Source organism: Podarcis gaigeae, assembly GCF_964106915.1.
Source record: "Podarcis gaigeae genome assembly, chromosome: 15".
NCBI classification, from domain to species: domain Eukaryota; kingdom Metazoa; phylum Chordata; class Lepidosauria; order Squamata; family Lacertidae; genus Podarcis; species Podarcis gaigeae.
In genome coordinates, this window is record NC_139692.1 from 23,505,096 (window position 1) to 23,627,667 (window position 122,572).

The 122,572-nt window shown below is 44.0% G+C and overlaps 2 long non-coding RNA genes across 3 annotated transcripts; both read right to left on the reverse strand.

Annotated features, from left to right (window-relative positions):
- Positions 1 to 48,675: 48,675 nt before the first annotated feature.
- LOC310832412 lies at positions 48,676 to 70,640 on the reverse strand. 2 transcript variants are annotated; one of them, XR_014558276.1, is made up of 5 exons: positions 70,559 to 70,640; positions 67,889 to 68,014; positions 67,231 to 67,328; positions 56,354 to 56,531; positions 48,676 to 49,046 (listed from the first exon to the last, which is right to left on the reverse strand). It is a non-coding gene; the product is annotated as an uncharacterized lncRNA (long non-coding RNA). The 2 variants fall into 2 exon arrangements; XR_014558277.1 differs by lacking the exons at positions 48,676 to 49,046; positions 56,354 to 56,531 and adding an exon at positions 61,138 to 62,388.
- Positions 70,641 to 89,986: 19,346 nt separating this feature from the next.
- Positions 89,987 to 117,718, reverse strand: LOC310832416. The gene is made up of 6 exons (XR_014558281.1): positions 117,425 to 117,718; positions 111,256 to 111,414; positions 109,009 to 109,163; positions 103,279 to 103,361; positions 96,209 to 96,244; positions 89,987 to 90,315 (listed from the first exon to the last, which is right to left on the reverse strand). It is a non-coding gene; the product is annotated as an uncharacterized lncRNA (long non-coding RNA).
- Between the last annotated feature and the right edge of the window lie 4,854 nt (positions 117,719 to 122,572).

The window sequence follows — 122,572 nt, forward strand, 5'->3', positions numbered from 1 at the left end:
ACCCTCCAGAACAAATTTCCAGTATATGCAGAGAGCTGCAGGGAGAAGGGAAAGGGTAGTGCCATTTGACAAGTGAATAGTCTCTCTGCAAGCGGAACGCCAAAATGTTGTATTTGTAATAATGTTGTAATTGGCTGTATATAAAAGAAACAAATAATAATACATAAAAATGACACAGATAAAATGTTAGTCAGGTAATCCAAAACCACCAGTTAAATCCAATGACAAACATGGGCATGATCTAAAAGGTACTCATGATATAAGCACAACCGTATTTCAAATGGCCCTGCTAGTTGAGGAAGGAGACCAAAAAGAATATGTTGGGACTATCTAATATCCTCAAAACAGAAATGCTTCCTTGGAGGGACCCAAATCCCCTTTGCACATGACTCAAATAATGGTTTGGTGAGGTCTTCAAGGAAAAGCCACAATGTTCAGCCTGCAACATAATCTTCAGGGTTACCATTTTGGACCATGACTGAGAAAGTCCTAGCATGGTGCAACTCAGAAGGCTTCGAACTCATCATACGTTGGGCACCATCACTTGACAAGGTAGCACAGTTTTCATTGCTTGATGACTGCAGTTGCCACTGTGTGGTGATGGGGTGAGGTGAGGTGGGAGAACAGGGAGAGAAAAGAGTGCCCAAATCTCCTTCAAGAAAACGTCCTTGAGGCAACTGCCTGTGAGTGGAACATTCATACTTGAGGGCTAAAATTTCAGCCCACTAAATAATCGTGTAGACACACACACACACACACACACACACACACTTTTCCAGCATTGTAAGGAGCTCCAGCTTAGGTCAATGAGAGCTGGTGGCATTCAATTATCTAATGCTTTTAAAAAAGATGAAAACCCTTCACTTTTGCAATAAATGGGAATGCAACATTTAAAAAATGCAGAGTGGTCCGAATAATGTTTTTAAAGAGAGAGAGAGAAAGAGAGAAGAAGAAAGGGAAAGAGTGTGTTATTAGTGCTGTCAATTTAGCCCTGAATGTTATGGCATGCGTGTCACTAAAAGAGACAGAAGCTATTATTGAAATGAGATTAGAATCATTTTGAAACATCAACAGCAGCATTACAGTTGCTAACATTTCCATCTAAAATAGGTGACATTGATGCTATACAATCAACAATGCCACTGGGGATAGGATATAGAAGAGAAAGCCTGGATTGTTTTAGCATACATTGATTTGCCCTCGGTAGAGACGGATAGGATGCTGAACCAGTTAAGCTTTTTTCCCTGTGTATCTCTCTCTCACACACAATTTTAATATCACTGTTATGTTAGTTGTGTGTGTGTGTGACTAACATAACAGAGATGTGAATGTTTATTCAGATTTGAAGCTTCAAACATTGTATGTTATATGTTTATATCCATCTTTCTGCATCACCATCTTTCATCATTAAGAAGTATATTCAAGAAACCTGGGTGAGAGCTAATTGAATAAACCAGCCTTCCCTTAGTGGTGATGTGAGGGACCCATCTTGGTTAACTGAAGAGGTCTAACTCTGGCCTTATCTTAGGCTGGAGACTTATGAGAGTTGAAGGTAAAATGAAAAAAGCACCATTGCATTTATTTAGCAACATTTACAGGCCACCCCATAACATAGGTGCTCTCGGCAGCTTGCAATAAGTTGGGAAACTATGTGAGGACAAAAAAGCCAGAACATCAAAATCAGCACAAATGAAACCTAAAACAAAGCAAAAACACAACACACTATAACCTGTGGTTGCCTGTGTGTACAACCCTCAGCTCACTATAATTTCTCAATGTACAGGTCTCTGAAACACTTCAAAAACTGCTTAACTTAGAGGTGAACATAGGAAGCCACTTTACATTAAGTGAGACTATTGATGCCTCCAATGTGATATAGTTTTGGGCAGGAGTCTTTCCCAGCCCTACCCAGAGGTGTCAGTGACTGAACACAAAGCATGTGCTGGGCCATTGAGTCAAGGCCTCTCCATGAGATTGGTGCAAAAACACATACACATATCGAGAAAGAAAATGATCTCTCGTGAAACCTTCAACAAACTTCAAACCATTGCAGACCATCTAGGTTGGTGGAAAGCTCCCATGGCAGAGACTGTAAGCTATTTTTAGACCAGGCTGCTCTGGTCTTTGGAGAACAGTGAGACCAGGCAGTTGCCCTGCAAGGGTGGGGAAAAGAATCTCCTGCTCCACCAGCATTTCCCCTATGCTGCTGCCAGTGTCTCCTGAGAGAGATGATGGCAAGGGGCAGCAGGGGTTCCATCTAACTTGCTGAGAAGATCTTGCCCTCTGTGCCAGACTCCCTCACCAAAGGTGGGAGCTGGCAATGTGATCCAGTTCCTGGGTGTTTAAAATATTCAATTCACCCTGTTGACAGCACTAGAAAGGTCAGTTCTAACTGTTTGTGGTTGTGTTTCTTTTATGCTACACTGGGTTCCAGTGTCCATTCATTCCCCACCCCAGGTGCAAAGGAACAGGGAGGTTTCGGCAGCAAAACTAGACAGTTAATATATTTACTCTCACTGAGGGGTTTAAGCTTGATGGTTACGCAGGAGAAGCACAATAGTTAGGGGTTTTTTTATGGAGAACTTTGATGACTATGTTCAACTTCTGCTGTCAGAGGTGGTATGCTTTTGAATGCCAGTTGCCGGAAAATGCAGGAAGGGAGAGTGACGTTGCTCTCACAGCGGAATTTTCAGAAATTGGTTAAAATGTATGGTTGTATGAGAGAGAGCTCATATCAAAAGTGTTGGTTTTTTGGTGAATTTCCTAAAAAAAAAAAAAAAAAAGCTGGAAAACGTTTTTGAAAAGCTCAACAACTTTGCCAAAAGAACCTCAACAACTTTGGTGTCCAGATTTTCACTTTTTGAAATATGGCAACCCTAGTAAAGGCATGCAGTAAAGTAGGGTTTTTTTTTGGGGGGGGGGTGTTGCCTCCTCCAATACAGCTCCTTGCCAAGGGCGCAAGGACCCTAGGTACACTTCTGACTGTGAAAACAGGTTGCTGGATTAAATGGACCACTGGCCTGATCCAGCAGCCAACCTCTCCTTATGCTCTTCATTTTTTGAATTGGATTGTGGTGTGGTACCATTTCACTGCAATGTTGAATTTATAGCTGTGATGCGTTCGTTGAATTGCTGAATTACATTTATTTGAGTCGGCAACATGTTTTGTAATAGTTTCCAAATGTGATGCTGTATTGGGATATTTATTTGATGTTGCTGTTCAGCTGCTTTGGGGCATGACCAACTCTTGGGCGTAAATACATCAATGGCATGAAAATGTTGTTGTTGTTATTTCCCTCTGTGGTTCTCAAATGTATCTCTGTGAGATGTGAAAGGGGCCTTCCTTAGCACCCTCAATATATTAAACTCCAAGGGAATATGTGGAGATTGGGGGAGGATAATGTGAACAGGGGCTACTAGACAGGATGGCTCTGCTCTGCCTCCACTGTCAGAGACAGCTATGCTTCTCAATACCAGTTTCTTGAAACCACAGGAGGGGAGTGTGCTCTTGCATTCAGGTCCTCATAGCCTCTAGGTGGCTGCTGTGAGAACAAGTGGCTAGACTAAATGGGCCATTGGTCTGATCCAGCAGGCTTGCCTTACATTCTTACATGACAATACAGTGGTACCTCAGTTTTTGAACGTTTCAGTTGACGAACATTTCGGTTTTTGAACGCCGTAAACCCAGAAGTAAATGCTTCTGTTTTTGAATGCTTCTTAGAAGTCGAACATGCCACGCAGCTTCCATACTGAGTTTTCCATATTGAGGCTTCCATATGAGCTTTCGTTTTTCAAGCATTTCGGAACTCGAACAGTCTTCTGGAACGGATTACGTTCAAAAACTGAGGTACCACTGTATATAACCGAAGCAAACTTGTACCACAGATGTAAGTCCAGAAATCTCCTTGCAAAAGAGGAGCAGGAGATTTCTCTTGGCTTTGGATCATGGCCTGTGTGTGTGTTTCAGATGGCTTGAAATGGCAAGATGCACACCCATTATTACTGCCATAACAATACCAACTGTAGTAGTTCATAACTGAAAGGTCAACAAACCAATTTTAAAAGGTCATTTTCTTTACCAGCTGTGTTTTCTGCTTTCCCAACCAGCTTAGAAAGAATCACTCCTTGTCAACATCCAACTCACTGTAACTATTAAGTGCTTGGACCAGCAATCAAACTAACTACTTTGAATTATATTGCCAGTCAAGAGTCTCCTTTGTTTTGGTTAGGATTGAGAATTACAGCAACGGTGGTGAACATATTGCTCTCTCCCTGAATGCTCTCCAGTGGTGAGTAGCAGATGTAGATCTATGAAATGTATAGATTTAATAAATCTGTAGCCTGAGTACAGTCAGAAGGAGAGTGATACCTGCAGTTTGCTTCTGATTCTTGCAGAAAAATAAAAGAGACGTTTGCTTTCTAAAAAGCTTCCCTACAAAAGCTCCTCTTTGGTGCTACCTGAAATCTGGCAGACTTAGTCGATTCTGGAGAGGTTCCTTAGCCTACAAATTTTATTCCCTTATGTGGAAAGGTTTAGAATCTTCTAAGTCAGTGGGAGGCAAACAGGGCTTTTGTTTTAACATATGAGATTCAGCTCCTAATAACTGATCGAACCAGAACAATACAGAGCACATACAAAACCACCCAGGTTGCTTCCAAGTACTAGAGACAGAATTACAAGGTGAGTCCCGTGGTTGCTGCATACCCCTGTATTGAATTAACTTGAGACAGGGACTTTTCAACTGTGGCACCAAGACTTTGGAACTTCCTCCTTTACCCTATCTTTTTGAGGTTTTTCAGTGCTGATTTCAGACAACATTTATCCCAGAGGCTCTCAAATTTAAGTCACTTCCTGGCTGTCTCCTATTTCACAACAGTGCTATGTTGTCTGCCTGCATGTGCTTTCCAGTTCATTGTTACAATTTAAGATATTTATTCATTTCATGTATTGTTTAATCTCATTTGCCACGTGGAGGGAGCATAGGTCCAAAAGATGGGATACAGATATTTGAAGTTAATTTGTTGGTTTTAAAAGCCCCTTTGGAAGCCAGAAATGGAGTTTCCACTCTCTGAGAAAGTGTGCCTCTGTAGAAAGGATGTTGGTGTCGCACAGGCTTATTCACTATCACTTTTATAGCCTGCACATACTTCTCCAGAGTCACTTAGTTGGCAATTTTTATAAACAGAACTCTGAACTAGAAGGACCCGAGTTTGATCCAGCAAGCTTTGTCTTATGTAAGCTTTGTTTTCTGATCTTCAAAAAGCACTGGTATTTTTTTCCAGCTGTAAAGATCGACAAGCTAGGGTTACCCACAGAGGAGGGAAAGCTGTTCAAGACATATTCATCTAGCCAGTCACTATGCATTAATTAAGGAATTATTATTATTATTATTTTAAAAAATATTGTCATTGAAAGTAGCAAAATTTATCATCCTCAACATCTGGAAAATAAGCAGGATTCAGCTAATATGGCCATAATAAATTTAGTTTCAGCTGAGCAGAATTGCAATAGTCCAGCCTGGACTAGATAAAGAAGTAGCTTATCATGGAGGACACCAGTGCAGAGACCAGGAGACTTGTGTTATAAATTTTGTTCAGTCCTAACTGGCCAGCATAGAGAGCTCGTTGTGTATGATGCTGTTTCTCATTTGACCTTATAGTGATGGATTCTGTGAGGTGTGTCCAACTATGTAGAGTCAAACCACTGGAATTAATAGACCTAGGGTGGAGAGATGTCTACCTTTGGAGAAGGAGACCCGATCTTGCATATCACCTCTATGAGACTGCAGAAAGGTGCACATATGATACGTCACTGATATCAGAGCTCCAGTAGTGGAGAAAAAGATTCATTCCAGGGGTGTATTGGGAGTGTCCTGGGAGAAACTGCCTTCCTATTACTTCCATATGCCCCCTAGAACAGGGAACCAACTACCCTAGTATTGGAGTTAGTATAAGTTACTTCCCAGCCATTGGAAATCTATTGGAAGGAGGGTTTTTCCCAAAACACATAAAGAAAATGTGCTCCTGCCTTCTGCCCTGCTGGTTTGACTACAACACGGCAAAGCAAAGTGGGGCCATAAACCTTCAGTGTCCCTGCCACCCTTACCTTTGGATCTCAATTGACTTTGATTAATTCTGGATCTGATGCTATATGCCTTTACTGGAAGCTCTCTTCTTGTTGCTAGATTCCATTTTCCAAAACAGAGATTTTTTTAAGTGAACACAAAAATGAAGGACCGATGGGAAGCTGCCAGTATGTTGCAGGGCTACTCCACTCTAGCATCAAATAGTCATGCATACATTGACATCAGTATCTTTCACCTTCTATTTCAGATTTTTGTCAGATTTGCAGATGTCGTCTTGAATGAAACTAAAAGCCCAATTGTGCCTGGAGGAACACTGGGACTTGCTTCACTTTTGCTCAGCTGTTTGGAATCCTCTTCTTCCCCCCTCCCCCATCTTGCTTGAAAACTAATTGAAAACACATGGCAAAGTTCGTCAAATCTCTAACTCGTTCTGAAGATTTGCCAAGGTGAGATGGAATTACTCATGCCCAGCCTCCAGATCTGGTCATATTCACTGACACTTCAGATCTACATCCATTAGAATGAGAACCAAGGGACACTGAAGCCATTCGCCTGCCTTTCCTTTTTTAAGTCAGAGCCAAGCGTCAATGGGCTACTTCTTCCAAAGTCCTCCCCGCGAGCCTGTTTCCTCTGAAGCTCATTTCTTGGCTTGCAAATATTATTTCCCCTCCTCCTCCCTGGAGCAAATACTTTCACTTACACTGCCTGTCTTTATTTTGGCCAAAGATGTAAACATACGAAGCTGGACCATTGGGTCATCAGGCTCAGTGATGGGGCAGTGCTTCTCAAAGACAGGAGTGGGGAACTCTTTACACCCCAAAGGCCACAGTCCCATCTGGCCAACCTTTCAGAGAGGGGGGCACATTACAGTTCTTGGGCAGGACCACAGACAAAAGTGGGTGGAGCAGGGGAGGTCATATTTATCTTTGTACAGTAGGGCAGCTTCTATGCATACCCCTTTCTGTCCTCCAAGCAAAAGGCAAGCAAAAGTTATTATCAGAGTACATGGAGAGTGCAATGTAGAGCCAGAGAAGGAACATGGCCTGAGTAGAGGGGGCACACCATAGGGAGAGTTGCAAGGGCCAGATAGAGAGGCTTGGAGGACTGGCCCTTGACTTGAGGTTCCCTCACACCCAGTGCTAGGATCTCAGGTGGTGTTCTCCACCATTGACCTAGAAAATCCACAAAAAGTGAAACTCGTCTCTTTTGGGGGTGAATTTGGTAATGTTAAAATGTTTTATATAATGAAGTCATCACATTAGTTCAGGGACTTCTGCCTGCTCAGTGGGACCTTCCCCTCCTTCTTCCAACATGCCCCCCATTCTGCTCCAGGGCCTTTGGGGGGGAAACCTCTGAACAGATTGTAGGAGTAGTGGTGGATCTTGGGGTCTCAAATTTCAGTAATGCCCTGTGTGACACCAAAATTTGGCACCCCCACCTCTCGCCTTCCATTCTACATAATAGTTGTGGAGTCCCCTAAATCCACCTCTGGGAGCGTTTAAAGGTGGCATGGGAAAGGAGGGAGAGGAAGCCCCTTTCTTTGTGTTAAAAGGGCAGCTTCTTTGTCTGCAGCCCAATGTTTTTTTGTGGTTTTTCTTTTTGGGAGGGACCACTTTCCACACTTGTACTTGGAAGTGTAAATTGGCCTCTGTGGAGCTCCCCAGACACTCATGGGGTATAAATGATGTCACAGGCACGATCAAATAGTGTCCCTCCTCCTCACGTAACCATATTCCCAGTAGCACCATCAAGCATAATGATCTGTGAAGTTGGGAAAAAGAATAGCAGTCCAATAAAACACCATTTGAACAATAGGAAAATGCAGCATCACTGCAAGAGAACCATATCTGGACAGCTCATTTGTTGGGCTATGCTTTGATAACCCAGAATGACTGTTATTTTCCACACGCTGTTGTGTTCTAGAAGAGGAATAGGGAACCCGTGACTCTCCAGATATTATTAGACTCCAGCTTCTGTCAGACAACGTCTGCATGGCCAATGGTCAAGTGATGATGGGAGTTGTAGTCCAACAATGTCTGGAAGGCTACAGGCTCTCCAACCTCGTTCTAAATGTTCATGTCATAGCCAAAACAAATTGCTAGAAAAATTTGCCCCAAAAGTTCCTCTTCAAGGACAACACTTAAGGAACTGCAATGATTTTGGTAAGTCTAATGGATATTTATTGCAAGTGTGGGCCACATCTTTCTAATTTTCCACTGTTTTATCTAAAGCAAAATTTTAAGGCAAATTTTGGAGCTTGCTGCTCTGAACTCTGAAGGTGTCAACCAAATGAGTGGAATTTCTCAAAGTGGTTTCACACAGTCCTAATTCATAATGTTGATAGCTATAGAACCTAACACACACTTGTGATATTCTAAATGTCAGTGTTCTTTTTGTGATATGACTCCCCAAACCATATATTAATTTTGCTGCTGTAGCTCAGCTGAGCTACATTGGTTTAAGTGGATGGTGGTTCATGAATTTACATTTCTTGGTCATGAGTTCCATTGTCTGGTTGTTGTTGTTGTTGTTTTGTCATAGTAGTCATAGTAATTATCAGTCCATTGCCTGTTTTGGCCTATTGCGGCTGTTAAAAAAATATCCCTGGGTACCACTATTGTAAAGACCTTATTTTATAAATAATCTCTTGCATTTCATTCTGAAACAGTTTCATATGGCTCCAGTTTTTATTTATTTATTCCTTTTAGGGTGTGTAACAGTAGATGGAGCATTAAACCACCACGGAAAATGACAAAGAGACTTATTGCCAAGCTTTGCATTTTCCTAACAAAAGCAATTTGTGGCCCTCCTCCCCGATATAAATGGTGTGGGGAGAGGGGCTTTCCCCCCTCCCTTCTTTCCTTAAAATCAATCAGATGCTATTATTCAGCCTAAGCCCAAACTTATTGTCTACTTCTTCCTTCGGAGACTGATTTTATGCCAGGTAGAAAATTAAGTTTCCTTTACTTTTATTCCCCACACAATTCCCTGGCATCTCAGCATCATTTGTTCAGTGTGGGAAACCCACTTCCTGTCTCAATAAACAAGTGTATGGCAAGTCTTTCTCTGGACGCATAATGGGGTCTCTCACTCTCTCTCCCCCCTCTCTCTTTTTTTTATTTAATACAAAAAATCATTCCACACTTAACACATCAATGAATCCACTTAAGCTCTACTGCATCTGAATTAAAAGGAGGAATTGTGTGATCAAAGAGTGTGAAAGAACCACACATGGAGTTCCTTAGACGCTCTACTTTTGTTACATTTGATACATAACAAACCCGATAAATATATGCTTATCCCGCGAGCCGGTTTTTCATTATCTCTGATGCTTCTGTTTAAGAGCATTTCCTGAACTGGGTCTCTTCTCCAGTGCTTTACATTCTAAAATTAGCAATTTTTTATTTTTTATTTTTGTAAAAGCAAATAATTTTACAAGATAAAAATATATGTGTGCATGTGGATGTGAAACTCAAGACACGTCAATAGATAACAGCATACCCAAGGAGGAAACAAATAATTTGTCTGATTGGGTTTTCCAGGAGGCTTTTCAACTAGGAAAGGACATTGTCCTGCTGAATGTCTTACATATACATAAGTATCCTGGGATGGGGGAAGAAGAAAAAGAACTGAAACATTTTTTTTTCTTGTGAAACTTGCAATAATTAGGTGCAATCTTAGGCCTATTCACAGATGTGAACAGTTGGACAAAACTTTGAATAGTTGAAACCTCTGCCATTGATGCATTGGTTTAACTCTTGTACAACTGCCGGTACTGCTCTGCAATTATGTTTGGACAACGGAGATGGAATTCTGAATTTAATAAATTACTGGAAATACATTGCATTGGTTGGTGATGAAGGCACTCCTATGCATACTTGAAGGCCAGTTATTAACATGTTTACTTGAAGCATGCCCCCATGATTGAAGTAGGGCTTACTACCATGTGGTTAACTTTCTGAGACTTGAGGCTTCGAGGCCCTTTACAAAGATGTACACATGATCCCAGGTTCATACAGACCCTCCAAGTGTCCCTATTTTCCAGGGACAGTCCCAGATTTACAGAAGCTGCCCCAGTTTCTAATTTGATCCCGGAATGTCCCATTTCCCCTTAGGACATCCCTATTTTCATCAGAGAAATGTTGGAGGGTGTAGTAGGATGTCCCTAATTTCATTGGATAAATGTTTGGATAAGTGTTTGGAGTTATGAGACCTCTGAACCAAGGAGATAAGTAACTATACAACCTTTAGAAGACATCTGAAGGCAGCCCTGTATAGGGAAGATTTTTTAATGTTTCATGTTTTATTATGTTTTAATATATGTTGGAAGCCACCAAGAATGGCTGGGGCAACCAAGTCAGATGGGTGGCGTATAATAAAATATAATAATAATAATAATAATAATAATAATAATAATAATAATAATAATAATACAACATCCTTATTTTCAGCAGAGAAATGCTGGAGGGTATGGACATAGAGACCACTGTTCTGTTGCAGAGGTATGTGTGGGGTTTGCAATCAAGAGATGCAGATTCTCTTTTCCATTCAGGCTAGAAGGACAAACAACTAGTGTTGTAGTGGCTAGAGTGTTGGACTAGGACCTGGGAGCCCAAATCCCTACTCAGTTATGAAGATAGCTGGGTGATCTAGGGCCAGTCTCTGCCTCTCAGCCTAACCTCCCACACTGGGTTGTTGCGCGGATTAAACAGTTGAGGGGAACTATGTACGCCACCTTCAACTCCTTAGAGAAAAAAGGTGGGATATAAATAAATAAATAAATAAATAAATAAATAAATAAATAAATGAATGCTACTCAGTGGTATGAAGATCTCACTGCTCTTTCCACATTTGAACTTATAGCATATAATCATTAATATCATCTGGATGCATGTTTGGACATACGGACTGCCTAATTTATATGCTAATTTAATTTTTATGCTTAAATTGAGACTGATGGAATATTTTTATTGCTAATAGTAGCTGAAGGTGTTTCCCCTTTCTTCTGTTATATTTGCAATTCCAAAATATTTTTATTAATTTTATTTTTTTATACAACAACACATATTTTAATATGCATTTGCATTTTCTCTCGAAATAGGTAGATAGGTTTAAACTGCTAGGGATAGGGTTGCAACATCTGGAAAAGTGAGAAAGCCAGTGGATGGCTAACTTGTGGAGGTGGATATCTCAGCTGGTTAGAGGTCAGAGATTTGCAAAGGCTGGATTCCTAACACATTCTTATGCTTAAATTTGGCCAGATTGTGTGCATAAGATGGTGGCCATGCTCCAAAATTGGTATTGAGCAACTTGTATGCAACAAGTCCTGCATGCCTCTGCTAGGTTTCTACTTGCAAGGAGTTTTGTCGTAATGGGAAGGAGTCTGAAATATGAATTCTTCCCTCCTTGAAGTCTGCAATGAAACTCTCCATTCCACAACTTCTCAATCTACTGTGTGGGCAGGTATAGCCTGAGATATACAGACCCATAGATGCTTCTGGGCACACAAGGCATTGAAAGGAGGTTGTTGCATGAACTCCAGCGCCATAGCATCATGTTTCTGAGATCAAGATCTGAAGCCTTCACTTTCTGGCTTTCATACGATCTTTAAAACTCAGTATCTTTTGGAAATAAGTCCATAGTCCTAGTCAGGCATTCATCTTCTTGTGCAATTAAAATCATGTGAGAAGATAACAGAGCTGAGCTCTGTTGCATCCCCATAATCTGCCCCACCTGCCGTTGATGCACTGGAGAGCAAGCATCTGCAGTGAGAAGCCTGCTGTACTCATAGAATCTCACGATTTGATTTCAGTCACATGCGTTTAAAGAATTTTATACCACTTTGTTATGACTTCCCCCAAAGAATCATGGGAGCTGTAGTTTATCCTTCACAGAGCTTTACAATTCCCATTTGCTCATGGTGAGTGGTGGCAGCAAGAACCCAGTGAAGGGGGAGGAGCTAGGTAGAGGTTGCTACCTTGCCCACAATCATGTATGGAGGAGAATGCCTGAATAAGAGTCATCAACCACAGCATTCCAATACACATTCTCTCCCTTTAGGACCCTGACAGTACATGCCTCCTGAAGACATGTTCTCTTTGGAAGCATATTGGATCTTTCTAGGAAAATACACCCATACCTTACAGCACGTTGAACAACGGGCTAAGGCATTTGACTGGACTGAAAGGTCCCGGGTACACCTAAGCAAAGCTTTAGGTTCCACCCCTCCTCCATATCTTAGGCTGGTGATATGCATAATTCTTGGCTGCTGCTATTAGAAACAGTTTACAAGTTGATAGTATATAATAATTCTCAGTCAATAACCAATGATCAGAATAATTGGAAGTGTTAACTCTACTTCTGAAGATTTTGTGTAACTGGTCTACTGACTGCATACATAATTTGTTTTGTTGGTTGATATTCAAAATCAACACAAGGCTCCTCTAAGAAAGTAATCTTGCTGCCCACTTAATTTTTTTCTGCCTTTCTGTTTTGTTTTAGAGACCTTTCTACACTTAATAAATACCTCTGTGGTCTGCAGAATTTGGATCTGTGATGTCAAGAGAGCTTTGTAGGGCATGAAGGCAAATACTTACCACATCAGTAAAATCAGGCCTGAGTCGCAACAAAATCAGAAAGATTCAAGTTCCTTATGACTACATTTGTTCATTGGTTTCATCGGAACACAGAAACAATTAACTTGGGTCAGATTAAGGAATCAGTAGAATTTTGAATTCAAATTGCCAGTATTATTCATACATTTAGCAAGGGGAAAAAACTGAGGGAGAAGTTTGTGTTCCCTGAAATTACTTTAAGTTCTGCAAGGATTGTCAGATTGTGTGTGTGATTGTATAGATTTCATCAACAGCTGTGCAACAGCAAATGGTTCTGCGACTGTAGCTTCTTCTTGTACCTTACTTCTTCTCTATCTCATTTTCCCCACAGTGGATTAATCACCAAATTTCAAGCTAGGCTTGAAATATGACCCAAATCCCAAATTTCAGGTTTGGGGAAAATGCATGAAGAATTTCAATGGAACCTGAGGGAGTTTTGCTCAGATTTGTGAATTTCTTCAGATTTGTGAATTTCTAGAAGTTGCTGATAAGGCTTGCTAAGCAAAATCCAAGGTGAATTTGAAGGTGTCAGTTTGAGGAGAGCATCTGCAGAATTTAAAGGGATATGAAAAGATCTTTGCTAAGACCAGCAAAATTTCAGTGATGTGTGAGTGTTATTTGCACATTTCTAGACAATCATTCACTTGTATTTGCCGTGAAGCAGATTAGGGATGAACACCCAAGCAGAAACTGCAATTGATGCATCTTTTCGCATTGTGTGACAGAGAGACAGGCACACTTTCCACTTTGGCCATACTATCCAAGAAAACTGGAGAACTAAGAGCACTGAGTCACAGAGAGCCAGGAGAACCTATTTGGAACAAGGGCTCACTCCTTTGGAAGCCTGTCAGCTTTCCATAAACATTAACCTTTTACTGGAGAAATACAGGGCTGTTGAACAGGAGTATGAGTAGCATTCTGTATTTAGGTAGCACCAGTGCTATTTTTTCTAGAAAAAGAGGTGCTCAGCACAAACACCTCCTTTGTTTTCATATAATGGCATCCACCTGAGAGGTGCTGGAACTGAGTTCCACTTGAAAAAAAAAGCCCTGGATAGCACCATCAGTCTCCATATATTTCACAAATTCCAGAAGATAAATCGTGTGAGAGATGGGAAGAAAGGACAGAGGGTGGAGAGGGAGAGACAACAAGGGGATGCCCTTGAAAGCAGCCCAAGAATTTCCATTGAGCCAAAAGCTATTTACATACCACTTTTCAGGTGGATTTCATGAAGTGGTTTGCATAAGATTAGTACAACAATAAGCATTGTTGTTGTTGTTGTTGTTGTTTTTCAAAAGCTACAATAAAATGGAAAAGACAATTTGTTTGTTTCGGAGATGTCATTACTGCTTCTTCTCCTTCTCCGCAGGGTACACTGGTTCAATAGAAGCACCTATGGTGGTGATTCAAGTGTTGGCTTTGAATTTAAAGTTCTAAATTGCCAAGTGGCAGGGGAAATGTGGAAGCATCTCCTGCTGTAGGAACCTGTAGAGGAACTTAGTTCCACCACAGCTTCTGCTGTGCCCCACTACTGTGTTAGTTACAATGGGAGTACAGTGGTATCTCAGGTTACATACGCTTCAGGTTACATACGCTTCAGGTTACAGACTCCGCTGACCCAGAAATAGTGCTTCAGGTTAAGGACTTTGCTTCAGGATGAGAACAGAAATTGTGCTCCAGCGGCGCGGCAGCAGCAGAAAGCCCCATTAGCTAAAGTGGTGCTTCAGGTTAAGAACAGTTTCAGGTTAAGTACGGACCTCCAGAACGAATTAAGTACTTAACCCGAGGTACCACTGTACATGGTGGAAAACTGATGTGAAAATACAGAGCATGAAACCTAAATATGGATAAATGAGAAACTGAAATTGACAGATTCTCCCATCCCTACTCCCTTTATCCTTAACCATTGGCCACACCAGCTGGAGCTAATGAAGGCTGAAGTCCAACAACTGGAGGGTTGCAGGTTATTCTAGGAGGGAGGACCAAGCTTAAGAGGAACATAGGAAGCAGCCTTGGACTGCGTCAGACCATAGATTCATTGCACTCATTATTCTCTGCTCTGACTGGCAAGGTTTCAGTCTTTCCCAGACCTACCTGGAGATGCTGTTGGATGTTGAACCTGAGACCTTCTGCATACAAAGCAGATGATCTGCCACTGAGCTACAGCTCTTCAGCAAGGGGGAAATGGGTTGGGTTGTTTAAAGAGATGAGGAGATCTTCAGGTGGCAAAGCTGAAGGAGGAGAGTTCATGGGTGTGCCATGAGAACAAAAAGCATTCTTCCCAGAGCTGGGGGCCCTTCACATGAGCTCAGGGACACACCCAGGGGAAACGTGGAGCTCAGTTCTTAAAATGTCCATCAGGCTTCCACGCAGGATCCGCATTCAGATGTTTTCAGTTGTTAGATGGCAGTGCTTTACAGTTACTAGCAGCTGTCTTCAAATTTTCACTTCAGTGGGGGTTAGGGTGGAAAAGACAGGAAAGAGGTGGCCCTGACATTATTATATGTGTAATACTGGGAGGGGGAACCAGCACACTGCCACACTTGAAACAAATTCGGGGTTTTTATAAGAGGTGATTTAATGTGCAAAAGTACTCCAGGCTGGATTCAATAAACATGGCACATGGCTCCCACACCGCACTGCTTCTCATTCACCCTCTGTCTTCATGTCAAATTTCTCGGTCCTAGGAGATGGATGGAAGTTTGTTTTTCCCCGATGGGGATCTCCACAGACCTAAAACTGAAGCAAGGCTTTTTAAAAATAAGAAGAAGAAGAACTGAATGGAGCACTCTGTAATTGTTTTTGCAAATAAAGACAAAAATCGCTTGTGGCATGACTCTGATCTGCCAACTTCCCTTGTTTTAAATCTCCCACTTTAGACTCTGACTTTCTCTTAACTCAGGTCACTTCTACCTTTACTCATAGTTCCCTGAATGATGTTATTGGTAATTTGCTTACCAGGGATTGGACATTAGCAGCTAAGGCTAAAGGCTAGACATTGGTAGAACAAAGCAGAACACATTGCTGCACGGTTCAGGCCCTTTGCACTTTGCAAAACTCGTTGCCAGTTAGCTCCTGAAGGACCTGAGCTGATTTTGTGAAGAGTATACTTCATAGCGAATTTTGCAGAGTGCAGTACTTTGATCTTGACAGCTCAGTTTTTCGACCGTAATTCCTTCTTCCGATTCTTAAAGCTGGTTGCCACATGTGCATTCATCATTTGAGGACTGCATTATCAAGTGATGACTGGGTTGTACAAATGGGCCATTTATCTTATATACAGTAATCAATCATAGAAAACACAAGTGGTACACATGAATGTATCTGAACTAGCTCTCGGTTTCCCTAATACCCTGTGGCAACTGGTAAAGCCTAAACTCTGGAAATCTGGCTTATTTGCATGCTAGTAGGAGTCCAATCTTTTCCAAAATCAGAGTTATGAAATGCTTTCAAGTGAGGTTGTTAGGCAAAGAGAAGCATCAATATTCAGATGAGTTACTTTTTATAAAGCCATGACCAACTCGGGCTATTTTTAAGCAGGAGCCATTGCTGGCTTAAGCCCGAAGACTGTAGTTTAGAGGCATTGTAGTCTTCATTCAAAGCCAATCAAAAGAAAACAGGCCGCAATTCACAGACTTCACTGCGTCATAGATCCGGCAGCGAGGGAGTTAAATATTTCTGCAATGTTCAATAAACCCATCCCTCGTGAAAGTGCTTTTATAACCAGGATACTGGCTGCCAATTCTGTCTAATGGCATGGAGCCTCAGACAGGCGATGACACTGAACCAAAAAAATAAAAATCCAATTGCTCTCCTAACTGGTGACAATAAATGCTTCTGAATCACTTCCGCCCGCCCCCCCCCCCCCGGTGTAAAACTTGCAATGCGCACAGCGATTGCAATACGTCTCCCTGCCTTCCCACCCCACCACCCCCAGTACACATTCAAGCTAGGCTGGGTCACAGAATGCCTTCAAAACTCTTATTTTGCCCTAGACAGATGTGAATGCTGGAAGTAAAAGAGAGAGGGAGGAGAGGGGGGGTTGTTAAGGAGCCATTTTGCAGTCAAGGTCTGAAAGCGGGCTGAGGAGGAGAAGGGAGGGGTGGAGCCCACTCGCTCTTCTTGAGATGATCATCATGTAATATTAATACACAGAGAAAATATTTTCAGTGCATGTGTGTATTTATGAGGTCCTTGGGGAGGACAGAATTCTTGTAGCCCACAGGAGGGGCTGAAAGAATTGCAAGGGGGGAAAGCAGACTGCTGAAAGATAAAATACATTACAGAATCCATTCCTGTGCTACAATTTCTGTGGAAGGGCCAGAGGTATTGGTTTCCACTGTATCTGCTAGTTTAATTGTTTCTGCCTGTTCGTTTCTCCATCCACTGAAACCACTAGCCTGGAGGAATTTTTAAGGAGGGGGCGCGAGGAGGAATCAAAAGGTAGGTCTGGAGTTAAACAGGAAATTAACCCTGCTATTGCAGGATTATTAAACTCAGAGAGTGACTCTAGGAACGGGAATGTTAATGATGGCTGAAACACTGCCTGCCCTCCCTTACCATTTTGCTTGATGCCAAATTGCAAAACGGGCTGGAAACAAGTTGGCAAATTGCTTTTAATACATTTAGTGCCATCACAATGTATGGCAGTCCACAGAATAGCATGGAAATACATGCAACACACACACACACACACACACACACACACACACACACACAGGCCAGTCCTTGCCTCAAAGAGTTTCCTGTGCACATTTCAGTGGTTCAGGAGAAAACAAAGGAAGGGATAGGCAGGGAATCAGTTTCACAGAGCATTTTTTGCTGAGACGTTTTAACACAGGGGTAGGGATGGTGATGGGGACGCAGGTGGCGCTGTGGGTTAAAGCCTCAGCACCTAGGACTTGCTGATTGAAAGGTCGGCGGTTCGAATCCCTGCGGCGGGGTGCGCTCCCGCTGCTCGGTCCCAGCGCCTGCCAACCTAGCAGTTCGAAAGCACCTCCGGGTGCAAGTAGATAAATAGGGACCGCTTACCAGCGGGAAGGTAAACGGCGTTTCCGTGTGCGGCTCTGGTTCGCCAGAGCAGCGATGTCACGCTGGCCACGTGACCCGGAAGTGTCTCCGGACAGCGCTGGCCCCTGGCCTCTTAAGTGAGATGGGCGCACAACCCCAGAGTCTGGCAAGACTGGCCCGTACGGGCAGGGGTACCTTTACCTTTACCTTTAGGGATGGTGATGGAACGTGGCAACAGAGGAAGATGACTCCAGATGTTGTTGGACTACCACTCCCATCAGCCCCTGCCAGGACAGTCTGCCAGGGAAATGCTCTAGCTCAGAACCCTTTCGAATATAGGGAAAGCAAAGAAGTGATTATCAATATTTGCTTTCTGTTAGCCATCAGGGAATTATGTCATAAACTCCTTGACTAGGGGCCTCTCTCTCCTTCCTTTGTTTACATTAATTGGTCTGTAGATATTTATGTTGGTGAATTATGCTGCATGGTGAAAAGGGATGGACGGTGGTGCTTTTAGCTGTGCCCCCCAAATCTGCACAGCCCCTGCCATGTGGGAGCATAATTTCTTGATCATGAATTACGTCCCACTTGTGGAGGTTCTCTGTGTGCCCTGAGTGATCCAGGTTCTCGATAATGTGGCAGACTTGCACAGCATAGCAGCTCCCAGCTTCAGATTATTATGGGTTGCATCCAACTGAGTTGTTATCAGAGCAGTCTTGTTGAATTTGACAAAGTGAGGCATGCCCATTAATCTCAATGGGTCAGCTCTGAGTCCAATGACTGTTGGATACAACGCTGTGCCTTAACACAGGAGGAGCATGTTTTGCCTCCTTGCTCCTCTTCATCACACCTGAAGAGGACTCAACTCATTCATACGTCTACCAACATGTAAGAAAGTATCACTGTTAATGTCTCATGCAGAAGGTCTCAGGTTCAATCTCAGTTAAAAGAGGATCAAGTAGCAAGCGGCAACTATGACCTCCGCTCAAGATCTTGGAGAGCAGCTGCTGGTCCAAGCAGAAGATGCTGTGCTAGAAGGACAAGTGATCTGACTTGATATAAGGAAGTTCTTGAGGAAGGACCACAGAGCATCTGCTTTGCATGCAGAAGGTCCCAGGTTCATTCCTCAGCATCACCAGGTAGGGCTCTAAAGGTCTCCTGCCTGGAACCCTGGAGAGCCACTGCCAGTCAGTGTAAACAAGAATAAGCTTTGATGGCCCAAAGGTATGGGCTCCGTGTTAAGGCAGCTTCCCATGCTCCCATTTATGTCCCTGAAACCGACAGAGGTTAGAGATAATGCTATGATCAAAAGATAACTGCACAGAGTTGCAAATGTGGGTTGTTGTGCTTCTAAAAGGCTGTGCACTTCAGGAATTAATTTGGACCAAGGCACAAAAGGCTCTGCACAATGACAAGCAATTACCTCTCTTCTGCCTTTCAGGAACAATAAATTTGGGCCAGGTCCAAATTCGGAAAGGGGCGAAGGCGATTGGCTGAAAAATGTCAGTTCATTTCGTGCAGCGCCCCTCTATCAATCCGTTTCCAGCGGCTTTTGGCGGTGGCAGACCAGAGGTGCAGTGTGATGTGTGAAGGAATTAAATTAATCTTTAAAGCGGTGAATTAACTAAGTACCTATCTACCCAGGAATTATTGTCCAAGGCATTGCTGGATATAAGTAGCAATGCTAGATATAAGTAACAAAGGTAGCATTCCTCCGTGCTGCTTGCCGAATTAAGCCAAGAGTGGGTGGGTGGGAGTCGATTGTTTATACCATTACCTTTGGATTATGAATCATATATTTCACGAGGTGTGTGTGTGTGTGCATGCGCAGAGACTGAGAACATGTGAAGCAAAGAGGCATGAACAATTCCTACATGTTCAAGGTGAAAGGGTGATGACCTGGCGATCAAACTTAGCAACATTAAAAATACAGTAAAACATGCATCAAAATCTCTCTCTCTTTTTACATATTTTGAAGAATGCACACACACACACACACACACACACTCCAGACTGCAGGCATTTTAGTCTCTCTCTGTCAAACACAATTCTCTCTTGATGAATGACAAGGTACGATAATAGGGCTGCAGTTACCATAGCAACCAGACAGCAGAGCTGTGTGCCTTGAATTTTGCCATCTGAAAATGAAACCAGAAGCTAAAGGGAGGCTGGGGTGCAGGGGGGGGGGGGGGAGAGAAGAGGGAGAAAAGAGAGAAGAAAGAAAGAGAGAAAGAAAGAAAAAGCTGAGAGTGTAGCCAGCAGATTAACTCATACAGGCAAGGGGAGGGGTGGCGATGGTGGGGAAGGTGAAGGGTGGGGTGGGGGCCTTGGAGTAAAAGAGAAAAGAGGGATGGGGAAGGATTTACAGATAAGGAGAGTTAAGCTGCGCACACAGGCAATTAATATTATCATAACATGAAATGTGTTTTGGTAGCAAACTCTAGTCATCGAGGGTGCTGGGGTAGCATGCGCCTCCATGCGCAGCTTGCAAACCATTCCTAGTTTGGGGAGGGTTATGACATGAGACATGTGGGGAAGCTTACACAAATTCCTAAAGGCACACAACAGGAAGCCTACATTGTCCATACATTGGTTCCCCATGCCACAAGTGCGATGTGCTTTCGGGGGGAGATCAGCTGGGGGTGAGCGAATTGGTCAATTTCATTCCTCTCAGTTTCTGTTTGTTCCAGTCTTAAGTTTAGTTGTCCACATTTCCACATAAGTTCTTTGGGGGGAAACACCCAAAATTAAGTCCTTGTGAATATTCATCAGCATTTCTTCTGCTATACACCGACAAGTGTGCAATTTCCCCTAATGCACACTTTTTTTGGCAAAGCATTTCCTCTCCCCCTAATACTATGCATTTTTGTAATTTCACCAGTATATGGATATGTGCACTTTACTGTAGTATATGCATTGGTGTACACATTCGTTTGTTGCAGAGATGCAAAATTCAGAGAAGCAAGAACTGTGAAGGATGGCTGTGTTTCCATTTGTATGTTGTTTCAGAAAGTGAGAATTAGGTATGTTCCCCATTAAATGCAAATTGAAACCAATTTTTAACCCATCCCTAATATCAGCTCTGCTGAGATGGACCAATGGCTCATTGAAACACATCATCATGTGCCCCACAGGGGCCAACCAAGTAGTGGGAAGTGAAAGCAGAGCTCAGTGCCATAACTCATGCTTAGCATACAGGAAGTCCCACTCTTCATCTATGGCATCTTCTGCTATAGGATCTCAGGTCTGGGATTAACCTTCGCCTGAGATGAGGAGAGTTTCTGTCAGTCAAAGTAGATGGTACAAAGCTAAATGGGACAACTCTGAGTCAGGCTGCTTCTAATGCATGTAGTCTAGGTTCTGCTAGCTTGTGGGAAGTTTGAACTGTAGAGTAGGAAGGAGAAGGCAATTCCTCCACTGATTAGATGATTCCTCTCAAATGTGATCTATTTATATCCCATGCTTCTTTAAGAAGACTCAGAGCTAGAGGAGATGCTCTAAAAGGGGTGAGAAAAGCTTTTGTTTGCTATCAAGGACAGCATTCCCATTCTGCCTGTCATTGACTCTGGCTCCACCTACTGTTGACCTCCCTGCCTTCCACCCTACCAGGCACAATGGGTACCAGTCGTCACTGTTGCAGGAGCAACAAGACTGTGTTGGGAGCCTTACGCTGGTGATTGGCAGGACCAAAGGGTCAGCATCAACAGCAACCTGCTTTCCTCTTCCTCTTTTCTTACCACACCATTCTCTCTCTTCCATCCAAACCAGGGGATTCCCAGGAAAGGGTCAGATGACTTTTGTCATAGGTTTTAACTCTGGGTTTCCCAAACCTGGGTCGCCAACTACAATTTGGACTACAATTCCCATCATCCCTGACCACTGGCCCTGCTAGCTGGGGACGATGGGATTTGCAGTCCAACAACCGATGGAGATCCAAGTTTGAGAGACCATGTTTTAGCTGATTACTTGCAGATTGACTTCCCCTTCTCACCCCATTGCTTCATCCATTTCTGCTCTAACCCCTTTCCTCATAGGCTGCATCTATGAGACCACTCCAGATGGAGGGTTTTAGATCATCTAAACGAAGCCCCTTAGCAGCTTAACTGGGACAACCAGAAACCTCTGCTAGGTGAACATGGATAAGCTCACATCAGCTTAGCCTCCGTGGCACTACTGCATCAGGTGCTCCAACTTGGTTTGCTGGCCACAGTTCTGTTACATAGAATGTCAATCATTGTGCTGTGTCAGAACAAAGACTCTCTCTGTGTGTTTTCTGCCTGTAACACTAGACAGCCATGGGAAGAACTATGAAGAAATGACATTTGTCTGACAGGTGAACAAATTCAGGATCCAACACACCCATGAAAGATAGCTTGGTCTACCCATTGGCCATGATGGCTACCTGGGATCTTCCTTAGGCCAAGGACTCAGTCCATCTTCAGAGACTGGATGCCACTGCATAGAAGTTGCTGGGAGGATTTCCAAGGAGCACCAAGTTGACCACTGTAGAAAACCGGATGCTGGACTAGGTGGAGTTTTAATCTGACTTGCAAAGCTCTTATTGTGTCTCTAGCAACATATACACACACATTTGAAAAGTACATTAAATGTCTCGGAAGAAAGCTTTAGATAGCCTTCCTCAGCCTGGAAGCCCTCCAGATGTTGTTGACTTCCAATTCCCTTCAGCATGGCCAGGGTGACCATGGTCAGGGATGGTGGGAGTTGTACTCCAACAACATCTGGAAAGCATCAGGTGGGTGAGGTTACCTTGAGACATGATGAGAGCCTTATTTGAGCCTTTGGCTGGGGCAAGGAAGGTAACACAACTCAAGTTAAGAAGCGTATCAGTCCATGTTAATCAGATCATCCAGATTTTTTTTATGAGCAACAACAACAAAAAGAACACAAGAAGAGACATGCTTAACCAGACCAAGAACCTATCTAGTCCAACATTCTGTTCCTTCAGTGTCAGCTAGATGTCTATGAGAAAGAGCAATGATTCTTCATTGGACAGGGGTGCCAACTTGAATGAAATATTGGGGGCCAGGTAAGCCCCACCCTGCATAATCAATCACAAGATGTGGCACACACACACCATTTGAATGGCAATGCCCATCAACTTTGGGGGGCCCTTGCCTCCGCAAATATTTTATGGGGGGGGCAAAGGGACATTGGCTCTAGGAGTTGGCTCCGATGACCTTGGAGGTGCACCAAATTTCATCTCTGGCTCCACTTTCGGTAAAATTAAGTTGCACGCTCAGTGTTAGAAATACCATGAAACTGACAGGGAACATCTGTAGAAGTCTTAACTCATGGTCACCAGACAGGGTTAACACCAAACAGACAGCGGACCTAAGAACAAGGCTGGAAGACACAAGCATGCAGAGAACTGCAAGAGGACAAAGCTGGAACCCCAGCAAGGCAGTGAAGTCTCTTGTGATGACCAGGGAAACAGGTTTGTGGGTCAAGAATTCAGGAAGACCAAGAAATTGGAATTAAAGGAAGAGAGGATCAGGTCAGCAAGATAGGCAGAAGGCTGTCTGAGGAAAGGCAGAAAACATGGAAAACTGGAGGGGGACACACTTGAGACCAGGAGCAGAGCCTGCAATCTAGCACCAGAAGAAGATATGTGCAAAAGAAAAAAGAGGAAATGAAATGCATATTCTTTCAGCAAAAAAATATCAAGCCAACCAAGAGCAAGGTGTTTCCAGAAAGGTGTTGGTGCTTGTTGGCAGTTGACAATGGCCTTCACTACCAACCAACAGTAAAGGCCTTGATCCCTGTGGCAATGGTGGCTGATGCCCTTTGGGACTGGTTGAGTGGAAAGTAGGGCATCCAAATAGTCACCGGAGCCAAAGTTAATGTCCCATCCACCTCCCTTGCTGAGTTCTACCCGGAGCAACACTGAGACTAAGGAGAAGCCTGGAATAGAGGAGACTGAGGCGAGATATGATAAACATCTTCAATATCTAAAGGGCTGTCACAAGAAGGATGGAGCAAGCTTGTTTTCTCCTGATCGATCCAGAGGGTAGGACTCAAACAAGTGGTTTCAAGTTACAAGAAAGGAGATTCCAACTAAACAGAAGGAATAACTTTCTGATGGTAAGAGCGGTTCAACAGTGGAAGAGATTCCAACAAGAGGTGATGAACTCGCCTTCCTTGGAAGTTTTTGAGCAGAGGTTGGAAGACCATCTGTCATGGATGATCTAAGTTGAGATTCCTGCTTTGCAGGGGTTTGGACTAGACAGCCTTCAGGGTCCCTTCCAACTCTACAATTCAATGAAGAGGAAACAGACAGGCTGTCCCATGCCATGGACTTGTTGTTAAGAAGGCAGACTGAGGTTGGTGGGACATTACCCCATTTGCCCTAAGCAGCACTGTGGGACACTCAAAAAAGCAAATTGGCTCACCCGTATTCCAGGCATGTGATGAAGCATATTGGGGAGAAGCAACTGCTCTGAATAGCATCTATGCCAGACTGCTCAGAGTATAGTAGGACCAGCACCAGAAGCTGGAATACCTGGAAGACCGTGGGATGAAACATGCCATCACCACCACATATTGCCACTCCCCCTTTGGTTGCTGCTGAGCTTCTCTAGAGAGGAAACAAAGGAGCCTGTGGTGAATTACCTAGCCTGATTTGAAGGCCCCGCCCCCTTCTGAACTTTATATAAACACCCAGGATAGAAGTGGCTAGACCTAATAGACTCTTTTTATACGTTTTTTGGTTCAGATTTACCTCTGTGCTTGCTAATACATGAAGTCTAGACTTATTTTATTGCAACTTACGCTGCGCTGATTGAATTGTTGATTTTGTCATACTGGAAGGTACTGATAGGTTTTTGTAGCAAATTGATCTCGCTCACATTGCTATATGCTTTGCTAATGTTTACGCTTATCGTGGTCCCAGATTTTTGGTGGAAACATGGCATGTAAATAACATCATTGGTGGTTGCATTTGCCATCATTGCCATCAGTTAACACAAATGGGCAGGGAGTCAGTGGAAATTGGTCCATTAGGACAAATGGGGTACTGTGCCACTAACCTTAGCCTGCCCTCAACTAGCTCCTACCTGTCAGCTGCCTCCTCTTTAGCCTCAGTGTTGCCCCCTTGTAGGTGTCAACAGGGTGGAGGATGCGGATAAGTCTAGATTTTTTGTTCCTCTTGTCATTGGCTCTGGCGCCACCTTCTGTTGACCTCCCTGCCTTCCACCCTACCAGTCACTAGGAGCATCAGCCACCATTGGCAGAGGTTATTTCACCCCACTGCAAATAGGGGAGAAGCAGCAGCTCATCACCTCTTCCCCTTCCTGGACTTAAAGAGATAGGAAAAGTGAAGAGAGGGCAAGCTGCATGCTGACCCCACATTTTCCTTTGGCTGCCCAAGGCCAGGATAGAGAGCTGTCAGAGTTTAAAGACCACCCCACTGCCTCTCAAAGTTATTTGTATGCACATAGTAACAAGCAAAATGAAATCGCAAAACCTTTCCCTGGAATACACCACTTTAAGCTTTGCAAAGAATGCACCAATACCCACTCTACACATCTAAGGAGATTTTGTCCTAAGAGGGAGCCTTCAGACACACAAGCTTTACCACTTGATTCTATTGATGGTGTTGAATCAACTGGCTGGGAGTTGAAGGAGGGTCTGGGACTCTTAGGAATAAGGATCAGGCTGGTAATGTGGGGCGGGGAGGTGGGAGTGGGGGCAAAGGAACAACTTTCAGAGAGCTAGATCAAAAAAGAGCTAACTTTCAAGGAAGACTGCTAGCTCTGTAGTAGAAGGTTGCAGGTTCAATCCCTGGCACCTCCAGATTAGGCTGGGAGACACCAATGTCTGAAATCCCAGAGAGCCACTGTCAGTCAAAGTAGACATTACTGGGGTAGGTGGACTAATAATCTGATTCTGTAGAAGGCAGCTGCATATGTTCCTGTGTTCCTAGATTTGTCCCAGGTGGTTTCACTCACTGATCATTGTTTAAGGACATGCTAGGCCATGTGACATACAGAGCTTGCAATGCAGGTACATAACTCAGTTTCCTCTGACGTGAAAATGAGAACTAACACCCAAGGGCGCAATCTAGCATGGTGTCATCCTGCTCCATTCATTTCAATGGCTCTTCCACAGAAGAGATTCCCTGTGGATTATCCTCGAAACAGCCTTGAATCCACCAGAACACCAGCACCCCAAAAAATTCATAGAATTGTGAATTGCAGATTGTGGAAGAGACTCCAAGACTTGCCCAGTTCAACCTCCTGCAATGCAGGAATCACAGCTAAAGAATCGCTGACAATTGGCTCTCGTACTCGAATGCTGTTGAATGGCATTTCTCTTGCAACTGTTTTAAACTAGGAATATTTATTTAATATTTGTTGGGGAAGGGGTTGGTTTCTGCTCTGCTCTTAAACCTGCAGGTGCTTCTTGTATAAAAAGCCCGGATAGCTGCATCCATTTCAGTCAGTTGATGCTGCCCAGAATTCACATTATCATATTAGCCTCAAATGTCTGCCAGAAGGCTCTTGGTTCAGGTGATGCCCAGAAGGATGGAATACAATGCAATTCCACTGCTAAAGCTAGGATGGTTTGGTCCTGGATGGGCCTGGATGGGGGACTGTCTGCCTGGGTTAGGGCCAGAGTTCCTCAGGGAAGAATGGATAAAAGCATCAGAAAACTGAACTACCTGTAGGGATGTGACTTTGGGAACAAATCAAGAAAAATGGGTGTTCTAAGAACAGGAGGAAAATGATGGTGGTGATTGTTTCTAAAGATTATTTATATTCCCTCTTTGCACAAGCCATGGCATGGTTTGCAGTAGACTCAAATAAGATAAAAGGAAACTCTAAAATCCATAAAACACAGAACACAACACCTCATAGCTATTCTAGTGTTCCCCAACCTTGGGCCTCCAGCTGTTTTTGGACTACAACTCCCATCATCCCTCGCTAGCAAGACCAGTGGTCAAGGATGATGGGAATTGTAGTCCAAAAACAGCTGGAGGCCCAAGGTTGGGAAACACTGCCAGTCACTTAGAAGCAGCAGCAATAACAGCTAATCCATTTTTTTTTAAAAAATCAAGTCTTTCCTCCTCCAGAGGTCTGTCCCTAAAAAGTGCATCTGACCCAGCTGCATAAAACTGTCAAGAGATGGTATCAATTTCACTTCAATAAGAGGGAGTTCCACATGTGAGGAGCCACCACTGAAAAGGCCTTTCTCTGTACCTCCACTCCATGTATGTCTTCCTGCATGAGGACCACCTACTTTGCTTCCACTGCTGATCTTAAAGCATAGGTAGGTTGATACAGGAGGAGGCCCTATTCAGCTACTATTTGGGTCCCAGGCCACTTAGGGCTTTCAGTGACAAAGTAAGCATGGTTGAATGGGGTTCAGAAAACAACTATTAGGAGTGTTATATCAGTGTTGGTACTTGAATGATGGGGAACAGGTAGAGAGGGGAAGAAATTAGTTCAGTTCACATTTTAATGCAAACCTACCTAATTGGCATTTCCCAGACCAATACACAAACCAAAATGCAATTATCTTTTGAAATCTTGACTCTTTCAAATTCTGCAGAACTCCAGGCAAAAGCTATGTCCAAGGCAGTACTAGAAGAAGAATTTATTTCAGGAAAGTGTGCACAAAATTGTGTTTGTTGGTAAACATAATGTACAAAAGCACATTTCTGCAATATGTGCTTGCAAAAATGAGCCTATTAAGAGGAATGCAAATAAAAAGGCTGACCAATATTCCTGCAGAGTTATGTTTTGTTAAAAAAACACACACATTCTAAAGCTGATGCTGAAATGGGACAAACTGAACTTACTACTGGAAAAGGAGAAAATGAGAGAAACAAGAACAGTTTTGTCCATTCCTAGATATAGGGGGGACTATGAATGAAACCCATAAGTCCTACCATTAACCTCCTGCAACTTTATCTAAGTCATTCTCCTCTGTATCCTCCTCAAAGCAGGCCCTTAAGAAGGCTGTCCAAAATGGCAGAGGGCCAGCTCCACACAGCACACACCCCAATAATCCAACCCCCTTTTAATGGCTTTTACATGCTTTGGTGGGGTGCAGTTCAGGGTCCCCACCCCAGTTCCACCTAAAGCAAAATGTAAAATATATTTTTAGGACTCCAAGAAGTCAGTTTCTTGGCAATTAGCTGCTTCCATCCTTTGAATACCTTGCCAGAATAACCAAGCAAAAGTAGCTATGGCAATTTGGCTGAGAGTGATCTAGGAAGTAGATTTTGAAGATCCTGAGGCCAAACAACTGAAAATTTTGAAGGGAAGCAATAAAACTAGAGAATTCGTCACAAGTGGGATGCTTTTGCACATCACTGAATTGTCAGTGGCGAATGAAATTCGCAGATCTTTCTCTTTCAACAGACTTTGGCTACAGGTAAAGATGAAATAAAGGTTTTGACTGTTTTTAGTGAGAGTTAAATCACAGGCAACATCTCAGTGAGCGCAGAGAAGAAACAGAGGTTACAAAATGCCCCCCCCCCCCTTTGGGGAATCTTTTGGGAGTACACAGAGATGGTGGCATCAATGTCCACCTCATTTTAATGTGGCAGCTGCCCCTTCAAAAAGAGGAAATGCCTGGCACAGTCTCTCCTCTCTTGGCAAGCGGCTTGCCAAAAGAAAGGAAAGCACAGATTGCCTCCTTCAGAATGAGAGTTGCCACTTTTAAAGGAGCCAATGCACAATGTAATCTACCGCTCTCCTTCCCCCTCTTCAATTCCTTCTTTTGGCAAAAACGCACACCAAGGCTGGGGAAGCGATGGCAGTGAGTACTGTCTGGTGCAAAATTCTATTTTTTTTCTCAAGGGGTGGTTTGTGTCTTGAAATGAGCTTGGCACCCTCTGCAAAACAAAAGAATGCAAAAGGAAAACCGGGAAATTTGGCAGAGCATTCTCTGGCAGCTCCTAAATTCCAGCCTTCTTAAAGCATCCCCTGACTGCCCTCCCATAAACTGGGGTCTGGTAGAACCTTTCATTTCACTATGTATTCATTACAGACAAACCTCTTTGCAAGTATGGAAATGGCTGCACCCCTTACGGCCATCTCTAGCTTCCGATCAGTTTCGCTTGATAAGTTGGTAACGCAGACAGCAGCCACTGATTTGGCTGTTATGTTGGGGTTTACCTTCGGGACTAATACTTCAAGAGAACACTGTCTAAGATGCTGAACTCTAGAGAGTCCAAATGCACTGCTTGTTCTGATGGGCCTTTACTACTACAACAAGATATTCTTCATCCAGGAAGGGAGGGGGGATATCATCGTCATAATCTAGAAGCTACCTTTGGTTGCAGAACATAATTGGAAACATCCAAATGCATAATAGTGTCTACCACAATCCCCAACCACCATTAAAAGGAAAAGAAAAAAAGGAAAGGAAAGGAAAAATAACTCGCCAATTGAAATCATGTGTAAAAATTGTTCATTTTGTCAAAGTGGGGGAAGGGGGAGGTGTAGGTTTCATATGCTGGAGAATACAAGTCACCCTGGGCGGATGTTTCTGCAGAACAAAGGGCCATATAGTCAAATGCACCAGACTATAGCAAGTAACAGGTATCTCACCATGAGCATCACAAAGACTATTTTTAAGATGTAAAAAAGCAATGCATCATTGCTTGGATTTCTATATAAAGACTCCCCTATCCTTGACCACTATTTAATTCAGAAAGAGAGAGAATTGGTTTCTCTCCTTCGGCATATTCATATAAGCACCTGCATTTTCTCTGCAACACCTTGCAAGGCCGTCAAGTATGAGCCACATTCTCTTTTCCTCTCCTTTTGTGTAATCTGCATTTAATGGACATTCCTTCCCACATTTATGAACAGCCAAAACCCTTTGTTCAACAGCTAATGATAATCCTCTGGAATTTATTAGCCGAACATCATGTTGACCAACGAGTTTTGAAGTCAGCCTTTCTGGACGACGGTGCTCTTGATGGTTTCATAGAATCATGGAATTGTACAGTCGGAAGGGGTCCTGGGGGTCATCTAGTCTAACCCCCTACAAAGCTGGAATCTCAACAAGATCACCCATGACAGATGGCCATCCAACCTCTGCTTAAAAACCTCCATGGAAGGAGAGTTCACCACCTCTCATGCGACGCTGTAGCACAATGAAATAGCTCTTACTGCCAGAAAGTTCTTTTTTATGTTTAGTCGGAATCTCCTTTCTTGTAGCTTGAAACCATCAGTTCAAGTCCGAGCCTCCAGAACAGGAGAAAACAAGTTTGCTGTCCACCCATTAGCTACCTGGAGCTCCTTCCTATCTTTGTTTCTCATGCACAACTAGCTTCAAGTCAATGGAATTCTATGTAAATATGTAGACATTCTATCCATTCACATATTTTGCTTGTTTCCCCCCGGTCATTCTGAAAAACACCAGCAATATCTCTGTATGCACACAATCACAGAGGACAGATTGAGAGTGATTGGCCAGCCACCAGTTCACAGAAACAAAGAGGTATATACAAGCCATTCATATTGATCATCTGGGTCATGCAAGCATCCTTTTTTATTTTTCAGATGAGCCCCTGCACCCTGTATTTTGATTCTCTGTCCTACCATAGGCTGTGAGCTATGAGCTGTAACAAATCAGCTGGCATCACCTCTGTTTTTCTGGAAAGTTCTCCACAACCATTTTCCTGCATACCAATTCTTGAAACTTTCTGCTTTAAAGATTATTAAAGGCTATTTGCACAGCCCGTAGCTTAGCCAGGTTCTCAACCCTTAGGTGCCTCATGAGCCCACATGAAGCAAAAACTGGTTTGTCAATGGCCACTGAGAGACAAATACAGTATCGTTTCTCCCAATAGCCAAGAGGGATGTGTCAAATTGTTTGGATAATCTGCAGCCAAGCCTATCCGGAAGTGCTGCACATTGCCTGGGGGAGACACTGCAAATTTGGGTTATCAACCTCTGGATAACACGAGAGGACTTTCTAATAAGGCAGAATATCCACAAGTGCAGGAAAATTACTAGGTGTCCCCATTCCCCAGATTGCCGAATTCAATGTCTGAGTGAGTCACCAGTGGCATATCATCAGGGATGAGTCAGCATAGGTAAAACATATATCTGTACGTGAATGCACTTGATGGGCCTTGCTGTATAATTGCATATATCTCAAACCATGTGTGCCGACATTGTTAGTCGCTGCTGAAAAGGAAAGGCGCTTTGAAACAACAGCATCCTCGCCTTGCAGGTGCATCTTTGTGATGGTGTCTGCTCACTTGCCAAACGAAAGACAGACTGCCCCCATTGTCTCCCCGTCTGTGATGCATAGACCGTGGCGCCTGCTTAAAGACCCATGTCCTTGGAGGAGAAAGAGAACTTCCCCCTTATAACAACAAGTCCTGCTCTGACCCTGTTTACTCCCCTTGAAGATCACCAGCAACTTCAAGGGATGTTGCAGAGGACAGCTTCTCCTGAATTACATCCATGACAATGAGGAGATAATCTGGCACTATAATTGGATCCCCAAATTAAAATACGCAAGAAGGAAGGGGCTTGGGGGTGTCCCAGGCTGTTCCAAGAAATTGGCAGACATTAAAAAAAATAAATCCAAAAAATGAGTGTGGGGAGGGGCAGGGGGAGGGAAGAAATGAGGGAGAGATGAACCATGTCCAAAGATCTGAAGCAAAACTCCGGGGTATGTGCACAAACTCTAAATCAGAGCAATTCAGTTTTTGAGTCATACACACATTAACAAATCCATGCCTAATAATGAATCCTTAAAAAAAAAAAGCGAAAGGAGAAAGAAGATCTATTGTTGCAGACCTGATTTTCTTAATCCATGTTTTGTCTATCCCCACAGCTGATTTGATTTGGGAACTTCCTGTCTGAAGGGTGCGTATCAGGTGCATAAATGTATATGTTTGCAAATAGGTTATCACTTTGTGGAGGAAGGCGAGCCCATCGTGAAGGAGGCCTAATTGATAACCACACAGACCCTCATAACAAATGGGTTGATCTCAGCTGGAAATGAACGCATGGGGAGATGTATTTTGTGTGTGTGTGTTCATTTGAGAAACCACAGCTTATAGCTTTCGGTTTTATGGGCTCCATTATTTTTCTCATTGCTTCTGAAGGAAGGAGGGGGCCCTATAGATATATGTATAAAAGACCATTGTGCTAATTAGCCCTGAATACAAATGAATTATATAATTATCTCTACTTTTGTGGAGTGAGATATGTTGTCATATCACACACTTCATCTGATGTTGCTGCTCAGTCTTAATGATGCCTTTAGAGTGAGTGTCCTCCTTTGTTCTTCCCAGCAAGAGTTTCTTTTGGAGGGGAGGAGAGGGGAAAGGGAGATTTTAAAAAAATAATAAAATATCATATGGAGAAAAGGAAAACTTCTACAGTTAAGAGATCTGGGTGTAAAGGCTGTTACTAGTACAATGGAAGTGGGGAACCCCCCTAACTGACCAAGCCCTTAGTGAGGAAGATGCAACAGTCCTTTAGTTTCTCTAAAAATGTAAATTAGCAAAGAATGCATTTAACAAGAAAGAGGTAAATTATGATAATTACTTTGACTGATAGGGTCCTTGAGCATTACTAATTAGCATTTATTGCCTGGATTATTGAAACAATGTGTGTGTTCTCTAGAGTAAAGGACCTAGGATGCCCCCCCCCTTTTGAGCTATTGGGTGGGGATGGGGTGGGAGGGAAGAGAAATACCAACTCAGAAAAGCTGAACTGTTAACACGGGGCTCCTCTTGCGAGCCTTGTGGACACTGCCATTTAGAAAAGGTGTAAGAGAATAGTATCAAAAAGTCCTGTCCTTTGTTGCGCTCTCTCTCTGTGTCTCTTTCTGCCTCATTTTAGCATTTTGTAGCCTTTGTAAGACAGGGCCAGAAGCTCAATTCCTGGACCACAAAGGGATAGCAACAATTTAAGGAAAACTCCTACCTCCGCTACTCTGCACACACAAAATTATTGGGGATGGGGGAACACTATGTATGTGACTCTCTGCATAGTTCTAGAAGGGTGTCTAGATGTGAGCTATTAGGAAAATGGAACGCAGACAATCTTAAAAGGCGAGACAAAGAACTGCATTCAAATGGTGAATTCAAAATCTCAGCAATGGCTGGTTTTTATTTGTATTTAATGTGGCCCCGTGATACAAACAAGCAAGCCCGAATGGACCCCTATCAGAGCTGGGGTTTTGTTCTCTTCTGTTGCTGGCAAAGGATTTATAAAGTGAAAGGAGCTTGAAATTAGAAATCAATTAGGAACAAATCAATCATCTCATCAGCACCAGCCCTTTAATTGCATGTCAGCCATCTAATTGGTAACGGGCCCAAGAAAACACTTAAAAGGCCCTGGAAGGAATTAGGAAGGGGGGAAAGGTAGAGAAGCTGGACTCCATTTTAGCTCCAAGGGCTGAGCTACCACCTGCATTCAAAAGCTCTTGAAATGCAAGAGGAACAAAGAACTTTGAAAGAATAGGCCAGGACATTCTGACATGGAGAAGGAAGGACTCCTGAACTATAAAGAGACTCACTGCTCACAAATATTATTATAATAATGAATTGTAATAAGAATCCTTCGGATTTCAACTCATGCAAAAGGTTCTGTTTTTTTATATATATAAAAAGATAGCATATGCAAAAGTGGAAACATAATAGCGTTAGATCTGAAAGATGTGTTCATTTTCAAACAGATTAGCAGAGGAACATGTTAGAGTAGCTTGCATTCAGATCAGGCATACTGCAATTCATACTAGCTAAGGACTTCTGCTGTTGGTTTGTCATCCTATTTAACAAAAGAATGTACTGCAGCATAATAATAATAATAATAATAATAATAATAATAATAATAGAAGTCAAACTTGACCATTGACTTTTTTCCCCGTGGTTTCCCTGCAAATTAAGTGATTCTCCCTAGCACAACACACAGACCTGTTAATGACATACTGAGAAATTCGAGAATAGTTCAAGTGTCGTTCTCGATTCTCTTAAAATAAAACATTTACCTATCAGAACTTAGTAATATAATGCATGGCTGAGAGAGGAAAGGGAAAGAAGGGGGAAGGGCTGTTTAGAGGAAAGGAAGAATGATTTGTTAGAAGGAGCAAAAGGAAACCTGCTTCTGATTATTCACATGGATTCCTGTTTGATTACTCAGAAATTCTTCCAACTGGATACATTTATAATGCAATTCCATTCCAAGCACCACCTTTACCTCTTAGATGACACAAATGCCAAGCTAACTGAGAAACCCCATTGAGCTTATAGGTTTCCTCACATGATGGGGGGGGGGGAGAAATGTGGAATGTGGGAGATATATGTAAGGGGGGGGGCAGAAGAGAGAGAAAAAGTGCATTCGATTGCTGCTATTATAGCTCCTTTCTCTCAGAGTTCCCGCTTTCCTAAATTACCCCCAAACATGCTTTCCCCTCCCTGAGTTAAGATTTTGCACTTTGAGAAAAAGAGGGAGATCAGTATCCATAAGGGCCTTCTTGTTTTGAGTGCGCTTTCCCTTAAAAAAAAAAAAAAAGACAGCCCCCTCTAATTGATGTGTCTGGGCTAGTCTAGACTGGTAGTGATTGAACCAACTCCCAATTATGTTATTCATTTCACTGAACTTCAGTGATGTGCTTCTGGGGGGGGGAGGGGGGAGAGGGGAGGGAGAACCTGTCTGTGCTACAGAAGGAGGAGAGAGAGAGAGAGAGGAAGACTGCATTCTCATGCATTGGTGCCTTACACCTTGTTTCCCTATGGAATCTATTACCCAGCAATCATCTGAGTGCATTGACAAATCTACCATTATCCCTAAGGGATGGGAGGTAGGGAAGGCGATTATTTCCATAGCACCTATACACACAATCAGGTTGCTAGACCATATTATTCTCCACAATTTGATTTGGGAGCAGGGGGAAGGGGTGGGGACTAACAAAAGGTTGGCATCGCTGAACAAAAAGAGAAATATCTAATCTCATTTTATTTATTTCCATTTTAAAGCTCCCATTCAAGTACTGTATTAAACTACCTGTGCCGAGATGATTCCCGATAAATGTTGGACACACAGACATTAAAACAATTTATTGCTGAAACATCACAAAAAACCGGTCTCTTCGCTGTTGTTGTTTTTTTAAAGACATGAATGGTTTAAAATCTGCTTTAACATATTATCGTAGACCAGCAAAACATAACATATTTTCCCTCATAAATCGTAGGTGTGAAGTGAAAGGTTTGGAAGACTTTAGGGTATTTTTGTGCCGAATTCAAAAACAGCAGGATGGTAATGACAAAACAACATCAGGTGAGGTTAACATAGGAATCCTGATTTTACTGAAAAGATACTTAGCTGCATTACACAGCGAAGGAAGGATGTCATTCAGAATTTAGCTGGCAAAAGGTTTTTGCCTTTAATTTTTGGGAGGCAACAAAGAAGTGGAATTAATAAGCATTATTGTTTTTTTATAAATAATTTAACCACTTGAAGTATCAGACAAGTAGTCCATGCTATGCACCTTGGCGCAGAAGGAAGTCCCACTGCGTGCAGTAGGAATTGTGTTCAAGTAACCAAGCATCGGATCAGAATCTTACATGTTGTCTCAAGAGTAGCACCAATTTAGTTCAATGGGACTAGTTATTCATAGGATCACATCTTTAGCGTTAGATCCTCCCACCTTCAGTGACTCTATTTGCTGCATTGTTCATTAAGCAATTTCAAAAAGGACCATCACCAGACAGTAGTAACCTAATTATAAATTGCCTACCGGAGGAATCATTTAAAAAATGCAACCACAGGCATAATAAATACTGGTCTCTCTCTCTCTCTCTCTCTCTCTCTCTCTCTCTCACACACACACACACACACACACACACACACACACCACATTAGTTTCTTTCTTTTTTAAAGCACCTTGTCAATTCAACCTCTCACCAAGAAAATAAAATGAAAATACGTCATGATGGATTTGGATTTAAGGCAGGGGATGGAGAACATTGCAACCAGGAAAGAACAACTGTTTGCTACCATAAGTCATATTGTTTATCTTGAATATAATGTTGAAATGGGGAAAAGACAGACATGTAGATTAAAAAACAACAACTAACAGATATCCACGCACAGTCCTTTCTTTACAATGCATCTCTCTCCAGAGGACATTTGTTTGAGAGATATTGTTCAGTTTTAAACTTAGAAGTGGGTGGGATTCTGGGATTTCAGCTGAGAGATAGACTGAGGTCAGGCACCAAGGTACTGAGCTGTTTCTGTTACGCTCTGAGGGTACTGTGTGCTGCTCTCAATAAAGTGGGGAAGGGGGAATAGATGCTTTTATTGACAGGCCCATAAGCAAGCCGTTATCACCCCTACACATTTAGATTCATCACAGGTATTTATTCGTAGAAAGGCATTAGAAATCCTGATAGCCGGACATCATGTTGAAAACTGAAAGTACAGAAGTGCAAGGGCTAGGGGGCATAATGCATTCCAGAGCCTTGTCAAAAATGTCAAAATATATCATATTTGAAGGTTCCAAGGACAAGAAGGCTAGATAAACAAGAGTTCCACTGGGTACATTATATATATGAAAAACAGAGGTCCCCGATCTCTACAGTTACTGACATCCATACAGATGCTCACACCTGGATTCGCAAATTCACATCCGTTCCTATAACTTGCCCACATAAACTTGCACATGGAAACCTTCAGCCTGGGTCCGCACTGTGGCACAGACATACAGAAAGACCGAGCCAGGTCAACTCTTTATATGGAAACAGATACACAAAATTTAAATGTCATTATTTACCACTGTATATTATTTGGGGAGGGGCAGTAATCAAAGTCAATGTTTTAAACCTCCTGGTTTTTGGAGGGAGCAGGAAGGGAACCACCCTAATACAATGGCAAAGACCTACTTGAACTTAAAGGAAGTTTCCTCTTTCAAGTTTTACTAATGCATAAGACTCGAGAAAGATGTAGTGGCACAACTCACAGCTCCCAAGAGCCTAACCCGTGGACTTAAAAACGAAACGTCACAAGTTAGGGTCTCAGGGACAGAGAGGGGCGCAATCCAAGGGTTCCTGCACACCATAAAGATTAATATTGTTTATTTTTTTGGGGGGGGGGGACAGTAAACCATAAATAAAAGTCAAATCAAAAATGGGAGGTTGGGAGGGGAGGAGAGAAAGGGTAAAAATAAAATTAAAAAATCACCAAATAATATCTAGAAAGAAAGTGGGGTGGGGAGGGATCTGGAATTAAGAAGGGCAGAAAAATCCTAAACCAGAATATCTACGTCGAAAGACAAGGTTTCAATGGGGGGGGGGGGATGCATTCAAACAATTGGTACAAAAGAAGAAGAAAGAAAGCCAAACCCCTTTCCAGCAATAAACAACATTCGATGTATATTTATTGTTTAAAAGTTTATCTAGAGATAAGTTATATTAGATACAGGCTGGGCATTTTGTTCATGAGAACAGTTAACATTCTGCAGCAAAACTATTCACCTGGTAGAGATGCATGCAAGGATGGAGATGCATAGATCCCCTTTGGAAAATTATATTGGGGAATTTATTTTATTTTTTTAAAAGCACTATAAAATACTCAGAAGTGGGGGAGGAAGCCGTTTGAAACTCACCCTTTGGAAGTGGCGAAGGGTCCAGTCTTCAACAAAAGCAGAGCAAATTTTAAGATGCAAGGGGAGGGGAAAAGGAGAAAGTGCCTGGGTGGGAAGAAATAAGTGGATTTGGGGGTTTCCTAGATTGGGTAGGGAATCTAGAATAGGCAACAACCCCGCCTCAGAAGAGCTCTTCGCTATATTTTGAAACAAGGCAGAAGGGCTAGCCGTGACTGTGTGAGAGTGGGAATCATTTTTTTCCTTCAAAAAAATTGTTTTTAATATATAGATATATATATATTTTAAAAATCAATATATTTTATTTCCCAAATCTTCCGGATTTCAGCCTCCTGCCGCCCGGCAGCGTCGCCAAATCAGGCCCGTGGCGGGTCAGAATCGAGGCCGGTTTCAACAACAGCCAGCTCCGGTTTGTCTGGTGGAAGACCGGAGGGGTGGGAGGGAGCGAGGGAGCTGGTGCAGCCGCCCACCCCCCACCCCTCCAGAAAACCCCGCATCCCATCTCACGGATAGCCTCCATTTCGTGAAGGGGGGGTTAGGAGGAAGAGGAAGGAGGGGGGGGGGAGACCTGAAGACATAATCACCTTGCAACAGTCTGCGAGAGAGAGCTGGCAACAGGCTGGTAGGGACAGGGTGGGGTGGGGTGCGGGGAGACTCTCCCTCTCTCCTCCCCCCCCCCCGCGGACAAAACCACACACCTAACTGATATGAATGCAGACCGCATTAACTCTTAAAACGGCCCTCTCCTCTCTCTCCCCCCCCCCCGCCCCCGCCATCATAGATCCTTGGACAATTCTTCCAAAGAGGGAGGGAGGGTTTCTTGCAAACGCCCCCCCCCCACTCAAGAAATCACTCAGGTCTCATATTTCTCCACCGCGACTTTTCTAACTATACAGCACCCCGGACCCACCCACCGACCCACGATTGAGAGGCATTTGCCTGTACAATCTCCCCCCCCCCCAAAAAAAAAAATAGTGTGTGCGTTAATAAGCATCCAGGGCTGTGTGTTTTTCTTGGGGGGGGGGATTAGAAGGATTTTTTTAAAAATGGGCAGAAAATAATAAATAAATCCCGAAGCCTGAGAGACATTGTGCGGGTTTTTTTTTCTTTCCCCCCCCCCGCCCCGTCGGCGGCAGTCTCTCTCTCCCTCCAATCGTCCCCCCCCCCGCCCGCGCCCGCCGCAAATCTCCGCCAACCTCTTCTTTTCTACCCTCCCACCCGCTTTTTCGTTTTACAAGCAAGCAAAGGCGGCCGCTGCCAAGGAGGAGGAGAAGGAGAGCGTCCAACTTTGCCTTCGGAGCTCTCTCTCCGCCCGCTTCGCCTCTCTCCCTCCTCTCCAGCGCCCCCCCCCTCCGCGCCCTGCCGCGCGCAGCCCCCGCCTCCCCCGCACTCTCACTTTCACTGTCAACGTTCTAAACGCGAGCCGCGGACGTTCCAAATACACTACAAAGCGGGGAGAGGGGGCTGGTGGTGAAAGGGGAGGGGGGAGAGGGGCGGGGCGGGGCGGAAAGGAACCATCCTTTTGCTCACCTCTACAGGTCGCCACCAGGGACCCTTCCCTTCTCTCCCCACCTCCGTTTCCATCTCTCTCTCTCTCTCTCTCTCTCTCTCTCTCTCTCTCTCTCTCTTTTTTCTCCACTCCCCACTCCGTCCCTCCTTCCCTCCCGACCTTTCTTCCGGGATCAGCCAGTTACCGGCATCGTTAAGCTACAAGTCCTCTCCTCCTTCGTCTCCTTCTCCTGCCTGCCTTCTTTCCAAGTCTCTCTCTCCCCACTTTCTCTCTCTCTTTTTTTTAAAAAAAAAGCAGGGGAGGGGGAATGGTTGCAGACACAGCAACATGAAGTGGTTGAAGTAAAAAAAGAGGGGGAGGAAAGCCGAGGTGTGTGATGGGGGGGGGGGGAGAGATAGATATATAAATATATATATATGGAGAGAGAGAGAGAGAGAGAGAAAGAACTCAAGGGAGGTTCTTGAAGGGCAGCTTGCAAAAGGCTCAAATCAACGACCAGATGCAATGTACTAGACCACAGTGCCCCCTTTCTGTCTGTCTGTCTGTCTTCCTTTCATTTTCCTTCCTCTCTCTCTCTCTCTCTCTCTCTCCCTCTTTCTCTCTCGAAATCCTTCAGTGTCTGGTTACAGACATCCAAACACACACACACACACACACACACACACACAGAGAGAGAGAGAGAGAGAGAGAGAGATCGGTGCCATCCATCTTACAGCTTGCTCGCATGCTCGCTTTACGAGCCCCCAGCCCGCAAAAATATTGGGACTACACCTATACGCGCGCACCCCCCCCCGCCTCTTTCCTAAAAAAGGGCCTCCTTCCTTCCTTCCCTCCACCTCACACCCTTGACACCGCTCCAACAACGCTCCCCCCCCACGCCAAAAGAAAACCCCGGGGTGTCACCATCATTTTTGCCCATCACGTCTGACTTCCTCTCGGCGAGGCTGGAATGAGCCCTTCCTCTGACTCTGCATCCGACCCCGTCTCCCTCGCTCTCCCTCTCTCTCTCGCTCTCCCCGAGCCTCGCCACTACGACATCCCTTCTTTCACTCGCGGCGCGGCACCGGATACTTCCAGACCATCACCCTGACTACTAATGAGGCCAAGAATACACCAGCGGGGTCGGGGCACGAGTTAGGCTACAGACGTTACGTGTGTGTGTCCCCAAATGTATTCCACATTACCCTTCCGAAAAACACAGTTGACACTATTCCCCCCTCCCAAATCACGGATCAGGTATCCCACACTCCCCGTCCCCGGAAAAAAAAACCAAAACGAAGGGAGGGGTTGCGTTAAGGAATGGTGGGGGGTGCTCTACAGCCCACCTCTCCTTGCAATAAATGAAATGGCACGCAGCTCTCCTGGTCCCCCCCTCCCTCGCTTTTTCTCTCTCCAACCCCACCCACGGCACCTCTCCTTTATATTGCGGTATATTGTTAGCAACGGCGACATGAAGCAGGCATTAAGAGCTAGCAGACCCGCTGTCTCGTGGCGGGGGTGACTTCAAAGCTGGCGGACACGCGCTCTGTCTTCCCCCACCCCACCCCCTTCCAAAATTGTCCGTCCACACCACTTTCACGCCATCAGGATTGCGCGCTCTCCCCTCCCCCACCCGCACAGGGAGAAGAGACTATATTTGCAACATTTGGTAATTCACCAGCTATATGCTGTACTGATGAACTCATCAGTCAGGCAGCGCTTCTAGGAAGAGATGCTTTCACGCGCGCGCTCTCCCTTCGCTAGCAGGCAGGCAGGCAGGCAGGCAGGCAGGCAGACACAGCATTCTTCCACCACCTATGGCTCTGTCCAAAGCATTTTAGCCTTTAGTAATCGGAAAGGCTGCCATCCTAAACTCACTTTCCTGAGAGTAAGCCTCATAGAGCTCAGTGGGCCTCCCTTCCGAGTAGACAATATGAGGCTTCCACTGTACATCTCAATAAATTGGTGAAAAGCACCTAAAGGCAACCAAAAACATTATTTTTAAAAAAACAAACAAACAAACAAACACCAAAAAGACAAAACAAAAACAAAACAAAACACCAACATGTGCATGTATATTTTCCAGGAAGATGACAGTTGCATTGTGTGTTGTGCATACACATTAGACAAAAAAAATCCAAGCAAGCAGCCCTGGTAGTAGGGCTTACGACTTTCACACATTATGGGTGCAGACCACAGGGGCAACCTTATTCTAAAACCTGCATGCTATGGTGGTGCTCCAGGTGAGTTAATATAAGCAAATATAATGCCATTGATATAGTTGGGGGGGAGGCAGACATGTCTTGCACTCTCCCTGCAAGAGAGACTTTTGTGAGCCCAAGTTAGACCATCTGGACCCCAACCTATAAAGGTCTCTTGATTTCACTGTGATTCACCCTCCTGTATCGGAAAGTTTTTAATGTTTGACGTTTTATTATGTTTCTATATTCTGCTGGAAGCTGCCCAGAGTGGCTGGGGGAAACCCAGCCAAATGGGTGGGGTATTATTATTATTATTATTATGGCCAACAGAATCTGGTGGCATCTTAAAGACAAAACCCATTTATTATGGTCCATGAAAGCTTATGCCATAAAAAATGTTGTCTTCTGCTGTTTCTGCAGCGATGGACTAACATGGATATAGAAAGAACAAGTGGAAGGGCACCTGGCTAGGCAAATTGAGTCCTCCCCCACCAAGCTCAGCTTGCCCTCAGCCAGCTTCCCACTTGCCAGCCTTCTTTCTTACAACCCATCTAGAAGGTAGCCCTGGCTGTCATTTTCCTGTCTCAGTGTTGCCTTTCTAGAACTCAGCAAGGAGGAAGACAAAAGTAGAAGGAGTTGTCTGTACCTATCATTGGCTCTTGTCCCTCCTGCTGTTTGGGCTCCCTGGCTTCTGGCCCACCAGTCTCAAGGGGCTCCAGCCTCTGCTGTGATGAAATGAACCAGATATTCCAAAGGGTATGATTAACAATGTATATAGTTCCATCACTGTACACTGTGTGCAAGGCTGCCTAAGCGATGAAGTCAGCTTGCAATCTACATTTTAACATAAGAGATAGCAAGAGGTGAAGCTAGAGTGTGTCAGAGAGGGGTGGATTGGGTTGGAGGCAAGTGCAGAGGCTCCAGCTGAGTTAGGGATGAGGTGAAGGGGTTAAGCCAAAGGCTGCGCAGGAAAGGTTAGGGAGGGTGGGGCCCTCAAGAGCCTTTGAGTCACTGGGGTGCCTCCCTTGGACACAGGAATTGGTGATTACTCAAAGAGCATTACAAGCTCCAGCTTGGAATATATGGCCCGCAGCCTGTCTCCAAAAATGTCAAGGCAATTAAGGCAATGAAAAGGTAAAATAGAGGGAGAGTTAAGTGCTGCTGTAGAAAATGTAACTAAGGATCTGGTGTGAAATATTAACATTCCTGGTGGATGTCTGTGGTTTTTATGAAACCAGGGTTAGACCAGGGCAGCCGCTCCTGATCCTTTGGCTATAAATAGCTTCCAAAAGTCTATTCAGAAATACATTTTGGAACTGAGCTGCATGGCCCTCAGCGCTCATGGGATGAACTTGTTGCTGGGACCATACTGCTTCAGACTGCAGATATGCAATCAACTGGTGGAATGCTGTATCAGCATCAGCATCATTTAAAAACCAAAACCAAATGCAGATGTCAATCTAGGCCAGAGCATCCTACCTGACATGCTTGTTTTGAAGGTGTGGGTTAGTGTGCTTTGATGGGGGGGCAATCAAGCATTCAATCCCCCTTTTTTTAATCTGATGTACTACAGTCCAACCTAATAGCCTTATCTGCTGCATCCTCTCAGTACCAACTGTGTATAACTTGTAAAAGTGAACTACGTGATGATTCTGGATTAAAAGCAACAAGTTCATTTCCCCGCTCTTACGCATCATAGCTAAATCTGCTGATCACAGTTGCATTGCAATACATCCTTAGGCAGTTGCTGCAATAAAACAATGGCATTATGAAGGCATAAGCCAAATGACAACTAGACAGACTTGAATATTATTGTTGAAAAGTTCTCATTTTGAAGTTGAACATGAAGAAACTGAAGAAAGATGCAATACATGCTGAACTTTTGAGTTGCTGGTTGGGCACATGGCGGGCAACTAAAGTTGGCAAGTTTGTCAGATGCTAGGACCCATTCTGGTTTAAAGAGGCTGGTGCCTTATACAGAGTCAGACCATCATTTCATTTAACCTAATATTGCTTTTATGGCTGCATCATTTCAGGCAGGAATCTCTCCCAGTCCTACCTGGAGATGCTGGGGATTCAACTTGGATCCTTTCTACTTTTATTTGGCTTGCTAAGGTGGAAGCAGAACAAGGCTTCCCAACTATGATGTCCTAAATCCTGTTCTGTTTTTAGCCTGTGCTACCTTCAATCTAAGGGACACAGGTGGTGCTGTGGGTTAAACCACAGAGCCTAGGGCTTGCTGATCAGAAGGTCGGCTGTTTGAATCCCTGCGACGGGGTGAGCTCCCGTTGTTTGGTCCCTGCTCCTGCCAACCTAGCAGTTCGAAAGCACGTCAAAGTGCAAGTAGATAAATAGGTACCGCTCCGGCGGGAAGGTAAACGGCGTTTCCATGCGCTGCTCTGGTTTACCAGAAGCGGCTTAGTCATGCTGGCCACATGACCCGGAAGCTATACCTTTACCTTACCTTCAATCTAGTCAGGCCCATTGGAAAATGCACGCTTTCCCTCTCTGACCAATGCCAGTGCTGCCTCTGTCTACCCACCCACAATTAAGGCCCCCGCAAGTCCAACTTGCTCAAGTCCCCTTTCCCCAAATCCTAGAGACTTTGCTGGATATGTTGTGAATCACTGCACAATCCAACAAGTGCAGGAATTCCCATGACTCAGATTCACAAGCCATCAGTTTGGCAACAATCTAGAATGGTATCGCACATATAGGACCAGATGCTAATTATAAAAAGGAACCAATGGGTAGGGAGATCTACTAGGAAGCTGGGCAAACTGATGGAGAGATGGCAAGGAAATCCATGGCATGTAAAACTTAAAGGTTCGATCGAGCTTCATACATCAAAAATCCTTTTGCAGGAAAGCTGGTGTCTGTTGCAGAGAGGATTCCAGAGGGTGCTCTCTACTTAGTGCAGGGACAGACACAACTGGCAATGTTGTGAGTGCACAAACATACCCCCTTGTGACTACACACATATGCTCCAGAGAAATGGAAAATTGATATGTATTTGACATCTCTCTCCTCCTTCCCCTTCCTTTTCTAAAAACACACCATTTCTTTATACAGCTTAGCCAACTCTTTGGAGGATACTTATTTCAAGCAGTTAACACCTGACCCCAATTTCTGTGGGTAATTAGTGAACTAGATAACCACACAAAGTGGGTAATTATTTAGTACCCAAGGGTACAGTACAAGTGGGTAGTGGCTGGCAATGTTAACAAAAGCACATCTCTAATTATTGTATATTTGCGCTGGCCATGTTTTAAAAATACAGTCGCTCTTCCCTAATGATTCGAGATAAATCAGCAAACTCCTTGGGTTCCCGTTGCACGTACACATGATCTAATCAAACGGCAGGCCGGATGGCAAAAGGGAATGAAATGCACTTACCTTCTAGAGCCACTCAGGTTTGGGAAATGTTCCTTGATGCTGATGGCAGGTGTGGCTTTGCTTCCATATTGTGCAAACCGGAAAGGGGGAATTCTTGGGACAAGCAAAAGGAGAGGGGTGCTAGGGATAAGCAAATCTAGTTTCTCTCAATTTCTCTCTTTGTTTAAATCTTAAGTTCTGTTCTCTACGTTTCCATATCGGTTTGCTATTATTATTATTATTATTATTATTATTATTATTATTATTATCCTCACAAAAATCCACCAGAATTTTAGTGTGGATTTCTCCTGTATACAATCCCCACTGCAGTTTCCCCTAATAATGCACTTTTGTACATTAGCCTCCTTAATATGTGCACTGTAATGCACACTTTACCCCAGCATATGCTTACTTGTATACATTACTTGGTTGCAAAAATGCATTGCAAAATTCGGCAAAATGTGAATTTTGAAGGATGCCTGTGTTTCAGTTCTTATACTATTTCAGATAGTGCAACTGAACTTCTCTCACTTTCACTAATGCACTCAAACCCCAACAAAATATCAGAGTGCAGCTTTAGCAGATGAAACCTGGTTCACCCAAAGGTATTTTAGTGTGAGAGATGGGGACTCTCAGTGATCCCTCAGCCTCATAGCAGACATAAATGCATGAATAACAAGAACAAGAACAACATGCATGAATCCATACATATAGTGAGAAATTGCTGCCCTTTCATGATGCCCTATATCTGCCACTCAAGATATCCACCTCACTATACCCTGTGGATGAATCGACCTTGCTAAATTCCCATTGATTTCAGTGAGACTTTAGTGTGATTTATCTTTCTCAGAACCAAGCACTTGCTGTTTTAAGGATGCAGGAGGGCTGGAATAGCAGGGACTTCCCAAGGACAAGATAAATGGGATGAAAGAAGGAAGCCACAATGTTATCATTTATCTGCCCTAAGAAATCCCACACCCACCATTTGATCGTATCTTCAGAGGTAATATCTCTAGGAGGAGAGCCCAGGTAACTCAGCTGCTGATTGCTGGTTTGCATTGCATAAAAACAACACTGGACATTTCAACAACAATAACAACAAAAACCTGGCAGTCAGAGCTACTCCATTTCTTAAGTGGTAGTAAACCTGTTCTTGTAGCTAAATATACATTTGGCTGGGCAATGCTAATGAGCCTAACTATTTGCAGGATTCACCTGTATCCAGATAAAATTGTCTCATTGCATTTTTAAGAGGAAACTGAAAAGCAGTATCTGGTGTATGTCTAAAAACCGTGATGTGAATGAGGACACCCTTGACATTCCACCAAAAAAGGAAGATATTTCTTTATGAATCCATTTGAAGTAAACCACCACATTTCTATTTGTAAATTGGAAAAAGTGTGTGTGTGTGTGTGTGTGTGTGTGTGTGTGTGTGTATCAGAAAGAGAGTCTGAGCAACACTTGAACTATCTTTCTTTCTTTTTTACCATCCTTGAAGATAAGAGAGTACAGTACCAACCTGATCCTTAAACTCTATAAACACCATGTCCTCTGTATGAGAAAACTGACTCAGCCCTGATTCCCCTGGTCTGACAGAGTGCTCAAAACATTGAAGTGTGCAGGTTAACCATCCTACAGGTGAATGGAGATTGAGCACACTCTTTCCTGGATTGTAAATTGGAAAATCTGGTGCCCTCCCTGTATTTTGGGCTCCCATCAGCCCCAGGCAGCACAGTGAAGGGTCAGGGGTGATTGTGATGATAATAGCTGTCCAACGGCATCTGAAAGGCACCCAGTTAGGGAGAGCTGAACTGGATGATGCCTATATGGAACAGGTGTGAGATACCTGCGCCCTGCCCAGTGTTTCTGGGCTATGACTTCCATCACTCCCAGGCAGCATGGCCAATTTCAGGGAGCTGTAGGACACCAACATTTGAAGCGGGGGCACAGGTATCTCACCCCTGGTCTAGAACTTCTGGTGCTGAACAAACTTGTTTAGCCACTAGGTAAAGGTAAAGGGATATGGGACGCGGGTGGCACTGTGGGTAAAACCTCAGCGCCTAGGACTTGCCAATTGCATGGTCGGCGGTTCAAATCCCTGCAGCGGGGTGCGCTCCCGTCTTTCGGTCCCAGCGCCTGCCAACCTAGCAGTTTGAAAGCACCCCCGGGTGCAAGTAGATAAATAGGGACCACTTACCAGCAGGAAGGTAAATGGCGTTCTGTGTGCTGCGCTGGCTCGCCAGATGCAGCTTGTCACGCTGGCCACGTGACCCGGAGGTGTCTACGGACAGCGCTGGCTCCCGGCCTATAGAGTGAGATGAGCGCACAACCCTAGAGTCTGGCAAGACTGGCCCGAACGGGCAGGGGTACCTTTACCTTTACCTAAAGGTAAAGGGACCCCTGACCATTAGGTCCAGTCATGACCGACTCTGGGGTTGTGGCGCTCATCTCGCTTTATTGGCTGAGGGAGCCAGTGTACAGCTTCCAGGTCATGTGGCCAGCATGACTAAGCCACTTCTGGTGAACCAGAGCAGTGCACGGAAATGGCGTTTACCTTCCCATTGGAGCGGTACCTATTTATCTACTTGCACTTTGATGTGCTTTCGAACTGCTAGGTTGGCAGGAGCAGGGACCAAACAATGGGAACTCACCCCGTCGCGGGGATTCAAACCACTGATGTTCTGATCAACAAGTCCTAGGCTCAGTGGTTTAACCCACAGCGCCACCCGTGTCCCTTGTTTAGCCACTGAGGTTACCTAAATCTCTCTTTTCTGCTTGGTTACCAGGAACATAAAGGAGTATGCTGCCTGTGTCTTCCTTAGCAAACCAGCAGTACTATCAAATGTATGAAGAGGAAGAAAAGGTGTTGGCAGAGTGATATTAATCCTCACACACACAATGTTGTTGACCTTACTGTGGTCGACGGGGCTATGGTGTCAATGTGATAGCTCAAAGCATGCCAAGGTATGCTAGCTACAGACCCTCCACGTTGGATGTTTGAGGTACCACGGCTGAGTTTGTGGCTCTTTTATCATTGCACTAGATCAGCGGTTATTTCTTAGGTCTGCTTGCCAAGAACCAATTTGGATCTAGGAGGTGATTCATAGGGCAGGGAAACATAATATTTATTTATTCTAACATTTCTACCCTGCCTCCCAGTTTGTGAATGAGCGATTTACAAATTACTCATCATGGCAGTTTACAAATTATTCAAAGACATGATCTAATAGGCAACAAAATCACGATCAGTGAGACAATTTAAAAATAAGGAACAAACAAAACAAAAAACAAGCATCCGGCAGAAACTGGAGTAAAAACACAGCCACAAAAATGAAGATCAACAGGAAATGTGTCACCAGCTTCCAGAAAACTATCACCATGGCCAACTCTAGGTTTGAGGCGGTGTCCAGAAAAGTGCTATCTGGTGCCTCCTGGTCAGAAAGACCCAGTTGCCACAGACTTTATTTGTGGCAGCAGCTATGTCTGAGAAGCCACCCATCATTTTAATTTAAAATAGCATGTGGCTTCCCAGACCTAGACACTGTTACCAATAAGCCTGTGGCTACAGACACAGGCAGGTGGTAGGACCAAATCAAGTGTGAGTGCCATTGGGCCGTGCTAGGGTACTTGACGCTGTGGGTTAAACCACAGAGCCTAGGGCTTGCCAATCAGAAGGTCGGTGGTTCAAATCCCCGTGACGGGGTGAGCTCCCATTGCTCAGTCCCTGCTCCTGCCAACCTAGCAGTTCGAAAGCACATCAAAGTGCAAGTAGATAAATAGGTACCGTGCTGGCGGGAAGGTAAACGGCATTTCCGTGTGCTGCTCTGGTTTGCCAGAAGCGGCTTGGTCATGCTGGCCACATGACCCGGAAGCTGTACGCCAGCTCCCTCAGCTAGTAAAGCGAGATGAGCACCGCAACCCCAGAGTCGGCCATGACTGGACCTAATGGTCAGGGGTCCCTTTACCTTTACCTAGGGTATTTGGAGCCCCAGCAACTGCTCTAGGGTGCCTGGTACTGTTAGCAAGCTCCTTAAGGGGGCTTTCCTAAAGCTGGGAATTCCATATGGAGGGTACAACCATGCAAAGGTCCTTGCTGCAAGAACTCATTTGGATAACGCCAAGTGGTGGAGGCATCATTTCTGTAGGCCTTCATCCAAACACAGGTACCTCCGAGGGCTCTTGATAGGGACCATTTTTTCCCATTTTTAAAAATTATTTTTAATATCACTTAATATAAATATGGTACAGGAAAATAGCTTCGCACAAGCATGTGATCTTGTTCTCTCATGCAAACACACACAACTCACTCCTAGTCCGATCCCTTCAAAAGCATACAGAAATTGTCAACCTGCCCATTGTTTCCACTAGGAATTTATAGACAGACCATTACCAAACGCTCATGAGAAATTGAGTTAGTATCAAAAATAGGTGCCCCTATCTCTCAAGTTGACCTCAACACTTCACTCTTGGCAAAATTCAACATCAACTATACTTTCTATTTTTCCATGGTCTGGGATTCCATGTTTCTGTCAATATGACTCAGAATGGCACTGGCATTTTTTGCCACAGCATCGTATCATTGGCTCATGTATAAACCATTAACCATTATAGTATTTCCCCAGCAATGCTGTTGTTCTTCCAGCTCCTCTGTTTTCACCATAAGCTTCTAAGTAGAAGAGAGGGTATGAAGGAAACAAAGAAGCAAACATATTATATTTGGTCTCTTGTTTCATAGGTATGCCTTAACATAATCTCAACACATCTTATCATGGCAAATCACATCACTAGTTGTAAGCCATTGATTAGAGTTCCATCCAAACGATCTTTAACACAAAGCACATGAATAATTATATGAAGGCTTTCATGGTGGCACTCCCAGCATGATTAAGAGTTGCAGCTCCCCTATGACCTGTCCATCCATCATAGGGCTGAAAGACTCCAACCTCCATGCAGTGTGTTTGAGTATATTGAGCCTTAGCAGTTTACGCCTTTGTTGAATGTACACTAATATGATGGAAAGAACCTTCTACGTTTCCTTGCTTTGTGCACTAGTTCCTGGATAGCTCAGCTGGTTAGAGCATAGTGCTGATAATACCAAAGTTGCAGGTTTGATCCCTGTATGGGTAAGTTGCATAGTCCTGCATTGCAGGGCGTTGGACTAAATGATCCTCAAGGTCATTTCCAACTCTACAATTCTATGATTCTAAGCCTACTTATTCAATGGACTGGTAGGTTTGGAAAACAGTTTTTCCTTCTTCCTTTTTACCTTGGACAGTGTGGCAAGTCTACAGGGACCCACAAACACCATGGCTGGTACCAGCATCCAGGAAGACCAGGCAGTTGTTCAACCCATGCAACATTTAAGGGCTCACGGGGCTGACACTCAGATCCAGCATGCAAACACAAATCTGCCCTATGTGCTGCTCTTCCATTCTTTGGGAGACCAGTGCAAAGGATGGGTTTAGACCACAGAAGTGAATGATGCACAAAAACCTACACTAGCAACATCCTTCTTTAGCTTTCACTCAGTAAGCATCTCTTGATGTTTAGGGACTTTCAGCTTGCAACCATGTTGCATGCTCAGTTTTCATATGAGCATGCTTAAGTCCCGAGAACCACATTACAGGTCTTTCCATTGATTCCTGCCTGAAGTGAGACTGGGGTGGTGGTGGAATAGGGACTTTTCTGTGGGGATATCCTGCATTTGGAACTTGCTCTCCAGAAAAATTCAGAGCACCATCTGTTGTTTTGTCCAGCATCAGGTGACTGATATAGCCTGTCCATCCATCCATTCATCTATCTTTCTTTTTAAATGCTCTTCTGTTATGAGGTTCTTTTGGTGTATGCTTACAGAGGTGGCATTGCTCAAATTTCTATAAACCACTTAGGAAGGTTGCACACTTTAAAAAGTTGTATGCAAATTAGTAAAGTCCCAAACAAGCTCATAATTTGTGGTCTGGGTTACATAAATCGACCCACAGGGATTGAATGGGGTGTGTGGGGAGGTCATCTATTTAACCTGACTACATGATTATCCCGCCTGGATGAATCAGGGAGAAAAATGAGACAAAAAGGCCCCTCCATTGGCTCAGCTGATCCCAACTGCTATTCAGTTTCGTCTGTTTTAACTAGGTACAGTGGTACCTCGGGTTACAGACGCTTCAGGTTACAGACGCTTCAGGTTACAGACTCTGCCAACCCAGAAATAGTACTTGGGTTAAGAGCATTGCTTCAGGATGAGAACAGAAATCGTGCTCTGGTGGCGCGGCGGCAGCGGGAGGCCCCATTAGCTAAAGTGGTGCTTCAGGTTAAGAACAATTTCAGGTTAAGAATGGACCTCCGGAACGAATTAAGTAGGTACTTAACCTGAGGTACCACTGTACTCCCTTGTGGTTCAGCTCTTCTGCATAGTTCCACCCCATTTGCAGACATTCCTTGGAGGTGCAGCTCCTCACCCCTCACTTTTTGGCATCTACTTAAGATATACCTTTTCACCCAAACTTGGGGGAGGCATTGTTGTGTTCAAGGCCAGAGACATGTGTGCTTGTAGGATTTGATTTCAGGCCGCAGGTAAAGTAAAATAGTGAAAAGTGGGGACAGGCTGGTTTCTTACAAACCATCGAGAAGAATAATGCCTGCACATTTTGCCTCATATCTCAGCTTCTACAAATGCTAGAAACTTACTCTTGTTTCAAATGAAAGCTGGGAATCTAGAGATTATGGTTTCTCATGTGGGGTGGGGGACAACAACAAAAACTGCCCCCCATATACACCCATGGCTGTAGGTAACTATGTGTGCTGCTGTATTGACCTAAGGAGTTGAATGCTGTGGATTTTAATAGACATGTAGGGTTTTCATAATTTCGTTGTCATTTATTTGTTTAGTTATTTATCTTATTGCATTTATATTACACCTTTTTCTCCAAGGAGTTCAAGGCGGGTTACATAGTCCGTCCGTCCCCATCTCATTTAATTCTCTAAATAACCCTGTTAGGCAGTTTAGTCTGAGAGGCAGTGATTTCGGCTTAAGTTCGCCCAGTGAGTTTCATGGCTGAGTGGGGATTTGAACCCTGGTTTCCCAGGTCCTAGTAGGACAGTCTAACCACTATACAGTCATACCTCGGGTTACAGACACTTCAGGTTGTATTTTTTTGGGTTACGGACTGCTGAAATCCAGAAGTACCGGAACGGATTACTTCTGGGTTTCAGCGCTTGCACATGCGCAGAAGCGCTAAATTGTGCTCTGCGCATGCGCAGAAGCACCGAATCATGACCCGCGCATGCACAGGCGTGCCGCTGCGGGTCGCGGATGCCGCGGGTTGTGAACATGCATCCTGCATGGATCACGTTCGCAACCCAAGTGTCCACTATACACTGCCAGAGCTACTTCTTTTGTCTGCTGCTATACTGATTTGAGGAGTTGTATGCTGCAGGTTTTGGTAACACATAGTCTTCTAATGATTGTGACATCTTATTCCAAATCTGATTGTTTTATCTAGTGCAAACCTTCCTGAGATATTAACTGATGAAGGACAGTTTAAGGGCTGCATTAAATAAGCAAAGACGGCCTGAATTTCTTTTCCTCCGTCCTCTGCACCTCCCAATACATACCTGTCCTTTGGCTGCTTGTTCTATTCCCCAAAAGTACAAAAATCAGATAAAAAAGCAGGACGAAGTGCAGGGCATAAAGATCAAAGCCGCAAACAGGCAGGGTGTGCATATGACCCGCCACATGCTTCCCTCAAAGCACCCTCCTCTCCCTCCCCAGCAATGCCACAAATAGCAGCAGGGCAGGCGGAATGCTGCAGCCAGTCTCCTGGTGCCTGTCTATGTTTCTGAATCATGATGATATTATAGTCCAGGCCGGATCATGCGCAGAGATTAAGCTAAACAATTTCAAATTGCAGAATGTAACAACATCGCTCTTTTACAAGAGCAGGGGAGGAATCCAGCTCCTGCAACTCGATAAGCCAAGGACTGGGATACATAACGAATAAGCAAAACACATAATTGTTTATTTGGGATATCTCATATTTGGGGTGGATGCAATATAATCCTTTGTAACCAGGTCTGTCTGTCTTTCTCTTACATTCTCTCTCTCTCTCTCTCTCTCTCTCTCTCTCTCTGCATATCAGCGAGAGATTTCATTACAGATAAGTAGCACAGTACCCTTTTGATTCCAGCCCTTTTATACTTCCCACCTGCTTATCGGCTGCATATTAATTAAACGTCTACCACATCTTATAACCACATTTAGCAACAGAATTTCTGGAAACCTCACATATAACCTGCTTAGTGCCCCAAAAGGAAGGTTTTATTCCCTCCCCCCTAATGAAATGAGTCCTGCTCCGCAGCCAGGTTCAAGGGTGCATCATAAGGATGTCACTGGTGACCCCACAACCTCTCCCCACTCCACAGCCAGCCAGTTTACAACCAAACATTGCCTGGACAGCAGCAGTTAGATGGATGGGAGTTTCTTGGGTACTTTGACTATTGCTCATGTTCCAAAAACATCATCTCCCCCACCCCACAATTCACTGGAAACGGCGTCTAAGCCAGCATTTAACGTAAAAGGAAGCCTCTCTCCCACCTTTTTTTGTAGACTTCTGAATGAATTCTTTCTGACTTGACGATACAGAGGCAAAATAAGCAGAGCAGTTTGCTCCTCCGTGTGGCAAGATTACTTAAGTAAATCTATATGCTTTGTATGTACGAACAGGATTGGAAACGGAGGTTACATAAACCCACCAAGTCCCCACAGTTGCCTCAAAGTTGGCTGGGCACCTGGGAATGCTGCCAAGACAATTTGGCAGACCTTCCTTGACAGTTCCAGGAAAATATGGAATATTCAGAGACTCTTTCAAGGGGGCCTCCCAGTGATTCCAGTCACAATAGCCCCTCAACACTAAGCTCTTGAAGTTTTTCCTTTAAATGTGCACAGGATTATAAATAAAACTTTTTATCCTTTTAAGGTTTTTTTGGGGGGATCTTAGGTCACATCTATTTTAAGACAGAATGGTGGATCCATTATCTTGTATGCAAAAGGGGCTTCTTTATTACTGCTCCTTTACATTAGCCAGGATCCATGGCTACCAGCCAAAGTGCATTTAAACTTATCATCATCATCATCATCATTATGATCATCATCAGCTCCTCTTCCTTCTAACAAACAGCAAACTCCCTTTTAAATCAGAGGAAATTATCAAAAGCAGTTTGTGGTAAGCAAGGCTTTTTTCCCCAGCTGGAATTCAGTTCCGGCACCTCTCAGGTGGGCGCCATTGCCACAATAAGAGAACAAGTGGGGCATTCATGATGATTTCCGGTATCCAATTTTTTCTAGAAAAATAGCACTGATGGTACGTATGAGCAGGTCTCTCCTTCACTGTTAAAACGCCCACAGATTGCATGAGAAGTTTTCTGTAACTATTTGTATCTGAGTTGATTCGTTTTCTTTTGTTCTATTCCCCGGTAACTTTTGCTCTCTGTGTGTATTCCTGTATGTTATATTATTAGAATAATAGGGTTTGAAGGGACCTCAAAAGTCATTGGCCTCCTGTTCAGTACAGGAAACCAACTATTGCAATGTAAGAACGCAATAAGAGTTTGCTAGATCAAGCAAATGGTCCATCCTTTTCTCACAGTGCCTGTGGGAAGCCTGCAAGCGGGACCTGATAGGTCCTTGCTTTGACCTAGCAAATCCTTGGTAGCCCCTGCTTTTAAAAGTGTAAGGAGGGAGAGTCTACCACCTACTGCTGCAGTCTGCTCCACTGTCATAAGAACATAAGGAGAGCCCTGCTGGATCAGATTAAAGGTCTTATCAGTCTAGCATCCTGTTCTCACCCTGGCTGACCAGACACCTATGAAAAGCCCACAAGCATAACATGAGCACCACAGCACTCCCCTCACCTATGATCCCAGGCATTCCAATCTGAAATTCAGTTCTCCACATTACTGCAGCCACTTGCAAATTTCACTTCATTAAAAAAAAAATCCTCATGAAAATTCGTCAATATTATAGTGCAATTCTCTCCTAATAAACAGATATTTACATGCATTTTGGACTAGCACACTCATTTTTTGCATGATAGTTATGCTATCTTCTTTTTAATGCCCACTATCCCCCTACTATCATTTTTTGCATGATAGTTATGCTATCTTCTTTTTAATGCCCACTATCCCCCTACATAGAGGGACACGGGTGGCGCTGTGGGTTAAACCACAGAGCCTAGGACTTGCCGATCAGATGGTCGGTGGTTCGAATCCCCGCAACGGGGTGAGCTCTTGTTGCTTGGTCCATGCTCCTGCCAACCTAGCAGTTCGAAAGCATGTCAAAGTGCAAGTAGATAAACCGCTCCGGTGGGAAGGTAAACAGTGTTTCTGTGCACTGCTCTGGTTCGCCAGAAGCGGCTTAGTGATGCTGGCCACATGACCCGGAAGCTGTACGCCGGCTCCACCGGCCAATAAAGCGAGATGAGCGCTGCAACTGCAGAGTCGGTCACGACTGGACCTAATGGTCAGGGGTCCTTTTACCTTTATCTTTTATCCCCTACATACACATTTTCTGGGGGAATGTTTGGCTGGAGGGTTGTACCACAAAATTCAGGTGAGTGCAGATTTTGAAGGATGGCCGTATGTCAGTTATCATATTAGCTTTGAAAGTACAAATTTGATATATTTGGCTACAAATATGAACTGAATTGCATTTCTCCTCCACTGTTTTCATTACACAGCCAACATAGCCAGCTGCCACTGAGAGACTTGCCCTGTATGAATTTGTTTAATCTTCATTTAAAGTCATTCACATTGGAGGTTGACTGGCTTCATGCCATCAGAAAGGTCTTTCTCATGTTCAACTGAAATCCCTTTCTTATAATTTGAACCTGTTGGATTGGGTTCTATTCTCTGGAACAACAGAATACAAAATTTCTCCCTCATGTAAACTCAATAGACAAGTCACTGCTTTCTAAGCCTCCTTCAGTCTGTAAGGTGAGGGTAATGATACTTGCATCATGGCATAAGACAACTTAAAGTACAATCTTATGCATGTCTATTCAGAATTAAGCCCCAATGAGTTCAATTGGACTTAGTGTATATAGGATTGCAGCCTGAGTATGAATTTGTGGCAGCGATTATTTGAACTTCTTAATTGGCTTGCAGGCAGCTAAGGCAGCTATTATACTACAACACTGGAGTGTGCTGGGATAGAATGACTTAAACTGCCCTTTTATAAATTATATAAACATGCTCCTGCCTGAGTTCAGTGCAAATTTCTCCTCATATGCACATATTTAATGCAATTTTACCTATTTTCACATGCAATTCCCCTCAACAGAATTCATTTTTTAAAAGTTATTTTTCACTAATATATGCATTTATGCATACTATCTCCCAGGATATGCACATTAATCAGTCAGGGAATGGCAACACAAAATTTGGAGAAGTGAAGATTTCAGAGGACATCTGTGTTCTGGTTTGCATATTATTTTGGGAAGTGCAAATTTAGGTACGTTGCCTTCAAGTCCAAACTGAGTCCACTTTCTCTCCTATCCTTAGGTCCAACTACCTCAGGGCACTGATGGGCAGTGGTTTTCCAGAGTTTCAGACAAAAGTCTTTCCAAGCCCTACCTGGAGATGTTGGAACTTGGAGTTCTACAGTATCTGGAGTAGCCCAAGCCAGCTAACAAGGAGGGGGTTGTGGAAGAAATATGATGGCTTTCCAATGGCTATACAGGAGTTTCATAGCTCAGCTGAGTTTTGTTCTGTGGACAGTGTCACTCAGTTTTTGAGGGCTCCTGGAGAAGATATCCTCCATGCACCACGTTCTCAGTGAGTCTACCTCCATAATGCAGCAGGTTCAGGAACCTTTTGTCAGGAGGCCCTTTTGTCAGGAGGCCCTTGCTGAGCTATGGACCATCCAAAAATGCCAAAAATCATAACATTCAACCAGCTCTCATGGAGGATCACACAAGTTACCTGTGGTGCTTTCAGATACACATCACCCCATTAAGAAATGGGGAAGTAACGAAACCCAGCCTTGAAGTGTTTCTGCAATGCGACAAGTATTGCAAATATTTTGTGTGCCACAGAGACATCTTAGAGGCAACAAGGCCTCTTCCACTTGGAGTGAATGAAGTAGCCAGCCTTAAATTTCCTATTGAGAAGAGAACAAAAAAATATATATCTGGTAAATAGGCAGTTTAAAAAGTGACAAAGGACCAAGTATTCTTGTTTTGGAATGAAATGTAGGTTGTAAGACATTAATTATTCTATAACAAGACAATTAAAAGACTTTGTATTCTGCAATTTTTGTATTGTAGCCAGGTACAGGGAATTAACTGTGCATTGCTCCCTAATGACAATCCAGCATCCCGGCTTTTCCCTAGCTTTCTTCATAAGAACATAAGGAGAGCCTGCTGGATCAGGTTGGTGGCTCATCTAGTTCAGCATCTTGTTCTCACAGTGGCCAACCAAATACCCCAGTGGGAAGTCAGCAAGCATGAACTGAGCGCAACAGCACTCTTCCCACTTGTAGGTTGCAGCAACTGGTATTCAGAGCTTTACTGCCTTCAACAGTGGAGGTAGAACATAGCCACTTAATAAATGGGACTAATCTAAATCCCATTGGTTTCCATGAGAACAATGTTCAACTATGTTTGGAGTCAAGACACAGAGATGCTTAATGGACCAGGCTGGGCACCCATGAACTTTCAGCCTAAATGATTATGATGGTTACAATGTAAGGAAGGAAACAGCCCAGGGTAACAGGGAGAATAATGCAAACACATACATCTGTTTGGAGCTGGAGCAGATTCCTGGCACTGAGGCTGATGTTGTGGACCAGGACCCCACTACATGTGAGTCTTGCAGGTTCTAGGTCACTGAACTGGATCTCAGAACACCAGAGTCTGTATAAGTAGAGCTGGGACCCTCATGGACGCTTTCCCTTGTGCCTGAGGAATCAAGAGCTTCACCCATCCTTCAGGGCAGGGAGCACACCAAGTGAGAGGCCATGGATCAAAGAAGTGCCTGCTCTTCATGCTACCCTTTAAGGTAAATAGTTCTCCAACAAAGCAGGTGGAGCCTAGGAGAGGTGAACAGGGAGGCAGAGGCTCAAAAGGCTTCAATTCACCTCGAGCTCTTGTTGGAGCAAGCTGCTTACTTGGAGCTCTCCTTGGTGCTGGGACAACCAATATGTCTTGCCCCACTGTGCCCTATGGACTCTTCATTGGGACCAAACAGGAAAACTATGCAGACTGAGAGGTTTAGAAAGTGGTTTTTGAAGAGGAACTTGATGCTGTGGTCCTACACAGGTGTCCCAGGAGGGATTTCCTGACTTGGGAGGCAGTGATAGAGAATGTGTGGGACCATTTAAGGGAGGTAAGATACTTGCAGGGAGTCCAGGGGTGGGTGGGTATAGAGTTGCTGGAAGATAGTGGGAAATACGGTTAAAGTGGAATGAAGTAGATGGTATTTGATATCCCCTTCAGCTCTGATTTCAAGGCACAGATAATTTACTAAGCATTTCTAGTCATCCAAGCACCAGTTATATCAAAAGTGGAAAATCTCAGGGCAAAGGTTTTGGGAGACATCCCCTACCTCTCCCATTTCCCACCAATATGGAATCAGGATCTCAATCCACCCAAGCAGTAGAAGATCTGTCAAGGACTTGGAAAACTTTGGCCTTAAGAAACCTAGTTCTTTCCACTGGGGGAAAGTGAAATCTGAAAAGGGAAGCTGTGGTGCTTGAAAACCCACACAGACCATTTATTGAAAAATGTGTGTGCCCTCCAATGCCACAGCTGTTATTCCTGTCAGAGTCATGAAAGAGACGGGACAATTTAATCCAAACAAAATCTTTAAATATTTGTGTGTGTATACACACAACTTATAAAGAAACAGCTTTGGGGCAATTCCTCTAGAGTCAATGAAATTATATAAAATGTCTTAAAGCCACTGAATGGAATTTCTTTTGTTGACGTGGATAGATTTTGGTTAAAGCCATAAAAAAGAACCAAAAAGAGCATGTTTGTGGAATCAAAGCCTTCTTTTTCTCCCACCATTCTTTTGTGTTTATCATTTCTGAAATGAATGCAACTCCCCAAATTGTCTCAAGGGCCCCCAAAAGATTCACAAAGTCTATAAAAAAACTCCAGTTGATTAGAGTGGACTGTATGGTTGGTTATTTCATGGATGAAGACTACAGAGAAAGTCTTGGACAGAGGCTGAAACCAGAAAGGGGAGAGACCCCATCTTAACATTTCAATGCAAACTGGAAACTGAGCCCCTAAGTTAAATGGAGGAAAGAATGGTCTGGCAGCATTGCAGGGTGGAGAAAAAAAGCCCGCTATTGTCCTGTTCAAAACAAGCCACTCAGCCAAGGTCAAGGTGCTTATAGAGATAAGGGAAGAAAGGGAAAGGGAAGTAAGTTGAATGAGGAATAGGAAAGGAGAAATAGACAGAAGCAAAGAAAGGATTTGAAAGTGTTCTATGTTTTGAGGGAGCCAATACTCCAGTTCTACTTGGGATGTGGGTGTGGGTAGCCATGTGTCCTATTTTACAGAGGATGATCCTCTATTTGAAGAGCTGCCAAGTCCAGTCCTCTGTTTGAGTGGTCTTGTACCAGCTGGGTTTAAAGATATTGGATTATAAGAAGAGAGAGCAGCAGGGACATTATTGACTCCTATCCACAGTTTGTAGGGATGAACTGAGTAGTTGACTTCCATCCCATTTCACTGGTACCTAATCATAGGTCTGTTAGGTCTTTTTGAAAGAACACGCAAAAGTCTGTGTACACATTTTGTACACAGTCATTATGTAAAATACACATTCCCCCTCCCAATGCATTATTTTGCTATGTGTGCATTTGTAGGCATTTTAAAAGGTAAGAGATGTATTTTTGCGTATATACATGTTTCCTCATTGCAAAACCCAGGATGATGAGTGCAATTCGATAGGGAGTTGCATCCTGCAAGCAGCTTCAGGAATGTTGGGCCAGGTGGTCTGCTGTGTGAGATGTGGATCAAATGAATTTTTCCTCCATCCCTATTAGAAGCACCCAGACTGAACACGGCTCACCTGGTCACAGTCTTCCCCACTATGGCAAGATGTATTACGTTTCTATGTAAGTTATAGTAATATTTCTAAATCTACCTCAATACACATAAATTAGGACATGCAAATATTATGCAAACCTGTGTCCTCTTCTGACCTTTCTTGGGGTGATGCAGTGGTGGGCCACCCTTATCAGCAATCCTGCCCCCTCCCTCTAATCCTTCATTATTCCATGAATTTGCTCTGAATTCTGCTTTCTTTGAATTCTGGCTGCCCTCTATAGATGTAAAAAAAAAAACACAATTGTCTCTTTCTTCAGGTTGTGTTTTCTACAGATCAGCTACACTTGTTGTGAGACATTGGTGTTATATGCACTATAGGGTTGGGAAGAAAAGAGGGGTGGGTGGGAGAGAGGGGGTGAGTGGTAAAGCTTATGTTCTTTTACTCAGCGTATGTGTGGGGTTTTTGTGTCAGCATCCCTTGAGTAGGTTCCCTTTCTAGTCACTTGTTATGTATCCTTGGTGGTGAGAGAGATTGGTGTGGTTTAGGGTGTGGTTGATTGTCTTTGGTTGGCTGCAGTGGGATTTGTTTGTTTGTTTTGGGGGGCATATTGTTTGGTTAAGTTAGCCATATTGAATTGTATGCTGTCAGTGGGTTCAGTTTGTTGTCTTGTTGGGCTGTGTATGTGATAAAGGGGAGCCATAAAAAGCAATCTTGGTTTGATTGTACATGCACTTGCATCCAGATTCGTTTGCTCAAACCAAGATTGCCTTTTATGATGGAGAAATTTCTAAAACAAAAATGGGATATCAGCTCCGCCCAAGGCATGACAGATAACAGCAACAATTGGGGAAAAGAAAGACATAATATTTTACAAGGACAGGAAGAAACACCATGGACAGAATAATTGCCATACACAGGAAGAACAAGGATATAGTTTGAGCTCCTCACTTGAAGTTTTTATAAATCATTTAATATGTCAACATGGATAGAAGTTATTATTATTGCAGTTGTTGTTTAAGGGATTATTATTATGACTGGAAAGTAATTGAAACTAAGGTTTTTGGAATTTAGGGATAAAGAAATTCATCAAATCTAGTTCACGGGAGGGGCATTTTAACTAAATTATATAATTCAGTATTTGAATTATTGGTATTAACAATTGTATTATAAATTGGTATTGTTATAATGAGGCTATTATTGGACTGTAATTGAAAACTAATAAAACTTTTTATACAAGATTGCTTTTTATGGTGGGTGGGTGTTTTGAAATTGATGCACACATGTGCTTTTTTATACAAAGGGGGAAGGACAGCTCCAAAGGGTAGTGAGACAAACAAAGTGCTAACCCCAAATGTTTCCTGCTAATGCAATCACTCTTAGACTTCAGAATGCTGTTCTGAACTTTTGGACCAGTTTATTTTCTTTTTTAATCAATCCTGGAGAGAAGGTTGAAGATCGGAAATTAAGATAGGGCTGAAATTTGTTTTGGTTGCTCACATTTTAATGCAGTTTGACTTCCTGAAACAATACATGAACTAAAGCACATCTGACCTTTGAAATTCATAGAATTTTGCAATAGAGTTCTCAAACCAATTAAAGTTTACAAAAATGCATAGTTCAGAGGAAGCTGTGCTAACATGTTATGTATTAAGGAAAATAACACACAAAAAATGCAGTAAATTGGGGAAACTGCGTGAAAAAAATTCATGTATTAGATAAACCTGCATATACAAATGTGTATAATGGATGGCATTTGCACTAAAATGCTGACATATTTTCTTGAGGACTTGCAGAATGTAGTGAACAACGGGGAAACTGAGGATCTCCACCCCTGCTCTAGAACCTCGGGTCTATGGAAACCATCCCTTGCAGAAATATAGAGAGACAGATACACTGGTCCATAATGGGTTTGTTGTTGGCATCTGTCTGTCTAGAGAGAATGGTTAACATTTTGGTATTTCCTTCATCATACTCCAAGGGAAAAGCTTAAACTTTTCCAAGTGAAACTCTCTATTTTAACAAGACCATTTGACCCTTTAAAAAAAATGCACAGTTGTCCATCACCCAAAGGCTATATGACAATGATTTGGAGCCTCATCATATCGCCCAGTCATTTTTAGCAGCTTTTGTTCTGCCAGTTGGTGGGACCCAAATAGCACCAGTCAAGAATCTCTTTAGCCAGCCAATTTTGCTGATGGGAACCAGGTTCAGGTTCCATGACAGTTTTTAAAAAGAAATGGTCCATTGTCTCCCAATGACTATGATACTCATTGTTAGACCTGACACCTAGGCACTGCTGTTAATTATAAACTGCTCCATTGTGACTCTCAGCTCAAAAGACATAATGAAACCCTATGAGCCTTAGGTGTTCTCTAACTGGAGCAAAAACAAGTTCTGAAGCGTTCATCAAGATGTGATGAACAAAGGCTCAGATACTGCACAGTGGTCTTGTTTCCTCTCTGGGAAAAGACTGGCTATGGAGGCACACCGATACCACCTTGCCATCAACTCGTCCACTCTTTGCTAGAAGGTCAAAGATATAAACATGCATTTTAAACAACTTCTTTAAAAATTAATCAAACCTTTTCTGTCATTTGAAAATTTATTTCCCATCCTTTCTTTATGGGGCACCTGTTATGACAAAACCTTTGCAAATCCCAGATTTCGACCAGTCGTCCTCCAAACTTGGGCTCTCCAGATATTTCGTGTTATTAACTCCCATCATTCCTGGCCATTGGCTATGCTGGCTGGCGGGGTGTGTGTGTGTGTGTGTGTGTGTGTGAAATAGCCTCACACAGGGTGGCATATTACCAAGGTCTGCCCATGATCCAACAGTGTCCAGAGAGCACCAGGCTAGTAGTCTAAATGACTTAGTAGTAGTGTTCAAGTAGTTCCCCATACAGTGAGGCTGTTCAGATATAACAAGTTCAGTCCAGAAACAATGGTGTATCAGCCTAAGAATAAGACAGATACATGGTTAATCAGACCAAGAATGAGCCTTGAGCCTGCATGCTACCTTTTGCTTCTTTCCTTGCATACTCAGCTTTGCTGCTAATATCCTGACCTGGATTTCAAACTGGGAAACTGGCTAGAAATACTGCTTACAGACTAGGATTCAAAAATAGGCTCAGATGCATACCTCCATCGGTTTATCCCCACAACAAACCTGTGAGGCAGGTTTAGGCTGAGAGATATCCATGGTCCACTGGCTAACCCAGTGAGTTTCATGAGATTTCAAAGCTGGATCTCCCTGCCACTAGTCAATGGATGGGGAAGCCTGTGTCCATCATTATTCCTGACTCTGGGTCATGCTGGTTGGTGTTGATGGGAGCTGGAGTCCAACAACATCTGGAAGGCCACCAGTTCCCTGTCATCTACTTGAATATTCCAATCACTACTACACACCGTCTTTCATGGGATGACCTTTGAGTTGCTCTACCAAGCCAACAATGCCTATAGCTTGTGACGCAGCCACCTTGTTGAAGCTAAGCTGATTTGGGTCTCTTCAGTGCCTGGAATGGAAATAGTCTGGGAACCCCATGAATGCTACCTTGCTCCATGATGGGGGAAATACAGCATGAAAATGCAGTAAATAAAGCTTTTGGTTTATTTCTCCAACTGTGGGCCTATGAGCTCCATTCCAGTGGTTGCAAAAAGGTTGCGGAACTAATGAGAACATCTGCAATTGGCTTGGCACTGGAGTTATTGTTTTTGAGGCCATTTTGAACAGAACTACATTGACATAACAAGCTAAAGAGGGCCTGGCTAAGGCTTTGTGATTTTCATAATATGGAGCTGGTGCAATCTACTAATTCCCCCCCCCCCCCAATTACCAATGAAACGGGACCTTCTTCATAGCCTGGCCTGTGATTTTGGTGGTGATTTTGACAATGTTGATGATTATGTGGTCCAGCAAGACTCCTAACAATTTCCAATCAGTCTGTGGAAAAGTGTGAGAACTGCTGCCAAATTACGTGTTCCCTTTTTTTCTCACAGTCAACCATAGCCTTTTCTGCATGTCTTTTGTTGTTTAGCTTTCAACTTATGATGCCAAAACAAAAGTTCTCTTGCCATATCTTGTAGAGGGTGGTGGGCACCAGGAATGGGCAACCTGTGGTCTTCTAAATATTGCTGGACTCCAGCTCCCATGAGTCTCAGCCAGCATGGCCAATGGCCAAGTGTTATGGGAACTGTAGTTTAACAACAACTGGAGGAAGACAGGTTCATCCTCCCTTCTACAGAACTATAACAGAAACATACATTTCTCTTAACCCACCATGAGCAAGTTTAAGTGGCACCCTTTGTTTCTGAAGTAGCTTTTTAAAAACACATGTATGAGAAAATTGCCTAGAATTTCAGTGGAAACACTCCAAATGCTTTTTATACCTTTGACAGAAGTAAATCCATTATTCAGCTTATGGGCCTCACTGCATACTAGGAAACCAATTCTAGAAGTTGGAATCCTTGACATTCAAGGAGAGAAACAAAAGCACAAATCAATGCTGGAGGAGTGGGACCAAAGTTAGCATTTCCTGCGGGATGTGTGCCTGGGGAAAATTTGCAACAGACTCAGAGGAACATTTATTTGTAATCTGCAAAGACGCAAACATTACTGGGTTTAATAGGCAGATTATTAGGGAGACTTACAATGCAATCCTATGCATGTCTAAATCAGGAGTAAGCCCCATGGAACTAAATGGGGCTTACTGACTAGTAAGTGGATATGGAGAAATCACTTTTTCAAATGTGTTTACTAGAGCAGGACTTGGTTTAGATACAATGTATGCGTATGTGGGGGTAATGTAAAAGGTTAAATTTGAAAAAGAAGTATCCATTGGTGACTGATTACTTCCTTTAATAAGGCTAACCTGGGGAAAAATGAGTTCTTTTAAATGCACACGGGTCCAGCTATCAAAATGCTCATTATCCAAAATCTCAGTTTTCTGAACACAAATAATTATATTATTATTTATTGAATTTATCTGGTCGCCCTATATGTGGAGGTCTTAGGGCGGTTCACAGAATAACATCAAAATATAAAACCACAAACTACATAATCAAAATAAAAACAACAACCCAATAACCCCCCCCCCAAAAAAAAACCCATCACTACACAAAGCTTATACCCAAACCTCACTACACAAATGACTGATTCAGACATCCAAACAGCTGGAGTTTGCCCACTTCCTTAATTGTTTGTGTTTCACTGATTGACAGCAGCCTTTTGGGGCAGAAACCATGGAAGGAGAAAAATCTATTAGACAAACCATGGAGCAGGAAAGATGGGATAAAACAGTCCCCGCCCCACTTTGTTTGGCTTTTGCTAATTAGCTGCAGCAGTTTCAGGTAGGAAGCATGGAGGGAGAAAGCATGGATTAGAAATGTTTCCATAGGAAATGATGGAAACCACCAGCTCATTATGTGAACGCTTGCTTAACAAATGATTTCCTGGGAATGCATTGCATTCAGAAAGCGAAACTTGCATGTTCTAAGATAAAATTGCACTTCTGATTGGCTTATTAAGTAGAAATTCTTGGTCACTCATTGGACAGGGGAAGAAGTGGTCTGATGAGAGGGAGAATTTTGTTCTACTCAATTCTGGTTGGTTGGAGGATAGGCTAGCTAGAACATTAAATGGGCCTTTTTACTACTGGAGGAGAGAGGCGAAGACAAGGATGAAGAAGAGGAAGACACAGAGAGAGTTTGGCTAAAGATCTGAGGGAGAAGGCTAAAGGGTGGAGCCCAGTTGCAGAGTGTAGGCCAACACCCCAAGGTGGGCAGGGCACAGAGGGAGCCCACTGCAGCGCACCTCGCAAAGTGGCATGGGGGCATACTCATGAGCAAGGAGAAGGGTGGGGAAGCTGTTGCTGATTCTCTTCCTTCCCTTGGGTCAGACCCGCCCCAGGAATGGAGCTGTGGCCAGGCATGAGTGCCGCAGCTTAGGAGAGTGGGCGGCAGCGTTACTGAGCACTTTCCTTTCTCTGCAAAGATATGAAGAAAAAAAATGGGGGGGGAAACCACTCATATCCTGAAGATTAAATCAATTTTGGGGGGTGTTTTCACCTCACACCCCCAAATCCAAGAAAAATTCTGGGCCTAATTCTTAAACCCAACCCAACCCCGGACGCGGGTGGCACTGTGGGTAAAAGCCTCAGTGCCTAGGGCTTGCTGATCGAAAGGTCGGCGGTTCGAATCCCCGCGGCGGGGTGCGCTCCCGTTGCTCGGTCCCAGCGTCTGCCAACCTAGCACTTCGAAAGCACCCTCGGGTGCAAGTAGATAAATAGGGACCGCTTTCTAGCGGGAAGGTAAACGGCGTTTCCGTGTGCAGCTCTGGCTCGCCAGAGCAGCAATGTCACGCTGGCCACATGACCCGGAAGTGTCTTCGGACAGCGCTGGCCCCTGGCCTCTTGAGTGAGATGGGCGCACAACCCCAGAGTCTGGCAAGACTGGCCCTTACGGGCAGGGGTACCTTTACCTTTACTTTTAATTCTTAAACCCAGGACTCCCTTAATTGCTTGCTGCAGCAGGGAGTGATAATGTACCAACATTACCTATGATAGCCCATGCCAGCAAATCTACTTCTTTGGTCAATAACAATGTGGTGAATGCCCAAACTGGAGTAGGCCCCGAATTCATGGATTCCACACTCTACCAGCTTCATCTGGTACACAGGCTGAGACCCTACCTGCCTGCGGACTGTCTCGCCAGAGTGGTGCATGCTCTAGTTATCTCCCGCTTGGACTACGGCCACGTGCTCTATGTGGGTCTACCTTTGAAGGTGACCCGGAAGCTACAACTAATCCAGAATGCAGCAGCCAGACTGGAGACTGGGAGCATCTGCAGAGACCACATAACACCAGTCTTGAAAGACCTACATTGGCTCCCAGTACGTTTCTGAGTTCAAACTGTTGGTGCTGACCTTTAGAGCCCTAAATGGCCTCAGCCCAGTATACCTGAAGGAGCGTCTCCACCCCCATCATTCTGCCCGGACACTGAGGTCCAGCACCAAAGGCCTTCTGGCAGTTCCATCACTGCAAGAAGTGAAGTTACAGGGAACCAGGCAGAGGGCTTTCTTGGTAGTGGCACCCGCCATGTGGAATGCCCTCCCATCATATGTCAAAGAGATATACAACTATCTGATGTTTAGAAGACATCTGAAGGCAGCCTTCTTTAGGGAAGTTTTAAATGACTGATGTTTTCATGTATTTTTAATCTTTTGATAGATCCTGAAGCTGAAGCTCCAATACTTTGTCCACCTCATGAGAAGAGAAGACTCCATGGAAAAGACCCTGATGTTGGGAAAGATTGAGGGCACAAGTAGAAGGGGACGACAGAGGATGAGATGGTTGGACAGTGTTCTTGAAGCTACCAACATGAGTTTGACCAAACTGTGGGAGGCAGTGGAAGACAGGAGTGCCTGGTATGCTCTGGTCCATGAGGTCATGAGGAGTCGGACACGACTAAATGACTAAACAACAACTACAACAAAAACCCCCAAACCTTTCGATGGAAGTTGCCCACAGTGGCTGGGGAAACCCAGCCAAATGGGCGGGGAATAAATTATTATTATTATTATTATTATTATTATTATTATTATTATTATTATTACATTACTCTCCTTAGATTGATCCCAAAATAAACAAGCACAATCAACCAGGAATATTGTTCATAGATGTACTTCAGTTACCCACTCGTCAATCAATGCAAGGATGGAGGGCAAGATTCCAGTTTCCCTGATAGCATACTCTGGAGTCCCTCCCCTTCTGGTATCCCATAACACACTTCATGCAACTTACCAGTGTCAGTGGGTGATGCTGGGAAGCCTCCTGCCCCTGAGGTCTTGGATGCAAAACACTTTTTGGCTTAGCACACCTTGTCTTTTTAAAAATATCCCCTGAAGAAGAAGAAAATGTCAGGCACAACTCATCCAATGCATTTAATTTAATATTGCATTTCAGCTACTATGGAATGAACTGGAGTTCTCTTGTTCAGATTTTCACAGCTGCAAACGGGATTTATTGAAATACCATGAACCTCTGCACATCATCCTTGGTGCATCATCCAGGGCATGCAGTTGCTGCATCACAGCCACATACCTCGTTTCTCTGATCCTATCTACCTTCCACCCTTTACAGCAGACCAGAAACCCTGCTTTTTAGAGCGATACATTTCTGAACTTTCTGATTTTTCTTTTCTTCTGCCACTCATTCCAGAGCAATGCTCATTTGGGCTTTGCAAAGTAAACTAAGAATCTAGGACTGATGGAGTTTCCCTTCGTTTTCATTAAAACATCCAGCAAATTAACAAGGAAAAGTCGAAGGTATCTTTAAATGCACTGTAGTAATAGGCAAGTAAAAGGAAAACGGAGAAATCTCAAAACAGGCATTATTTAGAGTCAGCTCTGTCCAAGGTGTGAGACAAAGTGAGAAATCTGTCCATATCTTGACATATTACCTTTCCACCTGTTCCTTTCTCCTTTTGCTCCATCGCTCAAGGGCTGAAAGGTACAAAATAGCTGTTCCTGTGCCCACTGCAAAAGGTCCATGTTTGCTTGCAATACTGCCACATTCTCCAGGAAGTCTAATTAATGTGATGGAAGCCATATGATGGAAAACTAATTAGTGACAAGACATATGGAAAACATATGACAGAAGGATATATGGAGGACATATGACAGAAGGGCACTCAAGGACATATTAGGAATGCCATAATTAATCAACAGTCCAATATTCTTGTTATGAATGCTCTTTTCCAGAATTGCCAAACGGCTACCTTTCATGTTAATTTCAGTCCTGGAATGCTCATGGGTTCCAGTTAGTAAGCTGGAGGTTCTCTCTGAAGCAGGCAACATTCTATACAATGGATGGGGAACTCCAAGCACTGCTGTTCAGTCAAAGCTCTCGCCATCCCTGGCCATTGGCCATGCTGGTTGGGGCAGATGGGAGCTGAAGGACAACAGCACCCAGAGGGGACCAGGTTCACCATCCTGTTCTGTGTTTCCTATGATTTGATCAAGTTTACAAAGTTAAGGAACATTTCCCAGAGATGAACAAAGGGGGGGGGGGTTGTTTTCCACTAACCTGTATTTAATACAGCAATATATCTGCAAAAAAAGAAATAATTTTTTTTTTACTGTTCCAAGGATAGAAAAGGACAACACAGAGATAACAGAACTTTCAGGTGGGTGTAGTTTAGTGGATCCTGGGTAATTTCCCTTCTGCCTTCAATCATGATTAAAAGTTTGCCATTATAGAAAGGAGGAGGAAACTGGTCCTCCAGATGTTGTTGGACTCCGAGTCTACTCATTCATGGTTATTGGCCATGCTTGCTGGGGCTAATGGGAGTCCAATAAGAATATCTGGAGGGGCACAGATTCTCCAGCCCGTGATCAGAGGATGCATCCAGAGGGAAACCAATATGCTACCTGCTAGAGGCTACAGTGCAAAACCTGGAGTGCAGGAAGTGTCTCATAGGTGGTGAGCAAAATGTTCCTTTTCCTTCCTGGATGCTTCCATATCATGGAGGAAGACACCCCTGAAGAATGCACAACTCATGGTCACCTGATGCAGTTCTATGTCAGTCCCATTGACAGGAGAGTGGGCTGAGCCAATGAAATTGAGGCACTGGGTACAATTGAACTGCGTAAATGAGAAGTACTGGAATTCTCCCTTGAACTCAAGAATTCAGATGACATGGCTGAAACCAGTACATGCACCACTGAACCCTGCAGGGTACACCCACTCTTGTGTAGACTTAGTCCGGTCTTTTTCCAACCTGCTTCCCTCTGGATGGTTTGGACCACAGTGACCATAATTCCTAACCTTTGGCTGTGCTGGAGGGGGCTGATGGGAGCTGTAGTTCAAAAGAGATGGCTGAGGAATGGTCTGGGACTGTCAGTTTCGTACAGCCGTGGCATAGAGCTAAGCAGGTCAGATAATCACATATTAGGGCTAAGCATGCAGTACAGCCCCCAAGATTTTTCAGATTTATGATTCTGGTGAATTCAGATTCACCATGGCTGATTCACATAAAAAATGCCCTGCATGTAGAAAGCTAACAAAGCTGAGAGAAGTTTACTTGCCCTTGGGTACCTTGTTTTCTACTGGAAATGGGAGTTGGGATACACACACACACACACACACACACACACACACACACACACTGTGATGCATTCAATATGAAAAGGGTAAACACATTATCCCCTCTCAGTGCCTCATAACTGCATAAGATATTCACCAAATTGTCCTTAGAGTCCTATGGTTGTGAGAAATTAAAGGGGTGGGCAGGGAAGCAAGCAAAATATATGCTCACAAAACAGAACCTGATGCAGTAATGCAAGACACCAAAGCTCCTAAGCAAATTCCAGGCTGCAGCCACAACTGAAGAAGTCAATTATGTGACCAAGGTGCTTTCTTGAATGTGCAGCTTTTAAGCTGGCCAGAGTCTAAGAAATTGGGTCCATTTCCTGGTGGGAGTGATTTGCAGTTGGGCTGCCTAGCCACCCACCTTAGTGTGGGGGCAGGCCGACATCCTGCGTTACGCTGGGAGAGACCCTGGCCACGTCAGGTTGTTAGGGGGCCAATCAGGCCGCTTGTGGGTGTAGACCCATTAAAAAACTAAGTTAGATCCATTAACTTAAATGGGCATACACTGAGTAGAGCTTAGTTGGCTATGACTGCCTGTCTCCAAACATCAGCCCAAAACTGTCCATGTCTATTGTTCGCCTATGCGCAGGATAACATCACCTTCAGTCAGGTGGGGAGGAAAGTTCTGTCCTTTTCCTCTGGAAGCATCATTCACTTGTAGTTTCTATGGCAACACACCAGTTCTTGGCCAACTCTTTAGTCATGCAGAAAGATGCTTTACAGACAGGGCTAGGGGCATTAACTTCAAAATGTTTGACCACTTTGCCCACCCCTTCTACTACAGAATCCCATCCTAAAGAATCCCATCCATAGCTGTGGAGGGGACCCAAAGGTGATGTCCAGACATCACCACCCCATTCCATAAACAGCCTGCAACTTTGTAGCCCAACCACAAAGCTGATTTGTCTTTGTGGTGTGGTGCATGCCAGGGAAGAGAGACTTCATTGACTTAAAAAAAGATTCACAAAACACACCTTACCTGTTGTTTCTCAATTTGACCGTGGACAGCAAAACATTCTTGAAGGTTTATAGCCTTTTCACCATGCTCGCTGTTTTGTGCAAGACCCAGGGAAAGCTAGGAGGTTGTACAGTTATCTCCCTTGGTGTAATTCTAAACCATACAACCTACTACCTCAACCCGGATACATGCAAGAAGTCAAATATGTTGGGAGGGTCAAAATCCCTGCCCCAATAATGTCCCAGCACATGCTTGCCAGGGTAGGCCAATAACGTGAGTGACCAGCACAGCAGCAGAAGTTGGGAACGTGCTGGATAAATGAAATAAACAAGTTCACAGTGGGAGCACCACCACCTACCAGATCAACAGAGAGCAAGCAGGAAATATGGCACCAGAAGAGACAACGAAGACGAAAAAGACCAGTAAAAGAAGTTGGCAATCCCACATAGGAAGAGGTGACCACACACACAGGCACAAGCTAGGATCAAACTGATTGTGCATTAGTTTGGCAAAAAAAAGGGGGGTGAATTAGAAGTTGCAGCATCAGAAGCAACAACAAAAGTCCTGTGTGGGATGCTGTGGCACAAAAAGGTCAACATCATTCTTAGCCTAGGATGGAGTGGGTGGGGAGCATATACCTTATTTAAAAGAACTACAGCACATCTGGCCAGCACATTTCAAGGAGGGTATTGATAGACTGCAAATGTTTTGGTGAAGAAAAGCAAGCATGTTGTAGCATCGTGTGGCCCAGCCACATCACAGTATCACCATCCAATCAGAATTAGCTAATGGCCTTTAGCTCAGACACCACCCAGGGATGTGATGATGATGATGCAGGTAGATCTGATCCTCCCACAGAATGGATCTCGCAGCTCATCTGGAACTCCCGGATAGAAGATAGGGCTTTCAGTGCTGATCAACTGATGGCCATGGGGAAGTCTGCAGCAGCTAGTCTTCAAACTGCTTGCAAACAGATTTCAAAGGGGATGGCTCTCAGCACCCATCAGATGAATACAAACTGCCTACCAGTGGACTTCAAAGGGGATGACTGTTGGCACCCATCAGATGATCAGTGCTGACAGACAGTCTTCAAGCAGACTCAGCAAGCCCCTTTCAAGTTGTCACCTGGCATCAGATGATCGGCAGGTGGGCAGTCACACCAACTTGTCAAAATTGGTCCGCAGCAGGTGGGACAAAGGAAGGATCCAGCTAACCAGTCAAATCCAGTTCTTTGTTATTTACCATTTAGCTTCATTTCCCCCCATGGCCAAAGTATAGCCTTTCCAAACATGAGCACCCATGTTTGTGCCCTGTACCCCAACCACATCCTCAACTCATTAGGGTGCTGATTCCATTTGAACCTCCTGGGCTGGGTTGATCCTGACTTTCTCCCACCATATGGGGTCTACTCACCGATAAGCAGTCCCCAGGTGGATGGGAGCACATTTAAAGGACACCTGAATGCTTTCAGAGAGTTAATTTGAGAGGGGGGGGGACAACAAGCCCTGCTTCCTCTAATGTCCTTTTTCCTATTGGCAGTATTTCCTTGTTGATTTTAGTCAATTATGTCTTTACCGAATTAGTGCAATTATAGATAATTATGCAATTAGGGTGAATATGTGCAGTCATGTAATAACAATGTGACATTACAATATGTAGTAATGTCATGAAGCATTAGTGAGTAAATATACCACAATGGTGAAAGTATGGCATATAAAAGTAGAAACCAAAAGCTGCAATTAAGTTTATCTGTTTGGCATGCTTTACTTTTGTTTTCTCTCTTTCTTTCAACATACAAATCCAAATTCCCATAAATTATTGTTTCAAAAAGATATGGGACCAAAGAATCTAACATGCAACCCTATACCCACATTACATTGGGGGTGGGGGGCTCAGACGACAATTGGACACCCTAACTCTAACCCTATACAGTCAAACCTCGGAACTCAAACAGCTCCATTGCCGAATATTTCAGTTCCCGAACACTGAAAACCCGGAAGTAAGTGTTCCGGTTTTCTAATGTTCCTCAGAACTCAAACGTCTGGTGCGAATTCTGCTTGAGTGCAAGAAGCTCTTGCAACCAATCAGAAGCCGAGCATCAGAAGTCAAATGTTTTGGAAGTCAAACGATCTTCTGGGATGGAATACATTTGAGTTCCAAGGTTTGACTGTATCTCTCCAGCCCTGTGTTGAGCACGGAATTATACATGGGCAAATCCCAAATTTCAGGTTTTAATTTTTTTTTTCATTTTCCAAGTCTTAGGTTCACTTCTCCAAATTTATTTTGTTGGGTTCTCATAAAATTTACCAGCATTTTCCTGGGGATCTTTCTTTCTTTCTTTCTTTCTTTCTTTCTTTCTTTCTTTCTTTCTTTCTTTCTTTCTTTCTTTCTTTTTGCTAATATTGGATGACTATTCTCTGCTGCTGAATATCAGTTACTAGAAACCACAGTAGGGCAGGTTGCTTGGGTCTTGCATGTGGATTTCCCACAGGCATCTGATTGGAAACTGAGAATATGACGCTGCACTAGATGGGCCACAGACTTGATCCAGTAGCCTCTTCTTACATTCTTATTTTCTTAACATGCAACTTTTAAATGCAATTTTGACAAATACAAATTTTTGCAAGCAATTTTACCTAATAGGGTTGCTTTTTTCTATACCTTTTTTTTTAACAACATGTGCATTTTTACTCTAGTAAATGCGTTTTTGTACACATTACTTAGCTGGAGATCTGTATTGCAAAATTCAGAGAAGTGTGAATTTTGAATGACTGCTGCTGTTTGGTTAACCAGGGTTTCCCAAACTTGGGTCTCTAGCTGTTTTGTTTTTTGTTTTTTTGGACTACAACTCCCATCATCTCTAGCTAGCAGGTCAGGGATGATGGGAATTATAATCCAAAAACAGCTAGAGACCCAGGTTTGGGAAGTCCTGGGTTAGACCTGGGTTGTTTCAGGAAGTGCAAATTCAGCAAGCTCAACCTCTAAATATTGCGCTGAATTAATTTCTCCCACATCCCTACATACAACTCCCCAGGTGAAAACTTTTGTGATGGGAAAGAGGGAGAAAGGGTTCTCTGCACATACACAGAGAACACTTTGCGCAGAACACCCCAAAACTAGAACATATGGAGGAGCTTAGACGCTTTGCTAACACTTCACTGCTCAAAACTTTAACAGGTCCCTTACCTTTAGACTTCAGAGGCAAACCCTCAATCCAACTTCACTCCAACAACTAGAGAGGCCAGGGCTTCCCACAAACTTAAGCAAGGGGGTGGGGAGAACACATGCTGTAATGTATGACGGCTGCTGTCACCACCATCTTTCCCACCCTCTTTGATATACGTCTGGGCTGGACTGCTCTAGCACTCTTCACTTCCTAACAGCAGGGAGCAGTGTCCTGCAGACACAAGTGCAGTGCTCATTCTCAGGTAAGCTCACCTGCTGAGAATAGCCAGGCACTCCACGCCAACCATGGCCAAACACTCATGCACACTCTCACCTTACAAAATCGCAGCCGGATACATATAGCAGACCAAGCAAACACTGTTCATACCCAGTGTTTCACTGCAGTGCTCAAGGAGGAAGAGCACTCACAGCCACAACCATGCAGGAGGAATCTGAAGCAGTGCTCCTTCTGTTTGGCTCAGCTGTGCCTCTGTGTCTGGGGCCCTGACCCCACTTTTCCTAGAGTGTGGTTGCATGCTGGATTCAAATCAATCCCATGTGTAACACAGAAGTAGCTCTACCTGGCTAGGGCTCCTCCTGCAGCCTCTGTAGGTTTCATAAAATCATGGTCAACAATGACCAAAATTCACAGAACACATGAAAAGCTTGGCTTCATCCAGCTGACAGTGGATTCAGGTTATGTGTGGCCCACCTGCTGCTTACATGTGTGTGGCTGAAGCAGTGCTCCAGGATGGCAAAGAGGGAGCAAAAGTGGTGTGAGTCTTGGGAGCAGGGGGCCATGAGTTTTCTGGGGAAAGGTCATAGCTTAGTGCTAAACCCCATGTTTTGCATGCCTTTGGTCTTAGATTTGCTTCTCACTATTTCCAGTTAAAAGGCTATAAAATATTAAGGCTGGGAGTAAGGACAGGGACAAATTCATCCAGTTCACATCCTGGTTTGCAATTCTGCCCCGAACAGTATGCAAATTGAAACACAGCTATCCTTCTAAATTTGCACTTCTCCAAATTTTTTAATGCAGTTCTCCATCAAAAAATGTGCATGAAAATGTGTGCAGTAAGGAAGCATGCTCACAAAAATGCTTATATTAGTGATTGTGTTTAAAATGTATTATGTTAGGAGAAAATGCTATCAAAAATTTTGCATATTATGCAAGGTTGCATACAGAAAGGTGTATGTTTGGTGAAAGGCATGCACATTGTCATGCATTAGAGAACTGAGCTTAATATTGTAAAAATGAAAAAACTTGACAGATTCATCCATCCCTAGCTTGGTCAGAGTAGACCAAATTGACTAGGCAGACCAAAGAATACCTCTTTCTTCTACCTAGTCCTCCATCAGCTTTGCATTCTAGGGTGTTATCCCTAATTAATTCAGGTGTTGTCAAACACCACTGACATCGTTCAAGGCAAGCAAGCATCAACACAGAAATCAAGCATGAAAGCGCTGCAAAAGTTTGGTTCAGAAGCTGACTGAAGACATTAATTGAGAAACCCTTCTAAGCTCATCATCCATAGCAAATCCTTTGCCAAGAAAGGAATAGAACTTCCTGTCCAATTACAAGCAGACTTCAATGAAATAGTGAAGCCTATTAGCATTACAGTACATCAGCATTATAAATAAAATTGGGAATGGGGAGGGGGGAGAGTCAATCTGTGAAATTTGCTTGGAAAGCAAGGATGAAGGAAGGCAAAAACAGTCACTTGCTTTGTTCCAGTCCTGAGAAACACCTGTGGATTTGAACACTACAAGCAAAAATAATATCGCAAGATAAATCTTCCACATGATGGTAGCTAAATAACAGCTCAAAGTGGGGCAGGGGGAGACTTAGGCTCTTTGAAGTCTTCCATCATAATCCAAGTCAACTCCCACACGTAGAGAAGAACAAACATACACATGCCATAGACAGTGAGATCAAGAACCACATGCGTTCCACGACTCTGTACAAGCCGAATAAGCAGATAGCGGCAGCATCCTGAGAACTTCATTAGCTTCCAATTAAAAGAAACATGGCAAGGTTCTGTCCTTCATTGTTGTGTTAAGACAGGTCCCCAATTTGGCCCACAAAGCTGTTTCTCCCCCAAACTACTCCCACCTGTCCCATTCCGTATGTGATATCGTGTATGGTGCAGGTAGAAATGTAGCTACAAAGGAACAATTTGGAGCTTGACATGAGCTCCTGGTTGCTCTTTTGTAAGCTGGGTGAGGTCCTCAAATTACAGCTCCCAAGATCTTTTGCAGGGGAGCCATGACGGTTTAAAACTGGTATGAAACCAGCATGCATTTTTTGGGTGCATCCCAGTGGGAAATGGTCCACTGGGACAAATGGGGCATCAGAAGCACCTCTGCCAATCAGAACAGACAATGCAGAGCTAGATGGACCAATAGTGCAACAGTATATAAGCCAGCCCTCCTGCATTCATTACGTTGCACACCTTGTCATTTACTTCCTTTGAATAAAGTCATTTAAACCACATTTGGGGCACTGTATGAAGCATAACCAGGATGGCATTTTAATTGTGCAGCAAGATTTGTGTGGCTAATTTCAGTGCTCCTGAGCAGAAGGGAAGGGGGAAGACAAGTGAGGCAGTTAGGCCAATCTAGTTATTGCCATATTGAAAAGCATTAAACATTTATTGTTATTTTTAAAATCCACGTTTTGTGCATTGGCCAAGCAGACACATACCTATAGATACAAGCTTGTGTAGGATAGGAGCACAAGTTCGGATCTACGGGTTTGTGGCAACTGGCAGGAAGGTCTTCTTATAATATTAAAGAGAAATAAGCCATTTCTGGAAGTGAAAACACAAGGCTGTTAGAAATGGGAAAAGTTCACTCTCAACATTTTCACAAAGGCACTTAAGACAATAAAAACAAAAACAAAAAAAAAACCAGCTGATTTTCAAATACTGGAATCTACACCAGGAAAGGATTGTTGATCTCCACCCCAAAACAGGTCTCAAAGATGTGGCAAATATCCAAAATGTATTCTAGTAACTAAAACAATTCCCACCAAAAATAAGAATAAAAAACAGACAGAATGTTTGCTCCTTTCCTAGTACCTTTATCCATGCCTAGATTAAATTCAGTTTATCCCTGCTCAATGGCTGGGGGCTGAATGTATGAACTGAAGACATGATGCCATGGGGGAAGAAATGGAAAATATTTGAGGTCTTGGAAAGCTGGGTCTGTGGAATTACATTTGCAATTACCTGTTCACATATTCACTTGATGATGCACATCAAGGGATGAATATGCATACATGAACCCAGCCCTCCTTGGTTACTTCCTGCAGTGTCCAGTGGCTGCTAGGCATGAAAAACGGGGCCTACAGTACAGCAGAGCAAATGTTCTCCTGATCAGGGTTGCAGCCAGCCATGCCCTCCTTTAGACTACTCCATTCCATCCACTACCACCTCTAGCTATTTTCTTTCCCAGCTGACACTCAACATTCCAGGGCTCCTGGAAGCCCTCAGCAGGTTCAATCCTCCTAACTGGATTTTGGGGGTAGGATGGTGGGGTTTGAGGCCTAAAGCACTTGTACTTCTGTAATGCTCAGGCTTCTCCAGGCACACTGAGTTCACTGTTATAAGGGAGTGTTGGCCATGTTTAGAGGAAGGGTGCCATTGAATGAATACCAGCTACGGAGAGGCTGGACTGGCCCACCCATGAGGCAAGGTGAGGTGACTGCCTCGGGTTGCAGGATCCACAGGGGCAGCAGATCTGGTCTCCAAGGAATTCACTGCCCACTGCTGTTGCTGTGGTAGCAGCGCTGACTGTGACATGTTCCTTGGCAGGGCTGCCTTTACCTGAGGGTGCAAGGGGTGCGGTGCTTGTGGGCACCAAATTCTGGAGGGTGCCAAATGTATACCTACTGTATACCGGTCTCTCTTGACTGGCGGCAGTGAAAAGCAATGGAGTGAAAGTCCCCCTCCCCTGTCGCTCTGTTTCTCCGTAACATCAAATATTCCTGACGAGTCAGGAAACAAAAGCAGTTCTTTCCGCTGCTTTGTTGTTACAGGTGAGTGATTTTCCTTCACCAAAAAAGGTCAACAACTTTGAGTTTGCACCCCTAAAAAAAGTTAGTGTGGGTGGCGCTGTGGGTTATACCACAGAGCCTAGGACTTGCTGATCAGTAGGTTGGCAGTTTGAATCACTGCAACGGGGTGAGTTCCCGTTGCTTGGTCCCTGCTCCTGTCAACCTAGCAGTTCAAAAGCACGTCAAAGTGCAAGTAGATAAATAGGTACCGGTCCAGCGGGAAGGTACACGGCGTTTCCCTGCGCTGCTCTGGTTCGCCAGAAGCTGCTTAGGCATGCTGGCCACACGACCTGGAAGCTGTACGCCGGCTCCCTCGGCCAATAAAGCAAGATGAGCGCCACAACCCCAGAGTCGACCACGACTGGACATAATGGCCAGGGGTCCCTTTACCTTTACCTTTAAACTAAATTTGGGGGCGCTGGGTGGATATTTGCACCCCGGTGGTGCATATGCTAAAGACGGTCCTGTTCCTTGGCTATGCTGCCTCTCTGTCAGCTCCTCCCAATCTATGCTGCCTCTACAGTAGCCCCTTGATCTCCTCCCCACATTGTTCCCAACACAGATCTTTATGCCCCCCTTGATTCTGATGTAGATCTTCACTCACCCCTTGTTCCCTGGCTGGGGGGATGCCGTTTTGTGTTTTGCCTCAGGTGCCAAGATGTCTTAGGCTGGCCCTGGTGAGAGGCAACAGTGGGAGAAGGTTAGGGCGCCTCCTTCACCTTCTTGTGGGCTTCCGTAGAGGCCTTTGGTTGGTCACAGTGGGAAGCAGAACATTTGGATTACTATTGGCCTGATCCAACAGTGTTTTTCTCATGTTCTTACATACGTACTGGAGGCCAGCTGCCTTCTGGGCTTCCCTATGCAGCTCAACTTTCATCTGCCTAGGAAGGAGGCTTTACCAATCATTCTCCTCTTTCATGGCCAAGGACCAATACGACAACCACCCAGGAGCACATGCAGATGTGAAGCCAATCAACAGCTTTGGCTTCCAGCTTTCTGACAGCTTCCACGCTTCCTTCCCATTTACTTTCTGTTGCCCCTCTTTGTAGTTACCCTTGCCACTTTAAATATCAACAATACAGTGGTGCCCCGCAAGACGAAGGCCTCGCAAGACGAAAAACCCGCTAGACGAAAGGGTTTTCCGTTTTGGAGGCGCTTCGCAAAACGAATTTCCCTATGGGCTTGCTTCGCAAGAAGAAAGCCCATAGGGAAATCTCCGGGGACCTCTTTTAAATGCTAGCAGTGGGGAGCAAAGCCTTTCCCCCCCCTCCGGCCTTCAGAAGAGGTCCAGGAAGGCCGGCGGGGGCCGAAAGGCTTTGCTCCCCACCGCCAGCATTTTAAAAGCAGTCCGGGATAGCAGGGATGGCTTTTGAAGGCAGGCAGCGGGGGGGGGGGAGCAAAGACTTTCGCCCCCCACCGGCCTTCAGAAGAGGTCCTGGACCTCTTCTGAAGGCGGGCGGGGGCAAAAGTCTTTGCTCCCCCCTGCCTGCCTTCCGGGAGAGCAGAGAAACGCAGTGCTGCTGCCCGCGAAGCCTTCGCTGCCGCCCACCAGCATTTTAAAATCGCCCCGGGAGCGGAGAAGTCTCCGCTGTCTGGGGTGATCTTAAAATGCTGGCGGGCGGCAGCGCTGCTGCCCGCGAAGCCTTCGCTGCCGCCCACCAGCATTTTAACATCGCCCCGGGAGCGGAGAAGTCTCCGCTGTCTGGGGTGATCTTAAAATGCTGGCGGGCGGCAGCGCTGCTGCCCGTGAAGCCTTCGCTGCCGCCCACCAGCATTTTAAAATCGCCCCGGGAGCGGAGAAGTCTCCGCTGTCAGGGGTGATCTTAAAATGCTGGCGGGCGGCAGCGCTGCTGCCCGCGAAGCCTTCGCTGCCGCCCACCAGCATTTTAAAAACCCCGGGACAGCGGAGGACTTCTCCGCTGTCTGGGGTGATCTTAAAATGCTGGCAGGCGGCAGCGCTGCTGCCCGCCAGCATTTTAAAATCGCCCCGGGAAGTCTCCGCTGTCCCAGGGGCTTTTAAAATGCTGGGGGACGGCAGCGAAGGGTTCGCTGCCGCCCGCCAGCATTTTAAGACCGCCCCGGGACAGCGGAGAAGTCTCCGCTGTCCCGGGAAGGCAGGGGGGGGAGCAAAGACTTTCGCCCCCCACCGGCCTTCAGAAGAGGTCGGGGGACAGACTGTCCCCGGACCTGGTCTGAAGGCGGTTTCCATAGGAACGCATTAATTGATTTTTAATGCATTCCTATGGGAAACCGTGCTTTGCAAGACGAAAAACTCGCAAGACGAAAAGACTTGCGGAACGAATTAATTTCGTCTTGCGAGGCACCACTGTACATCACATTTCTTTATTTGCTCATTTGAAACATTTTTTATACTGCCCATCAATGCAATTGGTTTCCAAGACAGTTTGCACAATTAAGGCATCAACACAATTAAGGCAGCCCCATAAAACTGCATGAGAAAGCAAGCTAGTGAATTAGACAGTGGCAATTGGCAAGATTTAGGCTGCCAGCCTAGACACCTGGGGTAGAGGATTGTTTTCAGCCTGAGGGCCACATTCTCTCATGGGCAACCTTCCAGGGGGTGCGTGCCAGTGGTGGGAGGGGCTGGAGGCAAGCAGTGGGTGGAGCAATGTCTGTGACTCCTCCCTGTGCTCAGAGGCTAGATTCCAGCCATACAAAACTCATAGACAAATGGACTATGTTGAAACAGCAAAGCTAACAGCTATAATAAGGGAATCTAATGATGACTTTTTTAAAAAAAGAAAGAAAGAATGGAAGCCTTTTTTTGATTATTTGAAGAAATACTATAACATGAAGAATCTGCGAACAGGTTTTGAACTAGAAGCAAGATTAAAGATTATTGTGTTAAAAAATACAGAAGAGAGGATGCAGCAAAGGGGGGGGAATAAGAAAAACATCACAGAAAATGGGGTGGGAAGTCAATAATATAAAAGATTTTTTAAAATATGTATTGGAATTTTATGTGGAACTTTTGTACATTTAATAATTTTGTTTTTTTAAAAAAATAACCAGGTATTTCTGTGTGCACCCTCCACCAGGCAAATGTGAAGCTCAAGGGTATATATTCCAGCTCAGCAAAATCACTCGAGGAGGGTGGAGGGGGAGCAGGGCTGGTGACACCTGAGGTCTTTCAAGGGGGCATGGCCTCATGAAAGGCCTGAGGAGGGAAAGGAAAGCGCTTGGAGGCCTGAGGTTCCTACCCTTGCTATATACACTGAGGTCACACCCATGGCCTAGATTTAAAGTGCATTTGACACATAGCTCCCCCTCAAAAGGTCCTGGGAACTGTAGTTTGCTCCAACACACTTAGGAAACAGCTCGGCCAGGATTTTTGCATGCCTACAGGAGAGTTCAGGTGGTTAGCCAGTGGCTTTCCAGCTCCCATCAGCCCCAGCCAGCATGACCAGTGTTTAGAAATGGTGAGTGTGGCAATCCCACACCATGTGACACGCCACAGGACAGCAGCCCTATGCGCAAGAGCCATGGGCAGGGGCAAATGCAGGGAGGGAAGAGATTTCAAGGGGCGGGGTGTTCCCTCAGCATTGTGGTCCTGATCTGAATCAATTCCTGCCCTCATACTACCTATGAGGCACTTTAAAAGCACCAAGTGGGGGGAGAGATCTTGTTCATGATTCTTCCTCACAAAAACTCAGGTGTCCCTTCATAAAATTCATTTTTGAGTTGTCACAGGGTGACGTTTGGCCTTTTTCCTCACCTGGGAAGCTCATTCTCTGTTTACAGCTTGCCCCCCCCCCCCCAACAAAAGAGGAGAATTTTTATTTGAGGAAAAGCTATTTTTGCAGGAACACCTTGCATTTATTTTGCTTGAAAGCAAAACCACAGAGCCATCTGCAAATACTGGAGGAAGGCTTGCACAGTTGCAAGATAGCATCAACGCTACCTGTTATTTCGTGGCTTTTGCGGGGGGGGGGGGTGAGGGAGGGGATGGGGAGGCCAAGCTATGCTCCTAAGCATTTTATAAATAGGCAGCAGGGAGATTGCTTTGGAAGAACTGATGTAATGGGTCGATACGGAAGGAGGGAGGCATCGAGATGCCGGAGAGAAGAAACGGCTGGGAAGCCACATTAGTTAAGAAGATCATGTGACCCTTTCACCCAGCCAATCATAAACCAAATTAATCTTCCCTTTGTCTTTTATCACAGAGCCACAAACCATTTTTTTTTAGAGGGGGGGGATGTCTACAGCTCGTAAAATCCTCTACTTGTAGGAAAGACAAACAAATTGAGGGGCAAACCACAGCAGCAAACCCTATTCACGAAAGATAGAAGATGCTGCTGAAGGCCGCTCCAAAATGCTCAGTGAAATGGCTTAAGCATGAGCAATTTAGTTAGAAATGGGTGGAGATGGGCTGTGTATACTTTGCATCCATGTCAGGTGCTGGGTGTAAAAACAACAACAACCAGGGGGGTCATGGTGGTATGAAACCCTTCCTCACTGCGACTGTAATACCCATTGATGAAATTAAACACACACACACTGCAATTAGCTTTGAAATATCTTGAGGACAAAGGAAGGATGGTTGGAAATGAAATGGAGCAAGCAGAGTTCATAATACTTTTGAAGGTAGCCTTCATTAAAGAAGTAACCTTTGATCCAGATATGGCAGACTGCGAGTGCAATCCTATACATACTACAGTTATGGCAGCAGAAGGGCTACAGCAACTTTCCTGACCCATGGACCTTCCACATGTTGTCAGACTACAACTCCCATCATCCCTGACCACTGGCCATGCTGGGTGGAATTGATGGGAGTTGGAGTCTGAAACACCCAGAAGTAGGTGTTAGGGGTCATGGGGGTGTTCAAAGACCTGCTGCTGTTTCTCCAGCAGGATCCCGGCATGGTCCCCAATCTAGAGTATCCTAGAATTTCTCAGTCAGCATGAAATGGGAGCTTTTTAGACACTGAATGCTCCAAAGATAAGCATTTCGGCACACTGAAAACACAAGGCACGCCAGTTTCCAGACAAAGGGGACATGTTATGTTACATAAAATAGGACTCCACAGAAAACACAGCATAAATCACTTTGAAAGAAGTGGCTGGTGTACTCCAAATCATTGGCCCATGTACGTCCACAGAAAACAGATCTAGCTGAAAAGCAACACATGGAGATCTGCACTGATGGTTGCAATGTATCCATTATTATTATTATTATTATTTACATCATCATTATTGTTGTATAATCTTAGAAGGGGCCGGACTGCGAAAGGACCGGGCTGTGTGACTATCATGAAGGGACCCTGCACTTCTGAATTTGCCACTATCCTACACCAGGACGAGGACTGTTTGGCAATGAGCTATGGCAGAAGCCCCCTTCTCTGGCAAAATGTGAGATACGCCACCAGCACATAGAATATGCCACTGCAACCATGCAGTTTTGCCACTGCAGCGCTACACCAATGGACCTGCTATGCTCACACGACTCTGCTAGTATGGCAGAGGTGTGTGTGGAACAAGGGAGGAGCAAACTGATGTCACAAATCCTCTAACCCACCGGAAGATTAATGCATCCCTAAATGATGGGGGAGAACTGGGAGAACCAACCTAGTTCAACCACTGCTCCCCACTGCCTCTTGCTCTGCCATGACAGAGTACAGGACTTAGCATTAATCAGCACCCAATCACAGCATGCCACCATCAGTAAATAAACCCAACCAAGGGAGACTCTGACTCAGACAATGCAAATATAGCATGGGGCTATATCTGTCTGACTTCATCCTGTGCATGCCTAGAACACTATGAGGGATAACTCTGATGATGGGAAAGAGGGAGAATGGAAAAGGGACATGCTTTAGGTAAAGACTTTGTCCTTGCACTTGAGGGTGGTTAACAGGCCACGACCAGCCTACCCCTACAGAAGGAAGAAGCCACCGCCAAAGAAGATAGGCAAAAGAAGTTAATGAACTATGCAGGACAATTTAGATAATTTGAAATTCATGAAAGAAAGAGGACATTAATTTCAAAAAAAGGAAAATGTTTAATGCATATTTTTCAAGCTTTGGGTATAGATCTTTACATTAGTAGAACTTTTAAAAGTCACTTGCAATAACATGAATAAGGTTTCAAAAATGGATTGTTAAGAATATAAAGTGTTATAGATGTGCATGAATAAGCACGAAACAATGGAACCAAGAGGGGGAGTGGAGAGAAGTCAAGGGATTTTTGAAATCCCAGGGTATGGTGAGGTTATGATTTGTATATACAGTGGTACCTCGGTTTACGAACTTAATCCGTTCTGGAAGTCTGTTCTTACACTGAAACCGTTCTTAAACCGAGGCGCACTTTCCCTAATGAGGCCTCTGGCCACCGGTGTCCTTCCACCGTTCGGCTTCCGTTCTTAGACCGAGGTAAAGTTCGCAAACCAGGACACTACTTCTGGTTTTGCGGAGTTCGTAAACTGAATAGTTTGTAAACAGGGCTGTTCTTAAACCAAGGTACCACTGTATAGTTGAATTAAGAATTATGGTTTGAATTTTTGTTTGTGATGTTTTTCTTATCAGAAAATTAATAAATTGTATTAAAAAAAAAAGAAAAAGGAAGTGTTTTGCACCAAACACCCTGTCTCCAGAATACAAAGAGGAACTCGACCTCTTTTGCTTTGCCTTGGAAGTCCAGCTATAAACAGCAACCCCTGCCCCACCTGAACAACTGGACAGAGCATCCTGCAGGCATGCTACATAGGGTATCTGCCGCAGTTGTCTCCTGTGTCTCTTCCACTCCTTTGCTGTATGTGAACATCCCGTATCTTGCCCAAAATGTATTGTCAGGAGTGTCTCTCATCTAAGACTTACTCCCTCATGTATCCTAGCTCTTTACTGACAAAGACAAAGCACTTCACTGGAAGCATTGGTACTTTTGCTGCTGTGGTGGCTGTGGCTTCCCTCATTGCCTCTCCTGGACCTTTTCCATCCCTGCTCCACAGAAAGAGAGAGACTCTTCCTCGCTCGGTGACCCTTGAACCTTTCTCCCAATGGGGGCTGTGCCTTCTCCCAATGGTCTTGTCTGGATGCAGCCTTACACGACCTCTCCCCCCAAAAAACCAGTACTTGTGAGCAGGGGGGGGGGAATCAGGGGAAGTGAACCTTTGTCTGCAGGAATACCTCTGGTTCTCGATTGCTGGTGTCTTACTATGTGGACCACAGTGGCTCTTGCAGTAAAGAGAGCTGTGGAATCATTCCATCTTTTACATATGTTTTTACTGTGTGGTTTTATGTACTTTTGTTATAAAGTGCTTTGTTTGTTTGTTTTTTTAAAAGAAGACAATGGACTATATCTTCAAATAAATAATAATAATAAATAATCTGACATATTGGGGTGTGGGGTGTCAGAGGATCATACTGGCGGGTGATGCCAGTTAGTGAATTGATTCCTTCTTTGTCTAGCTGCTGTGGAGTGGGAGGCATTTCCATGACCCCTCTGCAACATCCCCACATCAACTTCACATAATCTCCTTGGCATCTTCACAACTTCATCATTCCATAGATTAAACTATGGAACTGGCTCCCACAGGAGGCAGTGATGGCCACCAAACCGAATGGCTTTTTTAAAAAAAGGATTGAACGAAGTCATGGAGCAGAAGGCTATCCATGGCTACTAGTCCTGATGGCGATGCTCTGCCCCTGCGGTTGGAAGCAGCGATGCTTCTGAGTACCAGTTGCTGGAAGCCACAGGAGAAGCTAGTGCTACCGTGCTCAGATTCTGCTTGAGGGTTTCCCACAGGCATCTGGTTGGTCGTTGTGAGAACAGGATGCTGGACTAGAAGGGCCATTGGCCTGATCCAACAGGCTCCATGACATCACTATGCAGGGTGTGACTGGTAGGTGGAGGACCCCATTCTGTGCTTTTCAGAGGAGTGTCGTTTCCCCTTCCTTTTCTGGAATGGTGGAATCTAAGATAGGGTGGACCTTTCTGCTGGTGTACTGGTGATATAGTTTGCATGCAAAATAAAAGCCCTTTGCAACCATTTTGTGTTTCAACCAGACCAATGTTGTGAAGACATTCGGGGCTTTTTGAAACACTTATGTCAGTGGTCATAAATTTATTCTTCCAGAACTTATTATATTTCACAGAACTTATTGTGGAGAGGGCAGAATGGGACCAAGAAAAAAAAAAATAGAACTGTTGCTGGGGGAGGCCCAGAACTGGAACAAAAGGTATGTTAACGATTCGTCAACACGTTGGGGAAATTCTTAGTGAATAGATGTCCCCATCTTGTTGGGCCCAAATCTTTGACAAATGAATTCAGGGGGTCAGGGTGAAGTTCCACTGATTTTAAAAAAATATATCCTTATATATTGGGTTCATATTAACCAATATGCTGGGTTTTTGAAAGAGTTGTTGATGAGCAGTGTTTGTGATGTGAAGCAAGAGGAATCCCCCTAGAGACAGGTGATATTTTAAAACAGAAGCCAGTTGTCTATATCATCACACACATACACATGTCTCACCTGGACTCACTTCCAAGATAAGGTGCTAACTTTAAGAAAATACAAACTAGCATTGCTTTCCTGCATGCTTGAAGACAATGGGTGGGGCAGGGTGGTGCTGCTAATTTGAATATTGCCCAAATAAGCAAGGGGAAGGGCACAACTGCAGTAAACATATCACATATTGGGTAGCTACCAACATTGTACTAGGGACAGTGGATAACACAATGTAGATGCATTTGAGAAAAAGTAATAAGATTTAGAGAAGCGTTACCTGTTTCCACAAAGGCTCATCAATTCTCCACTGTAACATGGATGGAGGAATAATTGCTCCGGCTGCTGAGATTGTTACCCAAAAAGAGAGAGAGAGAGAGAAAATAGAAAAATAGGAAAATCATGGGGGGGGGGGGGGAGGAGAGCGGCAGAAATGCTTATTCTTGGTGCTTTTGCAAATGCTATTCTCTCTATGCCCCAGCAGGATTCTTGGCTGCTAGTCCAAACCTCTTTCTCGTGCCAAGTTTTCAAAATGCCGGTTTTGCCTTTCATTTTATTGTTCCTTTCGCAACCACTTAAAACAACGCAGCTGCTAACAGGAGGGGAAAGAAGAAGAAGAAGAAGAAGAAGAAGAAGAAGAAGAAGAAGAAGAAGAAGAAGAAGAGGAGATATTTCAGTTTTGCTTTGAAGACCACCACCCCTGGGATGGAAATGGAGTGATACCTACAAAGATGTGTTTTTTGTTTTGTTTTTTGGAAGAAGGCTTCTCATACTCGAGGCAGAACTTGGATTTTTTAAAATTTCTTTTAATGAAATGACCAGGGATGCCACTCAAAGAACAGGCGAAACTAAATTGTATAAATTTGTTAGCCACCATAGTTATGTAAAGGCTGCTGTTGGATGAGGCGGCTTGGGTCTGTCCATTTCCTCTTCCATTCCATCTCCCATGAAGGACAAAGCTCAAAACCAAAACAAAGGGTGAGAGGAAGGTTTCCCTCTTATTCCTTTTATAATGTAGTTTTTAGGACGTCTGGCATTCTTAAGCTCACTGTATTTGCCTTTGCCAATGGTACTGCACCCGAATAAACAATAGAACAGGAGTCATTCTCAGAATTCAATTCTAATTGGAAAAGGACAATTGTTCAATGCAATTGGTGACTGTAAGTGAAACTACTGTGTTCTGAGGTTGGCTTTTTCTGGTTTTTGGTTTAAAAGGGGGGGGGGTAAATTTTGTAAATTTTGTGGGGAATGGTCAAGGAAATAATTTTATTTTTTCCGCATGTGACAGTACAACGGACAGTCATGGCAAAATTATGGTGATGCATGAAGATAATTCTACATTTTTGGACCACAAATCTGTAGTACACTATACAAACAAATCAAATTTTTTGCACCAGATGTATTGATATGGCGAAATAAAGAAATGTATGTGATGGTCTTTTTATTTTATTTTTAAAAAAGCACAAACCACATAGATAGGCAAATTTAGAGCAAATCATATTGTTTATATGTAGATAATTAGAGGTAGGCGTCCCTAAATATAACATACTAAATCAGTGTCAGGAATGTTTATACTATCTAAATTTAAGTCTCTATGATTCACTGGATTGAGGAATATAATTATAACAAAGAATAAAGATATTTTGTTCTAATAAAATAATCATCAAACCCTCTTCAGTTTCAGGAAATTGACTAGCACAGGTCTTATGCTTCAGTGGAAAGTGATTTTTTTAATTTAAAGAAAGAAAGAAAAACAGAATCTGGGAAAAACAGTAATCCAGAATGACTAACAGCATAAGTATTTCAAACTGAACCAATAAGAGTTTTGTGTGTGTGTGCGTGTGTACAGTGTGTGAATTAAGGAGAGAGGAAGAAAGCGGAAGGCAGAATAGAAGCATGAAATGTAAAATTGGAAAATCAGATGGCAGGATCTGTGATTCCCTTCATAGAAATGAATCGATCTGCTGCTACACTGCAGTTTGTGTGCCAAAAAAAGTTTAACGCTTGCGGGCCCGGAGAGGCGGGGAAAACCCTTCTGCTTTTATTTTGGAGATGTACTCTCCAAAATAATTGGGTGGTTAGGTCTGCAGAATAAACGCTAGAGCAGACTAAACTATATTGATATGTTTTTTGGGTTTTTTTTAATAGAGGATTTAAAATAAAATTTACAAAGCCTGGGAGGGATGGAGAGGATTAATCCAGCGAACACATGCGATAGACAAAAGAGCAAGGAAATAGGGACTGTCCACTTTTCATTTCAACTTCTACTGTATAAAAGAACACGATTCTCTCTCTTACAATGCCGCAAAGAACTGGGAAGGGCGGCCAAAGGGCCTTCAGCCTCCGCAAATCCTGCCCACAAGAAAGGGAGCTCTCTGGCAAAACCATCAAAAACAGATTTTCCGCAGAAAATGAAATAGCAACAGAAGAAGAAGAAAAAGAAAGAAAGAAAGAAGGTGACATATCTCCCTCATCTAGTTCATTGCAAAACCTCCACTTACCGAGAAAATGTCTTGCGGCAAACAGAGCACCCTTCTCCCCCCTTTCTTGTTCTTTTTAGCTAAATATTTTCACCAACTTTCTTTCTTTCTTGAACAAAGGAAGCACAAACAAAACGAAACAAATTAAAAACAGCGGCATAGTAGACATTTTCCCCGTTACAATTATCGTTTTTAAAAGGTAATATAAGAATAAGGCACGCTTTTCACAGAAGATGGATTCCTCCAGCTTAAGAATCTCTATGTATGTAACACACACACAATATATATATATATATATATATATATATATATATATATATATATACACACACACACACACACACACACACACACATGGATCTTTCTGCCTATTGCCTTCCTCACCCACCTTTCTAAACTCCGCTGCAGTTCTCTTTAAACTGCTCCTTGTTCCAATGTGGAGCCCCTGCTTAACTACAGAATGACAAGTAACATCTGTTTGTATGGAAGCCAACATCGAGTCGTCCAAAAAAAAAAAAGAAAGAAAGAAAGAAAGAAAGAAAAAAAGAGGGGGAAAAGAGGCTTGGTTTCTTTATATTTTCCAACCTCGTGCTCTCTCTCTCTCTCTCTCTTCCTTTTATCCCCCCCCCCTTTTTTAAAAAAAGAAAATGCAATGCAAGTTTGGAAAACCTCTCCAGTGAAGCAATCGCTGTTTCCCAAGAGTCAATTCCGAGATATAGCATATCTCTAGAAGACTGCTTTCTTACACCAAATTCAAATTTAGCCCCCACAGTATTAACATAGTAATACGCAACTTTTTTTCAAAAAAAAAAAAAAAAAGGAGTCACATACCTTCATCACTATCAAGCCACTCCCTCCTATAGGGGTTTATTCTTCAGCTGTCAAGTTTAGGGAAGAAAAAAAAAGTGGGAGGGGGAGAAATGGGAGGGGTTTGGGAGGAAGAGAGAGAGAGAGAGAGAAATCTTGCCCCAAAATATTATCTTTTGTTTTACAAGTTCGGTTCTAAAAATAATAATTCAAATGTGTCCCAAATTACTTAACAAATGGCAGGGTGCTGATGATTCTGTAGCTTGTTGAATAGGCCAGGGGGCCGGGGGGGGGGGGGGAGGCAAGGAATCACTGTTCCAAATTGAAATAACTGGGAAGAATCCAACTCTGTAGCGGTTTCTTTGAATGAAAAAGTACTGAGCGCCCCCCTCCCATTTCCCTGCGCGCACAGCACGTCCCCCCCCCCAATAACCGTCTCTCAGACAACTAATTTAATCCAGTAATTGAACCAAAGAACATGAGAGTAGCTGGAAAACAGCACTGCTTCAAAATGAAAGGAATGTTTTATTTAACGGGTGGTTTGGGGGAGATCCGTGTACATACATGAGCCTCTGCACACCTCCTCACCAACATTTTTTTTTTTTTAAAAAAGATGTCAGACAAGTTGCTAAGGAGACTTGTACAAACTCTCAGCACCAGCACTTTCTTGCCCTTTCCCCCTATCTTCCATCTCGTATTCTGATCACGCTCCACTGCGACACAGCCGCACCAATCCATTGCATTAATCTTGGCCTTTAACGGTGCTGACTGGCATCGCAAACTGTGTGTATATATATCATCTTTCAAACTTAACAAGTTAAGGGAGAGAGAGAGAGAGAGAGAGAGAGAGAGAGAGAGAGAGAGAGATGTACAGAAAAAGGAAGAAGCAGAGACAGGGAGGAGGAGGTAAAGGAGGTGGGGAAAGGGTGGAGGAGAATCCCTCAGTTTTGAATATATAGAGGTACGAGTAAAAAAAAAAATAAGGAGCCAAGCAAAATAAGGGAATAAAGAGGAAGTGGTGCTCAGGCATATGCTGAATGCATCCCTAATTCTCATTCTCTCTCTCTCTCTCTGCTTATAACAAGATCCCACATTCCCTGGCAGATGTTGAAAGCAGCTGAATCACTGCCAAATCTAACAATGTAGAACTCAGCCTATACCGCTAGCATTTTCTCGGTCACAAAATGAAACTCTCTCGGCATAGTGAGGCTGGATGTGTATGTTGTGAGAATATATATATATATATATATATATATATGCTTTCGTAGATTTTCACGGGTACAGGAATGCAGGTTTTGGTGTCCTCGGGTGTCTTCCCGTGTAAAAGTTGGGGTGTCTAGGCGACGTTTCGACGAAGATGACGAGTGAGACCTCGTCGAAACGTCGCCTAGACACCCCAACTTTTACACGGGAAGACACCCGAGGACACCAAAACCTGCATATATATATATATATATATATATATAGTCATACTTTGGCCCTTGGAGACAGGGGAGGGGGAACATTAACTGTAAAAAAAAATCAAAGTGTCTAACAAGCCCACCACCACCACCCCTAACTAGGGTCGTTTCTGGAGGGAGGGCGTTGAATGCCTTGTCCAACAAACCATTCCTTCCCATGTCAAACACCTCCAGCAAACAGGAATATCAATGCCAGGAAAAGGATGAACAGTTGGATTTCTTTCTTTCCTTTTTTTAAATACGTATGTCCAGGGCTGAAATTAACATTTTCTTTCAATACACAGTCACAGCCAGCTTCTCTTTTCTTTCTTTCAGCTTTTCTCTCCCCCTCCCTTTTTTCTTAACCACGTTGTGTGTCGGGAATTCTTAATTTCCCCTTTTCAGTGGTGGCCGAGTTGAGGAATGGCACTGTACATGCTCCTGGGGGAACTACATCGCTAAGGTTTTGCTTTCTTAAGAAAGCACACCCTGTTCGCCCCTCGTCATCATCATCTCTCTGGCCATTCTGCTTTCTTTCCAAAAATATTACGGCTTCCAGCTCACTCCACCATAGCCTCTTTCAAGCATAATTGTGTTATGTTTGGTTTAGCGGAACTCCCCAGATTGCCCTAAGGCAAAACAACAACAACAACAAAAAACACAACAGAACCCTGATTATAATTGAAGGATTTTTTTTTGGGGGGGTGGAGATTAAAGGATTATTCAGGTGTATACTGGACAGAATATCACTCTTCATATTTTGTGTCATTTCAGGGTTTGTCCCTTGGTTGTTCATGGCTAATGGCCATATATTAGGGGTGGGAATCATTTTTATGCCCGTGAGACACGTTCGCTTCTGAGAAGCCTTCTGGGGACCACATGACAGTGGTGGGAGGAGCAGAAGTGAAAGTGGGCCGAGCAACAAACGTAAATTTTACCCCTGAGCAGTAGGCTGGTTTCTACACATCCTCCTCTGTGTCCTTCATCCAGGCGAGAGAGAGCCATTATCAGAGTTCAAGGATACATTTCTAGCCAAGCAAAAACACTCAAGAAGGGTGTGAAGCAATGTTGCTTGGGGGGGTGGGGCTGGGGAAAGTTTTGGTGGCCTGGGAACAGTTCCAAGAATGAGAGAGAGAGAGAGAGAGAGAGAGAGAGAGAGAGAGAGAGAGGTCCAGCAGCTCCTCACCCCTGCCATACATGCATCTTCCTGCTACCACCATTGCAGTCTTTTCTTTATTATCATTGCTAAACTTTCACCCAGCTGCATCCATAATACTCTAAGATAAACGAGGTTCAACAAGAATAACCCTAAAGCAGAACACTTAATGGAAGGTTCTTGGTGCATGACCTTGCAGCACACAACGTGCCTATACAAGATGGTCTATACAAGGGTGTTAGTTGCCTGTCTATTTGTTCATGGAGAGACTTTCCCAGGTAGGAATTGTGTAGCATTTGAAAAGCTCCTTGAAGAGAAGGAGGGGCACAGAATTCTGCCCTCCTCTCACCAAAGCACTGTGGTCCAGGTAGATAGTCTCCAATCCTTTCCCAGCTGGAATTGAATAGGCATCAAGTGGCTTCCTGAATCTCTGTAGATGCTTTATACTGAGCCAGATCTTCCTAAAGTGGGTATCACCCTTTCTACCAGAAATGCTTTTTAGTGGAAGAATGAAAGGAGCCTTCTGCATGCAAAAAATAAAATAAAATGTGCTCTGCTATGGTGGGCTTCCACTAACAGCTATAGCCAAAGGCTACACAATATGCTGCAATTTCCCTTGATAGAAATATTCTCAGCACAGGGGGAAGTGGAATGTGACAAATGGCCCAGGATTTAGAGTCAAATATCTCTTCATCTCAAGATGGCCCCAAGAGTTGTGGCAATCCTCTGCCCCAGGAGTGAGCTCTCCTGTAAGATCCTCATAGATCACTAAGAAGCATCTCCTGGGGCCATGAGACCTTTTTCACTGGCCCCTGAGAATCTCTCTCTTCCAGTGTCCAGAGGATCCCTCAGCTCCTGACATCCCAGCTTCACTGCCATGGAAGAGACACAGTTGAAGAATGCAACCCAGGCTTCAATCCAGCTCCTCTTTGCACTGGGCTGGAGGGCAGAGGCATCCCTCATTCCACCCACTGAATAAGCAGGTGGAAATGCTGTAATGGTGGTCCACAGAAAGCCACGGCATTGGGCAGGGAGGGGGCGGCAGGGGGTTGAATTAGTCCTGCATCCGCTGGATCCTGAACCAGGCCTGCTCCTTAAGTGTGGGCTGACTTCTCCAAGGATCTGAAGTCAGGTTCACCCACCTCTCTCCCACAGTGTCTCCGTCCTCCATATTCTACTGATTGACCTTGGAGCAACATTCAGAGTTGCCTTCACTTGGAGCCCAGAAGCCTTGTGATCTGTCCTTCATCCCGCTGCCTTATCTACCTGTCCTGATGACCTTCCATTTGCCAGATCTTCTCTAAGTACGGAAAATTCCACTGCATCTTTATTGGATGCAGTGGTGCCCAACTGCAAGATGAGCCCTGCCCAGTCTTTCCACTGAATGGCAGCCCCACACAATTCTGAGCGTTGAACAGGAGTCAATGAAGCACCACAGGTAAGACTACCTTCTCTACCAAGCAGAGGACATCCCTGTCCAGGTGGGAGAAGGAAAGCTAGCTGGAAGCAGCTGGAAGCAGCACGTGGAAGGGAAACAGCTGCAACCTTCACCCTATTGAACCTCCTGGAGTTTCAGAATTGCAATGGAGCTCCTCCTACTTCTAACACCACATGTGCTAACAGGATCAGGAAGTGGTCCAAAAGATGTCTGATACATCCTCCAAAGCACCTACACATATGAGCTCATAAAGTTTGAATGTGAGATGTAGGATATGACCAGATGATGGTCTAAAGCTCATGAAATAGTTCTATTGTTGAAGCTAAGCAAGCCTGGCCATGTAACCTGCTTGGCTGGGGGACCACCTGGGAACCAGATGGAAGCTGCTCTGAGCACTTTGGAGGAAGCGTAAGCCAATATATTCCTACCACCAGTGAATATCCTAGTGGGCCCCCTTCAAGCAGCAAATCATGTTGCAGGTGCAATTCTGACTGCCAGACCACCAAGGAAATATTTATCCATCATGGGCTAACTAACTAACTAACACAACTAACACATCAGCACAAGGATTTCCACTCGCACAACAACCCAGACACACCTTGTGCCCTCCCCAAATCTACTCTATCAGAACAGATTTATGGGGGTAGGATTATAATTAGGAAAGGGATAATAAGTCTATTTTGAGACTGTGTTAATTTCACATGCATTTTCACATTTGTCTCTGTGTTGTTGTTGTTTTTTAAAAAAATCCATCCTAAAATTAATATCTAAATACTGCTTAAAATGCATTTTATCACATAATATTTTATCTAAATATAGGCACTTCTGAATGTATTTTATGCCAAGGTTTAGACTTATTTTATGCACTATGGTATGTTCCATAAGCTGAGGACTTGTATTACCAATTTAGAGAACTCAGAAATCTAAAGAATAACTATACTTTGTTCCCTATATTAGGTCGCGGGGGATCACAAGCAGGGAGAGTGCTGTTGCACCCAGGTCCTGGTTTTGGGATTTCCATAGACATCTGGTTAGACACTAGGAGAATAGGATGCTAGGAGGTCTTTGGTCAGATCCAGCAGGGATTTTCTTACATGCTAAGCTCCCTCCCCTCCAAAAGCGGGTTGTGGGTTTGAATCCCCCCCCCCCAATGCCAGATGGCTGTCCCATTTCATCTCCTGCAAATAGGATGGTGAATTGGAGTGACTGTTTTGGTCCACACACGAAGATTGTCCACATGTGATGAAGATCAAAAACTGACTTCTGTCTGTTAAAACACACACACACCACAGACTTGTGCTGTCCATTCCACAAACAATATTGAAAAGGGCAACATTGAAGGTGCTCTGAAGTCTACAAGATTGTCTGTTTGGGGATCTTTCTGTATCTGCAACTTGGAGCTTCTAAGGACAGGAGGAGAGGCAAAATGCAGATATTGATGTGCCTGACCTGCAGTTAGAGGGTGTGAGAAGAAATTTCGCTGGCTGCCTTATTTACTCTCTGAAATTTCGTTGATGTTTTTCCTGATTTTCCTTGAATTCACTTCAAACTTCCATGCTAGGCAAAACCTGATAACAGTTAAGGCATGTGTGGGGAAAAGGCACACACACTTCTTTAGAAATGCAATGAGTCTTCCAGAACTCATCTGGATCCCAGGGCCACCTCTGCCATTAGGCAGGGTGAGGCATTTGCCTCAGGGAAGGAGTGATGTGCTTGTGGGATTGTCCTCCTTAGGTGCCAACTTAGCTTGGGCTGGCCTTGGGCGTTCTGCACCTTGACTTGGTGTGGGAAGAAGGAATCATTTCCTGCTCCACCTCAGGCAGAAATGCATATCAGGCCAGCCCTGTCAGCTCTCCTTAATACACATCACCAAAGGAGGAATCTCTGGATTTCAATTTATTTATTCAAAAAATGTACATCCTCCCCTTCTCCCCCTGCGAAAAGACTTGCTCAGAGCAGCTTGAGAACAAAAAGCAAATATAAAATCACCAATAATTCAATCACCAACACACAAAATAGTGCAACTATTTAAAAAAAAAAAGTGCAAAAGCATCAAGGGTAACACTAACAGTCATCAGTAGCAGAAGTTTAAGCTTGTTTAAGAAAGCTGAGTGTCTAAGCATCTGCTCTGCATGCTGAAAGGTTCAACCTCCAATGGCATCTTCAGGTAGGACTGTGAACATCCTCCACCTGAAACCCTGGATGGCTGCTGCCAGTCAGTGCAGGGCTAGATTGACCATTGGTCTGACCCAGTATAAGACTTCTTTCCTGTCTTCTGGTGAAACTTTTCAATTGCCATCAGAACACAAAGATAGAGAAAGCTAACTTGATTTCTTGGGAGCAGGGAGTTCCACATAATTTCAGGTGCAATTTCAGTAGGACCTTATGGAAATCATTGTTTAGTGTTGTTGTTATTCATCATCATTTGAATATCCTGCTTTTCATCGCCCAGGCCCAGACATCCTGAGCTTTAGCAAGGTTCCTGCAACTCAAATCTGAGTTCTCAGTTCACCTTACACTGCTTTCTTTATCATGGAGGTAGCATGCAGAACACTTGACCCAGGTTTAAGATCAGGCATGTTCAGTAACCAGTACCCAGATTTCAAGACCCAGAGGTGTTCCTGCTCCTAAGGTAGATTTACCAGATATCCAAAGGTGTTTGACTTACCCATTCTGGCAACATCTGGTTTATGAATCCATGCACCTGGGAATTTAAAACAGCAACCATGAATTCATGAGAAACAGCTAGTCTTCAATAGGATTTTAGGCAAGAAAAGAGCCCATTCAAAATGCACCAGCTCCCCCCCCCAAAAAAAAAACATGACAGAAGGAAATACAATTCTGACCGGTGGACTTTGGCGTAGATTGTCCTGTACAACTAGCTTTAGCATAGCAATCATGGTGAATTTTATTGAAGGGCTACTGACTTTGCTCTGATGCCCTGCCTATGAGCTTCATAAGGGCACCTGGCTGGTCACTGTAGGAAATGGCCAGATATTGCACTGTTGCACTGGGGGGGGGGGGATATTTTGCCTGATGCAGCACAACTTATCTTATAAAGGGTCTTACCTCCACAGTGGCTGGAAAATGGCAACATACAAGTTTGAGGCAGATCACGAGCAAGGAAATCATGAGAATGCAGAACCATAATCCATCACTCTATATGCGGTTATGGGGCTCTTGGGGAAAAAAGATCCCTCCCATTCTGTACTTCCAGGGTCAGGAGCAGGAGGCTCATTGATTCCCTACTGGGCAAGCATGCATGGCTATTGGGTTATATTTGACTTGGAAGGTCACAAGGTGCACAAAGGTGTCTTTGCATGAATGCCTTTCAGTGTGGGTCCCAAGGAGAGCCATAGAATCATAGAGACCATGATTACCACCTAGTCCAAACTCCTGCAATGCAGGAATATGCAGCTCTCCCATACGGGGATCGAACCTGGAACCATGGCATTATTAGCACCACGTTTAAACTAACTGTGCTATCCAGGGCCTAAATGGAAGCGATGTGTGGTGGGGATAAGGCAATTTCAGACAGGTTCCCCATTCCTCTTGCAACCCCAAGGGCTGCAGCCAGAAGAGAAATGTTGGGTCCAAGAGCACCCCATTGCATGCATGGGGCTCTACTTACAGAGCTCTGTATCCCACCCGTTGTCCTGACATTATTCTGCTGCTGCTATCCAAAGCACACTTGCCATCAAAACAAATCAATCTTGCTTCCAAGCAAATGTATTTAGATCTGGGACATAATCGAGAAGCTGTAAGGACAAGTTCAGCTGGAGACCAGCATGGCTGTTTGGTTTGTGTTAATTGGGAGCAGCCTAGAGGTGCACATGTTTTAAAAGGATTTAGAATATGCAGATGGGCAATACGGGCGACTCTCCCCCTTCCCTTTCCCCAGACGAAAGAGCAACGTCAGTGAGTCCAGCAGGGACAGCAAAAATCAAGTTAAGAAGCCGGCACAAGACAAGGCTCATCTAGCTCTCCCCTCCTTTCAGCCGCTGCTCAAGAGAGACAGCGACAGCCCCACCGCAGTGTAGCTTTTGGCTTCATGTCTCTCTGCAGCAGACAGAGCCTCGGCTCAGCTTGCAAAATCTAGGTCACCTGAATGTTTGCCTGCCTGCATTTCTTAAATGATACCTCCCGTCGGCGTCTCATGCACCAGCGCTGACTTGGGGAATGACTCAGAAATAGCCTTGATCAAGAGCATAGTCTGGGGCTGGGCTGACACAGTCTGCCCAAGTGTGTGTGTGTGTGTGTGGTGTGGGGAGGGAGGTGGCTGTGTGCTTTTGGCAAGGTAGCTCATGCTTCTCCCTGCAGATGGAGCAGGAAGAAAGGAGCAGATCATCCATTATTGGCAATCAGGGAATTGCTCCATGGAGAATAGACTTTGAGTTTGCAATCAGAAGGAAGGGGTATTGATTTCTTTGTTGGTTGCCAGAAGCAAAGGCCAATGGGCGGCGGGGCTTAATCAGTGCTCTGTGTGCATTCTCTGATTCCACCTAAGAGCAGTAAATCTGAAGAAATTAGTAAGAAATTTCTTACTTTTAAAACACACACACATGCATCTAGCCCTTATGACTACATACTCAGTGATCTAGAAATGCAGTTTGTTACAGGTGCTGAGAATTGTAGGGAGCAGGGGTACCAACTTGAATAAAATATTTTGGGGGCCCAGGTAAGCCCCACTCCACACAACCAATCACATGACACAGTGCACACACACCATTTGAATGGCAATGTCCATCAATTTTGTGGGGGCCCATCTCCCTCAAATATTTTATTGTGGGGGCTGAATTCCCCACAACCCCTAGGAGTTGACTCCTGTGGCTGGGAGACGCCCCCCCATTCACTTTCCAGAGCTACAGTTCCCAGCATGATTTCACAATCAATCCCTCTTTCCAGTGAACTCTGGGAAATGTAGTTCTGTAAGAAGAATGGGAGCCTCTGAACAACTCTCAACTCTCAGCACCCTGAACAAATGACACTTCCCAAGATTCTTTGGGAGCAGTCCTGGCTGTGGTATGATACAGCTTTAAATGTATAGTCCGGATCATGTTCATTAGTTTCAATGTGTCTACTTTGAGTAGCATTTAGTTGAATTGATTGAGGTCTTTCTTTGCATTAATGATATACCGTAGATTCTGGCGTATTAGGCGACTGGGCGTATTAGGCGACCCCCAAATTGGCAGCTGCAATTTGGGGGTTCATCTTATAAGCCCAGTCACCTAATACGCTGGACAGCCCCACACCGGGAGAAAGCCACAGAAAGCAGCAGTGGGCAGGCTCCACGCTGGGCGGCTCTCTCCCAGTGCAGAGCAGACCCCCTGCTGCTACTGCTGCTTCGGAGCCACTGCAGCAGCAGTGGGGGGCAGATACACGGCGTATAAGACACCCCCACTTTTTAACCTCTTTTCTGGGGTTAAAAAGTCGTCTTATACGCCGGAATCTACAGTACTCTGCGTCAGAAACACAGATTTCCATGGACTTGGATAAGGGCCCAACGAGATGAGATATGGAAGATTGTTCCCACATCTTGGATAATTTGGTGACTAAGACCAACGTCCAGTTATTTGACTCACTCTTTTGAGAAAACACGTTATCAGTGTGAGACACTCTCCTTGTTGGACAACAACTTCCGACATTCCCAGCCAGCATGGCCCAAGGTCATACAATGGGAGTTGCCGTCCAACAACATTTGATTCACAGCCTCTTGGATTTTCTTTTTAATGAATGATTTAGAATCTCACCCCCGATGAATTAGACAATGGTTAGAAAAATATTATAAAAACCATGAGCATCTTTGAACAAGCTCCCCTACTTTTCTCAAATACAGGATAGAATGCTTTTCCTAAAACGATGCTGGTGGCAATACACATTTGCATCTAAGAACAAATCGCTGTTCTTCTACAGAAGTAAAGGAGGATTAGCTGAATTCTTGGAGGAGAAAGTCTATCAGTGACTGCAGTGCTAGCCATGGTGGCTGTGCTCTGCATCTACCATTGGACGCAGTGATGATCCTGAATACAAGCTGCTGCAAACTACAGGAGGGAGAGGACTATTGTGCTCAGGTCCTGCTTGTGAGTTTCCCACAGGCATCTGGTTGGCTACTGTAACAAGATGCTGGACTCATTGGGCCATTGGCCTGATCCAGCAGGCTTGTCATATGTTCTTATTTCATATTCACTGCACATTTGTGTAGAATTCATCAAAACCTGTATGATGAAGGAACTGCAGTTTAATTGAGTGATAGACTTATGTCAAGATATAGCTTACTGATTCATCATAAACTTTCTGCACAAGGAATGGAAAGCATCTAGCCCTCCTCATTGTGAGCGTCCTTCCAAGCCAATCTGTTTCTTAATGTTTCTAGTCCTTCCAAAATTTCAGCTTGGGCTGGGGGCAGCAATGACCAAAATCGGCTTATTAGAGCGTTTTCTTCTGTAGAGAAAATGTCCTTTTGCTCGCTCATAGGGTATTGTGAGTCGTATAGGGATGTGCCTTTCCTTTTTGATTTTGGTGACTCTCATTTATGATGGTCAAGCCGGACCATCTCCATAGCACTAGACCATCTAGCCCCCCTGATGTTTCTGAACTACAACTCCCATCATGCCTGGCTAGGGCTGATGGGAGATGTAGTTGTGGTGGGCATAATTTTCCCCAGGATCTTGCTAACTGTTGCCTTTGCTGAAATGTAAATTAATATTTATTTTCCACATGTTGAAGCTGCTGTGGCTCTGTGATTGACTGCTCATGCCAAAGGTCCCAGGTGGAATCCCATCATCTCCAGGTAGGGATTGGCAAAATCCCTGTTTGAAACCCAGGAGAGTCACTGCCAATCAGAGTAGACAACACTGAGCTCAATAGACCAATGCTTTGACTTGTTGTAAGGAAATTTCCTATGCATGCATGCATGCAACTTGACCATCATGAGGGCTAGGAACTTTAAGACCTTTCAAAAGCACAGCTAAACAATGATTTGGGAGTTGGGGGGTCAGACTGAATGAAGAATTATTGAATTGTTAAAGGGTGGCAGTGCAACTTCGGTTGTTTATTTGAGTTGTTAAACACCTTGAGTACAGTAATGTAGAAAGGTGGTATGCAATTCAAAAGTGAAATGAAATCTATCCTCAGGGTTTTTAAAGATGTGCTCTAATACAAACTCAGGGCAGTGCATGATCAGTGCACTGTACATCTCACTAACTCCTGTCCAGTCTCAACATAAGGCATCATAACCTTTTCCCAAAGATATGAATGAAATCCAAGCATTCAGCATGCTGAAAACCCAGCAAGACCTCACTTCAGCTGCATAAAATTTGTTCCAGAACAGGCTGTGGTTTCACTTCCTCCCACATTCACCAAGAGTGGTGACTCAGAGATCCACAGCAAGGGCAGTGAGCAACTTTTGCTGGGACTTAAAAGGAAGAGTGGATGCAGTCCCCCACCCCTACCCCCTACCCCAAAGAACTTTCACTTTCAGAGAATATGGTTTCAATCAATTTCCGTTTCCATAAAGGTTGCTGGGATTCTCCCCCTCCCCCTTTTCTTTCTTTCTTTCTTTCTTTCTTTCTTTCTTTCTTTCTTTCTTTTTTTTTTTTGAATCTCTGCTCATTTGACAAGCGAGCATTATATTTGCAAGCTGATCGGCAAGCCAAAACACGCTCGCGTTCATTCATAACACTGAACTCTCCTGCGTTAAACAGCCGATTAGCGTGAATGAAGTGGGTGTGTAACTTCCTTGAAATCCCCCAGAGACCTGTCAAAGCAAAGCTACCGCAGCGCAGCACTCACCGTGAAGCACGGAGATCAGAGGTGTAGCTGAAAAGCGTTGCTCTGCGGAAAGACAGGGGTGGAATCTGCCCAGAAGGTTTAAGAAGTGGCCATGGAGCCGTTTCACCCAACGAAGCTGAACGTGGAAAGATTCAGGACAAACAAATGAAAGTGCGACTTTGGACAGTGCATAGATAAACTATGGAACTCACTCCTGCAGGAAGGGCTTGAAAGAGAATTGGACAAATTCATGGAAGAGAAAACTACCAATGGATTGCAAAAACGGTGTGGTTCTGAATTACCTGGAAAATCCCCGGGGTGTGTTCAGTTTTGACCACTAGTGATGCAAGTTAACTCTGTGCACTGACTCCCATGTTACCTTGATTTTATTCCCTGCCTTCGACCTTAATAAGGAAGAGACTGTTCTACCAAGGAATCAGAACTGCATTCTCTATCAGCAGCTCTTATCCAGGATATCCTTTATACAGAGGGGTGCACTGAGGAATACACAACATTTCATACACAAAGGGCTTCCTCATCCCTTTGTGGCCCATATGAACTGGCTACGTAGGCCTTCCAGCAGCTAATGGTCAGTGCCAGATTACCAAATACGCAGAGTAGGCTCCAGCCTATGGGCCCCATGCCTTTTAGGGGCCCCACGACAATGGATCAAAACAATATTGATTTTAGAGATTTTAAAAAAGGCTGGCACAGCTAATGGGGGGGGGGTCAACCAGGAGACTCTGCCAGCAAAACTGGCTTGCCCTACTCCCCATTCCACTAGAGCAACTTAGAAGCTTTGGGAACCATGGGCCACAACTCTGCAGGACTATAGCGCCTCCGCTGTAGCAGTCCAGTGGTGGTAGTGCAACTTGCAGCCTGGCAGGGACTAGCTGACCTGAGTAGCCAACAGGGATCCATCTACCCTTTTGACAGCTACTGACTTTCTTGGTTGTGTTTGTTGCTTGTTTGTTTGTTCCTGATTGCACAGACTAAGCAATTGGCCATTCTGCGCCGCAATATGGATTGCTCATAGACTGCCTGGAGCCAACTTGACTTAAAACCAGTTCCGAGCCTGTCTCATTTTGTTTTATGGGCCTTGGCATTCAGGCAATGGGATGCCACAGTGATCTGCCCAACTCCAGCAGTCATCTGCCAGTGCCCTTTTCAGGGCACCCCAGTTGTCATTGCAGAGGTGGTTGGCCATCAAAGAAAAGTGTTTTTGCCCCCTCCTTCTGCCAGTGTTCAACATCCTCCCTAGGTGAGCTTGCTTGGCACCTCCATTTTTCTTTAGGTGCCAAGAGAAAACCTTTCAGTTGGTTTTTATGGCATCCTTAAGTATCTCTCCAAGTTTTTTAATTGGTTGTTTATAGAGTTTTTGTGGATTTGCCTGCTGCTGTTTTAGCACTTTTTCGGTCTCATTTTTGGTCGCTTTCATCTTTTGATGTTTCATTTGTTATAGCTTTGCCGTAAACCTCCCTAGAATCCTTTATGGAAGGCTGGTACATACATTAAATAAAAATAAATAACAGTTTAGGGGCTGAGCCCTGGCTCATATGTCAACATTGGCATGACAATACACTCCTTCCCTAGCTGTAAGAATGTAAGGAGAGATTTGCGGGATTGGCCCAAGAGTCCCATCATTGAGTCCAACATCCTAATTCCCACAGGGACCAGCCCGATGCCCCCAGGAATGCCCAAAAGCAGGATTTGGAGGCAATAGCTCTCCCCTATTGAAAATGGTATCCAGGACTACATTGGCTTTGAACAAGAAGGTCTCATTTAGGCAGGCATAGCCCTGCAGATCTTGCTGTCCCCCAAAACCTCCCACCATCTTTGGACATCAACACCTGATCTTGCTATCCCCCCCCAAAAAAAACCCCTCCCACCATCCCTGGACATCAATTTTCCTGCATTTTTAGTTATTAATGGTGCTATTTTTCCAGAAAAAGAGGTGCCAGAACTCACCATGAAAACACTTCCCTCATTTTCTTAGAATGCCAATAGCACCCACATGAGACGTGCCAGAACTGAGTTTTGTTGAGTTCCAGCTGGAAAAAGAAAAAGAAAAAGTCCTGGTTATCATGACTAAGACCATATTCACACCATACATTTAAAGCACAATGAAACCACTTTAAACAGTCATGGCTTCCCCAAAAGAATTATGGGAGCTGCAGTTTGTTAAGGATGCTGAGACTTGTTTGGAGACACTCACACACCACATCCCCCTCCCAGTTCCCTAAATTCTCTGTAAAGAGGCTTTGATTGTTAAACCATTCTGGGAATTTTAGCTCTGGGAGAGGAGTAGGGGGTCTTATTGCCTAGCCCTCATCTTAAGGTCTCATATACATGTTTGCATGTAATTTTGCCCAACAGACAACAAAAGAAATTGTGGTCTTGCATCATAGACACATCTGCAAAGCAATTTCCCTAATTTAATAGAGTTTCATATGTTCTTTTCACTGATCTATACATTTATATGCATTGTTGACCCATTATTGTGCATTTTTGTACACATTTCATGACTGGAGAACTGCGTTGCAAAATTCAGAGCAGTGCAAAGTTTTAAATGGTGGCTGTGTTTCAGATTGCTTATTCTTTCCAAAGCTTTAAATGTGAACTGAATCAAATTTCTCCCCCATCCCTGGTCCCAAAACATGGTTCCTGCTGTCTTAATTCTGGGCACCTTTATTTTTATGAGTTAGGCTCTGAATGCACACACAGACACACAGTCTTCTGCATCCGCAGACATCCCAGGGCTCTCCTAATCACAGTCCACCACATGCAACACAGCCAGTAGTACAGTAAGGATGAGTTCCAGTAGGAACTCTGGCTAGGAGAGGAGAAGAGGCAATGAACTCCTCACTTCAGTTCCCCCTTTTTAACTGCAGGAATTCAGGCGTTGGCAGGCAGAGCTGAGACTAAGAAGTGATACACACTGTTTCCATTCTCGTTACCCTGACGGGCATGAACATTCATTTCTCTATTTGCTTCTGGCTGGCACTCACCGCTCGCTTTTGGAAGGGGATTCTGTGGTTTCATTGCTGTGAAGTGATCATGGCCGATGACTCAAGGCACAGAAGACGCATTTGCAAAGCCAAACTCATTGGTGGAGAGACAGGCAAGGGGGTGTGTTATATGGGGGGGGGAGGGAGGGGGGAGAGAAAGACACACACACACACACACACACACACACACAAAAAAAAAAAACCCTTGCCTTCTTCCCTGGCAAAATGGGCAGAGTGACGGGAGGGTGAGGAGGCGCAGGTCCCTCTTGTCTGATTCATTTCCTGAAGAAATAAATGCCATACAGAGCAAACGAGTGATTAATGCCGAATCTATGCCTGACACATACTGGAAGAACGATGTGAGTGAAATCTGGCATGCAATTAGCCACTTAGAAAAATAACCTGTTGCCAAAAAAGGTGGAGGTTATTTTTGAAGCCAATAGAGTTTCTCCCTCCCTCCCTCCCTCCCTCCCTCCCTCCCTCCCTCCCTCTCTCTCTCTCTCTCTCTCTCTCTTTATGAGCTGGAGGGAGGATTAAAGACAGCAGTAGATTAAGAAGCAAATCAAAGATAATTATTAAAAAGGTCCTGAGCCAGCAACTGCCAAAGGAGAGAAAATAAATCTCCCCTTGGATTCACTGGAATGCATCAGGAACACAACATATATTCTTAAATTCTGTTTTCAAAGTGTTTGGAAGGTATAGGCTGGCACAGAGAATGAACTCTGTGAAACCCAGGGCATTTGGGGGTCTCTAATTCCCCCCTGGATAGCGATAAAAATCTAGCAAAAAGCAAGTTGGAGGGAAAGTATTAAGTCCAGTAGCTTTCTGGGAGATAAGAGCAAAAGCTCCCTTTCAGCACACCTGCATACAGTTCCAGACTCAATACTTGGCATCTCCAGTAAAAAGGGATCTCACAGAGTAGAGCCGGGAAAGAAATCTCTCTAGGAATTGACACAGAGTGTAATCTAGGGTCATGGAGGATCAAGGAACTAGTACTATTTCTGCAGCAGAGTCGTTGTAGAGTCCCTGTCCCTAAAGCCATCCAATCTGCAGGAGAGGAGAGCTTTCGGGCCACTGAGAAGTCCTCACCCTTTGCTCTGGTTGAAGCCAATCAGAGTGAACGGAGGTGAGTCAGCTACAGAGGATTGGCTCCTAGGGTCACTCTGGAGAAGGCATGCAGGAAGAACACTGATGAGGAGTTGTTCTGTATGCTCCAAAGCTAAGCTTTTGGGAACAACAGAAAACACAAGGTGCTTCAGGTTCAAGAAAGTAGAGAGTTTATTGGGGATGAGGGTATATAGGGATTGTTTATGCATTTTGAGAAAATGATGAATAAAGTTAAGAAGTTAAGAAAGAGAATGGTGTGCAAGTTCTGTTACATGCAATAGAACTTCAAGGAAAACAAAAGTCATTCCAAAAGAAGATATTGGAGCGTTCCAGATCCTCTGCCCATGGAAAATAGTAGATCTAGCTTAAAGGCAGCATGTGGAGATCTGCATTCATTGTTGAAATACACTCTTAATTATTATTATTAGTGTATAATCATATAATTATAAGATTATTGCATAATCTTAAAGTGCGTAGCTGTGAGGGAGAATGGCTGTGTGGCAATCATGAAATGACTCTTTACATTTAAGTGCAAAAGACCAATGCAGCTACTGTTTAGGAAAGCAGGTGAAAGTAATTTCTTTCTGACTTCAGTGTGGCACACATAGTGCCTTCAAATTTTTATGAAACAACATAGGAAGAGAGAGAAACGATTTCAGAAGCAATGACAAATGAAGAGGAAATGAACAGGAAGGAAGGGAATGGGGTGAAATGGAAGAATGGTATTGTGTCGAGTAGTGTTGGGGTGGTAGAGTATACAAGGAACACTACAATAATCACGGGGCAGGGAGGATGAATTTTCTAGCATGGCACAAAACTTTCACAAAACGGCCCAAGTGGTTTTGATTTGGCTCCAGGACTGAAAGAGAGCTCTCAAGAGAGAGAGTTGATCTAATAGTGCAAAAGCAAGGATGCACAAATCTATACATTTCAGTGTTTTTCAGTTTCTCTTGTTTTAATGTTCTTAGAATATTTTATTAATTTTGCAGTAATATAACACTGATCAATTTCAACAAAATCTATAAAAGGTTAAATTTTAAATTCAGTTCTCCACATTTCCACATCAGTTCAAGATTTTTATTTTTTTTCAAACGGAAAGTCCTTCTGAGCATTTCAGTGTGAATTTATCCGAATATACACATGTTTTATGTAATTTTGCCTAATATGCACATATGTGCAAAGCAATTTCCCCAAATATATAGTGCATTTTTGTGTGTCATTTTCACTAATCTATGCATTTTAATGCACATTTTGCCCCCTAGCCTGTTCATTTTTGCACACAGTCCTTGACTGGAGAACCACATTGCAGAATTCAGAGAGGTGTGGATTTCAATGGATAGCTACGTTTGGCTTCACTTTGAAAAGTGTGACTTAGGTAGTTTGTCTTTCAGTGTGAATGGAATGGAATTTCTCCTCTGTGTGCAACAGCATTCAGAAGGAGTGCAAAACCAAAGACCTGCATTAGAAATTACTGAAAGTGCCGTGCTGAAGTCAGTCGCACTTCAGCATTATGCAAAAGTTGGTCTCCATCTCCCCGTCTCTTTGCTTACTCGGTAGAACTGGAATTTGCCCAGGAAGGTTGATCCAGCCAGACCGCTGATGTGCCTCATTCCACTGTCTGCCCCCAAACTGAGACAGGGCACCTGGTCTGTCTCAGCCTAGCAACCAGTCTCAAAGCCAGCTTTCAAGTGCATTTTCTAACTGCTCCATCTCTGGCATGGATGACAGCAACGCTATTGTTTAGCCCAGGTAAAATGACCTCTGTTTAGTTTGCCAGCTCAATGACTTTGAGAGAATGCCTGGCTTTGAGATAACTCCTTGGGGGGAAAGATATCCAGAGGGCTGTATCAGTTCTTATGGTGGTATTAAGGCAAAAGTGGGTCTCATGGCAGGGCTTTTGGTTGGCTTCCTTTCACAGTAGCCAACATCTCACTGAGGAGACATTTTGTGTCTGGGGGGGTACCACTGTGAATGAAAGCTGCTCCATTCAAAAGTAATAACAGCAATCCCCACGCATGGCATGGAGAAAAGTGGTCGTCCAGAAGGACCACAGGAGAAGGACCATTATCTTCACGGTAGAATACCTGCTTTGGATGGAGGAGATCCTTGGGATCTCCAAGTATTTATGGGAAAGATGATTGCCTAAAACTGTGGACAGTCACTGCCAGTCAGTGCATATAAGAATGACCTAGATCAGTGTTTCCCAAACTTGGGTCACCAGCTGTTGGACTACAACTCCCATTATCCCTAGCTAGCAGGACCAGTGGTCAGGGATGATAGAAATTGCAGTCCAAAAACAACTGGAGACCCAGGTTTGGGAAACACTGGCCTAGATGAATCATGTGGTTTGATGCTCTAAATTTGGGAAGGGATGTAGCTCAGTGGTACAACATGTGGCTTTGAGTGCAGAATGCCCCAGCGTCTCCAGAGAAAGAGCTAGGGAAGATCACTATTTGAAAACCATGGACAGTCACCACCAGCCAATGTAGGGAGTGGCGAGCTAGATTGTCCAAAATAGGCTTCCTGTGTAGCCCTTATCAAGTTTTCTGCATGGAATGTTTTGCTATGGAAGGACGTTCACATTGGGATACCGAACAGGTCTACTCAGAAATCAGCTCCTGATTTCAGTGGGAGTTATCTCTGGGTAAGTGTCTAGAGGACTGCACCCTCAGTCACCTGGAGGAGGGCTCTTCATTGTCCCCTGTCTTCCAGAGGCCTGTCTGGACTCAGCTAGACATTAGGAGTTAAATGTTGCACTCTTCCTACAGAGACTCTGGAGGCACCCTCACTTTTGACTTGCAGGAGTCTCTTGAAGGCTTCTTTGTGCCAACAGACCTTTTCAGTGTGGTGTAGTGGTTAAGAGCAGTAGACTCGTAATCTGGTGAACCAGGTTCGCGTCTCCACTCCTCCACATGCAGCTGCTGGGTGACCTTGGGCTAGTCACACTTCTTTGAAGTCTCTCAGCCCCACTCACCTCACAGAGTGTTTGTTGTGGGGGAGGAAGGGAAAGGAGAATGTTAGCCGCTTTGAGACTCCTTCGGGTGGTGATAAAGCGGGATATCAAATCCAAACTCTTCTTTGCAGTCACTTGACTTCATGATTACTTTCACATTCAATTTATGTATTTATTTATCTAATAAGGATTATTATTATTATTTAGTTATTAAATTTATATACCGCCCTATACCCACAGATCTCGGGGCAGTTTATGGGATAAAATTACAATATAAAATATACTGTACCATATAAAAATGATGCTGTTGTTTTTTTAGCGGTGTACACTGCCTCGACAGCTTGCCATATAGCAGTACAGAAATACTTCTATAAATAAATAATATCAGAGTTCAAAGACACATTCCTACCAGGGAAAAAAAAAAGGTTCAAGGAAGGGATGATGGAGGGCTGGGGAGAGAGAGTGTGGCCAAGGAAGTAGCATGTCTGAGGGAGATATGTGGCCTGAGGAGATTTCCAAGGGCCAGATAGAGATGTATGGAAGACACACTTGGCCCCTGCACCTAGTGCATGGCATGCAATGAGGATTTTATGCATTGGCTGTGTAGCCCCTTGGGGCCTAGGCATGTACCTTTCTTTCTGTGTTCCTCTGACCCAGCAGAAACTTGCAGGACAGGAAGTCAGAGAAATCAACTGGGATTCTCCTGACAGCCTGGGTAAGAAGCAGGGGTGGTTTTCTTTCTGGAGAACTTCTTGCCCATGTCTCACTCTTCTCTCCTGCTTGCTCTGCCGAAACAATGAGGTGCAAAGAAATCCTGACCGTGTGCTAGATTTACGACAGACTTCAGTAGAATCAGAACATGAAGCTTACGTGAAGCCTGGCAGCTCCTGAAGAAAATGCTCTGCTGCAAACAACATTATTGGAGAAGAAACTTCAGGAACAATTCACATGGGTGAAACGCTTTGATTAAATTGTATAAATTTGGAAATAATTGGAATTATTCTGATATTAATTGGAATCTGTATAATTGGCAAAACTGTGGTAATATTGGGTAAATATTGGAAAAGTAATATTTTTTTTTTTTAATCACATGGGTGAAACAGAGTAAAATAATTGTCTCATTCATAAAGAGAGCAGGAAGCATCGTCCTCATTCCAAGGGCCTATCAACACTTAGCTTTTGCCTTGTGCTTTCCATACACAGGTCTGCACTTTAAAGCTCTGTGTCCAAGCGCCCCACAGTTTTCCATGCAAAAAGACACTCTATAAGACTCAATGGCAATTCTGGTTTTCCATGGATTACAATTTTCTCCAATTCGGTGGTAAAGAGTGGGTTTTCATTGGGAAAGCTCTGGGGCAAAAAAGCCCACCCAAAAGAGCACTCAGACATGAAGCTTTAAAGTGTGGACTATGTCTGGAAAGTGCAGAGGAAAGCTAAGCGTGGATAAATTCTAATTTAGCTTGGTTATGTCATTATTGCATAGCCAAATCCAATAGGCTATATAGTGTAGTGACATCATCACACTAGTTACAGGATCCCTGACTGGCTGGATAACATAGCCAAGAAGGACCCCCCCCCCTATTTGTTTAGTTATTATTGCCAAACAGCTGCTGAAATGAGCAGCAAACAGGAGCAAAATGGTGCCAAACAGGCACGGCAGAAAACTTATTTTTGATAGGGACATTTAGGGAGCTAAAACTCCCTCTTTTATAGTGAAAATGTTTGCCCATGAAAATTGAGTTCTGCCCTGCTTGCTACGGACATTCAGCAGGAAGGCGAGTGTGGTGTCCTATTGAAAAACCACAAGATCAGAGGAGATATGAGTCTGTGGAAAACTCAGATTCAAATCGTGGCTCAGCTTCCTAGTTAGCCAATGGCAAGCACTGTTTTTGGCACAGCTTCCTCCACAGAGTTGTTACGAGGAGAAATGAGACTATAAGTGTATACAAAAATGTGCTATGAAAACAAATACAATAAGAAAAAGTTTTTTTTAAACAGGTGACCAAGCCAAGAATTTCTGACACAAAAAAACTTTGCCGGATCTCAAAATCTAACCCAGAGGGATCAAGTTGGCATTGCTTTACTCGTGGTACAAATCTGCAAACCTAACGTTGAATCAAGTGGTGCTAAGGGGGGGGGGGGGTCAGAGAAACGTAGCTTAACATTCCCCACCGTAGAGACACACAAAACGGTTCTGAGTCGTTTTAAATAAACGGAAATGAGTGAAACTTTAATAACCTATCTAAAAGCCAGCGCTAAATTAGGATCAGGTTGACTGAATGGAACACCACTAGTCAATTCAGATGGAAGAACACTACTACCATTGACCCCATGACATTTGCTATATGCATCTTAAGTGTTTCTTGAGGGTCTTCAGCTGAAGCCACATCGCTCAGACTGGCCTTCTTTTGCTTATGAGAGCTTAAAGAGGACCATAAGTGGGGATATCCTTATTGGTTTAAAAATGAAAGGCAAAATCCCCCAACCAGAGCATGTCTTAGTAACCACATTCTCTCCTCAGATCTCTGTCCGCCAACAGCTGCATTTGGGACTCTATTTTATCTGAGGACATGGGGACTGGCTTTTCTACTCTTTCCATTCTTTCTACCAAATATTGACACGTCCATTCATTTGCATTGTGACATTTCCTCTCCTCATTATAATCTTCTTTGCAAATAATGGCGGCTAATCCACCCTATACACACATGGCCAGACATGTATTTCCATGCATTTCTGGTAATTCCTTGCCCTATAGAGGGGGTCAGCGGAAGGTCTCTTGGCACAACCTAAATCCCCCACTTCACATTGCAAAATACTACCACTCAAGTATTCCATAGGCCACCACCACAGCCCCTTGACACAGACCTCGAATCTCACCCTGAATAAAGGACTTCCTAAGATGCAATTTAGAAACTTGCAAGGCCCGGGGAATAATCTTGAGGGTCCCATGATGCACTTCTCTCTTCAAACGAAGGAGGTCTCAGTCTGGACAATGTCTGGGTGAGTGGGGCATTTGAGAGCTATAAAGAAACAGCTCTGAGATGAAGAAGAAGAAGAAGAAGAAGAAGAAGAAGAAGAAGAAGAAGAAGAAGAAGAAGAAGAAGAAGAAAAGTTACCAAATAAACAAAGCAGAATGTGCATAAAATATGTTAGGCTATTGAGCCTCCTACTCATATGTATTTGACTGATGCTGTGAGTGTAACGTGAGTATGTGGTCTCATATTCAAGTGCCTTTTCAGCCACGAGGCATATATGTCTATATTTACTAGCAGTAGTCTATAGTTCTTGGCCAACCACAGCCCCTGTTTTTGCATTATGGAAGACCATTGAAATTGTGTGGGTTGCTAGAGTTGTCTTTCACCAGAGTATAAAGGTAAAGGTAAAGGGACCCCTGACCATTAGGTCCAGTCATGACCAACTCTGGGGTTGCGGCACTCACCTCGCTTTATTGGCTGAGGGAGCCGGCGTACAGCTTCTGGGTCATGTGGCCAGCATGACTAAGGCACTTCTGGCGAACCAGAGCAGTGCACGGAAACACTGTTTAACTTCCCGCCGGAGTGGTACCTATTTGTCTACTTGCACTTTGACGTGCTTTCGAACTGCTAGGTTGGCAGGAGCAGGGACCGAGCAATGGGAGCTCACCCCGTCGCGGGGATTCGAACCGCCGCCCTTCTGATCGGCAAGTCCTAGGTTTAACCCACAGCGCCACCCGCGTCTCTCACCAGAGTATAGGCCTCCCCTATTTCCCTCACAAAGCTACAATTCCTAGAGTTCCCGGTGAAGAGGGATTAATAGTTAAAACAGCCTGGGCACTGTAGCTCTGTGAGGGTCTCCTGACAACCGTTAGCACCCTTAGCAAACTACAGATCCCAAAATTATTTAGTGAAGCCATGATTGTTTAAAGTGGTACCATGACACTTTAAATGTATCGAGTGAATGTGACCTTGGTCAACTGTTAGCAGGCTACCAAGGAGACTTGTCCTTTGTCATCTTTGCTATGCAGCTCTCCAAGGTCTCAGGCAAGGGACATTTCCAGCCGTACCTGGATTGACCCTTGGACCTTGTGCATGCAATGCAGTTCCTCTACTCCTGAGCTATGACTACACAAAACTTATCTTTACTGCAGCTGTTTTGATATTTGCACTGGGGCTCAAAATCCAGAGCATCTGAAGAGAAAAAGAGAGAGGCCCTTGTCAAAATGTGCTAGAAAAGTTGGCCTAATATGAAATATCCAGTTCAAAAAGTATCCAGAGCATTTTCAGTTCTTCCTTGAGAATTCAAAAACTGATAGGAAGTAAAAACAACAACTTTACCCTGCTAACCTTCTGAAATCTGTATTTAAATGGCTGGATGCTTCTGGATTTTGGCCTAACACCTCACATTAAATAAAAATCTTTATAGAGGCCCTTTCCCTTTTTGGTTCTAAAGCTGGACATCCCCTGCCATATTTACTGGATTCAGAACTTGCACTTGTGATGCTAAAGCATTTTTTTTGCATATAGCATTTCGAAGCATTGTCCATATCTTGAGTATCCAAAATCTGGAACTTTGAAAATTTCTGCTCCATAAATTTATCTTTGGCTTATCATTTGAAACAGTCATGGTGATAACATGTCATGTGACCAAAGGAGACACTTTAGATGGAGGGGGTAGAATGGGTGAAAACAGAGAAAGTCAATTGAATCCAAAATGGGTAACATTTTATATCCCAAGTTTCTACACAAAGGTGTGGTTGTGTATCCTTCCATCGCCACAGTAGGTGTGAGTCAGTGCCATTACACTGCCACCTAGTGGTGAGAGTGAGAAAAGGGAGGGGAAGTATCTAAATGAAGATGGATGACTAGCTAGAATTGCCTTCAGCATTAGGACTGGGAGAAAATAACATGTCAGAAAAAGGAGCATTTGTTGTCAATAACATCCTTTAAAAATATAGCTGGCTAGAAGTAATGGCATAAGAATACTGAACAAGGATAGGGTTGACACAACTAGGCTCTGTGACAATACCAGTGCCTTGACCTCCAGACATTATTAGTATTATATATTGCATTTATAGCACACCTTTTTCTCCAAAGAGCTCAAGGTGGCAAACATGGTTTTCACCCTCCTCATTTAATCCCCACAACAATCCTGTGAGGTAGGTTAGGCCTACCTCACGGGTCGCACCCAGTGAGTTTCATGGCCCAGTGGGGATTTGAATCCTGCTTTCCCAGGTCCTAGCCCAACCATCTAACCACTGCACCACAGTGGTGAGGTCGATGTCCTTACTGGGGGAAGCTTCACTTGCTGATTTTGGTACAGGCTGCAGTTAAAAGCACAAGAGCAAGACACCATTTCTTCTTTGCTCTTAACATTTTCTTTGCTCTTGGTGTCAGTGGCAGCCTTAGGCAACACCTTATATTTAAAGCAGTGTCATGCTGCTATAAACAGTAATGACTTTCCTCAATGAATTCTGGGAGCTGTAGCTTAAGGGGGCTGAGAGCTCTTAGGAGACCCTTATTCTCCTCACAGAGCTACAATTCTCAGGGTGGTTTAACAGTCAATTGCTCTCTACAGGTGACTCTGAGAATTGTAGCTCTGTGAGGGGAAAAGGAGTCTACTCTCTGTACCCTTAACAAACCACAGCTCCCAAAATTATTTGGGGAAGCCATAACTTTTTTAAAAAAGTGGCATCATAGTGCTTTAAATGTCTTATGGCAATGTGGTCTTGGTTCACTGTTAGCAGCCTACCAGCAAAGCTTTTCCTTCATCACCTCTGCCTTTGTGATGTAGTTCTTGAAGGTTTCAGGCAGGGGACATTCTCAGATCCCAGGGACCTTCTGTATGCAAATAATACCCTCTGCTCCAGAACGACAGCTACACAAAACTTATCTTTATTACAGCTGTATTGATATTACACCAGGTTTGCCCTTGGGCTCAGAATCCAGAGCGTCTGAAGAAAAGAGAGCGGCTTCTCAAAAGCCGCTAGAAATGTAGTCTTTGTATGAAATATTCCAGTTCAGAAAGTATCCAGAGCATTGCCAGTTCTTCTTTGGGGGTTTCTGGGAGCGCTAGTCTTTTAAGGGTGCTGAGAGTTGCCTAGTTCCCTCACAGAGCTCCCTTTCCCAGAGTTCCCTGCAAAGAGGGATGGATTGTTAAACCACTCTGGGAATTGTCTGGCTGGACAATAAAGAGGGACAAGCGAGTGTTTGCCGAAACTAACCTCCTGTACAAAGGTAAAATTCGCATTTGTTTCACTGCCCACTTTTGCCAGCAGAAGCACACGGCCCCCATAAGGTCAGCCAGAAGGGCAGGTTGCCCTAACCTCACCTAGATAGATTCCTTCCGATCCGACAAAACACACACTTGCCGTCTAGCCGGGGATGGGGAAATCCTAAATGTAAAACTTATTCCCACCCAACCATTGGGCCAAAGGTCATAGGCTTCAGAAAGCTGCTCTGGGGGAAGCAACAAATGGCTGTGAATGTCACAAGGAAGCAGTGCGGGGAGAAAAAGAAAAAAGAAAGAATGATCTGGTGAGCTCTTACATTTTTGCTAATGCCCCCCTCCTTTCCTGACTTTCAACCGAGGCCGGAAATAGCAACATTTCCTGAGAAAATTTGTTCCCAAGGGAATCCCAGGTTGGTCTGAAACACAGTAGTGCTGCCATCGGAAAGCAGCCTGGGCCGTATGACCTTGCGAACTTTTATGCTCAGTGCAGAATGTTGCACAATTTCATGTCTGGCAGCAGCGGGCAAACAAAGCTGGAGTAAAAAGAGAAGGAAAGGAGGGGAAGTGGAGGGAGGCAGGTGATCCAATTCCCGTCTCCACATGCCCCCAAAATAGTGGGGTCACTTTTGCAAATTTCAAAGTGGTGCAATTTCGACAGAAAAGATTCAGAAAAGGGCACCTTAAAGGAGACGGAGAAACTCCCCTTGAGAAATGGTTGCAGCATTTGGAACTTGTTAGCTTAGAAAAAAGCTGAGGAAGAGGTAAGCAGGGCAGGTTGATCACAGTTTGCTTACTTCTGGTTGATTTAAACAGCTCAGTTGGTAGAGCATGAGGCTCTGAATGTCAGGGTTGCAGGTTTGAGTCCCACGTTGGTCGAAAGATTTCTGCATTGCAGAGGGTTCAACTAAATAAGTCTCATGGTCCTGTCCAACTCTACAATTCTATAATTCTATGAACTTTCTATGGATAGGAGTCAAAGTCTGGAGCTTGAAAATTCATATTCTGCGCCACAAATCAAATTCCATGTGGAATCTGTGCATCTGGATAGGCTGTCAGAAGACTAACACACCAGGCTATGGGAAAACGCCCATTCAGCCTAACCCCTGAGTCCTCTTGACTGTCCATTTGTCTTTGGGTCGGACCAGACTTTAGCAATTATCAACCATCCTTAGGCAAAAATGTAGCTTTCATTTTCTTTCAAGCAGGCGATCCTTTGATTAAAAGGTGAGAGTTAACGGCTCCAATTATTAACCTGAAAGGTTTACTTAGGCAGATAATGAATGGCGCAAATTTGTTAATTATTGCTATTATTTATAATTGTTTAATGAAGGGGGAGAATGATATCTTAAATGTCAAAGTTCCTCTTTTAATTGCCTCAGATGAGGCTCAGGAATCATTATGTTTCTCCAAAAGATCGTACTCAAATCTAATTTTAAATGCCCTGGGAAATCCTGAAGATATATTTAGAAAATGCACAGCATTTATGTTCATTACTGTGTGGATGGTTCAAAAGACAGAAAAGCTTATCAGGAATGTATTATAAATGAACTTTTTATTATTGTTTTCTTTACCAAAGTCATTACTGAGATTTACTTCAGTAATAGGATACATTAACAATAAGGGGCCATAGGAGTTAAAGGAAGGCAAAAGTAGAGGCAGCATGAAAGGGAGTATTTCATCTCACACAATTGCAAGGCTATGTGTTTTGGCATACTGTTTTTAATTTTAGTTGGTCATGTTTTCTGATTTATATAGGCAACTATATATATATAGCCAACCTTGTTGGCTAAAATGCAAGGTACAAATATATACATGCATGCATACATGGGGCTGCCTTTGAAGATGACTCAATTGGTCCAAAATGCAGGAGCCAGATTACTGGCTGAGGTTCCATCTAGATCTTATATAATCCCCTTTTTAAACAGTTGCACTGGTTGCCAGATTATTTTGGGCTCAATTCAATGGGGTCATATTAGTGTTTAAAGTGCTAAATGACTCAGGCTCCAAATACCTGAAAGATCGTCTCCTCCCCTACAGACCCTCTTGGGTGCTAAGATTGGCAGAGGAGGCCCTCTCAATCATTCCACCACCCTCAGAAGCTCAAGGTGGTGGTGGCCCAGGAGGAGGAATTGTGGTGGCTCCTAAACTGTGGAACTCCTAACAGAGTTGTGTCTGGAACCTTCATTATGACAGTGGTATCTCGGGTTACAGACGCTTCAGGTTACAGACTCCACTAACCCAGAAATAGTACCTCAAGGTTAAGAACTTTGCTTCAGGATAAGAACAGAAATTGTGTGGCGGCGGCATGGCAGCAGCGGGAGGCCCCATTAGCTAAAGTGGTATCTCAGGTTAAGAACAGTTTCAGGTTAAGAACGGACCTCCAGAACGAATTAAGTTCTTAACCCGAGGTACCACTGTACAGCTTCTAGAGCATCCTGAAGGTGCATCTCTTGCCTGTGGCTTTTGAGACTTGAGGTGTATATTTTTATAATCCACCTTATTTCTGTGATTGTAAGTGGTTTATAACTCTTTTGAATATTGAATAATAATAATACCAAAAAACCCAACCCTCAAAGCAGTTTGCAAAAAAAGATAAAACAATAAAATTATCAATAAGCAGAATCAACAACAATAACTTTAAACTTTCAAAAAGTTAAAATAATAAATAAACTAAAAACAGATTAAAACTTGCATCAACGTTCTAAATATATGGGTATAATTATGGCAATGCATGTATGTCCAAGGAAAATGTATAGAATGTAAGAGTAAGAGATAGATAGTGCATGCCCACCACACATGAACTTAACAGAATGCTTGGAACACATCCATCATTTCTCACCAGTGGGCATGGTACTTGTTCGGAGTTGTGATTCCTGCATCCACATTTCAGCTCGGTGATAGAATAGCCTTTGGTAAGCTGCAATCTCCACCTTGTTTCCATCTCCAACTGGAAAATAGGAATGATGCTGATCTTCAGGCTGGTGGGAAAACCACAGGATTAGGAGAACCTCTGAACAGATGCCGCACGTTTAAAAAAACAACACGAAGGTTGCCCAACGTAGTGGAAGAGAAGTTGACTGCAGCGTTTTCCGATCAGTAACTAGTAACACAGGGAACTGCCTTATTCCAGGGCAGACTATAGTCACACTGCTATAAAAGGGTAAAGGGACCCCTGACCATTAGGTCCAGTCGTGGCCGACTCTGGGGTTGTGGCACTCATCTTGCTTTATTGGCGGAGGGAGCCTGCGTACAGCTTCCGGGTCATGTGGCCAGCATGACTAAGCCGCTTCTGGCGAACCAGAGCAGCGCACGGAAACGCCGTTTACCTTCCTGCCGGAGTGGTACCTATTTATCTACTTGCACTTTGACGTGCTTTCGAACTGCTAGGTTGGCAGGAGCAGGGACCGAGCAACAGGAGCTCACCCCATTGCGGGGATTCGAACCGCCAACCTTTTGATCGGCAAGTCCTAGGCTCTGTGGTTTAACCCACAGCACCACCCACGTCCCTTCACACTGCTACCATACCTTTAAAGAGCATGGCTTCCCTCAAAGGATCCTGGGAGCTGTAGTTTGTTAAGGGTGCTGGGAATTGTCGCTTTGTTAGGGATAACCTACAGTCCCCATGCTTCTTTAGATGGCTAGCTTGTATGGCCAGCTTTCCCAGTGCTCTCTATCCCGGCAGCACCTCTTCAGCAAAGGCAAGAGAAGTAGTGGTTTGGTGGTTGCAGAGGGCTGAAGACCCATTGCAATTTCTGCAGCAGAGTCCCAGTGGGTTCCATGTCTCCAGCATCCTAGAGCCATGCAATCAACACAAAAGGAGAGCTTTTTAGCCACTGCAAAGCCTTCTAAACCTTGGTTTTGCAAAGGAGGTGGCTCAGCCACTGAGGTTGGCGAAACAAGCGTACAAATTTTTTGCTTTGCAAAAGTGTATGTGTTAGGCAAAATTGCACAGAAACAGGGCTTTATTGGGGGAATATTTGCACGAAAATGCTGGTAAATTTTCAGGAAGACACCAGCATGATATAGTGGTTGGATTCCAAACCAGGACTTCGGAGACCAGGGTTCAAATCTCTACTTAGCCATGAAGCAAACTGGGTCACCTTGGGCCAGTCACTGCCACTTAGCCTAATTTACACCACAGGATTGTTGTGGGGATTAGATGAAGAGGGTGAAAACCACATATGCCACCTTGATCTCCTTGGAGAAAAGGGTGGGATATAAATGCAATAAATACTTTTTTAAAAAATCAAACAAATGCGGAGAACCAAATTTATGCTTGGAAAAATGAAAAACAGAGAGAAACCAAAACTGACAGATTTACACATCTCTGCTGCTGAGGCATCTGGGGGATTTTTAGAAGGTAGAGCGTGGATTTCAGGGTTGTGAACTGAGAAAACTAGATAGCATTTCTGGCTGGGATGGGAAGACAGGCCCCTTGCCATCAGACAGATCTCCAGTAAATGAGTCCGACAATCTGAATTGCATGTCTGTCCAACTTGGGACCTAGGAAGCCGAATGCATCTCACCAGCGTGACCTGTTTGTCTTCCCACTGGGAGCTAAATAAGCCGCCTTGGGTTCCTCAAACCATCAAGAGACTCAGATGGTTAAGGCTTTGGCAAACCACAATGCATGGTCAATTGGCTTCCTTTGGCTTTTCTCAGAGGAATCAACCTGCTACTGTTTTGATATGAAACATGCATCTTACACGCTCACCCCCCCTCAAAAATAAAGGTAGCTCAAGAACAGCCGCAGTAATCTTTACACCAGGAAAAGTCAAATAGGCTCCTGAGAACAATCAGCAAATGGGTGTAGTTGATATTTTCTATACGCTATATATGTTCTCCTCACACCACTACCTTTCCAAGGAATTGTTTTAACAACACATGAGCCTGGCTTTTCTCATTCCTTATGTTAAGTCCATGTCCCTCTCCTGTTCTCAGAATCAGGACTTGCTGAACCTAAGTGGAGAATTTTTGTTGGCACAGGTACAGTGTCCAGAATGCTTGCAGGGCTGGCCAATTAAAACAAGCCAAAAACTGCTGAGCAAAGTGCTTTTGGGCCAAGATCTGCTTACATTCTCTTGCTGGAAAGAAGTGGGAGGCCTCTCTCACACACATACAGACATAGAACAGAGAGAGGACTTTTCTTGTTTTTAAGGAGGAATACATCTTGCGGATTGGCCAACGCCCCTCCTACAGTTGTAGAAGAAACTCTATTCAGTTCACATTCAAAGGTGAACTCAGAGAATCTGTATTTTCCAGAACCATATGTGAACCGAAACATGACCATGTTTTGACATTCACCTTTCTATGGATTTTGCAATGCTGTTCTCTAAGCCCAGTGTGACATGAACAAAGGCATATACTAGGGTAAAGTGTGCATAGAAATGCATATATTATTGAATGAAGCATGCCAAAATTTCGTAATAGCTTTGCCAAAATGTGTATATTGGGATAAATTCACACTACAAAAGCTGGTGAATTTTTATGAGGACTTAAAAAGGGAAAAACTCACATGTGGAAATGTGGAAAACTGAATCTAAGGCTGGGAAAATGAGACAATGAAAGGAACTGAAATTGGCAGATTTATCCGTCCCAAGAGCCCTTCCTCCAAAAGCTGAGTTGACAAATTGCATGATAAAATGACCAGATACTCAAGTTTCAAACGATGCTTATATTTCATCATGTGGTGTCAGTGTTGAGGGAATGATGGTTTTCACCAGGAGGAGCACTTGAAAATCCATGTACACCCTCTATGGGGCTGGGACACTGGGGGTGAGAGGAGGTGTTTCAGACAGTCCTGACAGACCTGAGTTCAAATCCCATTTCAGCCATGGAGTGGCCTGTTAGGAACTGTAGTCTTCACCACTCCTGGTGGTGTAGCGTCACTGGAAATATCAGTAAACTAAATGAATGTGCTCCTGAGGAAGGCTTCCATTAAAACACACTGAGCATTTTGCCATTTCGTTAAAGTTATACATGTGTTTCTCAGTGCCACATTCTTTATTTATTTTGGCTTTCTCATACTGATACAATGCAGAACATGGTGAGGGCTCTTGAAAAGTGATACAAGCAATGCCAATATCCAGCAGCTTATAAAAACGAACACTGGAGTATGGTTAACATAAGAAATTATATGTAACTTTGGTTGTTTATGCCGCCATGGTGCATTATTTCTGTGATAAATCTATGTGCATTTTCATATGCAGTCTTACATGTTCCTTATACTAAGGCCACACTATGGCACCCCTTTCAACAGTCATGGATTTTCCCAAAGAATTATGGGAGCTGGAGTTTGTTAAGGGTTCTGAGAGTTGTTATGAGCACATATTCCCAGAACTGCAATCCACAGAATTCCTTGTGAAGGGAAATGGAATGTTAAGCTACTCTACAAATCCAATGTCAAAGTACTAGTGTTATAAATGCTTCAAATTACCCCACCCCAAACCCAGTACCTTGATGTGAAAGGGTGGAAAAGGGGAGATCTGCGGTAAAGAAATGTAATCAGAAATCATCAGTCATTATTGATAGGTTCTCTCCTCTTTGCATCTACAGGAGGACTTTGACAATAGCAGCACCTCAATAAGAATACAAGCTAGTAAGTAGCGGATCTGGCTCTTGAGAGACTGTGTCACTTCCTCATGTTTTTACCCATAATTCTGCCCACATTATTCTATGATTTGTTTATTTTTTATTTTTTAAAAACAATCATCCCAAAATAAGTATTTAAATATATGCTTTCTCTCTCTCAAAATATGAGTGTATATTTTATCTTCTTCAAAATACTCATTTAAATGTGCAGTTTGATACATTTAAACTGCTGTCTTGCAATGTTCAGAGGAGTGAAAAATCCAATGGACACCTTTGGCACTAAGACAGGGGAAGCTTCTTTTCCTATCAAGGCTTTGTTTTCTGTCACTTCTGGGGGCACATGCGAGTGGCAGCAGGGGCCACATGAGAAACTGGGTTTGGTGAGAGGCAAGGAACAGAAAGTACCAGAGGCAAAAAGTGGCTGGAGCCATGGAAGTGATTCTTTTCTACAGTCACCAAAATGCCAAAGGTTTTGCAGACATCCACGATTGAGAACATCATCTTGGTTCCAGAACTCACCCCTGCCAGGCAATCGCACTTGGGGGGAAAGGTGCAGAGCAGGGTAAATGAGGGGTGCATCTTGGGCAGAGGGTGTGTGACCAGGGGTGTGGCCTGGGAAGAGCCATGATGGCCAGAGAGAGAGGTCTGGGGGGCGACATCTGGCTTCCCGGACACTAGTTTCCCATCCCTGGTCTAAAAGACCTGATTCATGCTCTGTCATAGAGGCATTTGCAAAGATGGAATCCCTTAAGTAGCGCTGGAACAAGCTATTTCTAACTCCAAGGCATTCCTAGTCCTGAATATTTTGCCTACTCTGATTCATTCCCAACCAGCATTGCAGCCGCATCTCAAAAAGGGTATTGCGCAGAGTAGGATAGCATTCAGAAATTGAATGATTATAAGTTGTATAATCTTAGAAGGCTGCATAATCCTAGAAGGGGCATGACTGTGAGGTGCCAGGTCTGTGAGCATGAAGACAGCCTGAACTTCTGACTTTGCTGCTGCACTACTGATGTTTCTGTAGCCAGAATTCCTCCCTCCCCCATCAAAAAACCCCCCTAAAACTTCCCTTATGTGCATACACTCCATTTATTGTTCAACGACACAGACTGCCCCCCACCAAAGGCCCCATTTGCAAAGCACTAAAAGATAGGCACACCATTCCAGTGCCCACTTGGCAATCCCTTCTTCCCACCGATTGCCATCAACATTGCCACCATTAGACAAAGCATGGGCTTTATTGGGGCATCTGGGGATGAGCTTGGCAGTGAAGCCTTTGGCCTCCGAAAGAGGGGAGACCAGGAGACGTCGGAACAACAGCCAAGGCTGCTATTCCTTTGTGTTTTGCACTTTCATTGAACTCATACTTTGATTGAGGTGGGTAGATAAACGTTTG